Source organism: Rhinatrema bivittatum, chromosome 3, assembly GCF_901001135.1.
Source record: "Rhinatrema bivittatum chromosome 3, aRhiBiv1.1, whole genome shotgun sequence".
Taxonomy (NCBI): domain Eukaryota; kingdom Metazoa; phylum Chordata; class Amphibia; order Gymnophiona; family Rhinatrematidae; genus Rhinatrema; species Rhinatrema bivittatum.
The window spans coordinates 493,509,276-493,653,454 of NC_042617.1; the positions used below are offsets into that span (position 1 = coordinate 493,509,276).

At 43.6% G+C, this 144,179-nt stretch overlaps 1 protein-coding gene across 1 annotated transcript; it reads right to left on the reverse strand.

Moving 5' to 3' along the window:
* Positions 1–5,955: 5,955 nt before the first annotated feature.
* On the reverse strand, positions 5,956–102,404 carry RHAG (Rh associated glycoprotein). The gene is made up of 10 exons (XM_029596107.1): positions 101,832–102,404; positions 68,022–68,205; positions 66,033–66,180; positions 48,604–48,751; positions 47,748–47,914; positions 41,543–41,680; positions 31,071–31,192; positions 22,947–23,020; positions 22,709–22,782; positions 5,956–6,746 (listed from the first exon to the last, which is right to left on the reverse strand). The coding sequence occupies exons 1-10, from the start codon at positions 102,001–102,003 to the stop codon at positions 6,678–6,680; spliced, it is 1,296 nt and encodes a 431-aa protein (XP_029451967.1). The 5' UTR covers positions 102,004–102,404; the 3' UTR covers positions 5,956–6,677.
* Between the last annotated feature and the right edge of the window lie 41,775 nt (positions 102,405–144,179).

Sequence of the window (144,179 nt, forward strand, 5' to 3'; positions counted from 1 at the left end):
TCATAAGAACATAAGAAATTGCCATGCTGGGTCAGACCATGGGTCCATCAAGCCCAGCATCCTGTTTCCAACAGAGGCCAAACCAGGCCACAAAAACCTGGCAATTATCCAAACACTAAGAAGATCCCATGCTAATGATGCAATTAATAGCAGTGGCTATTCCCTAAGTAAACTTGAATAATAGCCATTAATGGACTTCTCCTCCAAGAATTTATCCAAACCTTTTTTGAACCCAGCTACACTAACTGCACTAACCACATCCTCTGGCAACAAATTCCAGAGCTTTATTGTGCGTTGAGTGAAAAATAATTTTCTCCGATTAGTCTTAAATGTGCTACTTGCTAACTTCATGGAATTCCCCCTAGTCCTTCTATTATTCGAAAGTGTAAATAACCGAGTCACATCTACTCGTTCAAGACCTCTCATGATCTTAAAGACCTCTATCATATCCCCCCTAAGCCGTCTCTTCTCCAAGCTGAACAGGCCTAACCTCTTCAGCCTTTCGTCATAGGGGAGCTGTTCCATCCCCTTTATCATTTTGGTTGCCCTTCTCTGTACCTTCTCCATCGCAACTATATCTTTTTTGAGATGTGGTGATCAGAATTGTACACATTATTCAAGGTGTGGTCTCACCATGGAGCGATATAGAGGCATTATGACATTTTCCGTTTTATTAACCATTCCCTTCCTAATTCTGTTTGGTTTTTTGACTGCTGCAGCACACTGAGCGGACAATTTTAAAGTATTATCCACTATGATGCCTAGATCTTTTTCCTGGGTGGTAGCTCCTAATATAGAACCTAACATCGTGTAACTACAGCAAGGGTTATTTTTCCCTATATGCAACACCTTGCACTTGTCCACATTAAATTTCATCTGCCATTTTGATGCCCAATCTTCCAGTCTTGCAAGGTCCTTCTGTAATGTATCACAGTCTGCTTGTGATTTCACTACTCTGAATAATTTTGTATCAACCGCAAATTTGATAACCTCACTCATCGTATTCCTTTCCAGATCATTTACATATATATTGAAAAGCACCGGTGTAAGTACAGAGCCCTGAGGCACTCCACTGTTTACCCTTTTCCACTGAGAAAATTGACCATAAAGACTCTAAGACTATTAGAGATGTACTTCGGGTAAAAATTTCATGTCGGGCTTTGTTTCGGGGCCCCCCGCGGGAATTTCATTTTTCCCGTGGTTCTTTTTTTTTTTCGGGGGCCCCATTTTTCAGGTTAGTGTGCACTATCGGGAGTTAGTGCATACTAACTCCCATTAGTGCGCACTAGCTCCCTATAGTGTGCACTAACCTGGCAGAATTAGTTCGTGCTATCGGGAATTAGTATGCACTAACTCCCGTTAGTGTGCACTAACTCCCGTTAGCGTGCACTAACTCAAAAAATGAATTTTTTCTGAAATTTCGGAAAAAATTCTATCATTTTTTGATTCTCTTGAACCATTCCGAATTTGGCAATTTCGTTGACATTGCCTACTTTGGGAAAAATAATTGCACATCCCTAAAGACTATATAAGTCCTGGAGGCAATGCTGACAGGATAAATACAATTAAGCAGATATTTTAGAGACAGCCTGGAGGAAAGGTCAACGTCAGGGGAAGAAGGATAACCTACACAGAATGTCATACCTGGCCCCTTTGAATAGTCAAAGGGGGGATGACCTGGGTAGCTTCAGATGGGCCAGAGGGCGGATGAGTCCTTTAAGTGGGCCTGGGAGCATATACAAAGGATGGATGGAAAGCCAGTCCCTGGGACGCAGCTGCAGAGCATATTCCTCGTTATTTCATAATGAATGCAGACCTACTTTACTGAGTTACAAAGGGAAGTATGGAGGGAGAATTTATAGAACAACACCTAGTTCCCAAGCCATATCACCAGAAGGTTATGCAACTAGCTCACAGCCACCTTCTAGAGGCTCACCTATGGGAGGAAAAGACCTGAGAGAAAATATTGGCAAAGTTCTATTGACCAGGCCTACATAAACACGTCCAGTTGTATTGCCAATTCTGCCCTACCTGCCAACTCACAAATCCTGCCAGTGTGCAGGCGGCACCTCTCATACAAATGTCCATAATCAAGATCCCTTTCGAAAGGGTGGGCATGGACCTTTTGGGGGCCACTAGAGAGATCTACTGGAGGAAATAAGTAAGAACATAAGAACATAAGAAACTGCCATACTGGGTCAGACCAAGGGTCCATAAAGCCAAGCACCTATTTCCAACAGTGGCCAATACAGGCTACAAGTACCTGGCAAGTACCCAAATCCATGCTACTGATACTAGTAATAGCAGGGGGTATTTTCTAAGTCAACTTGATTAATAGCAGGTAATGGACTTCTCCTCCAAGAGCTTATCAAAATCTTTTTTAAACCCAGCTACACTAACTGCACTAACCACATCCCCTGGCAACAAATTCCAGAATTTAATTGTGCGTTGAGTGAAAAAGAATTGTATCTGATTAGTTTTAAATGTGATACATGCTAACTTCATGGAGTGCCCGTAGTCCTTCTATTATCCAAAAGAATAAATCACCGAGTCACATTTACCCATTCTAGACCTCTCATGATTTTAAACACCTCTATCATATCCCCTCTCAGCTAACTCTTCTCCAAGCTGAACCACCCTAACCTCTTTAGTCTTTAGTTCCTAGGGATGTGAATCGTTTTTTGATGATTTAAAATATCGTCCGATATATTTTAAATCGTCAAAAATCATTAGAGGTGATATTTAATAGGAATTCCCCCGATTTATCATCAAAAATCGTAAATCGGGGGAAGGGGGAGGGGAAGAGGGAGGGCGGAAAAACCGGCACACTAAAACATCCCTAAAACCCACCCCGACCCTTTAAAATAAATCCCCCACCCTCCCGAACCCCCCCAAAATGTCTTAAATTACCTGGGGTCCAGTGGGGGGGGGTCCCGTTGTGATCTTCCACTCTCGGGCGTCGGGCGCGTTGATAGAAAATGGCGCCGGCGCCATTTTGGTTCCTGTTCCCCGACGTCACGAGCGTAGGAGATTGCTCCCGGACCCCCGCTGGACCCCAAGGGACTTTTGGCCAGCTTGGGGGGGCCTCCTGACCCCCACAAGACTTGCCAAAAGTCCAGCGGGGGTCTGGGAACGACCTCCTGCACTCGAATCGTGTTGCCGTACGGCCGGCGCCATTTTGCTGTATGGCAATATGGCCGGCGCCATTTTAAGCAAAATGGCGCCGGCCATATTGCCGTATTGCCATATTGCCTGACCCCCACAGCAGACCCCCCCAAGCTGGCCAAAAGTCCCTGGGGGTGCAGCGGGGGGTCCGGGAGCGATCTCCTACGCTCGTGACGTCGGGGAACAGGAACCAAAATGGCGCCGGCGCTACCTTTGCCCTGTCATATGAAAGGGCAAAGGTAGCGCCGGCGCCATTTTCTATCAACGCGCCCGACGCCCGAGAGTGGAAGATCACAACGTAATCAGGTAATTTAAGACATTTTGGGGGGGTTCGGGAGGGTGGGGGATTTATTTTAAAGGGTCGGGGTGGGTTTTAGGGATGTTTTAGTGTGCCGGTTTTCCAGCCCTCCCCCGATTTACGATTTACACGATATTTAAAAACACAAAACCACGATGATCCGATTCCCTCCCCCCCCCCACAGCCGAAATTGATCGTTAAGACAATTGATCACACGATACACATCTCTATTAGTTCCATCCCCTTTATCATTTTGGTTGCCCTTCTTTGTACCTTCTCCATCGCAACTGTATCTTTCTTGAGATGCAGCGACCAGAATTGTATGCAGTATTCAAGGTGCGGTCTCACCATGGAGAGATACAGAGGTATTATGACATTTTCTGTTTTAAACACCATACCCTTCCTAATAATTCCTTACATTCTGTTTGCTTTTTTGACTGCCACAACACACTGAGCCAACAATTTATTTATCTATTTATTTATTTATTTAATTATGTACTTAACATTTTTATATACCGAACATTTGTTTTTCACTTCATGTTGGTTCAAAATATGAGTGGGGCCAGGTTTTAATCCTGGTCCGATAAGACAAGTAAAACTTAACGATGTAAAATTAAAAAATTAAAACTAGCATTATAAACAAATCTTGTGAGATGTAAAAAGCAACTTAAGAAAATACATTAAAATAAAAGTATTATCCACTATGATGCCTAGATATCTTTCCTGGGTGGTAGCTCCTAATATGGAACCTAACATTGTGTAACTAGGGCACGATTTATTTTTCCCTATATGCATCACCTTGCACTTATACACATTACATTTCATCTGCCATTTGGATGCCCAATTCTCCAGTCTCACAATGTCCTCCTGCAATTTATCACAATCTATTTGTGATTTAACTACTCAGAATAATTTTGTATCATCTGCAAATTTGATTACCTCACTCGTCATATTCCTTTCCAGATTATTTATAAATATATTGAAAAGCACAGGTCCCAGTACAGATCCCTGAGGCACTCCACTGCCCACCACCCTCCACTGAGAAAATTGTTCATTTAATCCTACTCTCTGTTTCTTGTCTTTTAACCAGTTTTTAATCCAGGAAAGGACAATGCCACCTATCCCATGACTTTTTATTTTTCTTAGAAGCCTCTCATGAGGAACTTTGTCAAATGCCTTCTGAAAATCCAAATACACTACATCCACTGGTTCACCTTTATTGACATGTTTATTAAACCCTTCAAAAGGTGAAACAGATTTGTGAGGCAAGACTTGCCTTTTAAAGCCATGCTGACTTTATTCCATTAAACCATGTCTTTCCTTATGTTCTGTGATTTTGATCTTTAGAATAATTTCCACTATTTTTCCTGGCACTGAAGTCAGGCTAACTGATCTGTAGTTTCCCGGATTGCTCCTGGAGCCCTTTTTAAATATTGGAGTTACATTAGCTACCCTCTAGTCTTCAGGTACAATGGATGATTTTAATGATAGGTTACAAATTTTTACTAATTGATCTGAAATTTCATTTTGGAGTTCCTTCAGAGCCCTAGGGTGTATACCATCTGCTCCAAGTGATTTACTACTCTTCAGTTTGTCAAGCATTTTGGATTTTGTCACAAGATATGCAGAGGAAGTACTGCTAAGGAACAGCTGAAGAAGAGTAGGCCTTCTGGGCTCTGCAAAAAGGCGTTAAGCACTGAAACGATCCCGATAAGTCCAGACTTCATTGAATCATTCATGGTGCAGACTGATGACTCAAAACTAGACTTTGAACAGTCTTAGTACAAGAGAAGGATGGTCAAGAACATCCTGTGGCATACATGAGCCAGAGCTGATACCTCGAGAGAAGTACTATTCAACAGTGGAGAAAGAGGATTTGGAAATCAAGTGGGTCTTAGAGGCCTTGCACTACTACCTGCTTGCTTCTGGCTTGTAATGGACCACCAACTGTTTGGATAAATAGAAATAAGGAGTCCAATGTGAGGGTGATGAGATGGTTCCTGGCCCCAGAACCATTCAACTGTAAAATATGACATAGGACAGGAAAGGAAAACACCAATGCAGGTTTTCTGCCAGCAAGGTTGAGCTGAGGGGGAGAATATGTGAGAGAGTCTATAGGAAACTCCCTCAGATTACCTTAAGTAGCTGGCACAGTTATCTGGCCCAGTCCTCCTTAAGTCCCAATCCAGCAAGGGGTTCTGGGCTCAGGGAGGATCCTTTCAGCCTAGGATAAGATGACAGGACCCAGACGGGTTAGAGGGACCAGGTAGGAAGCCAGCCTACACTAAAATCTGCTATGTTTGATGGTATTCTATATCAGAGCAGCAAGCTGAGCGGTATTTACTTTCTGTTTTGGTTTTGCATTGTAAATAAAATTGTACAGAAGGAAATAGTCAGACTCTGTCTCCTTATTCCTACTAGCTGTTTCCCAAGCCTCTATCGCCCAAGTTACCACAGACTCATACAAGGAAGAATCACAAATTATAAGTAGATGATAGTGAGATGCCTGTTATTTATTTAGTCATATTTATAAAAGCTCCTTATTCAGTTGATATTTGCAAAATACAATATAATGCTTGTTTGTGCATGAAAGAATCAGCAAATGTTTAATTAATTTTCTCTCTTTAAATTCATTATCAACACAGTTTGACCAGCTCTCTAAACACTGATTTTTAAAAAGTATAGCACTTAAAATCAATCTCTATTTCATATGCAGATATAAAAAGCAATTTCTTCCAAAGAGTTCATGTTTTCCCATGACTTACAATAGGCTACTTATAAAAATGCAATATAAATATCTTTAAAAAATAATTCTTCAATTAATGGAATCTATGTCATAAGACTCAAGTTTCCAATAGCCAGGTTTTACATTCAGAAATATAGGACTAGTCAGAAACCTGGAATTCTAAGTAAAATAAGGCATTAAAATGTAAAATTTAAGCTGAATATATAAACATTATTAGGTTACAGCTGTTCATTTTTAACTTGAGAACAATTGATCATCATCTTTACAGTGATATAAAGTGATATTAAGGCTCTGTATATTTTATTGATATAAAAATAAACATTATAACATACTGTACATTTGAAGCTATCATGTTTGTGAGACACCTAACAAATACATCTAATTGTGCATTCTGTTGAACTTCTGAGAATCTGATTTTCTAAGTTTGTCAAAGATAGGAAGAACAATATTTAATAATTAAAATATCCTTTATGCTTCAGTTTTGATAATGTTGTGACCTTCTCCATAATGATTTCCTTGCTCGTCCTCTACTGGAACCTAAATTGGAAACAGATAAAATAATTATTGTGCACTTATATTTTAATTAAATTGGTTTTAAGCACAGGCTTAATTCAAGTATTGAACACAAATGTGAATTTCACTGCTGCGTGTTTTGTAGTCAAATATTAACAAAACTACATGACTTCTTAGTAGAGATTTTACAGCATAAACAAATGTATTACCTAATTGAATTTGCTTGTATGGTTACAGGTTTGATCCCAAAATTTAATGAGTGTGATGATAGGAGGTAAGAGATAGAATGAGAAAAGTTTCAAATATAGATATTTGGAGTTTATTAGGGATATGCAACATGTAATAAATGAAGCCAGGTCCTCCAGCAATTTATCACAATCTACTTGTGATTTAACTACTCTGAACAATTTTGTATCATCTGCAAATTTGATTACCTCACTTGTCATATTCCTTTCCAGATTATTTATAAATACAGGTCCCAGTACAGATCCCTGAGGCACTCCACTGCCCACCCCCCTCCACTGAGAAAATTGTTCCTGTCTTTTAACCAGTTTGTAATTCATGAAAGGACATTGCCTCTTATCCCATGGTTTTTAGTATTCTCATGAGGGACTTTGTCAAATGCCTTCTGAAAATCCAAATACACTACATCTAATGGTTCACTTTTATCCACATGTTTATTAACCCCTTCAAAAAAATGAAGCAGATTTGTTAGGCAAGACTTCCCTTGAGTAAATCCATGTTGACTGTGTTCCATTAAACCATGTCTTTCTATATGCTCTACGATTTTGATCTTTAGAATAGTTTCTACTATTTTTTCCAGCACTGAAGTCAGGCTCACTGGTCCATAGTTTCCTGGATCACCCCTGGAGCCCTTTTTAAATATTGGAATTACATTTGCCAGCCTCCAATCTTCAGGTACAATGGATGATTTTAATGATAAGTTACAGGTTTTTACTAATAGATCAGAAATTTCATTTTTTAGTTCCTTCAGTACCCTAGGATGCATACCATCCAATCCAGGTGATTTGCTACTCTTTAGTTTGTCAATCTGGCCTACTACAACTTCCAGGTTCACAGTGATTTGGTTCAGTTTGTCTGACTCATCACCCTTGATAACCATCTCCGGAACTGGTATTTCTCCAACATCCTCATTAGTAAAGCTGGAAGCAAAGGGGTAGATTTTATAAAAGTACGCCCGCGCATACTTTTGTTCGCGCACCAGGCGCAAACAAAAGTACACCGTATTTTAATAGATACGCATGTAGCCACACATCTTTTAAAATCCGGGTCGGCGCGCGCAAGGCTGCACAAAATCTGCAGCCTGCGTGCACTGAGCCGCACAGCCTGCCTCCATTCCCTCCCTTCCCCTAACTAACCAGCCTCCCAGCTCTAACTAATTCCCACCCCCCACCTTTATCGCGAAAGTTACGCCTGCCCGAGGCAGGCATAAGGTGTGCATGCCAGCAGGCAGCTGCCGGCGCGTGCCGGGCCGGCTGCCGGTGCACCAACCTTTGGTTGGCGCTGGCAGCCAACCCTCCTCTCAAGTTTTTCTTTATATGCTTTATTTGCTTCTTAACTTTTTTCTTTATTTGCCTTATCTGCCTGTTCCATCTCTCTCCCCCTGTTTTGCTCTCCCATTTACCACACCCTGTTGCATTGTAACCTTTTTCAAATTGTTCTATATAAACCGATGTGATAACATGTGTTGAATGTCAGTATATAAAAACAAACAAACAAATAAATAAATATGTAGTTCAATATCAGGATTCAAGAGATGAAGGTTCATTCTAAGATGAGAATCCTAGATGTCAGAAAAACTAACTTTATAAAATCGGGGAGTACCTCAAGGTGTCATTAGCGAGATGTGAACATCTAGGAGAAATAGAAGGCCAGTGGGCAAAACTAAAAGGAGATATCATAGGGGCATCTAGTCTTTGATAGGAAAGTAAATAAAGGGAAGACGTAAACGAGGCCATTATGGTTTTTAAAGAAGTACCTGAAAAGGTACGGGATTTAGGGATGTGCAGAAGAAAAAAATTTTGTTTCGGTTCATTTTTTCATTTCATTGGGACCCCAATTGGTTTCATTAGTCTCATAGCAAAAAAAACAAACAATTCATTTATTAGTTTCATTCATTTTTCATTTGCCATTAAAGAATTTAAGGGAAAGCATTTGCAGAATATTTTTGGCTGCACAATTGGGGTTTTCTTATCAATTGGGATGAAACTTCTGGGGAGCAATCATCAGAATGGGAAAAGAGCTCCAAGTTACTTAGACTGTGACAAAATGGCATCAAAGTGGCATGAATAGCCTAAGGCACTTTAAAGGGGCAAAGGGGTACCAGGAGTGGCCAGAGTGCTTTAACAGAGGTGCAAAGCAGCAGCGAGAGTGTCAAAAACACCCCACAGTTTCAAAAGAGGGCATTTATTAGAGATGTGAATCGTGTCCTCGATCGTCTTAACGATCGATTTCGGCTGGGAGGGGGAGGGAATCGTATTGTTGCCGTTTGGGGGGTAAAATATCGTGAAAAATCGTGAAAAATCGTAAAAAATCGAAAAAAACGTAAAATCGCAAAACCGGCACATTAAAACCCCCTAAAACCCACCCCCGACCCTTTAAATTAAATCCCCCACCCTCCCGAACCCCCCCCCAAATGACTTAAATAACCTGCGGGTCCAGCGGCGGTCCGGAACAGCAGCGGTCCGGAACGGGCTCCTGCTACTGAATCTTGTTGTCTTCGGCCGGCGCCATTTTGAAAAATGGCGCCGAAAAATGGCGGCGGCCATAGACGAACACGATTGGACGGCAGGAGATCCTTCCGGACCCCCGCTGGACTTTTGGCAAGTCTTGTGGGGGTCAGGAGGCCCCCCCCAAGCTGGCCAAAAGTTCCTGGAGGTCCAGCGGGGGTCAGGGAGCGATTTCCCGCCGCGAATCATTTTCGTACGGAAAATGGCGCCGGCAGGAGATCGACTGCAGGAGGTCGTTCAGCGAGGGTTCCGGCGTCTCGCTGAACGACCTCCTGCAGTCGATCTCCTGCCGGCGCCATTTTCCGTACGAAAACGATTCGCGGCGGGAAATCGCTCCCTGACCCCCGCTGGACCTCCAGGAACTTTTGGCCAGCTTGGGGGGGGACCTCCTGACCCCCACAAGACTTGCCAAAAGTCCAGCGGGGGTCCGGAAGGACCTCCTGCCGTCCAATCGTGTTTGTCTATGGCCGCCGCCATTTTTCGGCGCCATTTTGGAAAATGGCGCCGGCCGAAGACAACAAGATTCAGTAGCAGGAGCCCGTTCCGGACCGCTGCCATTCCGGACCGCCGCTGGACCCGCAGGTTATTTAAGTCATTTGGGGGGGGGGGGTTCGGGAGGGTGGGGGATTTAATTTAAAGGGTCGGGGGTGGGTTTTAGGGGGTTTTAGTGTGCCGGCTCACAATTCTAACGATTTATAACGATAAATCGTTAGAATCTCTATTGTATTGTGTTCCATAACGGTTTAAGACGATATTAAAATTATCGGACGATAATTTTAATCGTCCTAAAACGATTCACATCCCTAGCATTTATAACAGTTGCATAAAACCTCAAAGGCAGCACGAGAGGCAAAGTGGCAAGACAAGTGGCATCAACATCCTACAGCACATTGAAGGGGGAACATTAGGGGTGTGCATTCGTTTTCACCGTATTTGAATCCGCAACTTATTTTTAGCGATCCGCAAAATACGTTGGGAGGCGAAACGCATCGCGACTCCCAACGTATTCAACAGATTTCTGTTGAATACGGTGAACCTAAATAAACATTTAAACCCCCACCCTCCTGACCCCCCAAGACTTACCAAAACTCCCTGGTGGTCCAGCGGGGAGTCAGGAAGCCATCCCTGCACTCGTTTACGATTTCCTCACGGCGCCGATATCCTGTGTCACAGGGGCTGCTGATGCCATTGGTCAGCCCCTGTCACATGGTCACCGGCACCATCTTGTGCTCCTACCACGTGACAAGTAGGTCATGTGGCAGGAGGTCGCTCCGGGACCCCCGTTGGACCCAACCGGAACTTTTGGCCAGCTTGGGGGGGCCTCCTGACCCCCCCCAAGCTGGCCAAAAGTTCTGGTTGGGTCCAACGGGGGTCCCGGAGCGGAGGAGCATGTAACGCCGGAACGGAGGAGCACGTGATGCCGACGTCACGCCGGCGTGACGTCGGCGTCACGTGCTCCTCCGCTCCGGGACCCCCGTTGGACCCAACCGGAACTTTTGGCCAGCTTGGGGGGGTCAGGAGGCCCCCCCAAGCTGGCCAAAAGTTCCGGTTGGGTCCAACGGGGGTCCCGGAGCGGAGGACCATGTAACACTGGAGCGGAGGAGCACGTGACGCCGACGTCACTTGGGGGGGGCCTCCTGACCCCCCCAAGCTGACCAAAAGTTCCGGTTGGGTCCAACGGGGGTCCCGGAGAGACCTCCTGCCACATGACCTACCTGTCACTTGGTAGGAGCACAAGATGGCGCCGGTGACCATGTGACAGGGGCTGACCAATGGCATCGGCAGCCCCTGTAACACAGGCTATCGGCGCCGAGAGGAAATCGCAAACGAGTACAGGGATGGCTTCCTGACTCCCCGCTGGACCACCAGGGAGTTTTGGTAAGTCTTGGGGGGGGATTAAGGAGGGTGGGGGGTTTAAATTTTTATTTAGGGAACTGGGAAACTTATGGACAGATCGACAACTTATGGAATTCTCCATACTTCCATATTCAACGGAATCGACCCTCAACGACAATGTATCACAAATGCAACGAAAACGTTTTGTCTGCACATCCCTAGGGAACATAGCAAGCAGAAAGGGTGTCAGAAAAAAACACAAGGCACCAATAAGAACATAAAAAAATGCCATACTGGGTCAGACCAACGGTCCATCAAGCCCAGCATCCTGTTTCCAACAGTGGCCAATCCAGGCCATAAGAACCTGGCAAGTACCCAAAAGCTAAGTCTATTCCATGTTACCATTGCTAATGGCAGTGGCTATTCTCTAAGGGACAAAGCAGCAGAAAGACTAGCATCAACACACGAAGGAACCATGATAGTTGCAAGAACACTACAAGGAGTAGAGTCGTCTGGTGTATGGCACCAAGGCAGAGTGGCAGAAAGTTGATAGGGGCAAGACAGGCTGGTAGAGCAGAGGTAGTCAGGTTGCTGTGGCTTTGATAGGGGCAAGACAGGCTGGCAGAGTGGAGGTAGTCTGGTCCCTGTTGTTTTGATAGGGGCAAGACAGGCTGGCAGAGTGGAGGTAGTCTGGTCCCTGTGGCTTTGATAGGAGCAAGACAGGCTGGCAGAGTATAGGAAGCCTGGTCCCTGTGGCTTTGATACGGCAAGACAGGCTGTCGGGGTGGGGGGAAGGAAGACAGGGCCTCCCGCTTCTGATGCGACTGTGAACCTGGGTGTACTGTCCACACGACCTGTCTTGAAACACGGCCCAAGGAGTCTAACACGCATGCTAAGAACTGAAATATGATGAAGTATGCCTGGGTGTAGCTGCCGCGTGTGCAGATCTTGGTGGTAGTAGCAAATATTCAAACAAGAACCCCGGGGAAAGTTCCTTTTCCTTTGTGAAGGATAGAGCTCCCTGGAATGGGTTCAGCCCAAGAGTGGGGCCCGAGCCTTGGAAAGTGTGGTGGTTTCGTTGGCTTCTAGTGAGCTCTCGCTGGTCTTTGAAAATCTGGGGGAAATAGCAGATATACAAATGAGAACTTGGCCGAAGCAGAGAAGGTTTCCATGTGAACAGCAGTTCAACATGGGTCAGTGGTTACTAAGAAATAGGGAAGCCCTGGTCAGAACATGGAAAGGGAGCCGGCACCACCTCCTTTTCCTCTCCGACTACGACCTCAGATCAGACGTGGCAACCTGCTGAATTGGCGGAAGGGCACCACAAGGAAGATGAGCTTGTTCCAGCTCTTCATCATTCAGTTGATTACTCCTGCCATACTGCGCAAGGCAGGACGAAAAATAGATGGACCTGCAACTTTTAGCGGTGGATCACTCAGCTCGTGCATCGATGAAGAACATAGCTTTTGAGGCCTCAACGCCATCCCTGGACTGAACGCAGAAAGTGAGCCGGCACTACCTCCTTTTCCACTCCCACTACAAACTCAGATCAGACGTGGCGACCCGCTGAATTTTAGCATATTACTAAGTGGAGGAAAAGAAACTAACCAGGGTTCCCTCAGCAGCGGCGAGTGAAGAACCCAGCACTGAATCCCTGCTCATCCGGCGGGTGCGGGAAATGAGGCATACTGAAGACCTCCCCGGCACCACTCAGAGTCCCAAGTCCTTCTGATTGAGGTCAGGCCCTTCTAGTGACTTAAGGGCAGGACAGACAGGCACAGCAGTTGAGGTCAAGTCCTTGTAGTGATGTAAGAGCAGTACAGACAGGCACAGCGGTTGAGGTCAGGTCCTTGTAATGATGTAAGGGCTGGACAGACAGGCACAGAGGTTGAGGTCAGACCCTTGGTGACTTAAGGGCAGGACAGACAGGCACAGTGGTTGAGGACAGGCCCTTGTAGTGACTTAAGGGCAGGACAGACAGACACAGCGGTTGAGGTCAGGCCCTTGTAGTGACGTAAGGGCAGGACAGACAGGCACAGCGGTTGAGGTCAGGCCCTTGTAGTGACTTAAGGGCAGGACAGACAGGTACAGTGGTCGAGGTCAGGCCCTTGTAGTGACGTAAGGACAGGATAGACAGGCACAGTGGTTGAGGTCAGGTACATGTGCTGATATTATCTGGAGCATATGAGGCAGTTGGAGCTGATACAAGGCTTTAAATTGCTTTTATTCATCTTGCCATTCGCAGGGAAAATCTGGAAACCCAAGCAAAGGCATATTTATTTTAAAAAACACTAGCATTTCCATCAACTCGTGACAGCCTTGAGCGATGAGGGCTCATGATATCCCATGTCATTGAAAATACACGTTCACTGGACACATTGGTTGGTGGACAGGACAGATATCGCTGAGCCACTTTGGCTAGGTATGGCCAGACAGTGGACTTGTGTGCCCAATATGCCAGTGGATCTGTCTCCATGTCCTCAGTGGGCTCTGTGAGATACCGTATCACTGACATTTATGCTGGTGTCTCCTTTGCTTGGCTGGGCTGAGAGTCCTTCTTTTCTAGCTGCTTTTGCTCTAGCCTGTGCCAGAAGAGATGCTTTTTTAGGGGCAACATGGCTTTGGCATACTGAAGTGGAGGAAGTAGTACTAGCTGTCACTGACAGAGTGCTGCTCTGACTGGGCTTACACTACTCTCTGAAGTGCCTGCTGTTTCCTCCTCTGCTTCATGCCTAATCTCTTTCTGACTATGGTGCTCCTCTTCACAGAACTTTCCTAACAGTATGTTCTTCACAAATGTGAGACAATCAGACTGTAGGGCGAGTTTCCCTTTCACACGAAGATCACAGACTGTGGCGAGCATGTATGTATGGTGTTTTGTTAAAGGTCCTATCTCTCTTGCACCTCTTCTGAAAAAAGTCCAGACAACGCAGCACCTCTGCTGTCATTCCCTCTTCCTGTTTAAAGCCCTCCAAATTTTCCTCCAGAATATTAACTATAGGGATGATGTCAGCCAAGGTGACACTTCTGGAACTCAGCTCCTTCACGGCATCCTTGAAAGGCTGCAGGATTTTTACCAGCCTACACATGACTAACCAATCATGATGCCCTAGGGGACTCTGAACACCTATGTCCATTTCCACAGAAAGTTCATGAAGGGGTATCTGCTGCTCCACTAAACTCTGAGCATCATATAGGTGGAATTCCACTGGGTGCCAATGTCTTGAATGAGATGCTTGTGAGGCATCCCCAAATCTGTCTGCTTTTGTCGGAGAACCTGTCCAGCCTTCACACTTCTGTGGAAGAACCCTGCTATGTTCCTGAATTTCTGTATTAACGTATGCAGGTATTCATTCTCTTGGTGCTTGGACTCCAACCCCAGAGCTGACTTCACTACTAGGTGCAGAATGTGTGCAAAACATTGGATGTTCTGAAAGCCTCTTTCAGATATTGCCTTTACCATGTTTGCACCATTGTCTGTAACAAAGAACCCTGCCTGAAGATTCCTGTCTCTCTGGTCTAGCTGCCTGCATCTGTCTGATGCATGCTAGCATATTGGCTGAGGTATGGGCCTCATCCGTCAGGTGGGTGTGCAGTAAAACCCACCTGCACCCTGATACTTGTTCACTAATAGAGCTGCTGCCTGCCCCTGCCTCAGCTAGGTCCCACCAGTGTGCTGTCAGGGAGAGGTTGTTGCGTCCGGACTCAGACGGCTTCGCCTGACATGCCTCACCTTTATTTCACCTTCTCCACCAGCCTCGGGAGAATGGCGTCCATAGCGTCTCCTTGCTGCACCCTCCAGCGTCCCCGGAGCAGCTTTGGTGCGGCGTCCCGCCATGTTGACCTGATGCCTCCTAGGTTGCGCGCGCACGCCTCACATCTTATAGCAGTGTTGGTGCGATCCTCGGGGGTGTCCCCCTCGAGTGACGTCACTGCTTCCAACTACAAAAGGTTGCCCATTTGCTGAGTCTCGCCGAGTTAGCAACGGATTTGATTCATTCTGGTCTGAAGCTGCTCTGCTGCTTCTGCTGCTGCTGGAAGCTATTTACACCCTCCGGGGTTCTACTAACTTGGGTACCCGCTCCTCGGGGGCCCTTTACTTATTTCCAGTTGCCTATCCTGAATCCAGGTACTCACTCCTCAAGGGCCTGTGTGTCTATCCTGGTGCCTGCTACCAATTCTTCTACCTGCTGGAACACTACCTATCAGCTTTAGAGAGTGAGTACTACTTCTCCCAGTCTGTTCATCTACAGATCCTCGTTGTCTAACTGCATCGGGCCCTACACCACCATTGTGGAACGGGTCTCCTCTGCCGAGGATCACAGACTGTTGCAACCTATCCTCTCTCCACTGCTTAGGGAGCAGCTACAAGGGAGTGTGTAATAACACCTGCCAGTCTGTCTCTCCTACAGTGTCTTACTGGATATCTGCATCGGGGCCTTATAACACCATTGTGGGATGGGTCTCCTCCACCGAGGATCATAGACTGTTGCTATCTAATCCACTCTCTACTGCCACCTCTGGTGAACCATACAAGCTGCATAATAAAGATATATTCTTTGTGTTTGTGCATCTGAGTCTAGCCTGGTGCTACAGTTCCCTACGGGGCTTCTCCCCGTGGGAGTCACTACCACTGTTGCCCCTAAGAATCCACCAAACACCTTGATATCATAACAGAGGTAAGAGAATGAAGCATTCATGATGGTCTAGATATCGCAGGTAAAATGCACACTCCCCTCTGCCTTAGCTAGCAGTGTTTGGATGCGACTGTGACACTGGTTGTACAGGCTGGGGATGACCTTTCTGCTAACTGTGGTTCTGGAGGGGACTTTGTAATTTGGAGCTAAGACCTGCAGCAAATGCTTGAAACCCACATTCTCCACTACCTGCATGGGCAATCATCAAGGGCAATCATTTCCCTGATGCTCTTGTTTACAACTTTTGAGGCTGCCTGCTTCTTTCCCCAGGTTAGTGCTACCAAACACACCCCATTTCCTCCATGGTGGGTTGTCGCTTCTGACACATGGCAGGGGGCTGCTGGCCTGCCACCTGAATGCTAGAAGGGGCTGAGGACATGGGATGACTCTGCTCCTTTTCAACCATTTTACACTGCCTGGAAAAAGGGGTCCCCTGACTGGTACTGCCACCATCCCCAGATGTCAGTACTGTTGGGTGTTGCTTCTACATATGATGCATCATTCCAGAATTAGTTAGATGTCCCACTTGCTTGCCTCTCCTAATATCCGTGGCATAGCAATTATACTGAGCAAAACGTGGGTCCTTTCTCACTTTAAAGTGGCTCCAGATCTCAGATTTCTTTCGTGATCCCTTCTCTACAGCCTTCGGGTTGGATGCTGCCATTGGAGAAGCAATGCCAGGGGCGTCAGCCACAATCTGTGCCTGCGCTGACTGCTCTTCCTCCTCATCATCATCAGTTTCCTCTCTCTCCTCCAGCATTGAAGCGGAGGCTAAGACAGAACTAACTAATCTTCCTAAACCTTCTTCAGCTATTATCTCTTCCATTTCTGATGAAGGGAATCCCATACAAGATTATTCTTCATCGGAATCAGAAGCAAACACTACATCGTCAGCACTATCTAGAGTCAGCTGTTGCACTGCTGCTTTTGGGTCTCACTCTTTTGTCTTGGATGGCTCAGCCTCCCCTTCCCTCACCTCTAAAACAACAGGGTCAGAAACAGTTGGTGGCAGTGCATCATGTTTAAATTTAATTTTTTTCTGGATGGAACTGCCTGCCCCTCCAGAGATTTTAGATTGGAACAGGTCCTTTTTTAACTTTAATGGGGGACTGGCACTGACTTTTGAAGTGCCTCCTCTGCCAGTGCCTGCTCTGCCAATCACTCGACCATGTCTAGCTTTCCCTGACATCATGGATTTAATGTCACTGCCTACTAGGGATTTCAATTAAAAGGATTATTTCTTTATTGGTTACTGAACATCTCTGTACCAATATATGTGAGTGTGGAAAACTACACACACACACACACACACACACACAGTGTCTGTACACTACAACTGAGACTGCTCTATATGCACAAAAATAATTAAAACTCCAGATGCCTACTGGGGATTTGGATTAAAAGAACACCGCTGTACCAATATATGTGAGTGTGGAAAACTACACACACACACAGACACACAGTGCAGTGCCTTGATGTACACACTACAACTGAGACTGCTCTATTGGACCTATACAGAAAACTTCACGGGAGAGCCGGTGAGTGCCCACTCTCCAGGCGCACGCCCAGGCTACTCTCCTGGGTGTGCAATTCAGGAAGCCCAGGTATGTAAATTAGGGCCTGTGTAAAAAGGAGGCGCTAGGGACACTAGCACATCCCTAGCACCTCCTTTTTGACAGAAGCGGCGGCTGTCAGCAGCTTTGGCAGTCGACGCTTAATTTTACCGGCGTCAGTTGTCGAACCCACTGACAGCCACAGGTTCGGAAAATGGATACTGGCAAAATTGAGCGTCCGCTTTCCAACCAATGGGCCACGGGCAAATTTTTTTTTTTTTTACATTTTTTTTTTATCTTTCGGGCCTCCGACTTAATATTACTATGATATTAAGTCAGAGGGTGTACAGAAAAGCAGTTTTTTCTGCTTTTCTGTACACTTTCCTGGTGCCGGACAAAATTAACTCCTGACTTTGGCAGGCGTTAATTTCTGAAAGTAAAATGTGCGACTTGGCTGCACATTTTACTTTCTGTATCGCGTGGGACTAACTAATAGGCTCATCAACATGCATTTGCATGTTGCTGGCACTATTAGCTTCGGGGGGGGGGGGGGGGGGGGGGGGGTTAGACGCATGTTTTCCATGCGCTGTTACCCCTTACTGTATAAGAGGTAAAAATAGCACATCGAAAACGCGCGTCCAAATGGGGGCTAACGGTGCGCTCAGCCTGAGCGCTAGGGATGTGCAGACAAAAAGTTTATGTTCATAAGTCCATAAGTCGAAAAGGGGGGTCAATTTCGGTCAATATGGACATATGGAGAATTCCATAAGTTGAGTCTATGTCCATACGTGCACCGGTTCCCTAAATAAAAATTTAAACCCCTCACCCTCCTTAATCCCCCCCCAAGACTTACCAAAATTCCCTGGTGGTCCAGCGGGGAGTCAGGAAGCCATTCCTCTATTCCTTTGCGAGGAGCATGTGACGTCCGCGTTATGTCAGAGTGACGCGGCCGTCACGTGGTCCACCGTGGTTCCGCTCCCGGACCCCTCGTTGGACACAAACGGAACTTTTGGCCAGCTTGGGGGGGCCTCCTGACCTGACTGTGATGCTGCTTGAAGTTGTTGTACAAGGAATGCCCACTACCAGACAGCCACTGCAAATCTCTCACTGTCTCCCACCCACACCACCCAAACCCTGCCTGCAATCTACCCAAGGGGGGTAAGATCAGCAGCAAAATGCCACTGCTGGCAGCTTGTCTCAGTGGGTGAGACAGAGTCTGAGTTCAATAAAAAAAAATGCAGTAAAAAAAAGCCTGGCTGCCTGGCAAGCACAGTAGCAAAAAAGAACAAATATATTTTTGAGCAATAGCAAATTGTAGCAATAGCAATTGAATAAAGATTTGAGACACTCTGAGAGAGCTCAAACAGCCAACAACCTTCTCAGATAGAACCCAAGAAGAAAGTGCACTGTTCAAGGTAGAAAATACAGCAGGAGCAGCATCACAGAGCAGCGATTGGATGATTTAGAAAAATGCTTTGCTCTGATACGTTGGCATGCTGGTCTCCTTGCCAACCTGTCTGACCCACTCTATGACAGGGCTGTGAGGTCACTTATGACTCACAGGAAAGGGCTGGTTGCTATGGATACTATTTCAAAAGGCTGCTAAGAAAGCACTGTGAACCAAACAAAAACTAATATGATATGTTTCATTCTTGGGGGATTGCCATTCATTTCGCGGACCCACAAATCAAACAAATAGGGACTTATTTATTGTGGATGACACATTCGTTCAAAACAAATGCACATCCCTTCATAAACTATGAGATCACAGAAAGAGGAAGACAAATGACAATATCTGGAAAAATAAAGACAAGCTGGGAAAGCAGAAATGCAATATTGCAAATAGAAAAAAAAATAGCAAATATGGTAAAATGGGAGACAAGACTAAAAAATGAGAAGGGGGAATATGTAGAGGCGGATAAAGAAAAAGCAAAATTACTTGCTTGGTGTTCACTGTGGAAGGGCCTGATGCAGGACCATATAAAATGAACACAAATAAGATTGGAAATGAGGTAAACCTCAACTGATTTTCAGAACAATGTGTTCATGTAGAGCTAACTAAACTTAAAGTAGCTAAGGCGATGGGGCCAGTTGGGATACATTCAAGGATATTAAGGGAATTTAGAGATGTTCTGGCAGCTCCACTGGCTGACCTTTTCAATGTTCTTTTAGAGTATGGAGTAGTGCTGGAGGGCTGGAAAAGGAAAAGGATGGATGTGGTTCTTATTTATCAAAGTAGAAGTAAGGATGAGGCTGGGAGCTACAGACCAGTTAGCCTGACCTTAGTAATGGGCAAACTAATAGAATTGTGCTAAAACAGAATTTTTGGAATCCAAAGGATTGCAAAATTTGAGGCAGCATAGTTTACTAGAGATACATTTTGTCAGACAAATCTGATCAACTTCTTTGACTGGATGACTAGAGACTTAAATCAAGGAAGAGATCTAGGGGTGGGAAGGGTAAACAATTTTTTTTTGTTTTGTTTTGGGAGTTTTTTCCCCCCACAAATTTCACTTTGTTTAATCTTTAATTTTTTTCTTGTGTTTATAAAAAAACAAATCAAACGTAAAAATAACAAAAAGAAAAGCAAAAAAATAAAAAAAGGAAAACGGGACCTCTCAAAGCCTCCTGTCTCCACCACCCACTCTTCCCACTGGAAAAATTCCGGGGTCAGGATCACCCCCAGTCTTACCCAATTTGGTAGAGATCCACCTCAGCCAAAGTTCCATGCAAGGCCAAGGCTTGGAAGCCTGGTCATGATACCTTGACCTAGGCCTGATGCCAGGCCTAAGCCAAAGCCTATTGCAGAGGCTCAGCCTGGAGGCTGGCACCTGACACTGGAGCTTCAGTCCAGGGTCAGTCCCAGACCGGAAGATCCTCTTCTTGCCTTTTTTCTTGGGAAATGACTGTGTCTGCTAGGGATGCGCTAGAAATGTTTTTTTTTCTGGCACATTACCAGCAGACTGGGCTTTGGACAGTAGGTCCTCTTCTTGTCTTCTTTCTTCAGCAAATTAACTGTGGTGTGTCCCCAAGGGAAGAAGACAAGAAGGAGGCCAACTGGCTAGCACTCCGGCCTTGGCCTGGGCTGAGGTCCAGGCTTCAGAACCTGGTCTGGCAGCAGCTTCAGATACCCAATGGATCAGATAAGTGGGAGTCAGGATATTTACCAACCCCTGCAACATTTTTAGGTGGTCTGGGCCTTTGCTTGTGTATCAGCCAGGCCCCGGCATTGGCCCAGGTTTAGACAGAGATCCTCTCATCGTGTTTGGGCCTAGGCCACAGTCCCTGCTTTGGGCTTCTCCCTATACCCTAGGTGAGGCCCCGGCTTTGCACTTAGACTGATGTACTGGAGTTGAGCTCGGGTATAGGCTGAGACCTCTGCTTTGGGCCTTCGGTTGTGCCTTAGGCAAGGCCCAACCAGAAGTTTTAACTGAATTAAATGAATATGATTTTTTTAATTTGGAGGACCCCCTCAATTTGTTTTGGGATCCCCAAATGAAATGAATTGGCCCAAATGTATTGCATTTTGCAAATTCGGTTAAACAAATGCACATCCCTAGAAAGTGCTAGATGTAGTGCATTTGAATTTCAACAAGGCCTTTGACATGGTTCTGCACAGAAGATTTAAATAAACTGAACACCGTTGGTTTGGAAACTAGAATAACTAACTGGGTAAGAAACTGGCTAAGTGGGAGGCGACAAAGAGTAGTGGTAAATGGGATTTTCTCTGAGAAGGGGGATGTTACTAGAGGTAAAGATCCCTTGTACCGGTTCTTTTCTATCTTTTTTGTGAGTGACATAATGGAAGGATTGTCAGAACAGATTTGTGTTTTTGCCAATGATACCAAAATCTGTAAAAAAGTGGATGGTCAGGAAGGTGTGGAAAACATGAGGAGGGATCTAGCAAAGCTTGAGGAATGGTCTATAGTCTAGCAGTTAAGATTTAATGCTAAAAAATGCAGAGTATTGAAGTTAAAATGCAAAAACCCAAGGCAAAGGTATAATATTGGAGGTGAAATTCTTTTAAGTACAAAGGAAGAATGAAATTTGGGAACAATTACATTGGATGATCTTAAAGTGGCAAAACAGGTGGATATAGCAATTGTAAAAGCCAGAAAGATACTTGACTGTATAGGTAGAGGAATAATCAGCAGAAAAATATACATCCCTCACTTGGAATACTGTGTACAATTCTGGATACCGCACCTTCAAAAGAATATAAACTGGATGGAGTCAGTCCAGAGGGTGGCTACTAAAGTGATCAGTGGTCTTCATTCTAAAGCATATGGGGATAGACTTAAAGATCTAAACACGTACACCCTGGAGGAAAGGTGAGATAGGGGAGATTAGGGGTGTGCATTCATTTCCTACGTATTGGTAATCCGCAATGTATAGGGCCATATTCGTTGTATTCGTGGGGAAGCGAAACATATCGCGATTCTCCATGAATACAACGAATCTTAGCAGAGAAAGTAGCCAGTCCATTAATAGAACTCACTTCTTCCATAAGATGAATTAGCATAAGAACATACAATATGAAGACAATACTTTCTAATCTTATTATTATTATTATTTAACAGTTTTATATACCGAAGTTCTAGTAACAAAGTTACTAATCAATTCGGTTTACATTGTAACAATAAAAATTGACAGAATATAGAATTATGTCTTACAGAGAACAGGGAAGATTTAACTTGGAAATAAATAAAATAACTTAGTGAGAGCAATAAATAACTTCAATGGAGCAAGGAGAGTACAATTTAAATACAATATAATATAGGAGGATAAATTCAGAATTGAATGAGTTGGGCCTGAGGTCGATTGTTGAAAAGTTAAGAAAAGTTATTGGGATAAGGAGAATGCTTGATTAAATAGCCAATCTTCCAGGAGTAAGATAATATTTTGGATGGAGCACTGTAGATTCATTGTGTTAGGCCTTCTAAAACCCTAATATTAGTTCTAAGTTAATACCTATAACTGGACCAAATAGATTATTCAGATCCCAGTGTTTACTGTCTTATTATGAAGAAATTTGGAGTAATGTAAAAGTATACTACAATGAATTAATTACATTCTAAATTGATAAAAAGAACAATGAAAATGATGGTTTGCATTTTAAGACTATATTATATTTTATTATTTTGTCCTACCTCCCAGTAAATTGAGTCATCATAGCAATTCTGATCTGGTGGTTGACCCCAGAAAGGTAACTTTAAAATAAAACCTGTTGGATACAAAACCAAAATATATTATACTAATATTTGATTGCCAGTGCTCCTGTAAATATAATTCTTTGAATAAAGAATGGAAAAGCATGGCTTTTTTCCAACCAGTCATCCCCAAAGCTACTCAAAATTTCATAGGCTGTAAATATTCTGTTTTACTAACCTGTGATCAGTCCTCCAAGAACAGCAACCCCAATGGAAGCAGCTAGAGCGGCACTTTGCATTGAGGCAGAAACACTAGAAAGACAAAATGGTAAAATAAAGCACAAAACTCCAATAAATTGTCTAGCTAATCTTTGAGACCTGAAAATATTTTATAAAAATGTATGTTTAGTTCAGTAAATTCAAGGCTGTACTAAGGAAGTAAGTAATAGGGATGTGCAATCATTTAAAAACAAATGGTAATCCAAACTGAAAATGGCCATGATCATTATTTCATTCATTCCAAAACAAATGAAAAATGACTCAAAAAATGTGCCAAAATTTCAAATTTATTAGTTTTGGAAAGTAGTGCACACTATTTCTTATGCTCGTATGTTCTTATTTGCAAATATTATGAACTATTTCTGAAAACAAATAAAAACAAAATTAAATGAAAAAGCAAATCCTCCCCTTTCCCGGCCCCATCCCCCCAAAATAAAACAAAATTCAGGTGAAAAAATGTTAAAAAATGAAAGATAAGAACCAAAACAGAAATTTCAGCTGTACACATCCCTAGTAGATGATCAATAAATAAATTGTGATAAATACACCAAATGAGCATATAGGGATGAATATTCACACAGGAGATAATTTTCAAAGGAGTTACATGCTTAAAATTTGTGATATCTGGCCAGGGTCCAAGCTGAGATCCTGGCGCTGGGACCCTGACAGTAAGTCTTTTTTTTTTTTATTTTTGAGTGTCCTGGCCAGGGCTCTGTCATTGGCCTGTGCTTCCACTGAGATCCCAATTTCACACCCTTAGTCCGTGGCCCCTGCTTTGGGCCTCAGTCTATGCCCTAGGTGAGGCTCTGGCTTCAGGCCTAGACCTAGGCCCAATGCATTAGTTTAAAACAAAATGAACAAATAAAGTTTGTTTCTTTTGGGGGCCTCCATTTTAGATTGGGGTTGCCCGAATGAAGTGAATTAGCCTTATTTGTCACATTTTTCACTTTCGTTTTACACAAATGCACAACCCTAATGTACTAAGTGGTCTAGTTGTCCATCCCATCTTTGGTTTCTTTACAATCAAAGAAGATAACTTTAAAAAACGGTGTGCAGACCCATGTTTATATGTACATGGCCGCGCGGAAATCTACTACAATATTTTATAACCTGTGTGTACATGCATATTATAAAATACATGTATATCAACCCCTTAACATACACGTGAATGTTTGATTATGGGCAGAAAGCACTGAAAACATTTAATTTTCCTACCAATGTAGCAAGGATTAGAACCTGCATAAATGTTTTCCCTGTGGTCACTGTGGGATTTTTGCTGAAGTTTTTTACATATTCTTTCCTCCCCAGCTTTTGGGCCATCCTCTTTTTAAAATGTGTCTCAGGAGTATAAGCTGCCACTGAGCACGTACAGTAGTCAGAGGGGTATGAGACATTGAAAGGGTTTGAGAAAATGATTGGTGGCAGAGGAAAAGAAGAGAAAGTAAGGGGATCATCCCTTGATCTCATAGTGCAGAAGAGTTTATTGAAGAGTAGAGGTTTTCGAGTAGGTCTTCAAAGCCTAGTCAGTTGAGACATTTTATGATTAAGAGTTCTGAGAAGATTGCAGAAGTGATTTTTGATATTTTGGAAGAAAGGGCTGGATCCCTGTTTTTGCATCTTGTGCAAGGTGGAAGTAGACTGTGATTTTTCAGAGTTTTGAGAAGTACTTTGGCGATTCTATGTATTTTGAAGTTAAGGGATTTTTGCCATCATCCCTGGTGAATGTTGGAACTGGAGGAGAATTTACATATATTTATTGGGGAGGGTATTTTTGAACCAGGACACAACTGAGAGAAGAAGGGTCATCAAAAGAGACACCATAAACAAAGAAACTTATTTCTGTTTGATTTGTATTTTTCTCATCATATTTATGATTTTTTGGAATCCTAGCATGGATTCTCCTTTTTAAGTTGAAGTAAATGATTTTATTATTTGAACACCATCCTTGGACTCTGGAGCCTTTATTCAAGTGTACACTTTTGAATCAGCACAACCCCTCACTGTGAGAATTGAGAAAGGAGTGAGAGTGACTGTGTAGCCAGTTTACCCCTCCCTCCACACATACACACACACACAAAATACCTAGAGCCCTAGAGGCTTAGGCTTCTTCCCTGCCAGATAAGTTTGGCCTCCAAGGCTGAAATTTGGTGTTTGAGTGATAGAGGAAAAGTAAAGACAGCCATTGGAGTTTACTGTAGCCATTGCATCAGGGACCCTCAACAAGAGAAAGGGTTACACCTATTTTATAAATCTACACGTCTATTTTATATGTGAAAAAAATATTACTTGTTCGTGTAAAGCCATAATTTATACATGGAAGTCAGTATATTTTAAAACATGCACAAGTGTTATGCCCATCGGTCGCAGATGGCTGCGACTGCTATAGCTCACCTCTTGCCTAACTGCACTGACTCCACAAGGTAAACTCGTGGCCTCCGCCAGTTATCGCCGGCCTGCCTGCCTCTGTTCCCAGGCCTCCCTGTTCGGCGTGGACGCTGCCGACTGCCATCTTGCCCTTGGAGTCCCTTAGGCGTGCGTGCGCGCTCTCAGGCCAGTTTAATGCACGACATGGCGGGAACCTTGGGGGCATCCCCCCAGATGATGTTATCATCCAAGGACTACTTAAGCCGGCTGGCCCTGTCTGCCTACGACTTGGCAATGAGTTCCCTCATTGATGAATCCGCTTCACTATCTACGGACTTCCTGTTCCAGCTCCTGCTTCCTCGGCGTGAGACGTCCTGAGTACTCGCTCCTCGGGGGCCCCTTCCTTATCTCTGGCTATCCGCTCCTTGGAGGGCCTTGCGCCTAGGACTGCAGCCTGCCCCGCTCCCTGGGACCTTCTCTGGAACTATTGCATCTCTAGCAATAGTTCCACTACCATACCTTCTCTACTGAGGGTCCCTCATCCGTGTACCCCGCTCTGCAGACCATTGCCATATCATCCCTACTGAGAACACTCATCAGTATACCCCACTCTGCGGACCATTACTATATCATCTCTACAGAGAACCCTCACCGGTGTACCCCACTCTGCAGACCATTGCCGGATCATCTCTACAGAGGAATCATTTCATGGGTATACCCCCACTCCACAGACCCTGTGGCACCCCTGTGTCTGATTGACTTTCTACTTCACTCCCCGCTCCATGGCAGTGTCTCCCTCTCTCTCTCCAGCTCCTGCTGTCCTCCACCACCATCAGCTGAGACCTCACCTCCCAACAGTGAGGCTCACAGGGCTCCTCCCTGTGGGCGGTACCACCTCTCACTTCGGCCCAGGGCCCACATACCCACAAATCCTAACAACAAGTAATTGAAATCATCAGGTAGATAATACATCCACCAGTTCATCCAGTCCTTCTCCAGGTCATGGAGGCACTTCTTCTTCTCCCCCGATTTCATCCAAACCTCCCACCCAACCATTAGCAGACAACAGATGAGTCTGATATCAATTGTGCAAGATAATTAAAGATATAAAATTGCATAAATAAGTTGCCTAATGTATTCATGAAAATGTTTTATAAAATTGCAACTCAGACACATACTTCTTTGTCTAACCTGCAAACGCTTCTAGATCATCCCTTTTTATCACAGGTAAATGTGTGTGCAAAAAAAAAATGCATGTACTTTTGATATTTATAAAATAGCATGCACATGAGTACAAGCTACTTATGTGCATATATGCTACTTTTCCACACTTAACTCCTTTGAAAATTCATTCCATAGTGCATTGTTGATAGCAACATTGCTAATTTAGATTTCCTGGGTACATATGAAATTTAGGTGAGATCTCCATTAAAAGCAATAATTGATGAGAATTTCTTTCTTTGGGATCAGACAGGCATTTTATTTGGAAATTTAGCCTGGTTTCACCTTATTGTGCCCAGGTAGGACAGGTTTTCACTTAGCAATTTGTCTATTAGTCAGCACTGGCGAAAAAGATATCACACAACACTCCTTCCTGATCCAGGGCCTAACAAGATTTTGTACAATCTGGCTACCTAATTCTTTATGCTGTTCACTGGCATGTTTGCCCAAGAAGATAACCCCATTCAAGGAACTTGATGATGCCATATCACAGTAACTCCAAATCTTGATGCCATATTTTTAGGGTTTCCTGGGCCTATACTGTCTAAAAGGACAGCAACCTCTGAAATCTACCTGCTGCTTGTCTGCAAACAAGTGTTTCCGTTGCATATACTATTCTTGAAGTTCCTCTACAAACAATCGGGCTGATTCAGTAAAATGCACGGGAGAGCTGGTGCTCCGAGGCGAGTGCCCGCTCACCCAACGCGCGCCCAGGCCACTCTCCTGGGCACACGATTCAGTATGCAAATGAGTGCCCGCGCTAATAAGAAGGCGCTAGGGACACTAGTGCATCTTTAGCGCCTCCTTATTGGCAGAAGCGGCGGCTGTCAGCGGGTTTGACAGCCGACGCTTAATTTTACTGGCGTCGGTTGTCGAACCCACTGACAGCCACGGGTTCGGAAAATGGACACCAGCAAAATTGAGCATCCATTTTCCAACCCACGGGCTGTGGACAGATTTTTTTATTTTTTTATTTTTGGGGCCTCCGACTTAATATCGCTATGATATTTAGTCAGAGGGTGTACAGAAAAGCAGTTTTTTCTGCTTTTCTGTACACTTTCCCGGTGCCTGCCGAAATTAACGCCTGCCTTTGGGCAGGCGTTAATTTCTGAGAGTAAAATGTGCGGCTTGACTGCACATTTTACTTTCTGTATCATGCAGGGCTAACTAATAGTCTCATCAACATGCATTTGCATGTTGAGGGTGCTATTAGTTTCAGGGGGATTGGACGCACATTTTCCACGCGCTATTACCCCTTACTGTATAAGGGGTAATAATAGCGTGTGGAAAATGCGCGTCCAAACGGGGGCTAACGGTGCGCTCGGCCTGAGCACACCGTTCTGAATCGGCTTGAATGTCCACACATCACAGAAGGCACAAACTTGATCACTGCTCTCCTTTCTATGTATGTATCTTTATTATCAAGCTGCATGTTCACTGTTATTTATTGGAATTTTTTCAGACTCATTGTGACATGTAAACAAGAATGTCCTGTGCATGGTTTCATGCCTTTCTTGGAAAAAGTCACTCAAAATGAGGAAGCCTAATATGACTTCAGTTCAGAATCATCTAACTGCTTCCTTATTTTTTATGCATTCAGGCTGATTTTTGTTTTACTCCTTGAACTTATACTTTGCCTCTCTGTTTCTTTCACAATTATTGACAAAATTGATAGACATAAATAAGGAAAATATTTCTAAAGTATTATCTGTCTGAGCTGTCCGTGATGATCCATCTCGTTCATGTGTAATATGTGTAATGTTTTTGATTGCCAAAAACTGTCATTTCTGCTTATCATGGTGCCAGCATCCAGAATGTTCTCAAGCTGTGGTTTCCTGTACTGTGAAGTCATAAATCTGCCTTTACCATTTTGACCATGACATAACCCTCATCCCTGTATCACTGAAGGACTTGGCATTCTGGGTGCTGTACCTCAAACTTCTTTTTTCCCCATGGAATTTTTTCACAGTTTAAACATACTAGGGTGTACAGGGGTAAAAAATTAGTTTTGTTTTTTGTATCATTTTGAGAAGGTTTTTTTCACTATGATTTTCATTTCATTTAATATTTAATTTGTTTCTTTTGTTAAAAAAAAACTAAAATCAAACATTAAAAAAAAGAAAATGAAATGGGGACTCCCAAGGCCTCCTGTCTCTACCAATCATGCCTCCTATCTGGAAAAATGCCAGGGCCCAGATAGCCCCAGCCCCTACCTTACCCAGTCTAGAGAGGATCCACTGGAGAGGCCTAGGCCCAGATTGAAGCCTCAGCCTTGCATAGATAAAGGCAGACACCATGACCTTGGCCTCAGTTCTATACAGGCATTGACTTGGAAGCCTTGTCCCAATGCCTCAGCTTAGGCCCAATGCCAGGGGCTAAGCTGGATGCAGGAGCCTCAGGCTTGGTCAAGAAGAGTCTCCTAGCCCAGGCCCATGCTGGAGCTTAGTCTGGAAACCAGGTTTTGACACCTGGGCCTTGATAAAGACCTAGGTCTGATGACAGGACCTGGCCTGGAGATTGGGTCTCAATGCCTGGGCCTTGACCTAGACCAGAGCCTAGGCCCAGACCTTATGTTAGGGTCTGATCTAGCGACTGGGACCTGATGCCTGGGCCTTGGCCTTGTCCTAATGCTGGAGTCCAGCCCAGAAGCCATGTCCCAACACCAATGCATTGGTTGGAGCCCAAGCATAGGACCAATGATGGGGCTTGGTCTGGTGGCTGAGTCTCAATGTTTGAACCTCAACTTAGGCTCAGGTCTGATGCCAGGGCCCAGTCAAGGAATCAGGTCCCAAAACATGGGCCTCGACTTAGGCTCAGGCCCAAGCCCGGAGCCAGGGCTCAGTCTGAAGAACAGATCCTGACACCTAGACTTCAGCTCAAGCCTGATGCTGGGGCTCAACAAAGAAGCTGGGTCTCGATGCCTCAGCATTGGTATTGGCTGTAGGCAAGGTCCAACACTGGGGCCTGGCCTGGAAGCTGGGTCCTGATGTCTGGTCTCAGCCCAGGGACTGGCCCAGGCCCAAGATGGGAGCAATCACTAGTAGGTCCTCTTCTTTTTCTGTTTCTTCTGCAAATGACAGATTCCACTGGGGATGTACCAAAGTAAATTAAGTATGGCATGTCAAGCTCTCCCACCTCAGGACTTGGGCCTGAGCCTGTTCAAGAACCAGGCATTAGAACCATCATATTCTTAAAGGGGCATGATGGCCCAAAATAATACCCCAATGTGTGAAAGACTCCACCAAGTGTCTAAAGAGACCCTCAGCCATTACTCCGCCACTTATACAGGTGGCCATCAAGTGAATAAAGTAGAAAAAATAAATATAAAAGTTACATGGTGATGCCCTGTCCCCCTACTCAAAACTCTCTCACTTCAAAGAGAGGACCTTCTGGATCCAAATACTGGCCTCCCACAGTTGCAGCCACCCATTCCCTCTCAACCGCTTACCTACCTTAACCCACCTCCCCATGCATCTCTGGTGGTCTGTTGAGGCCCAGAGCTTTCTTAGGCTCTGGGCTGGCTACTCACTCAGGTCAAAATGGTGCTGGCCAGGGGGCCATCTCTACAGGCATTGGGGATGGGCATAGATCTCTCAAGATTCCCAGAGGGGTCTTTCACATGTTAGTGGGGGGTGGGGGGGAGAGTCCTTTACAGCCATGATGGCCCTTTAAGAACCATCCATTGCATGAGCACTGGGATACACGTTAGCATCTTGATGCTCCTTGGAAAAGTTAGCAATATCTTCTAATTTATAGTTAACTTTCAGGAAAATAAGATAGCTTGTGTTTTTAGGCAAGCTGCATAATTTTATTAACATAAATTACCTAATAATGAGCTGTTTTTCATGCATTTGCGTAGATTATGCATGCAAAGCAGCTCATTACCATACTTATGCTATTTTGGGTATAATAATACACAATATTTAAAATATAGCTCAATAAATGCCTTATGCAGCTTAGTAAATATACACCTGAGTTTGTATCTGAGGCAATGGAGGGTGAACTAACATGCCCAAGGTCACAAGGAGCAGCACTGCGATGGAAAATTAGCTTTCCCTGGTTCTAACCATGAGGCTACTCCTCCATGTTGTATACACTATGGGAGTCATTTTGTAAACGTATCGCACGCGAAAAGACCCTTTTCGCGTGCGATAGCTAAACAGGGGTGGAGTCGGCACCGGATGAGGAGGAGTCAGGGCAGCGTCGGGGAGGATGCTGCAGAAACTTTCACGGTGGTGCTATTGGGTGCGAAGGCTGGCAGCGATAACACCGTGGTGGTGCGATCGCTGCTGGCTTTTGCAGGCCCGTCCCCCACTTCATTCCCCCCGTTACCGCCGGGATTCACTATTCTCTATTTCATCTAATAACATATTACTTTATCTGTGCATTTCACAATACACGTTACTCCCTTGGGAATCCCACAACAATGCAATGTATTTTTCTTTAATGGATCTTTTATAGAATAGAATCATGATTTATGTAAGAAATAAAAACTTACTTTTCTTTTCCTCCAATTGCTGCTGCAATTATCCCTGCAAGCCCTCCTAGAATCCCAGGTAAGCCATGTAAATTATGTACACCACATGTATCTTGAATTTTCAATCTAGAAGCCAAAATGGGCTAGAAAAAAAAAGGCATTTCCCTATTATTGCTTTGTATGCTTATTTAAAAATAGTTCATTCTTTCTAAATAAAAATATTTTTACATGTCATGTTTTCTACACAAGGCAAATTATTGCACATATACTCTAGGCTAGTTATATGAAAAGACCCAGAAAAGACAGAGGTTTAAGGAACTCATAAGATATTATCTGGAGGAAAGATAGCAAAGGGGAGTAAGATATAAACATTCATAGTAATAAAGTTAATTGTGTCAGATAAAAATCAAAACAGTCAATCCCATCTGCCCATTTGAGATTACTTCACTGTGAGTAGATGTGCATCCAAATTCCCATTCATAACCCAACACTAAATCTGCAGGAAACAGAACAGAGAAGCAAATGAAAAAATTAAGAGGACAAGGTATAGTTATATTTACCTTGGAAGATTAAAAAAAATAATGTATACTGCTATATTTATGCCACAAACCCTATATTTAAATTGAGGATTTACAAAAAGAATATGGCAAAAATTGAAATAAAGAAAAAAAAAGTTATTAAAAGAAAAACAACTAACATAAAACTAAGAAATCTAAGTGGAAGAATCAGAGTAAAGAAGTATGTAAGTGATAATGTCTTAAAACAACTGGGGTCTGATGCAGAACAATAAAAAGAAGTGAACAGGGCAGGTGCTTTGTTTTTTTACTGCCCTGTGCAAACAATTACTGTGCTGCACCTCCCCCCCCCCCCCCCCCCCCCCCCCCCCCGTTCATTCATTCTCTGTCCCAGTCCCTCCAAAAAAAATCCCAGTTCCCTTCAGTAACAGCCCACCCCCCCATACCAATGGCTGTTGCAAGGGTATTAGGTGCCCCAAGTGAACCTTATAGTCTTGCACAATGTGTGCTCCCCTCCCCCCGCCACATTCCACACACACAGTTAAGAGTTATGCATTTATATTTACGTGAAAAATATCAAAGTACAATATTCTGAGGTAAATTTCACTTACATTATATTTACATGCACTGCTGTGATGCCAACCAGAAATCCCTGCAAAAAAGACACTTCAAACTCATATGGTATTAGGCCTATTGTGATGTGTGCTGGGTGTGGGCTTGACCCTCTGAAAGCCTGAATACACTAATACACTTCCTGTTAAGAGAATGCCTCACCTCAGTCACACATGCAGAACATAAACAGATCCTCACCAAATACAGAATAGAGCAACCATAAAGTACAAATACAAAATAAATGTGCAGACAAAAACTGAACTGGAAACCATAAGAAGCCAGTGCAGTGCAACAATGATAAACAGAACCATCACCATTCCTCAAACATCAAACAATAAAATCAAGAAATAAAATAAATACATAATCATAATACTAAAACATACTAATAATATTATTTCAAAAAAGCTGATGACTAAAAGATCAAATAATTAAAAACTCATATTCCAGTTTTTTTAAATGTCCCAAAACCCAATAAAATATTTCAAAACAGCCTACACAGCAAATAACATCCGAAAAATAAAACTAAAAAGGATTTTAAAAATTCACGCTCCCCATACATCCTCTCAGATGAACTCGCAGGTGCCAGCTCTTCTTTGGTTGGGAATCACCAGCAGCCCAAGGCCCTCGTCTTCATTTCAGCTGCTGGCAGGTTGGAATGCATCTGCACCCTCCATTTTCTCTATCTCTCACAAACTCCCCCATCCCAGGCAGCCTCCCATTCACACACACACACACACGCGTGCACACACACACACACATATACCCATCACAGGCAGCCTCCCATTCACACCTACATATTCACATATGTAGCCCAGGCACAGGCAGTCTCCCATTCATACACACACTCATTCTAGGCAGCCTCCCATTCACACACACACACACACACACACACACACTCATCACAGGCAGCCACCCATTCACTCACACATACACATACATTCATTCCTCCTCTACTGCTGCTGCTGCTGCCTTCTTGTTCTTTTTACTTTGTGGAGAGCAGCCCCTCTGCAGCTCCTCTTCCTGTCCTGGCACCACAGTAATTCAACACTCATAGTGCTAGCACTTCCTGTATTCTCATTTCACAAGAATACAGGAAGTTATAACACCACAAGTGTTCAATATCACAGGGCCAGCACTGGAGGAGGAGCTACAGAAGGGCTTCCTCTGCTCTAGCCTCCTCTTTTTCTGACACCAGTGGGATCGGGTCCACCAGCGGCACCACGGATCTCCTTCCACTGCCATTGGGATCAGGTCCACTGATAGCACCACGGACTTCCTTCAGCTGCCGGTGGGATTGGGTCCACCAGTGGCAGCATGGGTCTCCTTTTCTTCTGCGCCGGTGGGATGGGGTCCAGTGGTGGCACCACAGGCCTCCTCTTCTTCTGACACCAGTGGGATCAAGGCCACTGGCAGCAGCACAGGCCTCCTTTTTTTCTACTACCAGTGGGATCAGATCCACCGGTGGCAGCACAGGCTTCTCCTTGCTCCCAATGCTGCCCCACTGGGTGTGTCACTTTGTGCACTTGAACAGTTTGCACACCTGGTGGTGCCTAGCCTGGAAGCAAAAGGGGAGATTCAGAGATATGCACTAAAACAAAAAGTTGGATTAGTGAAGAAATCCCAGAAGAAAGGTGCTGGAATAGCCAAAGCAATTGGAGGAGACCACAGATGAAATACCAGTGAATGATAATGTTACAACAAAGGAGATCGAAAGCAATGAAAGGCAAGCCAAGTAAGCAGAGGGAAGTGGAAAGGCAGGAGAGAAAGAAGGTGATGGAGGACCTGGATGTTGAGCTTCTGGTCTATGTAAGGACAGATATGTATGCTGAAGTTCAAGAGAGGAAACAACTTCCTAAGTGGGACCTGGTTGTGCCTGCTACTAAGCTATTGCTCATTTGTTTTAGCATAGTATAAGTTGGAAATGTTTGGGGATCCTCTTTTGCCCTTATCCCCACCTTTTTGTGGGAGGACTTAAGGGGACTATAAATTTCCCCTTAGCATGTGATTTGGGTCTCTTGCCATCCCCCAGGTGAATTGAGCAGAAGTAGCCAGGGTATCTCTGCTTGATGGTAAAGGAAACCAAGGAAGTAGCTTTGGAGTTTAGAGGATGTTGCTATTTTGAGTTCTTTTGGTACCAGTTCCCTCAGAAGGGATTCCTTCTGGTATCTGGATGCACTGGATGTGGAATTTTTTCTTGCCTCTGGTGAAGGATTAAAGCAAGAGGTGAAGAGATCTAAGACTTTTTTTTTTGTACATTCCAGAAGGCGTGGCTGGAGTGGTCTGGATTTTAAGGACATTTGTTTTTGGATTTAGGGATTTTTTTCTACCTTTTCCCAGTTTGATGTTGGAGTTGCAAACAATATCCTACCCTCAGAGGAGTAGGTCTACTTGATATAGATGATGGTGCAAGGGAGGAAAGATCGACAAGGAAGAGAGGCATAGATACAGGGATTATGGCATTTTTTACTTATTTTTCTCATTTTGTTTTTTATATTTACCATCCTGGCTTAGAATCTGATTTACAAATTGAAGTAAAATTTTGTGTTGAATACCCAGTTGGACTGAAAGATTTTCTTTTACTTATTGATTTTGGATCAGTAAAAAAGGAGAGAGAGTGTTGGGGTGTTTTGTTTTTTTTGTTTTGTTTTTATTTATTCTGTGTCTTTTGGTCCCCTCCAGCAATTACCCTTGGCACAAATTCAGAAGAGCAGTGAGAGCAGAAGGACAGTTAGTGACCACAAACCATGTCTATGCCAAGGGCCCAGGAAGTCAAGATTCTCCAGCCCATCCCATCCCTACAGGATAAACCCTGGCAATGTAGCACCCTAAGTACAGCCAATCAACAGGTTCTACACCTGTTATGTAAGAACCTGACACCCAAAGAAAAAGAAAGACAAAGAAATGCAACAAGGCCGTAAGTGAGCATTTATTGATATCACAGAAATAAATTAAATATTTTATTATGCAGCAAAAATCATTTCTGTGAGATTTTTATCATCATGGGCACATGTCCAGAAGAAAAGGAGATAGAAAACAACTCTTTGGAAAAAATGTATAGAAGAAAAAATAAAATTACTGCATGCAGAGGTGTCACTGATAGACACCTCTGCATGCAGTAAATTGAAATTGAAAGATTGGGAATGCCAAAAATATTGAGGAAAAAATCCAATACATCAAGCTGAAGCATGATGTATTAACAGAAGACCTTAAATTCAAATGTTCCAACAACAAATTGAAAATAGCAACAGAAGTAGAGAATCTGGGAAGATATGAAGAAAAATGAAATGAGAGACATCAAAATGAAACATTTAGATAAAACCCAAATCAATTCTAAAGGGAAGTTAACCAAAGCTGAAACAGAAAAGTTCTGTAGAAATGTACTATATGAGGATCTATAGAGCACAATAGAGAAGCAGAATGGCTACCCATTCAAAAGAACTTGGAAAAGGTTAACATTAAAACTATGGAATGGCCTGGAAATCAGATTAAGAATGGCCCTGGCAGTGTAGAAGTCTCCAACTTTTGGCTCAGTCATTTAACATCACTCCATCAAGACGTGGCTCTCTGCAAAACTCAACTGATACAATAAGACAGCCAGAACACACATCACAATGGCTATTCACAGGCAGGACATTTCTTCTTCTGCCCCTTCTTCTTTTTCTTCCAAAGGGAGACCCAAGTAACATCCCCAAGCTACAAGCTGTTCACTGTAACAGATGTCGATAGAATATACAATTACAGAGACATTAACATCCTGGTGACAAAACAGAAGGGCGACACAAGAGGTACATATTTAACTAAAGATTAATTGATGCTGAATAAAACCAGCATGGTCAGCTGTATGAAAAAAAATGAACCTCAGTATAGGATTGATTGAGTATATCAAGTTTACCAAGAAAATGTGGCAAGCTACATTTCATCTGAAATATGAAGATGGGCAAAATGCCATTCTTAACATCAAGATCCAGCAACAAATATTTGAGGGAGATTTCCACTCTTGATTTGTTTAGTACAGATTCCACTGAATACTCTTATTCTCTTTGGGCTATGGAATTTAGCTTTAATCCTAGAAACACAGATGATCCCCAGATAATATCACATCTATTATTTGTAGATGTATTTGTTTTTGTTAGATGTTTGATGTATTTGTAGATGTCCTGAAGCTTGACAGCTCCTGTGATCATCACATAGCAGAACAACTCTGAGTAATGAAGAGCTTTTCAGAACATAAGAAAATAAGAAAATAAGAATATGCCATACTGGGTCAGACCAAGGGTCCATCAAGCCCAGCATCCTGTTTCCAACAGTGGCCAATCCAGGCGATAAGAACCTGGCAAGTACCCAAAAACTAAGTCTATTCCATGTTACAGTTGCTAGTAATAGCGGTGGTTATAATCTAAGTCAACTTAATTAATAGCAGGTATAGATAGATGGTATCAGGATGACTCTTGACCTGGACAAATGTGTTACGGTAACTTTTATTAAAGGAAAACAAAAGAAAACTGAAAACATCTCTCTGACTGAAGATAGTAACACAAAAGAATTTGACAGAAATATCTAGGAGTGGAGGAAGGTAGAACAATCCAGTGTAAATTAGTGAGAGACAAAAATCAACAAAGAATAGTACAAGAGAATGAAACCGATATTGAAAAGTTCTGGAACTGCAGGGGATAAAATAAACGTTATCAATCAACTTGCAATCCCTGCACTCTCCCATAGCTTTGGAGTTGTAGATTGGCTTCACACAGATCTTAGATATAAGAAAAATAATTCTCCTCCATGCCCTACAGTTAATTTATAAGCAAAAGTGTTTGCTGAGATTGTATATACCAAACACTGAAGGAGTTATGGGTTTTATAAAAATAGAGTATGGGGTTTTTATTCCAAAGGATTTGTCTGGAATTAATCAGATAACACTGGAGTTTAAATTTCTCTCCCCCCCCCCCCCCCCCCCCCCCAGCCTGGGCTGGCTTTGTTTCAGCTATGTAAGTTACTACCTTGGTTAAATTTAGCCAAATAAATGGGCAGGGCAGGGGAGTTCTGGGGTCAATGTTTAAATTGTCATGGCCAACACTGAATATCAGCGCTAGCCAGGAAAGGTTATTCAGCTAAGATATTGAGATAAACCCAGCCTTACAGATCAGTTTGAGTAACTGCAAAAAAGCACACACACAAAGGGAACAAGTGGCTGAGCAGAGGCTGAGTGCCCTCATCCTATGGCACTAAGTTAAATTGTGAAGCTGCTGACTGAGTAAGGTCTACTCTCACCATGCAAAATTTAAAATTTGTAATGAACTAGTGGCCCCCTCATCAAAGAAGAAAAATAAGTGATGAAAAAAACAAATTCAGTGTGAAATACAAATTATTTCAACAAGCATTCATGAATCAAAATCTGACCCAGGTAAAAGATTAGAGATTGATGATTTCAGCACAGGACATAGGGCTACAGATAACATGGTTCACTGCCAGCACAGAAAAAAATGGCAAAACAAAAAAAATGCAGATTATGGAAAACAGAACTGGAATGGTAACACAGTTTGGTGCTGTGTATGATGTCCTGATGTCAGAAAGCCTGCATACAGAAAGGCATAAGAAGGTGGTACATCATCCATTGGTAATATCTCTATACCAGAAAAACACTGGGAGGTCTGTATTTAGTAAGCTGGAGAGTGTACAAGTTATGTGGCAAATGTTTACCACATAACTTGTCACAGATATTTAGTGGAACAAATATTCTGGTAAATTGAAATTAATGCCCTCTTTGCTAGCTGTGGTGCACTAGCAGTTGCATACTTCCAGAAAACATATCTATGTCTTTGTAGCTAGTTTATGGTTGATGACATATGCAGATACATGAACCTTTGTATAAAGATGAAATTCTTCTAAAGGGACAACATGTTATCCAGGAATTGTAACGAGGTTTCCTGCTGACTAGTTGCTTCCTGTTCCTGTCCTTGCTTGCTGACTCTCGTTGTCTCCTGGTTCCTGATCCCGGTTTGCCTAACGGACTTCTCGCCAGCCTGCCGCCTGCCTTGATCCCGGTTCGCCTAACGGACTTCTCGCAAGCCTGCCGCCTGCCTTGATCCCGGTTCGCCTAACGGACTTCTCGCCAGCCTGCCGCCTGCCTTGATCCCGGTTTGCCTAACGGACTTCTCGCCAGCCTGCCGCCACGCCTGATCCCGGGTTGCCTCGCGGCCTTCTCTGCTAACGCGCTGCCTGCTGTGGCTCTGGTCTGCTTCACGGCCTAGCCTCCTACCCACTGCCAGTTCAGACCCCGCCTTCTTCTGTGACCTGCCTGCCAGCCAGCCCTCTGCCTCTCCACCGGCAGCCATCTCTGAACTTTCTGACCTCTCTCCAGACCACCCTCGGACAAACCCTCTCTGGACTATCTTGAACTGCTCTAGTCCCCAGGCCCTGGGTCCCTATGTGCCCCTCCCGGGGGGATTCCAGGCTCTGGGTATCCTTGCCAAGCACTGACTCCGCCTCCCGGCCTGCTCTGTGTAGTACCTGCAGGCCGGCCCAAGGGTCCACTTCTTGCCTTACCACTGCCCAGTCATAACAGTTACTGTGGATCAATACAATGTTGACAATCTACAGTCCTTCCGGAACTCTACGTTCTTCACAGGGGTAATTTTTCGATGTGTCATCTGTGAATTGGCTAAGCTTTCTGGGACCAGAGATTGTGCGTTACTGTTGCTGCTCCCTAATTTTGGAAAGCACTTCTGCAAGATGTTTAAACAATCAAATGTCCTAAAAAATGTAAAATGCTTTTAAAAACTATTTCAGCAAGCTTTTGGCTGATTTTATTATTTTTAACATTTAGTTTTTATCTGATAGTTTTTATTTGCTTATGCATTGTTTTATGTTGGACTAGCCGTTAAGCCCGTAACAACGGGCTTCATTTAAAAAAAAAATGTCGGTCTATTTCCTTCCCACTTCCTCCTCCCTCCTCCCTCCTCCCTCCTCCATCCCCCCACCTCACTCTCTCCTCCCACCCTTCCTCTCACCTCCCCCCTCTATTCTCCCTCTCCTCCCCTCACCTCACTCTCTCCTCCCTCCCCCACCTCACTCTCTCCTCCCTCTCACCTCCCCCCACCTCACTCTCTCCTCCCTCTCACCTCCCCACTCTATTCTCCCTCTCCTCTCTCCACCTCACTCTATTCTCCCTCCCACCTCCCCCCTCTATTCTCCCTCCCCCTCCCCTCACTCTCTCCTCCCTCCCCCTCCCCTCAGCTCACTCTCCTCACTCTCTCCTCCTCCCTCCCCTTTCAGCTGATCACAACCGGCAGACAGGGGGGTGTCCCTCCCTCGCGCGCGCGTCGCCGCCGCTACTGCTTTTCCCTCCCTCCCTCCCTCGCGCGCGCGTCGCCGCCGCTACTGCTCCTCCCTCCCTCCCTCACGCGCGCGTCGCCGCCGCTACTACTCCTCCCTCCCTCCCTCACGCACGCGCGCCGCCGCCGCTCCTGCTCCTCCCGCTCGTCGCTCCTGCCGCCGCCGCCGCTCCTGCTCCTAAGGAGCAGGCGCCATTTTTTTTTTTTTGGGGGGGCACGCTCTGCTCTGGCCAACGTGCTCGCATGCGCAGTAGAGCTGCTCTCTACTGCGCATTTGCGGCACGTCGGTCCGGGCTCCCTTATAGGTATGATGAGATGATTGATTGATAGCCATGCTGTAGAATTTTATTGTGTATGTTTCTCTGTAAGCCACTATGGGCCATGGTAAGGTGGCTAACAAATGCAAATAAATAAATAAAATTCTTAAACCAGTGTTACCTTTCCATGAATTTAATATTGATTTTATTGCCACTGCAATTAAAAAAATCAATTAACATTTTCAGCAGGTTGCAAAGAAGTTTTTAAAGCCAAAGATTTTCAAATTATCATCCAATAATGTAGCTTTTCATGAAATTATATAAGTATACATATCTGTTCCCACAACTTTACCCAAAAATCCTGTAAGTTGCAACAAAAGAATAACATATGAGATAGAGTTCCGACTTCTTTGGCAGAAGACCAATAAATATTACCATTAGAATGAGACAGCTTCACAACTTTAACAGGAGTCCAGGCAGACAGCACATTTCGCCATAAAAAAAAAGAAATTGAGTGACAGAAGCAGATAGTGAGATCTTGGTAGTACAAATCTTTCCCCATGACTTCACATTTAATACATTTACAATATCCTTATCCCATAATTTTTCTGTACCCAAGCATCTGGAATCAAGCCAAGGTCCTAAGATGCTTATAAAAATTAGAAATGTATTCAGAGGAAGACATTATAATTTCACAAGTACGCATCACATGCAAATCATCAGTCAAGATATCAACTTAGGAAATTGAATATAATGACAAAGCTGAAGCCATGAGAATAATTGAGTTCCAGGAAGACCAAAATCCCTTTGCAAATAAAAAAAAGATTTCAAATGATAAAGGGACCAGATTCCACAGTCCTCCTATATTTTTTCAAGAAATAGGTTTATGGCTTATATTAAATGTATAATTATGCCATATGGGCATACACTTTGCAGAAAACTAGTGGTCTTTCCAAATCTTTGAAAGATTTTGTTAAGCACTAAAAGCAGCATGAAACACATAAAAATGAATTTTTAAAGCCCTGTGAGCTGAGCACCAAAACTGGGAGAAACGTGCATAATTTGGGCTGGCATGCACTGGGCGGATTTTATAAACCACCCATAGACATGCATATTTACCGCTGTATGCACACGTAAAAAGATTCTAAAAAGGGGCAGGGTGGGGGTGTGTTAAAGGAAGGCCTAGAGATGTGCATGTAAATACTTACTCACACAGGCGCATGCCAGGGGACCTGTGCACATACTTGGAATCATGAATTTGTCAATACCTCCACCAGTTCACCTTGACATTCTAGCCTTTGATTCTGAACCCCTACCAGTTCACTCAGACCTACTACCCAAAAATTGCAGACAAAAGACAAGTCCAATTTCAAATGCATGAGTGAATTAGCAGGTATAAATTTTTACAGACGAGTTTGGTAATGTATACAAATATGCCTCTTACAAAACTGAAACTTGCATGTCTACTTCAGAATCTTTCACCAGAACCCCATTCCTCCTTTTTCTCTGTTAAAATTTCTACAAAATACTGCAAATATGCAATACTCTGAATATTTATTACATAGTATACATGAGCATACATGCTACTCATGCACGTATGTGTTCTGTTTATGCTTGTATCCCCTCATAACTTTTTGAAAATTAATCTGAAAGTATATATATATTGATAATATTCCAAGAGAGTGAATTCTTTATGGGGCACATGACATCTTAGTAGTTTTCACATGAAAAAGTTAATTTTCAATAGATACTTTGGGTTAACCTAGTTATGCACTTACTGTCAAAAACTTAAAGCCAATGGTAGAGATGATTCCAGCAATAAAACCAATTATCATGGCTCCAAAAGGGTTAATATCCATGTCAGCACAAGTACCTACAGCTACACCTCCTGCTAGAGTAGCATTCTGAATATGAACCTGCATTGAACAAAAAGAAAGCAATGATTGCATCATGTAAAGAAAATTTGCATGCTAAAATGACTAATCCTTGTTACTAGAGATGAGTGATCTAGTTCAGATTTATTCTGAAAAAGGGTCAGAAAACACGTTACAGGCAAAACCTTTTTATTGGACTAATTTAGTATGTCTATAACTAGCTTTTGAGATGCTCCTCATCTAGTCAGTGGGCTAATACAGCAACCACAATGCTTTTAGTCCTGGGGGAATTCTGCGCTACTGTAGAATGCAGAATTTGCACAGAATTTCCCCTTTGCAGAATTGCCAAATTCCTCACAGAAAATGGCAAAGAGGAGACCCCAGCATGCCATGAGTGGGGCATATCCCTCTCTTGGCAAAGATGAAGGTCCAGGTGTGCAGTGAGCAGAGCACGTCCCACTCGCGGCATGCCAGGGCCTTCATCTTTGCTGCGAGTGGGACGCGCTCTGCTCACGGTGAAGATGAAGGCCCCAGCATGCCGCAAGCAGAGCGCGTCCCACTCCTGGCAAAGATGAAGGCTCTGGCATGCCACGATCTGGATGCACTCTGCTCATGGTGAAGATGAAGACCCCAATGAGAGTGAGTGTATGTAGAGAGGTATGTGTGATTGTGTGTGAGAAAGAGAGCAGGAGGGGTATGAGAGAGCATGGGGGTGAGAGAGCAGGGGGGTGAGAGAGAGTATGAGGTGAGAGAGCATGGGGGGGGTGAGAGAGAGCATAGGGGGTGCTTGAGTGTGGGTGCAAGAGAGAGATTGTGAAGGAGTATGTATATGTGTGAGAGATTGGGAGCTGGTGTGTATGAAAAAGGGATTGTGTGTATGTGAGGGTGCTTTTTTGTTTTTAAGAGTGCGAGCCTGTGTGAAGGGATTGTGTATGTGAGAGAGAGAGCTGTGTGAAAGTGTGCGTGAGAGAGAGACATAGGTAGCCTGTATGAGGGTGTATGCCTGAGAGTGAAAGGGAGCCTGTGTGGGTGTGCATGCAAGACAGAGAAGGACCCTATATGAAGGATGAATGTGTGATAGAGAGAGAGGGACACTATATGTGGGGATGTGTGTATAGAAGAGAGAGAGACCCTGTATGAGGGGATGTGTGTGTGCGAGAGAGTGAGGGAGCCTGTATGAGGGTGTATGTGTGTGAGAAAGTAAGGGAGCCTGTATGAGGGAGTGTGTATGTGCTCTAGAGAGAGGGAGTCTGTGATAGAGAGAGAGGGAGGGACAGACGTATCCTGTGTAGGGGCAGTACTGAGAGAGGGATCAAACTCTGAGAGTGGAGAGATATTGACAGCTGGAGGAGTTGGGGCCTGAGAGAGAACAAAGTGGCCAGGGGAGTAGGGAAAGCGAGTGAAAGGGACACTCTTACAGTAAATTTCTAGGAAAATTCTGCTCAAAATATTTAAAATTCTGCATCTTTAAGTAACAAATTTTCTATATTAATTTAAAATGTAATTACTTAAAGACTCATCAAAGAAAGGAGTGACATACCATAATTAATAATCAACAAACATCAATGCTGAATTGCCAATGACCATCATATCTGGGCAAAATGTGTCAAGTAAATACACATAGTTCAGTGTGCTATGCACATCCGATTGGTGCCACAATGTTTAATCATCGGTCATTTTTAAATTTTTTAAGTGATGCAATAGCAAGGTTCATGTGCAAAATATTAATGTCTTTTACCACATAATAGAAATTGTCCACAATTTTCATCCACGATGTTAATGATGTTAATAATTAATGATATTTCAACTTAACTTATGAAGAATTATAAGCCCAAAAATTGATTGCCAAACGCCCGACACAGTCCGTGTTTCAGAAAGCGGGATTCCTTCTTCATGAGGCTACTTGATGGTCCGGTGATCTTCCAGCTTAATAATTTAAACTTTTGGAACTTGAGCGCACACTGAACTATGTGTATTTACTTGACACATTTTGCCCAGATATGATGGTCATTGGCAATTCAGCATTGATATTTGTTGATTATTAATTATGGTATGTCAGTTCTTTCTTTGATGATTATAATTCTACTGCAACCATAGTGGAAATTTTGACAAAGTGTGACACTATTCTTTTGGTGATATTACTTAAAGACTGTCAGGTATATTGTGTTATTTTGACCAATATAAAGTATGCAGAATTTTAAGTTTCTGTGTGCAGATTTTTAAGTTTCTTTGTGCAGAATTCCCCCAGGAGTATACGTTGCTCAGGATTTAATTAGAAATACCCTTAAAAGAGGAGGAGGAGGAGGATGTGGTTCAGAATTTCCAATTTAAAGCCCAGGTCTTCCAGATGGCAGCACATAGCACTACCACAGAGTCACCTGCCCTGCCAAGTCTTTTTAAATATTTTAAAAAATGGATCCATCCTAAGGTTTTTGAGATTGCTTTGATATATGAAGACATTGAACTTTATTTATTTATTTTATTTATATTCGTTTTAGGATCATCATTCAGGAAAAGACTGTACTTTACCTTCATAGTATTCAACAACTGCATTTCCCTCAAATTTACTTGTTGATTTTCAGTTCAGTCCGACCCTGCAGATCCCAGTTCAATTTAAACAATTCTGAAAATTGTTTTCCACAAAGGCACTTCAAAAAATGTTCACAGCCCCCAGGGGCAAGAGAAGAGGGAGTCATGGGTATTGCTTAAGAGTGAGGCCTCATGGCTGGATGTGGGGCCCAGGATTTCAGTGTTCTAGAAGGTGCCCTGGTGCGTTGCCTCCAGCTGAAGGACTGTCACTGAAGAGACAAGGCTAGATATATGGTGGGGGGAAGGTGGAGGAATTATACAATAGAGGAAAATCCCCTGTTAGTTGTGAATGAAGGCTCAGGACATTAATATATTAGTACTGGATCTGACTGATCTGAAGCCCAAATAGAGTAGGAGAAAATGCCAGTTCAGAAAAAGAGATATCATCAGCTGCTCTGCTCCATCTCTATTAATATTGGCAGTTTGTACTGACACACTCACTCTATTTAGACTGATACACTTTCAGTACTGAACAGCAATAAATTAATTGCAAAGGTATGCTCACCTCATTCTTCATCAGATATACTCAGCCACCATTGAACTACACTATAAGTAAGTTGTGTCAACAAGTACATTTTGCCCTCCCAAGTGAAGGTCTGCAAGTGGGATTGTATCCATTCAATTACTTCTATCAGATTACAATGTTCTTTTATTGTCTCTCATAAAAACACAACTCCTGGTTGATTTGGTAATCAATGGATTCTATTTACAATGCCACCATCCGGTATCATCCATTCTTATTTCTGAAACTGCCATACTGACATCAGCTCTTTCATTCTTTCAGACTATAGGGATCTCTCTTCCTCCCTCTCTCTCTCTCTCCCATCCTTTCTGTAACACATTAACTGGATCTCTCATTAGGATCATTTTCTAATACAACCTGTATAGTGATTCCTAACAGAATCTCTGTTATCACTTCATTTTCTACTCTAGGGAGAGCTCTATTTCCTCAACAGGTATTCACTTTGTTCAGAGTTGTTCCAGAGAAGACTCTCACTTTCCAACCAGCTCCTCAGAAAAACAAACTTTCCTTCAAAAAACATCAGTAGGTCTCCCACTCAGTTATCAGTAAAACTGAGATCTAGATTGGATTATACAAATTCTGACTTCAGGATCTGGACCAAATTAGATAGAGGGCCACAAACCATTTACTATTTTTTTCCACATTTTTAAATATTTTCTCACTCAGTGGTTAAATATAGTCCTTAATCAATGATTATTTTTTAAATTATATCATAAAGGCTTAATAAAGTTAGCTGTATTAGATTATGATTATTCTCAGATCTCCCTGCTATATATATTTGCTTTATTTCTCCTTCTTTATTATATTCATTTGATAGTTGCTTGGCCAAACTAAATGTCGATTTCTGTGAATGACCTGAGCACTGTGATAACCTCTAAGAAGCATGCTACCATACAAGGACATTATTGATTATTTCTGCACTCATTTCTAGTAAGTGATCAATTTCAAAATTCAGAAGCAAATACAGTATGGGCCGGATTTTGAAAAGGATATGCGTGCCGGGCCTATTTTTAAAAGGCCTGGCGGTGCGCATAAAGCCCCTGGAAGCGTGTAAGTCCCGGGGCTTTACAAAAGGGGTGGTACAGGGCTGGTCAGGGGCAGGGCTGGGAGGTCCGGGGGCAGGGCCAGAGGCCTCCAACAGAGCAGTCTGCTGCCGCGCTGCCTTCCCCATTCCCTCCCACCTAACCTGACCTTCCCACCCCTTCCCCTAAACTTCCCCTCCCCCAGGCCTACTCTAACCTCCACCAAAACTTTTATCTTACCTTTTGCGCCTGTCTCTGGGTAGGCGCAAGCTGTGCACGCTGGCAGCATGCTGGCACGCAATCCTCTGACACAGTCGGACCACCCCGCCCCTTCCCTGCTCTTTTTTGCAAGCCCCGGGACTTACACATGGCTTTACATGCACCGCCGGGCCTTTTTAAAATTGGCCCAGTGCGCGTAATACAGGTTACGTGCGTAAATCCTCCGGATTTATGCGAGTAACCTTTTGAAAATCCAGCCCATACTGTATTTGATTCTGAACATAAGAACATGCCATACTGGGTCAGACCAAGGGTCCATCAAGCCCAGCATCCTGTTTCCAACAGTGGCCAATCCAGGCTATAAGAACCTGGCAAGTACCCAAAAACTAAGTCTATTCCATGTTACCGTTGCTAGTAATTGCGTAGGTTATTATCTAAGTCAACTTAATTAATAGCAGGTAATGGACTTCTCGTCCAAGAACTTATCCAATCCTTTTTTAAACACAGCTATACTAACTGCAGTAACCACATCCTCTGGCAACAAATTCCAGAGTTTAATTGTGCGTTGAGTGAAAAAGAACTTTCTCCGATTAGTTTTAAATGTGCCACATGCTAACTTCATGGAGTGCCCCCTACTCTTTCTATTATCCGAAAGCGTAAAAAAACGATTCACATCTACCCTTTCTAGACCTCTCATGATTTTAAACACCTCTATCATATCCCCCCTCAGCCTCTCTTCTCCAAGCTGAAAAGTCCTAACCTTAGTCTTTCCTCATAGGGGAGCTGTTCCATTCCCTTTATCATTTTGGTAGCCCTTCTCTGTACCTTCTCCATCACAATTATATCTTTTTTGAGATGTGGCGACCAGAATTGTACACAATATTCAAGGTGCGGTCTCACCATGGAGCGATACAGAATTTTGAGATTGATCACTTACTAGAAATGAGTGCAGAAATAATCAATAATATCTTTGTATGGTAGCATGCTTCTTAGAGGTTGTCACAGTGCTCAGGTCATTCACTGAAATCGACATTTAGTTTGGCCAAGCAACTATCAAATGAATATAATAAAGAAGGAGAGATAAAGCAAATATATATAGCAGGGAGATCTGAGAATAATCAAAATCTAATACAGCTAACTTTATTAATCCTTTATGATATAATTTAAAAAATAATCATTGATTAAGGACTATATTTAACCACTGAGTGAGAAAAGATGTAAAAATGTGGAAAAAATAGCAAATGGTTTGTGGCCCTCAATCCAGTTTGGTCCAGATCCTGAAGTCAGAATTTGTATAATCCAATCCAGATCTCAGTTTTACTGATAACTAAGTGGGAGACCTACTGACATTTTTTGGAGGAAAGTTTGTTTTTCTGAGGAGCTGGTTCTTGGTGGTTGGAAAGTGAGAGTCTTCTCGGGAACATCACTGAACAGAAAGAATGCCTGTTGAGGAAATGAGTAATAGAGCTCTCCCTAGAGTAGAAAATAAAGCGATAACAGAGATCCTGTTAGGAATCACTATACAGGTTTTATTAGAAAATGATCCTTTCTAAAATAGGCCCGGCACGCGTAGAGCCGGTTACGCGTGCAAATCCTCTGGATTTACGCATGTAACTCTTTTAAAATCCAGCCCTAACAATTTATTTTTGGTGAATTAATGTATGAAATGCAGCTCAGTTAATTACTCAAACATTTGCTTGTGAAACTAGATTCCTCTATGTTCTTGGTAGTATCTGAGTTTTAACGTATTGCTTACCATATCCAGTTTGCCTTTGTGTTCGACAAGGCTTGAGAATGCGTAAGCAGTAAGTACACAAGCGGCCAGAGAGAAGTAAGTGTTGACAATAGCTCTCTGCTGATATACTCCAGGATCAGCAATAGCAGAATTAAAACTTGGCCAAAACATCCACAGGAATAACGTGCCTAGTTATTAAAAAAATCCACTTTTGAGTAAAGAATTCTCAATTTGTCATGAATTAGCATTTCTAATATTTGCATTAATCAAAGAAAAATAATATTACATGGATGAAACAGCAAGTCTTGATTGACTTGTTCCTGTTCTACTGTACACACTGTAAAATATATTCATATTTTCTTTATATATCCCACCTTTTTTATTTTCTTTTTAGTATTTCTTTCTTGTCCATTAATGACATAATAAGGAAAAGTTTAAGCAACAGATCACAAAAATGACTAATAGATGAGCTCTATTACATAGATTATCCATTAGAGGGCAGCTTAGTTATTGAAGAAATGGTATTTTCCCATTTCAGTAAGTGACATGAGAATGTTTACACCCTAATACTACATTGGTTTACTATACTGACACATTGCTGTTTACAGTAACATTATGGCTTATCATGAAATACTTTACAGCAATTTTTAAATTAACTGTACCTTAATTTTAATTATTAAAATGCAGTACATATTCTACTTTTTAATGAAGTTTTTCAGATGTTTAAAAATGAGCTTTAGTTAGCTACAATAAGATTTTATAAGTATACAGAATGTACTGCTACATTTTGTTGAGTGCAATAAAGAACAGTAAAAAAAAGTAATCTGCTAAATCTGAATATGATAAAAATGAGGACCACACTTAATCTTTGACTTACCAATCATAGCAAATAAGTCTGAGTGATACACAGAACCTTCATTCTCATGGCCATTTTTCAGGGCTGGGCGATACAAGACTCGAGATGCAGCCAAACCAAAGTAGGCCCCAAAAGCATGAATTATCATTGATGCGCCTACATCAGTGGCCTGAAATGATGAGACATATGCAAAACATGAACAATATTTTCTATTTTTATACATACAGGACCCTATTTTCAAGATAGTATTACTACAGTCATTGTATAGGAAATAAGTCCAATGGGATATATATTCAGTACTGGGTAGTGTGTGGTTTGTTGGGGCAGACAGATACTGAAGAGGATCACAGTGAATTAGTGAAGAGTTACATAGTCAGTGCTCAGTACAGTGTAGTACATGACAGTAGTTCACTATTTTGGATATTAAACAAATGTTTAATAGGGGATACAGTTTATTAAAATAACTTTCTTCTCTTCACAAATGTGTGCCTTAATAAAGCACTATAGCTGAAAAATTTAAGGTTTGGGCATCTAAGAATTTTAGTCTGCAGCATACCATGGAAAATTGAGAGCCTTACTAGTATGCGAGTGTGAGAGAATACTGGTAGCACTTTTGAGTGTTCCATTCTGCAAGAGTAGATACCTTTTGACCTTATAAACACGTAAAAATTTTCAGCTGGATACATGGATTATTGGTTTTTAATTTTCAAAAGAAATTGACAATTTACTTCCATAAATAAGTTCAAATCTTGGTTTGTGTAAAAAATGTGAATATTATGATCCAAGTGAAATCCACAATTTGTTGAATATTTCTGCAGAACAAATTCATGAATATGATTTATGAAATGGTAAAATAAAAAGGTAAATCTTCAGATCCAGAGGAATAGAAACTTAGATATAAATATATATACAAAGAGGGGTAGATTTTAAAAGAAGTGTGCATGGCCTTCATGTGTGCATGCTACCCGGCGCGCGCACATGTACGCCCGGTTTTATAACATGCGCATGCAGACGCACACATGTTATAAAATCAGGGGTCGACGCACACAAGGGGGTGCACAATTATGCACCTTGTGCATGCTGAGCCGCGCTGTCTTCCCCGTTCCCTCCCCCCTAACCTGACCTTCCCACCCCTTCCTCTAACCTTTCCCCCCCAGCCCTACTCTAACTCCCTCAAAATTTTTTTTATTTACCTGGAGCCTGGAGCCTCTGACCCCGCCTGGAGCCTGACCACCCCGCCCCCTTCCCGCCGCCCCTTTAGTACAGCTCCGAGACTTACACGCGTCATGGGACTTTATGCACATCGCGGGCCTTTTGAAAATAGACCCGGCACACGTAAGGCCAGGTACGCACGTAGCCCTTTTAAAATCTGGCCCAGAGAGCAAGCAAGAGAGTGAGACTGCCTAAAATTGATTGAACAAAATCTGTCTAAATAAGTAAGGGGCTCAATGGTTTCTAAAAAGTGCCCTCCCATTTAGAAGTAAACTTTAAGCCCCACTCACGTGCGCACATGTGCACACATTTGCCAGCGCGCACATATGGGTGCACCAGTTTTATAACATGTGCGTGTATATGCACAATTTATAAAGTTGGCTACCCGCGTGTACATGCATGCACAATTTTATATTGACGCATGCATGTGCTCATGAATGCCATCTTGAGAACTTAAGTGGGGGGAATTTTAGCAGTGCAGCGACACAATAGGCCTTTATCCCAGTTCGCTTCCAGTTTGCCCTAGTAAAGGAGAGGACATCCTAAACCCCCTAGCTAACTTACCTCTCTTTTACCCTATTAACCCCAAGGCTTAAAACCTCACTGATTAGCCTATTTTTTTGTTAAACTACTTACATGCTGTCTATAGCAGAAGTAAAATTATGCAATAGGGGACCCCGGCATGTGCTTGTGTGCTAAATTACTTAACAGCTGACTTCATGGTGGAGTCCTTGTCTACCCATGTCCTGCTACATCCTGTCCAGACCACGCCCATGTCCCAATTTTCTGAAAAAAAATTGTATGTGCATATTACCTGAGAATGTGCTTTTTAGGTAGCTGGAACTGCACGTTGGAATACTCTTCCATTTGATGTAAGACAGATTCGCTTAAGGATTTTAAGAAACTAATAAAAACATATTTATTTAAATTATGTTACTTTTCATAGTTTATTGTATGTTTTAGTTTCATTTACTCTCATGCTATGATGATTTTAATTTGCAATATTAGCTTTTATTTATTTATTTATTTTATTTATTTAGCGAGTTTTATATACCGTTGTTTGGTTTTGCCATCATAACGGTTTACAAAGTTTCGATGTATAACAATTAAAAAATTCATACGCTTGTTAACATAGTTATCTTATTCGTTATAAACATAGTTTGGTTGTAAATTGTACATGTTAAATTACATGTTTTGGATTTGATCTGCATGTTTATATGGGCCGGTAGGGAGGGAAGTTGTAGCATAGATTCATAGGGTGTTTTGGTAGGCTTTGGTGAACATCCATGTTTTTAGTTCTTTTTTGAAGGTTTTTAGATTTTCTTGTGTTCTCAGTTCGGTTGGGAGGGAGTTCCATAGTTCGGGGCTTCTTAGGGATATGGCTTTCTTCTGAGTTGAGGTAAGTTTGTGACGAGCAGGTGGAATTTTTAATAGACCTTTCTTAGCTGAACGGAGATTTCGGTTTGGTGAGTGGAGTTTTGTGGATGCACTTAGCCAATTTGTTTGTTTTTCATATATTATTTTGTGTATTATGGATAGTATTTTATAGTCAATCCTGTATTTTATTGGGAGCCAGTGTAGTGAGATGAGAGTTGGAGTGATGTGATCGTATTTTTTCATTCCTGTGAGTATTCTGGCGGCTGTGTTTTGAAGGATTTAGACTGGTTGGATGGTGGTGAGAAGTAAGTTGAAAAGTAGGGAGTTGCAGTAATCTAGGTTAGAGAAGATGAGTAGTTGGAGGACTGTTCTGAAGTCGTTGAGGGAAAGGAAAGGTTTTAGGTGTCGTAGGGTTAGGAGTTTTTGATATCAGTCTTTGATTTTTGCGAAGATGTGGTTCTTGAAGGATAGTTCCTTGTCAATTATTACTCCTAAGTTGCGGGCATGGGTGACAGGGGAGATTGCTGACTTTTGATTCTGATTTATTCTGATTTAGAAACAAAGCATTATTTAAGTTTCTGGATATATGATGTAATATTTTTTATACAACACTTAGTGTTCATTTATTATCTTGCACAAAAAAAGTTTGAAATATCAAGCCGCAGTATCCAAAAGCACTCTAAGTTAAAACAATGACTGGTAAGTTCTATCCCTATCCGACTACTGCAGCAACAAAGTCAGAACCCACTTTTAAGTATTTCACTTTTTTTATTTGAAGTTTATTTTAGTTATTTTATATTTTTATTATCACTGTCTTTTATTCTGTTATTTTATTCTGTAAGTTCATCGCTCAGGCCTTCATTGTGTTGAGTGATCAAGAAATTCAATAAATGTAAATGTAAATGGATACTGAGAGATATGCGTGTGGCTGCGGCCCTTTTAAAATCTGTGCGGTGCACATGGGTCCAAGTCACGCACATATCCCCTGGATTGCTGCACGCAAGTCTTTGAAAATCAACCATTTATGTATTTATAAATTGGAACACAGCCAATTGGTTTTTCAGGATATGCACAATAAATATGCACGAGATATATCTGCATACATTGGAGGCAGTGCATGCAAATCTATCTCATGTTTACTCATTGGGAGTTCGATTTTAAAAGCATTACTCACGCAAAAATGCCCATATATGTACATATATGCGCCACATGTGCACACTCCAAACAAACCTTGCCTTCACCACCCAGACCCTCGATATCCATTTATTGTCGAGGTTGATGCCTCCGATGTCGGAGTAGGAGCCATGCTCAGCCAGAACAGCGATATTCAGACACTGCACCCTTGCTTTTTTTTCTCCCGGCGTTTTACTCCAGCCAAGAGGAATTATGGTATAGGAGATAAAGAGCTGTTGTCTATTAAGCTAGCATTTGAAGAGTGGTGCCCGTGGCTTGAAGGGGCACAAAATCAGAAAACTGTATACACAGACCACAAAAATTTTGAATATCTGCGTCATGTGCAGCGACTGAATCATTGACAAACCTGATGGTCTTTGTTTTTTAACCGGTTTGACTTCCTGCTCAAGTACCGTCCTACTGACAAGAATATCCGTGCAGATGCCCTCTCGCGCTCTTTCACTCCAGAGGATGTTCCTGATGAACCTTGCCATATCATCAGCCCTGAGAAGGTGATGCTGGCTGCTACTCATTCTGTTCCAGCCGGGAAGATGGTGGTGCCCCAGAGCCTGAGGAAGAAACTTCTGAAATGGGCTCACAATTCCCACTTAGCAGGTGACCCTGGGCAATTCGTATGCTTTCCACATTACAGTGGTATTATTGGTGGACTTCAATGAAGGAGGACGTGCGCACGTACGTGGAATCTTGTGCCACTTGTGCAAGACAGAAGCCTCTGGCCGGCCGCCCTCGGGGTCTCTTCTAGCTCTTACCAGTTCCAGAGAAATCTTGCATGCACATCACGATGGATTTTGTCATTGACCTGTCCATTTCAAGCGGAAACAATACCATATGGGTCACAGTTGATTGCTTCTCAAAAAAGGCACATTTCATGGCCTTACCAGGATTGCCATCTGCCACAGAATTAGCCAAGCTGTTTATACAACACATATTCCGCCTGCACGGATAGAGGTGTACAGTTCATGGCTATATTCTGGAGAGTCCTGTGTAAGAAATTCAATATTTCTCTAGACCTAACGTCATTATACCATCCTCAGTCTAATGGACAAACCAAGAGAACAAATCACACACTTAAGCAGTTCCTTCGCTCATACGTCAACTCCCAACAAAGCAACTGGGCAGAATTACTTCCCTGGGCAGAGTTTGCCTTGAATTCACATCTCTCAGCTGCTACTGGATCTACACCTTTCCAAATTGTGTATGGTCATCAGCCATTACCTCCTTTGCCAATACCTCTGTCTGTTTCATCACCTGCAGCCCAAGCTTTGGCTGAAGAACTCCATCGATTCTGGAACCAGACCAAAGGCCTCCTTCAAAGAGTGGGTCAATGAGCCAAGAAATGTTACGACGCTCATCACAGAGCAGCACCTCAATTTCAACCTGGAGACAAAGCATGGCTCAGCACCTCCACCTCAAGCTGCCATCTATTTGATTTGATCCACGCTATATTGGGCCTTTCTCCATATTACGCCATCTGGGACCAGTAACTTACAGCCTGCAGTTACCCTCTTCCATGAAGATACACAATGCATTCCACATATCTCTCTTGAAGCTGCTCATTCTCTCCGAGTTTTCCACCAAGACTCTGTATCCTCAACCTCTTGATGCTGAGGAGGACATCACATACCAAGTGGAGGATATTCTTGATATTTGTAAACATGGGAAGCATTGGGAGTACCTCATATCCTGGGAAGGATATGGGCCAGAAGAAAATACCTGGGAGCCTGCAAAAAATATCCTCGACAAAGACTTAATTCATCAGTTTCATCTAACTCATCCTAGGAAGGTGAAAGCCCCTGGGAGGGGCCCTAAGAAGGGGGGTACTGTTGCTCCCATTGGTCGCAGATGGCTGCAACCTCTGTTGCTCACCTCCTTTTTCCCTGCATCAGTAATTCTCGGACAATTGGCGACCTTTGCCTCTGCATGCCGCTCTCCTCAGCATTCCTGGGATGGCATAGGCAAGCCCGTCCACCATCTTGAATTGGGGATTACCTAGGGCGCAAGCCAGGCCCCATCTTATACACGTCATGGCGGGAATCTCGGAGGCATCCCCTCCGCATGACGTCATCTGTCTGCATGTATTTGAGCCAGCCGGTCTGAGCTACCTACGAGTTAGCAAGGACTTCCTTCCTGCTGAATTCCACTCCTTCGGAGACACTTTGTTTCGCTATGCTGAACTTGTTCCTGTTCCAGTGTCTTGAATGCTTTAGGTACCTGCTCCTCGGGGGGCCTTGTTGCGTTCTGGCTATCCGCTCCTCGGAGGGCCTTCCTGCCTGGAGTTTCTTCATCCACTCTGGGCTTTGTCTGGCTCAGCCTTGTGACTTCTCTTCCTTCAGCTGACGGAACCTCCGGTGTACCCCGTGCCTTGGGCCACTACCGTGTTTGTCTCAGCAATCTTCCTGGAACACTTCAGAGTAAGTACCATCAGCTATTCAGCTTTACTGACATCCTGCTCTACTCTCAACATTCTCTTGTGATTCTCGGCATACCCCATGCTGCAGGCCACTACTGGATCAATACAGAGAAGTTCCATCAAAGGAGGAATCCCCTGGCATACCCCGCTCTGTGGACCACTACCGGGGATATCATCATTGAACTACCCATTCCTCTGGACTGGGTCTCTCTCTTCCCACTTGGTGGGTTTTTCTACATTCCAGTACAATAAATTCTCTTTGCTGTTGTAGCCGTCTCAGCTGAGGCCACGCCTATCGTGGTGAGTCCCCACAGGGCTCCTCTCACCCCGATCCAGGGTCTACAAAACATACCAGTTTATAGCAATGAGGCAGTAAACAACAAACACACATAATCATGAGATACGTTTTACAAACTCATTTTTTTGCAATTATGCAGCCATGGCAATTATTAGAGAATTTCTTCAAATATATATGTATGTATATCTATAGATAAAGATATATGGATATAGATACATATATAGTTATAGTTACAGCTATAGTTATAGGAAAAGTCATTTCTAAAAGTACTGAACGTGAAAGGCTTAGTGAAGCAGAAAAGGAATTAGTGGGAACAATTTAATAGCTCATTATACCTGTTTACATATTTGGCATATACTGCTGCACTAAGCTGCCATGAAGTGATTTAGCACAGGCTTTCACCTATGTTGAATTATGAGGGCATAGCATCAGTGGCAAATTTCTTAAAAAAAGGTACCAGGTAAGGATCAGCATTGACCTACACCTTTTACTCTAGCCACAAAAGGAAGCGATTTGCCACAGTTCAAAAAGGTTCCAGGTTAGCAAAGGTTTCAGGTGGAAATCTGGCATGACCTGGCATTTCTGAGTACATTGACTACTTAATGCTCTGTTGCCTGCCGTAAAACAAACAAAAATTTTAATCTAGACATACAGTAGTTTGTTTAAAGGTTGGAGTTATACTCCACATTGCATTGCCCTTTTTTTCCCATTTCTTTTCCTTCTGGCTTATTTCTTGCCTCATCCTATAACTATAACCTCTCATCCTACCCCAAGTTGCCTTTTTTCCTGTTGCCTGCCTCTGCACCCCTGGTCTTTTCTCCACTACCTCCCTTGCCTCTCCTGTCCTTCCATTTCTGGGATCTCCTTCCTTTTCCCCATCTTTTTTTTCCTTCCCTTCAGAATATTATCCCTCCTTTCTCTCCTTCACTCTGGTCTCTGATCCCTCTTTCTCCTCTGGAATCTCATCCTTTCCCTTGCCTTCTGATTTCTTCATCCATCCTTCCCTTCTGCCTTTCCATGACAGACCTACCTCTGTCACTCCAAACCAACGCTGGCTGCTAATTTCTCTTTGTTGACCCTCCCTACTCTGCCAGCTCATGCTGGTACCTTCTCTGCAACAGGAGCCAGTGCTGCTATTACTACCACCATTGTTGACTGACATACGGTTTTTGACCCCTGTTAGACAAGCAGTATTAGTAGTACCTCAGTTTTCACTAAATCAGAGGTACCACTGGCAGCACCAGGGTCAAAAAAGCAGTCAAATGCAATAATTATTTTAGTAATGTGTCAGGACAGACTGACCATTTTGTTCAATATGACAGTGCTGGAGGCCCCACAGCGCTCTCCCCTAGCCTCAGATAGGTGGTTAGGGGCCAATAACTCTTATTGCTCATATTGCTTGAGGTCCCAGATCACTGTCAGTCCACCCCTGCATGGTAGCTGTCACAGAAAGAATACAGCTAGCAGACAGTTTTTGGGGATAAGGTGGTAGGACAGAGAGATGGTAGTGGCCGGTGATACCTGGTGGCGAGTCCTAAATATGTTAGGTTTGGAGATGATAGTCACAGTAGTAATGGGGATGGAAACCAATAAGGAGAGAAGCAGTAGGAGTGATGACTAGAAATGGATGAGGGAATATTTCAGATTATTTGCTGAGGGAGAAAATTCTACAACAATTGCCATGGCTGTAGAATTGCAGAGAAACAGGGTCTTTAAATAAATATTGCAAACTAAACTTTCTCCAACTTTATGTAACCACCTTTTCTGGTTTAGGGGCCAGGAGGATGGGGCCAAACATTATATTCTCCCATTCCAACACAATCCTAAGCCTCTTTTTCAAATGGAGGGAGGAATAAATCCTTCAAGTCCCAAGATGGCAAGATTGACTCTTATATCAGTGCCCTGGAAAAGTATTAAGTCTCTTTCACCTTCAGGGGATGGAAGTGCAAACAAAATATACTAGAAGCTCATACTGAGTATCCAAAATGAAATCTTTACTGTCAGAGCTTAAATTGCTTGCATCTTGTCATGAAAGGATGAAATGTACAGTTCTCCAGTCTTATCTGTGCAAGTCTCTCTCAGTATTGGGCAGGGAAATTCTCACCTTCCAAGGCTTGGAAAAGTAAGATTTCCAGCTGGACAGGATACCCTTAGTTTGGGCAGAAAATACCTTCCAAAAATACTGATTGCTAAAAGGATTACAGCCTTTGCACAAACTTCCCACTTTACCTCTTCTCGCCATGGTCAAGATTTAGTTGTGGGTCTTCTAAGGTAATAAAAGTTCTTACTCATACTTCTCTTCTTCAGGTGACAAAGATTAGTCTTTCTTGGGAAAGGTCCAGATGGCAGGAAATGCAGCATCTTCTCTCAAGATGTTCCCTCTTCAGAGTAGGAAGGGTGACCACAAATTTCCTCCCTGTTAGGTAACTGAAGGCAAAACTTTACAAAAATAGGCAAATCCAGAATCCCCTTGGTGTCAGCTAGAGAGCAGTGGAATCTTCCCTACCTCCTGATCTAACTTGTTGAACATCCCAAAATCCTCCAGCTAGGGTTATTAGAGCTCTCTCAGGATAGATAGCTAAAAAAATATGTCTGAAATCCTATCAAAACTCCAGTAACCAGTACCAAAGGATACCTGTCCCATTTCAGGGGTATTGGTCTAAGCTGTGAAATCCAGTACCTAAGCAGGAGAACAAAACTCAAACTCTGGCAAAATATTCCTGCTCTCATGACTCCTAACTCAAAGTGACACACTGTGAAATGCTGCAGGCTGCTCTTATAAACAGCAGAGAGCTGGCCATTCCAGCAACCTCAGTGGAGGAGCTGTTCCAAATGGTGCACCCTCCCTCCACTATTGTCCTATCCTAACTCAAAGTGTTCAAGACTAGGGCCATATAGTAATGATCCCAAAGGGTCATCACAATTATGTGGGTTTATTATTATATTTACTACATCATATAGGGGTAGTCATGGGTAAGGATGAGATGAATTTTATAATCTGTTGTCTTGAATGGCACAAAGAAAATCTGTTAGAAGACCAAAGATAGCGAGAAAGGAAAATTATAGACTAGTAAATTTAGAAAATCCAGTTCTCTATGTTCTCAACCCAGTCCTCTGGGCATACCCAGCTAGTATGGTTTTTAGGGTATCCTCAATGAGCATGAGATAGATTTGTATGCACTGCCTTCAATGTATGCAGATATTTCTCATACAAATTTATGCTGTATATCCTGAAAAAACTATTGTCTGGGTATGACCAAGGACTGGGTTGAGAACCATAGCTCTATCACATAAGAAACAATAACAAATACATAAATGAAGGGGGCAATGTTCTGAATCCATTAAGCAACTGATTTACTTAGGTGGATAGATTTTGTTCAGTCAATTTTAGGCAAGGTCTCTGCTACAACTTAGATGATTAGGTGATGTTTGAGAATTTTCCTATTATTAACAAAGCTAGAAAGAATCTAGACAGCTAAGATGAGCACTCATTGGTGCCTGGGAAAACATTTGTGCCCAATCCCCTCAAATCAGTGCTGCCACCCTGCAACTACTAATCTATTAAAAACCCTCCAGTAGTCCTTTCCAAGAAGATCCCGGCCTTCGGGAAAGTTCCCCCCTCCACACCAACACACACACACACACACACACATACACACACACGTGCGCAAACACTCTAAAAAAACTGAACTCATGATTCCAGATTGGTCATTACTAGAAGGGGCACATAACCTTCCTTCTACAGTGCCAGCACCTACTGGCAATGGGTTGCGCTAAATGGTTCTGTCTAGCAGTACTGTGTGATGAAGCTAAACACAAATTTTAAATGTATGACCTCATACAATGCTCCTTTGGACTTTTTATACCACTGTCTTGAATTATGTCCAAATTGTGCATCAAGAAGTTTAATCATTGATCATAAGTAGTCAATTGTCAATTTATCCTTCTTAAGAATTTTTTCAAAAATGCAAATAAAATAATCGTCTTAGTAATTTGATAGTCATGTGTTATTTTTGTTAATTATCTAAATAATTCAGCTGCTAAGGAGTGCAGGAAATTATCTATCTGGAATAACTACTCATAACTGAGTGCAACAGTCCATACAAATCCCGACATTGCAGTGTTTTGAAAATCAGGTCTTCTTCAGAGGTGATTGGGAAACTAAGGCCTAGATTTTTCATTCCGCTATAATTGTAAATATAGCAGGATGAAGGGCCGCAGCTAGAAAAGGGACGGGGAGCGATAGTGTGCAGCTGGCCACATCATGGTGGTGTGTTTTCGCAGCGCTACTGGGCCCAAAATTTGGTTAACCCTGTCCAATCCCCATCCAAACCCCTCCCCTTTCCCTCATTTAAATTTTACCATCGAGATGCGGTCATTATCGTGTGCGTTGGGGCATTATCATACACAATAAAGCACGCCATATTGGCCCATCGCATTTTGAAAAATGACACTGTTAGTGAACTGTCCATTCATTTACATGTCCTGAACAGAAAATTCTTATCAGATTAAGTTGTAGAAATCAGTAAAGATCCTTATATCATGTGTAGGGTTATGACTTGTAGGTGTGAGGGCCCTGGGCCGAGGTAAGAGATGGTACCACTCACAGGAGCCCTGTGAGCCTCACCGTCGGGAGGTGCGGTCTCAGCGGACATCAGACACAGCTGTGGAATAGAGTCTTTATTAGAGAGGTAGAAAGGCACAGCCTGTGGAGTGGGAGGTGCAGGAAAAGTAACAAAATCTGAGCAGAGGGGTATACCCAGAGGGAATACCTCAGACGAGGAGATCCGGTAACGGCCTGCAGAGCGGGGTACGCCAAAGAAGTCTCTCCGTAGTGGTGATGCGATAGTGGCCTGCAGCGCAGGGTACACTGAGGGATTTCTCACTCAGAGATGGTATGGTAGTGCCCTGAAGTACGGGAACACGGGTGAGGGTCCTGTAGCGATGATGCGGCAGTGGCCCAAGGCACAGGGTACACAGGAGAGGATCCCACAATAAGGCTGGTATCTTTTTGTGCATTTTATTTTTCCTTTTCTTTCACTGTCCTTTCTTTCCTGGTGTGTTTTCTGTTGGTCTTTTACAAATAGGCCTGTTTCTTTAGCTGGTGTGTACGCATTTAACTTTTTTTCCTTTTTAGACTTATCTGGCATTCCTTGAGCATGTAGCTTGGATGCGCTGATTGTTCCTCTTTCACAGCTCTGTACCAACTACCTTACTCTTTATTCAATTAAGAAAACGGACTCCCTAGCACCAACAGTTCTTCTTAAAACTAAACATGTTCCCTAGAATGTTGTGTCTTCGATGGCTGGTTGGACTTTTGAGCTAACTGTAAAAACAAAGGATAATTATATATTCCCTAACTAATGCTGGTCAGGAACAATAGTGGGAAACTAATTTCTTGCCAGAGGAAACTTATACTCGTTCACTTGTGTTCTCCTGTTTCCTTTCAAGTTTCTTTTTCCCTTTTTCTCTGAAGGGATATTTTCTTACGTAACTCTTCTGTTTGAGAGCAGTAAGTGTTTTAGTCTCCAAAACCAAGACAATTTTTCTTTATTTTTCTTGGACCCCCGGGTAGAACTCACAAGTTCTAATCAGACCTTGCAGAAGGAAAGTACAAGCTCTTTTCTCAGACCTCTCTTCTCTAAGCCCTTTATCAGGGAAGTTTTCTTTCAAGGCTCTTTTTCAAAACAACAACTTTTTCTCTGTCTGGAATACACTGATCTCAGAGTAATTGCTTCTGTTTGATATCATCTTTTAAATGGGGATCAGAAATGTCATGTGTCCTTTTATTATTCACTCACTCTCAGAAATAGGTTTTCCAAAATATGGATCCCTTTCCATTTACCAAATGTATCAACGCTGACACTAATTCACTGCTGGGTTCCAGAACTTGGCGTTCTGGTGAAAACCTGGGTTGGATTACTGAAAATCCACCCAGATTTAAAAAATAAATAAATAAATAAATAAATAAATAAATAAATAAACAAATAAATCCAGCTCTGAGACTTAAAAATGTCCAAAACATATTTCACAGATGACACAGACATGGCCCACACTCATCACCCTACCTTCAGGTACTATGTGGCTAGGAAATCCAACTTTTTTTTTTTTTTACTTTGAGTACCCTGTTAATCAGTTGATAGGCAAGTAGCTCCCAGTCACACATCAGCAGCAAGTTACCATGGAGCATATTGGATGTGTAATCATCTCACTGTTCCATAATAGAAGCAGGGGTGGTTCTATAATAAGGCAGGATGAGGCAGTCACTTCAGGAGGAAAAATTTTGAGGAGGCAAAAAATGCCCCTCTCAGAATGCCACTGTGGAGTTTGCCTCACTCTTCCTGCCCCTGCCGTGGCTGCTGACCCAGGCTGGCAGTGGCAAGAAAGGGGAGGGTCGCTACTGCAGTGCAGACTGCCACCGCTGGAGGCCAGGCTGGCAGCAGCTGAAGGGAGGAGGGATGCTGTTGCCGCTGCCGGAGGCCAGGCCAATGGTGCGGAGGAGGAAGGACGTCGACACGGGCTGGCACCGCCTTTGCAGGCCAGGCCGGCGGCATAGAGAAGGGACGGCACTGTTGCCTGAGGCCAGGCCAGTGGCGTGGAGAAGGGACGCTGACACCGCAGGAGGCCAGGCCTGCGTGCCGGCAGCGGCTGAAGGGAGGAGGGATAGGGGCCGGCGAGAGATGGGGCAGAGTGAGAGGGAGGCGGGGCTAGTGACCCCATCTCATCCCTCGCCTCATTCGACAGATTGCCTTGAGCTGCCCTGAGTAGGATACAGGCAGCATCAAAAGTGTTCACATGCTACATTAGGGAAATGATTGCCCTGGACGACTAGCCTTGAGTTGTTCATGCCATTCTTAGTGTTACTTTGCATCTCTTTTAGTTCATTAGTTTTTATAGCACTGTTGTTGGTACCCTTTGACCCGTTGTTGGAACCTTGGGGTGTTGTTACCAATCCTGCTGTTGCTTTGCTGCTCTTACAGTGCCTTGGATTATGGATACCTCTGCTGGGCTCCTTTGTCCTGTCATGATGCCTTGGGCTATTCATACTACTTTTGGTGCCACTTTTACACAGTCTTGATGTCTTGTACTCCTCCCCCTTCTGATGATGTTTACCCACAGGTTTCATTGAGATTCATTAGAAATCTCCAATTTTGGAGCCCAAAATAGGTTGTATTGAGTCCCCTTTTCATTTTAATGGGAAACAAATGAATGGAATTGATAAATGAAATGAAACTTATTTTTTATTTGAAATAAATCAAATTACGGGCTGGCCTCATCATTCTTCGCAGAATGATGAATCCCATGAAAAAGGGGGCAGGCGCGCATGTTATAAAATCAGTCGTCTATGTGTGCGCGCCAGGTAGCACGCACACATGGACGCACACGTGCATCTTTGAAAATCTTCCCCTAAGTGCATAACTTTATACGGATAACATAGCCATTCACAGGCTCTCCAAATATTTTCACTATTCTTACAGGAGATCCATTGATTTCCACAAGTAATTTTCAAAGGTTTTTATAGAAAAAACTTGCTTACCCCTCTCTGTGAGTTAAAGTACTTACTCTGGTCACAAACATGGGTACTTTTGCTTGTTGGCATAAAGATGTGGGGTAGGGGTGTGCCAAGACAGAAGAGGGAGAGTATGCATGGTGCTTTAACATTGAAAGCCCTGCTAATACTTTCCATGGGCATATTTGCAACTGCTTTAAAGCAGTGCACATTTACCTACCAAAATTTGGGGTCATTTCAGCGGCCCTCCTTATTTTCAAAGGAAAACCCTGCATGGTGTCACGCATTGAAAATAAGTTTGCAGTCCCTTGAACATTTTAAAAATTGCCCCTATAATAAATATAAGTTCAATACAATTTTGAATTGGGAAAGTTTTCTTTGCTGGATTCACTGTGACAGTTAGAAGGGTTGCAATACTAATAGCTGTTGAGCCAAACAAGCGCTGATAAGTTAGGCAGATATTTTGAATTACAAGGAATACTGACTTTGAAATCAAGGCTACTAATATTATACTAAAATTATATGCAAAGATTCTTGTTTGTTCAACTGTATATCATGCTACCTGTAATATGTGATAATTTGCTATTTATGGTGGGACCAGGAAGAGGAGATGACTTGAACTATAATATGAATTTAAAGTTAGATCATTACAAAAATGCAACTGTCAACTGCACCAAGACTTCCAAAGACTAAGACAAAGTTATGATATTTTAGGAGCCACATGAATCCTTTGGGAAAGGAAATTTTATTCTGTTCATTGCAATATGACACAGTCATGTGCTTTGACTATATTTTTCTTAACGTAGAGTAGATTGACCAGAAGTCTAATGAAGTTTATATTCAAAACTAAACATTTAAATGGCTAACCTGGAGTTGGATGGCTAACTCTAGAAGGTCGGCTCCAAGGGGACGCAGCTGCAGCGTGATGGATGTAGCTTGGAATGTAGACCACCCACGGGATCGGGTAGTCCGGTCCTGACCCAAGCAGCTGATGAAGGTAGAACCCTGGAGAGTGGAGGTGTAGCCAGAGATGAAGCAGGAGCTGACTCGAGGATCGGGACAGGCGACAAACAGGAACAAGCTGGGATCCAGCCCCGGGGAGTTGGACAGGGCTAGGTTGAACGTTAAAATAAATGCAGCCCAATGAGCGGGCAAGCGCTGCTAGTCTTTAGACGTGGATGCAGGCACAGCCCCGAGGAGCGAGGAGGCCAGACAAGGGACTCATGGGAACTGCGAATCTGGAGGAGACTCAAGTAGCTGGAGCCAGGCAGTATGGAACCCAGGAGGTGCAGGGCCAGCCCGAGGAGCAGGGTAGGTCAGGAGAGCAACTGCCCGACTAACGCACACTGGTGCCAGACAGGGTCCAAGGAAGGCAGTAGACGACGACTCGAGGATCCACAGGAGTTGAGTCCAAGGATGGAACTTGTTGCCAAATCAGTTTGCTGAGGGCGATGATGGAGCTTATGAATGAGAGGCCAATGATGTCATCACAGTGGGATGCCCCCGAGGTTCCCGCCAAAGAGGCTTCAAAGGCGGGGCCTGAGACACGCGCACATGCCTAGGAAGGCCCAGCGTTGGAGCAGGGAGAGGCGGCATCCATGCCACCGAGGCGAGTCCTGCTGAACGTGGCAAGCAGACAAGCCTGTGCAGTGAGCAGCACCGGGGAGGGCAGGAGAATAGTGCAGGATGTAAGTACTCGCGGTCACAGGCATAACAAAACATGATCTCAGGAATGTCTCCTCACAGTCTGGCTAAAAATGCATGCACTGTGAAAGCTTGTATGTATTTTTAGCTCTCCAGGGGACAATTTTCAGACATGGAAATCTAGATGCAATAATCCATTTTAACAGAGCAAAATTGTTTTGAAAAATGACCTCTCTTTGTACAGTATAAATAATATTCTAGTTATTTTTAAACAAAAATTCAATGAAAACTAATTGAAATATGCATTGTATTATAGCTAGAAAATGTTCAGAAGTCATTAGAATATGGAAATATATTAGCACTAGTATAGTAAGAAATTATTTGTTAGACAATAAAGGTGATGGTTAAATTATTATGTTATTCCTTGATATTATTCTAAGGTAGAGTTTCCACTGAGGGCTGCAATCCACATTTGTAGTTGCATTTTGCCTTCATCATTTCTCACTGAAATATTATTTATACTGAGCAATAACCTCTCATGTAGAAAAGCAAACAAAAGCCCATTTTTATCTTTGTGATTTAATATTAAAGATGTTATTTATAATAGGTTTTTACCCTAGTGAAAACACTAGAGACTTGTTTTTTTTTTTTTTTTTTTAGAAAACTAAATGTTTCTGGAAACATGAGATTTTCAGTGTTTTAATAGGTTTTCAATAAAGACAACTCAAGCATTCCACAGCTTGGTGGAGTCTCTTGCATCAGAACGCTATCTTCCATTGTTTCATATAGGAGTAAAAACCTCACATGCCTGTAGAAACCAAAGGCGCATAAGGTAAAGTTAAGGTAAATATAGTTCCATGTCATAAAGGACAGGCTGAGCCAGTCATGGTTTTGCCCCATTATATCTATATTATATCTATAAAACAGAATCGGTTGAGCCTGTCCCTTATTATGCTGGCAGCATCTTCACACACTCCTCTTTAATGTGACCAGATAGTTATTATGTCATGACATGGCATTGTAACTATGTTATGTGTGACCAGATAATTCCATCTGGTCATATTAAAGATGGAGTGTGTGGAGATGCGGCCAGCATGTTGATATATCCTACATCAGGGGTGGGCAATTCCAGTCCTCGAGGCCTGCAAACCAGTCGGGTTTTCAGGATATCCTTAATGAATATGCATGAGAGAGACCTGAATACACACTGCCTCAGTTGTATGCAAATCTATTTCATGCATATTCATTAGGGATATCCTGAAAACTCGACTGGTTTGCAGCCCTCGAGGACCGGACTTTCCCACCCCTGTCCTACATGCATGAGGGACTTGGCAATATCTGAGACAGGGATATGATGGAAAAAACATGAATGGCAGGGCTCACAGAGAAGAAAAATAAGTATTTGCAGCACATGTTTACACATACTAAATTGAGTAACACAGTAAATGACGGCAGAAAAAGATCAAAATATCCCATCCAGTTTGCCATTTGAGAGTCATCTTCTTTTAGGAGATTTGTGCATAAAAGTCCCAAATGCAACTCAACACCAATTCCCCATTGTGGGTCTTCCACACGACCTTTCAACCCTCCTTTCATATCTGTCCCAAGCCTGGCGAAAGTCCAACAAAGTGATGGTCTCCCCATTTTTTTTTTTATCAAGTTCTGATGCATTTGTACCCTCTGTCATCATGCTAATGCTGTTTAGAGTTCTAACCTCCACTCCATGCAGGTTACCCCAATGCTGATTTAGCTATCTCAGTGATGTAGCACATCTTTTCTTTCAAACAAAACATTTCAATTCTTACCCCAAGAAATGCAACCAGGTGTTCATTGCATGCAAAAACAGTAATTTCAATTATGGCCATGATCAGCATCTGGACTGGGCTTGTTTTTCCAAGGACTGCTCCAAATGAGATCAAGACTGTTGCAGTGCTAAAGTCTGCATTTATCATTCTGCAGAGAAAAAAAAAGGTGGACATATATTTAGTCACTGATAGAGTGCAATGCAAGATTAACACCTGCATAGTGTCCCCAGTATACTTATCTCTCATAGGGAGGGCAATAATCAGGGGCAGGTTAAAGGCCCATGGATATTTGTACTCACAAGTAAAGCAATTACATTTTCAAAGGAAAATTCCCCTCATGGGAGCAGGTGTAAACTGTGTGTCTGAAAGTATGCTTATTGATTTGAAAATGAAATCATTGTGAATACTTTCACTCCCCGACCTAAATTCACCCCCTTTTTTTTTTTTTTTAACTATACACAATAGTATGGATATTCTGTATCTGTTTTTTCCACACCAAGGGCAGGAGCAGTACTCAGACCCATTTTTAAGAAGGTAAATATGCAATTACCTGCATAAAATCTTTGACTTTAATCCCTTAAACCCTTACCTGCACCCGTTTTTTTCTATCCCTTTTATTTCCTTCCCTCACATCTGCCGCCCAGACTTTTCCTATGCTCTCGTTATTGGTGCAACCTCCATTTTTTATCATAATAGTATTCCTAGAAATATGTGCTCCACCGAGGATTTTCAAATTCATGCCAGTATTATTTGGAATGTGTTAGTTGTAGGGTGAAACATATAGGCAATTCTTGTTTACATATTTAAAAAATGTACTTCAGATATTAGGGATGTGAATCGTTTTAGGACGATTAAAATTATCGTCCGATAATTTTAATATCGTCTTAAACCGTTATGGAACACAATACAATAGAGATTCTAACGATTTATCGTTATAAATCGTTAGAATCGTGAGCCGGCACACTAAAACCCCCTAAAACCCACCCCCGACCCTTTAAATTAAATCCCCCACCCTCCCGAACCCCCCCCAAATGACTTAAATAACCTGCGGGTCCAGCGGCGGTCCGGAACGGCAGCGGTCCGGAACGGGCTCCTGCTCCTGAATCTTGTTGTCTTCAGCCGGCGCCATTTTCCAAAATGGCGCCGAAAAATGGCGGCGGCCATAGACGAACACGATTGGACGGCAGGAGGTCCTTCCGGACCCCCGCTGGACTTTTGGCAAGTCTCGTGGGGGTCAGGAGGCCCCCCACAAGCTGGCCAAAAGTTCCTGGAGGTCCAGCGGGGGTCAGGGAGCGATTTCCCGCCGCGAATCGTTTTCGTACGGAAAATGGCGCCGGCAGGAGATCGACTGCAGGAGGTTGTTCAGCAAGGCGCCGGAACCCTCGCTGAACGACCTCCTGCAGTCGATCTCCTGCCGGCGCCATTTTCCGTACGAAAACGATTCGCGGCGGGAAATCGCTCCCTGACCCCCACTGGACCTCCAGGAACTTTTGGCCAGCTTGTGGGGGGCCTCCTGACCCCCACGAGACTTGCCAAAAGTCCAGCGGGGGTCCGGAAGGACCTCCTGCCGTCCAATCGTGTTCGTCTATGGCCGCCGCCATTTTTCGGCGCCATTTTGGAAAATGGCGCCAGCTGAAGACAACAAGATTCAGGAGCAGGAGCCCGTTCCGGACCGCCGCTGGACCCGCAGTTTATTTAACTCATTTGGGGGGGGTTTGGGAGGGTGGGGGATTTAATTTAAAGGGTCGGGGGTGGGTTTTAGGGGGTTTTAATGTGCCGGTTTTGCGATTTTTAGATTTTTCACGATTTTTCACGATATTTTACCCCCCCAAACGGCAACAATACGATTCCCTCCCCCTCCCAGCCGAAATCGATCGTTAAGACGATCGAGGACACGATTCACATCCCTATCAGATATCTTGATCATCAATATAAAGAATTAAAACAAGTAATCAATATCTAAACAAGAAAGGGGAAAAAAAATAGTACTTGAAGATGTCAATCTCAATTTTTCCATCATGGAGGTGCCATAGTCCTTGCATCAGAGTTCCCCACTGAAGACCAAAAGCAGCAATGAGCATGTTGAGTCCAACACTGCTGAATCCATATCTTTTTAGGAAAGTCATCAGAAAGCCAAATCCAACAAATATCATCACATGGACATCTTGAAACACTGTTAAAGGAGGCAAAAATATATTTCTCGAATATTTCTTATGTTAAATTTGTCAGTGATTAAGGTAATTAAGCAGTTTAGTGCATCAAGATATATTACTAAACTATCAAGCTTGTAACAGGGGCCAGTTTCACACAAATACATTTTCAATGGGATGCAAACTTATCCCATTGAAAATGTATTTGCATAGATAATTCGTTCCTTAGAATAAAAGAAAACATGATAAAATATACTTAGCTGCAGAAAAAGTACTTCTTAAAAAATTTATTTATTGACAGAATTTAAGTTATTGGGAACCCGCAAACATGTATTCTGTGTGGCTGCAATGGAATTTTCCTCCTAGAGAGATTCATCTAAGTCAGAATCTCCTCGTGTTTAGATATGTGATCAAGACATGACTTGTTTCTCAGGCTTTCCAAGGTTAATGTGTTTAGTCTTTATTTCTGTCCCTATTTTTTTTAACGTATTCTGCTGTTTTATTGTAGTTTTATATTTTACATTTAGATTTTTGCCTCATTCAATGTTCTTAATTTTCTTATGAATATAATTTATTTTTGTTGTTTTAATATATTCTATGCTTTGCGTATTTTACATTTTGGTATTCATGCTCTCTGGATTTAATTGTTCACCTTTTCCACATGCACAGACTAATTCCCCCCCCCCCCCCTCCATTCTCTCTCCATTCTCTCTCTATTTTTTCTTTGTTTTCTATGTCTTTCTCACTTGTACCATGCTCCTCCTTCTTCAATGTTACCATATATCAACAATAAGACACATTTAATCTCAAGTTATAATGATTATATGCCTTAATGTACTAGTTATAAGACTCCTTAACCCAAGTTCTAATATTGAATGTTCATTGTTCAATGCTCATTGTTTAATTTTTCATGTTCTAATGTTTACCATATATCAACAACAAGACACCTTAATCTCAAGTTATAATGATTATATGCCTTAATGTACTAGTTATAAGGCTCCTTAGCCCAAGTTCTGATGTTGAATGTTGAATGTTCATTGTTTAATTTTTATGTTCTAATGTTTAATGTATCAATAATAAGACCCCCCAGTCTTATTATTCCAATAGTTATAATGTGAACCGATGTGATGTACTCCAATGAATGTCGGTATCAAAAACAATTAAATAAATAAATATTATGGTTATTTCCATTCCCAAGTGTACATACAATCTAAGGGGTGTCATTTTTCAAATCGTATTAGGGCCTTATCATGGGTGTTAGGGCCCTAACTCCTGCAATAAATAATGCATAGTGAGATGCATATGCAAATTTATTCAAGTGGGAGGAGGTAATGAAAATGAGGGGTGCCTAATGTTACATAGTCTATCATGAGATTTAATGCCAGAAATGACTACACCTTTTTTCCCATTGTTATGCCTGTGATAACTGGGTGTTACAGCTAACATGGGATTTATTGCAAATCCTGTTTCAGGGAGAGAAAGAGAGAACATCTTCACTGTTGTCTACTGTGTTGCTCGACTCGTACCTCTGACTGTGCATGTAAAACTGCAGCCTAAAACCTAACCCATCATCAATACCTTACCCCAAGTTCAGAATGCCCCCTCTTACAGTGGTATAAAAAGTAGAATTATAAGTAGAATTATATGAGACCATTATAAAGTGTCTGTCTCTCTCTCTCTCTCTCTCTTTCTCTTGTCTGAGTAAAATGTCATAACTGCAAAATTAATCTAACCAAGCTCCCTTTTTTGTCACAGCACTATTCCCACAATATTTATAGCAAAACCATTCAACTAGGCCTAAGTGAGACAATGGAGAGTAAAGTAATTTGCCCAAACTCACAAGGACCATTTGTGGGAGAAGCAGGAATCAAATACTGGTTTTGATGGCTCTTAACCTGTTGCTCTAACCACTAGGCTACTCCTGCCTTGAGTGCATGGAAAGGCTAGCTAGTTACTAAATAAATAAATAAAGACAAGACGACAAGATGGCTGGAGCAGGTACAAGGTCTGTCTTCCTCCTCTCTTTAGCCTCTTTCTTTGCCATTCTCTTGGCAGGTTGATTATAGCACCTGCATCACCCTCAATCCTCCTGCCAGCAGTGTACCAGCAGGCTGACTGGGACACCCATGAGTCTTCCCCTCCCTGCCTGCACCCTGAAAAGAGGAAAGGGAAAAGGATGGTCTAGGTAGAGGGGTTTTAGGGGTCAGGGCAGAGAGGGGAAAAGGGAGGCAGGACTGGGAGGGAAATGGGGAAGGCCTGATCGTGTCACTATGCACGTCTAACAAAATTTCCCCCTTGCACATGCAAGTCGACACTCATGCATGCATACGGACACCCATATAAAATTGGGCACACATGTGCATGCGGATAGCCAATTTTATAACATGCGCGCATCAACACATGTATGCTATAAAATTGGTACGTCGAGGTATGTGTACCAGGAACCGCGCGCACAAGGGCGCCTGATTGCATGATTAAAAATCTACCTCATTCTGCAGATAGGTTTGAAATTTAGGCTATTATGAGGGTAATTTTATAATAGTGTATGTAGGGCTAGTGTCTACGAGTACAAAGTACTTGTAGACTTCAGCCTGAAGCTTTAAAACTGACTTAGCTTTGACAATTAGGACTAAGTAGAGAAACCCTGCCAGATTTTCATGAATGCCTTTATACATCGACCAGTGTAGGTGCAGATGTGGGCATGCACATGTACATGCATATTTCCGAAAATCAAAAGTATGCATATAATTGATTTCCCTGCCCCAACTCCCACTCCCAAAAATCTCTTGTGCATGCAAAAAAAGCAAATGAAACATAGGGCTGGGTATTCAAAGGGTTTCGCACGTAAATCCAGAGGATTTACGCACGTAACCGGGCTTACGTGCGCCGGGCCTATTTTCAAAAGACCTGGCGACGCGTCTAAAGCCCAGGGATACGTGTAAGTCCCGGGGCTTGCAAACAGGGGCAGTTCGGGGGCAGGGTGGGGGCGGTCCGGGGGCAGAGCATGGGTAGGGCCAGAAGCCTCTGACATATTGGCCATTTGCTGCTGTGTCGGAAGATCGCGTGCTGGCAGGCTGCCGGCGCGCGCAATTTGTGCCTGCCCAGAGGCAGGTTCAAAAGGTAAGACAAAAGTCGGGGGTGTTAGAGTAGGGCTGGGGGGGAGGTCAGGGGAAGGGGTGGGAAGGTCAGGCTAGGGGGGAGGGAATCGGGGAAGGCAGTGTGGCTTGGCGCGCACAAGGTGCACAATTGTACAACCCCTTGCATGTGCAAACCCCTGATTTTATAACATGTGCACCTTCACGTGCATTTTATAAAATCGGGCGTACATGTGTGCACGCTGGGTAGCACGCACACCTTTTAAAATCTACCCCATAATGAATAAAACGAATGAACTTGAGAGTCAAAATGAAAGAAATGAATAAAAAATAGTAACTGAACCAAAATAATAAACCAAACCCAATTTTATTTCATGCACACACCTACTGGTAAATTCAGCTTCCTTAAAGATCATGGTTTTGTTTGAGATTTTGGAGGAAAGAGCTTAAAAATGCATTATGTAGTTGGAATCATATAATACCAGTATGTCCTGCAATACAGGGGGTGTAAAAATTATGTATTGATGTGGATCACCCTTCTCAGTCTGCAAGTTTAATCTAAAAGATATAACAAAACCATAATGTTAACAGGAGTAAACTGAATGTAGTAGAACTGAGATGTGATTGAGTCTAGAAATGAACTTTCCAATTGTTGTTTATATACAGTTTTTATTGAGAATGGTGTGATATTGATTCAGGGACTCATTTTCTAATATTGCAGTGGTAATGAGAGAGAGAGAGAGAGAGAGCGAGAGAGAGAGACTTCCTATAATGCCTATGCCCTAGACAGGTATTTGTATCCCTATGGGAGGGCCACCTAGTAACTCGAGGTGGGGATTAGGTATGAGCGTAGGGGGTCTCATGTTGAATGTGAAAGTGGCCCACAACCCCCTATGCTCATACCTAATCCCCACCTCGAGTTACTAGGTGGCCCTCCCATAGGGATACAAATACCTGTCTAGGTCATAGGCATTATAGGAAGTCTCTCTCTCTCTCGCTCTCTCTCTCTCTCTCCGATACTGAAATGGGCTGTCTGGGAATATCATGAACCACAATACTCCTTTACCAGCCTGTATCGCAAATGAAAGGGTTGTAGCTATTGGCTGCGCTACCACTGCAGCCATTTCACCACACATGATAACTTTACATAAACTCCACCCCCTGAATACTAAATTAAGAATTCGTGTTAGCACGATTTGCAAATTTATCTCCTGCGGTAACTCCTTAGAAAATGACCCCCACAATGTAGCTTATAATGTGTGCTATTGCTAGATAAAATGAATGAAAGGGGAGGAAAGGTAAAATGCCAAATATGTTTGGAATAAGTGAGATGGTGAGACTGGAAAGTGACTAAGTGAAAGAATTAGGAGGTGATTAGTTTGCATATGGAACTTTTCCTATAGTATGCATTGTTAGATTGTTATTTAAGACTTACCAAGAGGAAGTAAAGTATTTCATAGGAAATGAAGGATGTTAGAAGAAATGGTTGAGTATGATCTTATGTTCTTAATAACAGATTCCTCTTACAGGTCTTTTAATTACAGCTTGTGGGACCACATAAGTTTTCTAGGAAATTTTTACAGTTTATACCCCTAGATTCATCAAAATGCAATAATAATGCATGGAAAATGCCAACAGTAAGAAAAAGGGGCATGTTGTTTATGTTAATTTTAGAATTACCACACCATCATAGATAGTATTGTGGGGCACAGTAAAGTTTTTGCACCCTGGAATACTTCTATTTCACAGCATGCCTGAGGGAGATAGAGAGAAGGAGACTTTTTATAAGGCTTTCATAGTAGTCAACTATTTATATCTCTTTAGGAGGGCCAGCTAACACCTCAAGGTGAGGTGTTAGTGGTAGTTTAGGGTAGTATCAACAAATTATCTTATATAAACCATTGGATTATCAGTTGACTCCCTTTTGCCTATCCATTTAGTTAAATTAAGCCTTAGCTAGTCATCCCTTACCTCTCTTCTTTGAATCTCAATTGAATCGCACCAGGCGCGAACAAGAGTATGTGCGATTTCAATAGATATGCGCGTAGCCGCACATATCCATTAAAATCCGGGGTCAGCGCGCGCAAGGCTGCCCAAAATCAGCAACCTGCGCGCACCGAGCCGCGCAGCCTGCCTCCGTTCCCTCCGGCCTCCCCCCACCTTCTCCTCCCTTCCCCTACCTCACCCACCCCCCGGCTCTATCTCCACCCCCCCCTACCTTTGTCACGAAAGTTACGCCTGCTCGAGGCAGGTGTAACTTGCACGCGCCGGGCCAGCTGCTGGCGCGCCATGTTCCGGTCCGGGGGCTGTTCCGGAGGCCATGGCCATGCCCCCAGAACTCCCCCGGGCCGGAACCACACCCACGGCCCTGCCCCCAGATGATGCGCCGGCCGCATCACGCCCCTGACATGCCCCCAATAACGCGCCGGTAGCGACACGCCCCCCGACATGCCCCCCCAGGGAAAGCCCCAGGACTTACGCGTGTCCCGGGCCTTTGCGCGTGCCGGAAGCCTATGTAAGATAGGCTCGGTGCGTACAGGGGGGGTTTGGGGTAGGTTTTTGGGGTTACATGCGTAACGTACGCGCATAACCCTCTGAAAATCTACCCCATAGGGAAAAACAATCCCAACTACAGATACATGATGCTGGATTCTGTGTTAAGAAAAGAATCCTAGAATTCTTGTGGCCGATACTTTGAAATCTTTGGCTCAGTATACGGCAGCAGTCAAAAAAGCAAATAGAATGCTAGGAATTATTTGGAAAAGAGTAGAGTCCAAAGTTGAGAATATCATTATGCCTTTGTATAGATCCATGGTGCAACCACACCTTGAGTATTGTGTATAGTTCTAGTCACCCCATTTCAAAAAAGACATAGCAGACAATGAAAAGGTACAGAGTTCAAAAAATGATAAAAGGGATAGAACATTTCTCTTATGGAAAAATGCTAAATACATTAGGGATCTTGAGACTGAAAAAGAGAGAGGGGATATAACTGAGACTTATAAAATCATGAGTGGGTTGGAACAGGTAAATAGGAACAGTTATTACCCTTTCAAGTAATACTAGGACTAAGGGACACTCCATGAAACTAGCAACTGGCAGATTTAAAGCAAATCATAGGAAGTATATTTTCAATCAATGCACTATAAAGCTATGGAATCTATTGCCCTGGAATTTGTGGTCAAGGCAACTTACATAATGGTGTTCAAAAGATGATTGGACAAGTTCCTGAAGGAAAATCCATAGACAGCTATTAGCCTTTGGGAAAACCAGAACTTTTCTCTGGGAGTGAAATACAAGAAATAGATCCATTATTTTAGATCTGCCAGGGACTTCTGGCCCCAACTGGCCACTATCTGAAACAGGATGTTGGGCTCAATAGAACAAAGTCTGATCCAGCATGCTTTTTATGTTCTTAAACCCTATTTTATAAATATCAAAAGTACATATATATTTACAGTTTCATGCATAATTTGTGCAAAAATGGGGGAATCAAAGAGTGTTCTGTGGTGAGGGCAAGAGTTACACATGCAAGTTGCTATTGTAAGAGATTTGTATGAATACATCAGACAACTTTTCCATGCACTGTACACCTGCTAATAAGCTTGCACAATTGATATCAGACTCATCTGTTGTCTTCCCTTATTGGGTCGGAGGTCTGGGTAAACTGGCAGGAGTTCAGAATGAAGTAGCAGGAGGGTCTTGGTGAAATGGAGACAGATTGGGTGAACTAGTGTAGGTATTGACGAACTGTTGATTTCAAATATGCGTGCATATTTTAAAATATATCTACTTAATGTGTGAAAGTATGGTTTGACAGATTTAAAGGTAGATTTTAAAAGCGTTCGCACAAAAACAGCCTCATACACTCACATGTAGGCCTTGCGCGAGTAATGCAAATTTTAAGAAGCTAGGAAGTATGCACGTACATACCTTCTGGAGATTTTGGACCAAAGGGATCCTGAACACCAGGGGGAGGTGGGAAGAGAGTGTGAGAGAGAGAAAAACAGAAGACAGACAATCTGACATTATATATATCACCCACTGTAAGAGGTGCACTTTTAACTCAGGATGGGTTTTTGAGGGGGTGGTGTTACATTGGTCTGCCTAGGGCACAAGAGTCTGTAGACCCTTACAACACTGCCCCACCTCAAAACCCACCCTGAGTTGAAAGTTCCCCCTTACAGTGGGAGATATAAAATGTCAGATTGTCTCTTTAAAAAAGTCTCTCTCTCTCTGTCTCTCTCGCTCACTCTCTTTCTCTTTCCCTCTCCCAGGTCATTTGTGAGTACACGCTTAGAGGCTCCACACATAGGCGCGATAGGGATATTTTAAATGATATGTGTGTACTTGTGCGCACAATATAAAATTGAGTGTATTTTTGCTTACATGCCTAATATGCTCGTTTATGGGCACACATGAGCTCCTTTTAAAATTTACTTGTAAGGGTGAATTTATTTATGCCTCTTATTTTTTGGTTATTGTACTGCACCTCTCATATATTATTGCATCTTTTACTGGCTGGGATTAAAGTGTCCTATTGTGTGCTAGTTACTATAAGTAATCAGAAGCAGTGTATACAGTGGGAGGAGGGAGGAGAAAGGAAAGGTGAACTGTATTTTCTGTTTTCTTGCTGAAAGAAATTTTATACAGTTTGTTTAATTGTTGTTATCAGTTCAATAAAGATACAATTAAAAGGCCCATATATGTGAGTTTATGGGCTGAGCACAAGCAATTTACTAGATACGCGCAGATTATAAAATATGCACGCCATGCGGAAATCTTTGGAAGTTACCATTTTCAATGTGCATGTTTCACAGTCTGATTTCATTTCTTTTAACTAAGAAAAGCTATAATCAAATGCCACAAAAAAACTCAAAACCAATTTCAATAAAGATCCAAATTAAATCTGACTCATAACAGAATGGTCACCAGAAAAATGGCAAAGTCAGTGTACTATACAAAATAAACTTCCATAAGTAAATTAAAACTTCCAGGAGCATTATTGGTCATATCATTTGAGGAAGCAATAGTGAAAGGCTTATCAATGCATGCTTGTATGTGCAGAGGTCCATATATCTCTAAGTGAACCAGGCTTTTTAACACTGTTCTACAGATGTTATTTTAGGGCTTTATAATTGTTGTATTACCTTACAGTTTACTTTTTTTTTTACCTGGAAACTGATCTGGAATTTTTCTCTAGCTATAATTCTGTGCTTCTTTGTTATTGCTGGCTAGCAAGTGCCTTGACTTTCCCATACACACTCTAGTTCCTGTTTTTCTTAAATATACTTTTCTCAGAATAGGGGAAAAGCATTTTCTAAAACAATTCTCTTTTAGGCAAAGTGGTTGCTCACACACACCTAGAAGTACATATTCAAAAGCATTTAACCAGCTAACTCAGCCAGGTAAATGAATATTTTGGGCACATATCCAGCTTAAACATTAGGAGGTGAATTTTAAAACCCAGCACATGCCAAAGCCCGGAGATACACACAGTAGTCAGGGCAGCATGTGCTGCATGGATTTTAAAAGGCGCCCATGTATGTGAGTATCTCTCAGTATGCGTACAAAATTTTTTTTCTGAAAAAGGGGTTGGGTCTGGGTGTGATCTGGGCAGGGCATGGACATTTCAGGATTTATGAATGAAACCAATACATAAATACTTACACACACAAGTGCACGTGTCTACCAGAGATGTGAATCGTTTCCGGAATCGTTTCCGGAATCGTGTTCATAGAACCATGGGAAATCTTCGTTTCCCACGGTTCTGATCGCTTTTTTTTTCTGCTGTCCCAAGCCAAAAAGAAAAAACCCCACCCTGACCCTTTAAATCTAATTATTTAGAATCCCCCACCATCCTGCACCCCCAACAACTTTCCTAAAGTACCTGATGGTTCAGCTGAGGTCCCGGGAGCGATCTCCTGCTCTTGGGCCATAGGCTGCCAGTAAACAAAATGGTGCCGATGGCCCTTTGCCCTTACCATGTGACAGGGGCTATCGGTGCCATTGGCCAGCCCCTGTCACATGGAAAGAGCAATGGATGGCCGGTGCCATCTTAAAAAATGGCGCGGGCCATCCATTGCTCTTACCATGTGATACGGGCCGGCTAATGGCACTGATAGCCCGTCACATGGTAAGGGAAAAGGACCATCGGTGCCATTTTGATTAGTGGCAGCCAACGGCCCGAGAGCGGGAGATCGCTTCTGGGACCCCCGCTGGACCACCAGGTATTTTAGGAAGTGTTGGGGGGTTGGGATGGTGGGAGATTCTAAATAATTAGATTTAAAGGGTCGGGGTGGGTTTGGGGTTTTTTTTTTCTGTGTGCCCTTTCTTCCCAGTCCCCCCCCCCTCCACCCCCAAACAATAAGAAAACCACACAAAACTTTCGTGGAGTTTTCCTATCTCTTTCGGGGACCCCCAATACCTGACGGATTAGAAAATATTATACGATATTTTCATCCATCAGAAAAACGATGCACATCGCTCGTGTCTACTAATATCCCCATGGTAGAGGCGGCATTTGTGTGCATCCATATAAAATTGTTTGCACGTGTATGGAGGTACAGCTATTTTATACCATGCAGGCATAAAAGCCCGTATGTAATAATATGGCCACATCCTTTGGTGCAAACCAGCATATGTGCTAGGGATGTGCAGACCAAAAGTTTAAGTTCATATGTCCATATGTCCAAAGGGGGTCCCATTTGCGGTCAATATGGACATATGGAGAATTCCATAAGTTGAGTCTATGTCCATATGTGCAAATAAAAATTTAAACCCCTCACCCTCCTTAATCCCCCCCCCCAAGACTTACCACAACTCCCTGGTGGTCCAGCGGGGTCAGGACGCCATTTCTGACCAACTTTGCAAGGAGCACGTGACGTCGGCGTCACGTCGGAGTGACGCGGCGTCACGTGATTCCCCGCGGGTTCGCGCCAGAACGCTCGTTCGGCCCAAAAGGAACTTTTGGCCAGCTTGGGGGGGCCTCCTGACACCCCCCAAGCTGGCCAAAAGTTCCTTTTGGGACGAACGAGGGTGCCGGAGGGAACTCGCGGGGAATCACGTGACGCCGCGTCACTGCGACATGGCGCCGACGTGACGTCGGCATGACGCGGCGTCACGTGATTCCCCGCGAGTTCCCTCCGGCACCCTCGTTCGGCCCAAAAGGAACTTTTGGCCAGCTTGGGGGGGTCAGGAGGCCCCCCCAAGCTGGCCAAAAGTTCCTTTTGGGCCGAACGAGCGTTCCGGCGCGAACCCGCGGGGAATCACGTGACGCCGCGTCACTCCGACGTGGCGCCGACGTCACGTGCTCCTCGCAAAGAATTTCAGAAATGGCGTCCTCACTCCTCGCTGGATCACCAGGGAGTTGTGGTAAGTCTTTGGGGGGGGATTAAGGAAGGTGAGGGGTTTAAATTTTTATTTTGGATCAACAATCGCGATTTCCAACTTATTCAACATAGCTATGTTGAATAAGTTGGAAATCCAATCGTTTATGTCTTATCACTTTTTTAAGTTAAAAAAAAAAAGTAGCGTTTTACATTTATATTCAATACGAATGCACACCCCTAATATGTGCATGCTGGCTTGGATCAGAAAGGTCACCCGGTTGGAGAACATCACCCTTGTGTAGCAGGAAGTGTTCCTGTAGCAAGGACCTGCTCTCCAGGTGATGCATTGTCCTCTTGCACTGAAGACAATTTTCACAGGGCTACTGCCCAGGAGGGAAGGGTTAGATCAGCCATCAAATTTGGTGATTCAATTATTAGAAATGTAGATAGCTGGGTGGCTGGTGAATGTGAGGACCACCTGAAATCTTGCCTGCCTGGCGTGAAGGTGGCAGACCTCACGCGTCACCTAGATAGGATTATAGACACTGCTGGGGAGAAGCTGGCTGTTCTGGTACATGTGGGCACCAATTTCATCGGAAAGAAGCTCTGGAAGCCAAATGTTTAGATCATATTTTGATTAAAATTTAAATTAGATGAAGCAGATGGGAGATGGGTGAACCAGGCTAACAGTTCTAACAAACACATGATGTAAGTGGAGAAACATAAAAGTGTGCCCTTTGGAAAGCAATTTTCAATAACAGGGAGGGCAAAGAGGCAGAAATGAGAATATATATAGAAAAAACAAAAGGGAGAAATATCAAGAAGGCAATGAGCACACAAACTCATATTCTAGGTCAGTGGTTCCCAAACCTGGTCTGGAACACCCCAGCCTGTGGGGTTTTCCAAATAGCTACAATGAATATGCATGAGATAGATTAGCATGCACTGCTTCCATAGCATGTAAATTTTATCTCATGCATACTCATTCTAGATAATCTGAAAATCTGACTGGCTGGGGGTCACCCAGGACAGGTTTGGGAACATCTGCTCTAGGTAATAAAATCTCAGATTTATAAATCCTAACAGATTTAGATGTTGTTGCTGCCACCGAGATGTAGCTCAATGAGTCCAATGACTGGCAAATAGTCATACCTGTGTATAGTCTATTCATGAAGAATGGAGTAGGCGGAAAAGTGAATATTAGTATTTTATTGAAAAATAGAATAAAAGTGACTGAAATGCAGGGAATATAGGGAGGAAGGTAGGTTATGTTAGGAAGAAGAAATGAATGATACTCCCATTTTCACTGGTGCAATTTACAGAACTCTAGCACTGGCAAAAGAGTAGGACATAAATTTAGACAAATACATTTGTAAGAATACAAGAACATAAGAACATGCCGTACTGGGTAAGACCAAGGGTCCATCAAGCCCAGCATCCTGTTTCCAACAGTGGCCAATCCAGGCCATAAGAACCTGGCAAGTACCCAAAAGCTAAGTCTATTCCATGTTACCGTTGCTAGTAATAGTGGTGGTTATTATCTACGTCAACTTAATTAATAGCAGGTAATGGACTTCTCCTCCAAGAACTTATCCAATCCTTTTTTAAACACAGCTATACTAACTGCACTAACCACATCTTCTGGCAATAAATTCCAGAGTTTAATTGTGCGTTGAGTTAAAAAGAACTTTCTCCGATTAGTTTTAAATGTGCCATATGCTAACTTCATGGAGTGCCTCCTAGTCTTTCTATTATCCGAAAGAGTAAAAAACCGATTCACATCTACCCATTCTAGACCTCTCATGATTTTAAACACCTCTATCATATCGCCCCTAGCCGTCTCTTCTCCAAGCTGAAAAGTCCTAACCTCTTTAGTCTTCCCTCATAGGGGAACTGTTCCATTCCCCATATCATTTTGGTAGCCCTTCTCTGTACCTTCTCCATCGCAATTATATCTTTTTTTAGATGCGGCGACCAGAATTGTACACAGTATTCAAGGTGCGGTCTCACCATGGAGCAATACAGAGGCATTATGACATTTTCCATTTTATTCACCATTCCCTTTCTAATAATTCCCAACATTCTGTTTGCTTTTTGGACTGCCGCAGCACACTGAACCGACGATTTCAATGTGTTATCCACTATAATGCCTAGATCTCTTTCTTGGGTAGTAGCACCTAATTTGGAACCTAACATTGTGTAACTATAGCATCAGTTATTTTTCCCTATATGCATCACCTTGCACTTATCCACATTAAATTTCATCTGCCATTTTGATGCCCAATTTTCCAACCTCACAAGGTCTTCCTGCAATTTATCACAATCTGCTTGTGATTTAACTACTCTGAAGAGTTTTGTATCATCCGCAAATTTGATTACCTCACTTGTCATATTTCTTTCCAGATCAATTATAAATATATTGAAAAGTAAGTATCCCAATACAGATCCACGAGGCACTCCACTGCCCACTCCCTTCCACTGAGAAAATGTCTATTTAATCCTACTCTCTGTTTCCTATCTTTTGGCCAGTTTGTAATCCACAAAAGGACATCGCCACCTATCCCATGACTTTTTATTTTTCCTAGAAGCCTCTCATGAGGAACTTTGTCAAATGCCTTCTGAAAATCCAAGAACACTACATCTGCCGGTTTACCCATATCCACGTGTTTATTAACTCCTTCAAAAAAGTGAAGCAGATTTGTGAGGCAAGACTTGCCTTGGGTAAAGCCATGCTGACTTTGTTCCGTTAAACCATGTCTTTCTATATGTTCTGTGATTTTGATGTTTAGAACACTTTCCACTATTTTTCCTGCACTGAAGTCAGGCTAACTGGTCTGTAGTTTCCTGGATTGCCCCTGGAGCCCTTTTTAAATATGGGGGTTACATTAGCTATCCTCCAATCTTCAGGTACAATGGATGGTTTTAATGATAGGTTACAAATTTTTACTAATAGGTCTGAAATTTCATTTTTTAGTTCCTTTAGAACTCTGGGGTGTATACCATCTGGTCCAGGTGATTAACTACTCTTACGTTTGTCAATTAGATCTACCACATCATCTAGTTTCACCGTGATTTGGTTCAGTCCATCTGAATCATTACCCATGAAAACCTTCTCCAGTACGGGTACCTCCCCAACATCCTCTTCAGTAAACACCGAAGCAAAGAAATCATTTAATCTTTCTGCGATGGCCTTATCTTCTCTAAGTGCCCCTTTAACCCCTCGATCATCTAACGATCCAAATGACTCCCTCACAGGTTTTCTGCTTCGGATATATTTAAAAAAGATTTTACTGTGAGTTTTTGCCTCTAGGGCCATCTTCTTTTCAAATTCTCTCTTAGCCTGTCTTATCAATGTCTTACATTTAACTTGCCAATGTTTATGCATTATCCTATTTTCTTCTGTTGGATCCTTCTTCCAATTTTTGAATGAAGATCTTTTGGCTAAAATAGCTTCTTTCACCTCCCATTTTAACCATGCCGGTAATCGCTTTGCCTTCTTTCCACCTTTCTTAATTTGTGGAATAAATCTGGATTGTGCTTCTACGATGGTATTTTTTAACAATGACCATACCTCTTGCACACTTTTTACTTTTGTAGCTGCTCCTTTCAGTTATTTTCTAACAATTTTTCCCATTTTATCAAAGTTTCCCTTTTGAAAGTTTAGCAAGAGAGACGTGGATTTGCTTACTGTCCCCCTGCCAGTCATTAAATCAAATCTTATCATATTATGATCACTATTGCCAAGCGGCCACACCACCATTACCTCTCTCACCAAATCCTGTTCTCCACTGAAAATTAGATCTAAAATTGCTCCCTCTCTCGTCGGTTCCTTAACCAATTGCTCCATAAAGCTATCATTTATTCCATCCAGGAACTTTATCTCTCTAGCGTGTCCCGATGATACATTTACCCAGTCAATATTGGCATAATTGAAGTCTCCCATTATTACCGCACTACCAATTTGGTTAGCTTCCCTAATTTCTCTTAGCATTTCACTGTCAGTCTCACCATCCTGACCAGGTAGACGGTAGTATACTCCTATCACTATAGTCTTCCCCGACACACAAGGGATTTCTACCAATAAAGATTCAATTATGCATTTAGTCTTGTACAGGATGTTTATGCCACCCTGGACATAAAGCGCCACACCTCCTCCCGAGTGTTCCTCTCTGTCATTGCGATATAATTTGTACCCCGGCATAGCACTGTCCCATTGGTTATCCTCTTTCCACCATGTCCCTGAGATGCCAATTAAGTCTATGTCATCATTCACCGCTATACATTCTAATTCTCACATCTTACTTCTTAGACTTCTGGCATTTGTATTTTCATTCTGCTTTTTAATTGATAGGGATGAGTTAGAATTTTTTAGCTCAGGTGAGTTTTTAGTTACAGGCACTTGGACTACCTTTCTTATTATTGGAACCTCACTGTCGGGATGCCCTAATTCTAATGCATCATTAGTATCCTTTGAAGATACCTCTCTGCGAACCAAGCACTGCTGAGTGACTGCCGGCTTTCCCCTTTGTTCTAGTTTAAAAGCTGCTCTATCTCCTTTTTAAAGGTTAGTGCCAGCAGTCTGGTTCCACCCTGGTTAAGGTAGAGCCCATTCCTTCTGAAGAGAATCCCCCTTCCCCAAAAGGTTCCCCAGTTCCTAACAAAACTGAATCCCTCTTCCTTGCACCATCGTCTCATCCACACATTGAGACTCCGGAGCTCTGCCTGCCTCTGGTGACCTGCGTGTGGAACAGGGAGCATTTCAGAGAATGCTACCCTGGAGGTTCTGGATTTAAGATTTCTACCTAAGAGCCTAAATTTGGCTTCCAGAACCTCCCTCCCACATTTCCCTATGTCGTTGGTGCCTATATGTTCCATGACAGCCGGCTCCTCCCCAGCACTGTCTAGAATCCTATCTAGGTGACGCGTGAGGTCCGCCACCTTCGCACCAGGTAGGCATGTTACTAAGCGATCCTCACGCCCACCAGCCACCCAGCTGTCTACATTCCTAATATGTGAATCACCAACTATGATGGCCGACCTAACCCTTCCCTCCTGGGCAGTAGGTCTTGGGGAGATGTCTTTGGTACGAAAGGACAGTGCATCACCTGGAGAGCAGGTCCTTGCTACAGGATCCTTTCCTGTTACACCAGGTTGATGCTCTCCAATCATGAGACCTTCTTCCTCCAAGGCAGCACCAGGGCTGCCAGTCTGACGTTGGGACTTGGCTACTATGTCCCTGAAGGTCTCATCTATATACCTCTCTGTCTGCCTCAGCTTCTCCAGGTCTGCCACTCTAGCCTCCAGAGATTGGACTCGTTCTCTGAGAGCCAGGAGCTCTTTGCATCGCATGCACATGTACAACTTCTCACCGGCGGGTAAAAAAAATCATACATGTGACACTCGATGCAAAAGACTGGGAAGACCCCCTCTTGCTGCTGGACTGCTGCCTTCATCTCAATTTTGATCAGTCCCTAGTTATGTTTTAGGTTGCTATGAGAGTAGGAATGTGTCTAATTAACGTCCTTTAAATGTATTAGTGAATTCACGCTGGGGTAGATTTTATAAATGTACGCGCGGGCGTACTTTTGTTCGTGCACCAGGCGCGAACAAAAGTACGCTGGATTTTATAAGATACGTGCGTCTCCGCGCGTATCTTATAAAATCCGGGGTCGGCACACGCAAGGGGGTGAGCATTTGTGCAACCTGTGCGTGCCGAGCCCAGCACGCGCTGCCTGTTCCCTCCGAGGCCGCTCCGAAATCGGAGCGGCCTCGGAGGGAACTTTCCTTCCGCCTCCCCTCACCTTCCCCTCCCTTCCCCTACCTAACCCACCCCCCCGGCTGTATCTAAACCCCCCCTACCTTTGTTGGCAGATTTACGCCTGCGGAAAGCAGGCGTAAATCTGCGCGCGCCAGCAGGCTGCTGACGCGCCATCACCCGACCCGGGGGCTGGTCCGGAGGCCTTGACCACACCCCCGGGCCAGCACCACACCCCCAGGCCCGCCCCTAAAATGCCGCGTCACTCGCGGCTCGCCCCCGAAACACCTCGTTACTCGCGGCACGCCCCCGACACGCCCCCGACACGCCCCTCCATGCAGGCCCTGGGACTTATGCGCGTCCTGGGGCTTGCGCGTGCCGCCGAGCCTACGCAAAATAGGCTCAGCGCGCACAGGGGGGGTTTGGGGTAGGTTTTCGGGGGTACGCACGTACTCCTTTGAAAATCTACCCCTATATGTCTGGTAGAGGCCTACAGGGGTCTGATCAAACTCTCAATAAAGGTTTTGTTTTTGTTTTGTTTTGTTTTGGTTTTTTTTGTGAAAGTGGCACCTGCCTATAAATTAAAGGATGAGCTAGGTGGGCGAAATGTTGCTGGTGGGGAATTTTAAATTGCCAGATGCTGATTGCAGCAACCCATTTACAGAAACAGGTATAGACTTCAAACTCCCTGCAATGGTCTCTTATCAAGCAAATGATAATAGAACCCTTAAGGAATGGGTCAATACCAAACCTTGTGCTCAAACTCTAGGAAAGTGTTTGTTATATCCAAATAGGTTGTCACCTGTGCTCTAATGATTAGACCATGTGATTTAATATACAAGCAAGGCAAGAGATGGGTCATAAAAGACCCATAGAAAGAGTCCTGGACTTCAATAATTCCAATTTTTTTTTAAAGTGTAGACATACTTTCAGCATGGCAAAACCCTTGTGAAGTAGAACAACAGTGGTTGAAACTAAAAGGTGTCATTGTAAGAGCAAAAAAATCATTAGGAAAATAAATAAAAATAAGAGGAAAAAGAGGCCAGCATGGCTTTTAAAAGAGGAGTCTGAAATGCTAAAGCAAAAAAAAAAAAAAGATTAGCATCCAAAAGGTAAAAGATCTCAGAAAGACAAGGACCTTAAATAAAATCTGGCAAAGCAGGGACATAAGAACATAAGAAATTGCCATGCTGGGTCAGACCAAGAGTCCATCAAGCCCAGCATCCTGTTTCCAACAGAGGCCAAACCTGACAATTACCCAAACACAAGAGGACTAAACAGAACAGTAAAGGAAGTAGCCAATGAAAAAAATAAATCATTTGCTTCCTACTGTCCCACAGGAGAACTAAAACACTGATCTTGGCAAAGTATAATCTGAATTGTTAAAGAAATCTTTGCCTACTTTGATTTCACTTAGAATCACATATAACTATAATTCAAATTCCAATTGCTTTATTGTGCTTCTTAGACAGATAACAAAACACAGCAGGCACTCCCGAAAGGAGGGGCTGCCTGTTGGAATCAATTTGCTTCCTATTATTCCTCAGGAGGACTTGGCTTTAGTCTTGTCTTTGTATATATTGGATTTGTCAACATGTCTAGCTAATTTAAATCTGCATTGAATTTGAATTATAGATTATATTCCCACCCATCCTACCTCAATCCCTCCTACAGCACTTCCAAATGATGTTATATACCCTCCCCTGATGGAGGAAGGTAGACTTTCCATTCTAGCAACCTTATTTATTTGCATAAAGTGATACTAATATTTAATAGTCTTTCTATGAGGAGGTTAAAACTCTTATTTCTGCTGAGTTCTAAAGAGAAATCCACTAATATTAAGATTAAACTGCTTGCTTTGCAAATTCAGTCTTCTTCTGGTTAAACTTTTTTTTCTAGCTCTATACAGGGTCTGCAGCTGAAGCTTTAGAAGTATACCATTTTTCTATTCCAGCTTAACTAGCTACCTGCCTTACTTCCTCTTCTTATATAGGAAATGAGCTCTGATTGCGGTGGGAAGTTTGGCAAAACAGTTCATAGAGGGGCAGATCTTAAAACATACGGGCGGGCGTAGATTTGTTCGCGCAACCTGGCGCGAACAAATCTACGCCCAATTTTATAACATGCGCGCGCTGCCGCGCGCATGTTCTAAAATCCAGGATCGGCGCGCGCAAGGGGGTGCACACATGTGCACCTTGCACATGCCGAGCCCGAGGGAGCCCCAATGGCTTTCCCCGTTCCCTTCAAGGCCGCTCGGAAATCGGAGCGGCCTTGAAGGGAACTTTTTTCCGGCCCTCCCCCGCCCCCGGCATCCCCTCCCTTCCCCTAGCTAAAACCCCCCCCCCCCCCCCCCCCCCCCCCCGGCCCTACCTAAATCCACCCCCTACCTTCTTCTATAGACTTACGCCTGCCTCTGGCGTAACTTGCGCATGCTGGCTGGCCAGGCCCTGACACAGGCCGCTGTGTTGGGGCACTCAGCCACGCCCCCGGACATACCCCGGGCCGCCCTGGACCGCGGCCCTGCCCATGACCCCTCTCCCGGAATGCCCATTTTTCGAAACCCCAGGACATATGTGCGTCCCGGGGCTTGCGCGCACCACCGAGCCTATGCAAAATAGGCTCTGCACGCGCAGGGGTAGGTTTTCGGACTCTTTGAAAATCTACCCCAGTGTGTATATGTGCATACAGATAGAGAGAGAGAGAGAGAGCGAGAGACAGGCTGACAGATATAGCTGCATATGATATAGAATTAAAAAATGCAAAATGTGCAGACCCTATGAAAACTTCAAGGTTTACTTATCTGTGTTCATCTATCTGATTTAAAAAGGAAATTTAGCAGATTTAGGTCTGAGCTACAATTTGTTAAAACAACAACTCCGGGAGCTCTCTCTCCATAACTATCAGATCAGAAAACTCTATAAAGGCGATGTGTTCATTTTCACCATGAGCCTAGGAAGAACTCAGACTGGATGACAAACACCTACTATACCCTTCTCTTCAAAAAATGTAATCAAACAGTTGTAATACAGAAGATAACTTGGAGGCACCTGAAACAAGGATTAAAGTTCATGAGAGATTCTTTTTTTTTTATTTCTGCAGTTTTTCCTTAATTTCAAGATAAACTAAAGTTCATGAGAGATTTTGATGTTCTAAGAACTTTATGCAAGATGGCAGATGCACCCAAAAGAAGAACAAACTACGATAGACTTGATAGTAGTACCTGCTGTCTCAAAAAATTCTGTTTCAGTTCATTGGTTCATTTTGTGGGTACCTCAATTCATTTTATTAGTTTTGGAGCAAAAAAAAAAAAAAAATGTGTTCATTCATTACATTTGGTTTATTTTTTTTGTTTGTTTTGCATTGAAGTCAATTGGGGAAGGCCCCATTGACTTCACTGAAAAAGGAAAACAAGCCATGGCCCAGGCCCAACTGTTGCTGAGGCCTGAGTGTGGGCCTAGTCCCTAGGACTGACACTGAAACTAGTACAAGGCTGGGTCCTTTCACTGAGATCCAGACATAAGCCTGGATCTGATTCCAGGTCCAGCTGAGTCTGTGTCCTGTCACCAAAGCCCAGACCTCATCAAAGCCCAAAGCCCAGTTCCAAGGCTGGGCTCTGATGCTGAAGCCCAGACCTGAGCCTAGGTCTAGGCCTGACACCGGAGCCTGGTATGAGGCCAGGTCCTGGTTTCTGAGATCCAGCCCTAGGCATAAGGTCTAGGACGTGGTAAGAAGCCAAGGCTTGAGCCAGGTCCCATTGCTGAAGCCCGAGCATGGGTTTAGGCCTAGGCCTGATGCTGGGGCCTAACTGAAGGAAGGGTCCCAGTAAATAAGGACTAGGCTTAGGTCTAGGTCTGATGCTAGGCCCCAATCAAAACTTGCTCCTGTTGCTGAGACCCAAGCTTAGGCCAAGGTCCAGACCCCAATCCTGGGATCCAGTAAAGGCGGGGTCCTGTGGTTGGAGTCTGGGCTTAGGCTAGGCCAAGAAGCCTAGAAGCAAGCTTTCTGGCATCTTCTTTTCCTAATCCAGTGACTTTCTCCTGGGTCTTGGACTAGGCCTTGGTTTCAGCTGGCCTAGACTTCAGTCCTGGACATGTGCATTAACAATAGGGACTGGGCTTGGTATGGGCCCTGTGATTGGGCCAAGGCTAGATTGAGTCCCATGCTTTGGTGTTGGGACCTGGTGTTGGCTGGGCCCCTGAAATCGGACCTGGGCCTAGGCATAAGCCTTGGTGACCAGGACCCAGAATTGGGCTGGGCCCTAGCGCTGGCTCTAGACCCAGGCCTGAGCCTTGGTGTTAGGGCCCATCCATGGCCGGACCTGGAATCAGATTGGGGCCTATACCTCAGCAACCGTGATCTGGCCTCGGGCTGTGTCTCGGCATTAGACCAGTTCTAGACCTTGGTGACAGGGACCTGGCCTTGGGCCAGATCCCAGCTTTAGGCTTATGCCTAAGCCCAGGTCCAGGCTTTGGGCCAAGTATCTGGCCTCAGCAACTTTTACCCAGCCTCAGGCTGGGCTCCAAAGTTGTACCCAGGTTTAGGGCTCAGCCTCATAAACTATGACCCAGGCCATGACATCTGGCCTAGATTCAGACCCTGGGCTCAGCATCAGGACCTAGCCTTTTCTAGGCCCCATCTTCAAACCCGGGTCTAGTCCTGGGCTACAGTGACTGGGCCAGGTTTTTGGACTAGGCTCCCTTATTGGGCCTAGGCATTGGGCCCTGTTGTTGGACCTAGATCTAGACCTTGGGCCTTGTCCTGAACCATGGCAATGGGACCTGGCCTCGGATCAATTCCTGACATCATGCCTAGGTTAGGAATTAATGGAAAATTAAAACAAGTGTGTTGGATAGGATTTGTTTTATTTCTGGGCTCCTCTATTCATTTCGGGACTCACAAATGAAACAAATAGGGTTCCATTCATTTCAGAATGCCCATACATTTAAAACAAATCAATCCCTACTCTATATTGAGGGCTATAAATTTGTAAAATTATAGACAGAGGGAAATAATTTAACTTTCCAATTTCTCAGCTTACATGCAAAGTTTTACTTGAGAAATTAGACAGTGAAATTAAATGGATATTATTTTATACATAGGTAGCAAAATCAGTGACTTAGTAGTATTAATTGCCTAAAAAATGAGAGTAGAAAGAATTGACTTTACAAATAACTAGAATTAATTGCTGAATAATTGGTGCAGCTAGGAATATTATGATTATATTTGTGATTTGGGGGATATGTTTATTTTCAAATGGGATGCTATACATACATCCAAAAAGTGTTCTTACCCATTGTTTCATCTCCTATCTAAAGAGGCATTTAAACTAAAAATGAGAAAAATATTTCTCACTCTTCCATAAGCAAAGACAGATGAGGCAATCATGGTAAACCTAAGCCTGGAAGAGATAAAAACCCTGTGGGAACGAGTGATGATTCGCACAGGCCTGGATTCAAGCCTTTCTTAAAATAGCATATCTTTATTACAGATTCATACATGCATAAAAGTAGACTGTCTTCCCTTCAGAACAGTGTACCCTCTCTACTTACAGTTCAGTACTGTTTCCCTTAGTACTCACAGTTCAGCTTCATCTCAGTTCAGTGTTTGGATAGTGTTTCATTACAGGAGCTGCCTTATTCCTGGAGACTTGGGTCTAGTCTGGTTATCCCCACCTGGTCCCAGCTCTTATTGCCCATTCCTCTTCCTCTAGTTTCCTATTCCTATCAGCTATCACGCCAACGCGCGTTTTCCCTTACCCCTTATTCAGTAAGGGGAGGAAAATGTGCGTCCAACCCGCGGCACCTAATAGCGCCCTCAACTGCAAAAGCATGTCGATGGCCCTATTAGGTATGCACGCGGGATACAGAAAGTAAATGTGCAGCCAAGCCGCACATTTTACTTTCAGAAATTAGCGCCGACCCAAAGGTAGGCGCTAATTTCTTCCGGCACCGGGAAAGTGCACAGAAAAGCAGTAAAAACTGCTTTTCTGTGCACCCTCCGACTTAATATCATGGCGATATTAAGTCGGAGGTCCAGAAGAGTAAAAAAAGATTAAAAAAAAAAATTAGAATTCGGCCCACGGCCGTCGGGCCGAAAACCGGACACTCAATTTTGCTGGCGTCTGGTTTCCGAGCCCGTGACTGTCAGTGGGCTCGAGAACAGATGCCAGCAAAATTGAGCGTTGGCTGTCAAACCCGCTGACAGCCGCCGCTCTGGGCTAAAAGGAGGCGCTAGGGACGCGCTAGTGTCCCTAGCGCCTCCTTTTGCCCAATTCTACCGCACCACCTCATTTGCATACTGTATCGCGCGCGCCGGGAGAGCGGGCGTTCGTCCGCTCTCCCGCGTTTTTACTGACTCGGCCTGTATGTTTGGGAACAGGTACCTAGTGACATGGTTACCCCCATCTCTGACGGTTACTCTCAATAGCGTCATGACCACCACCCAATGTGCTGTTCACGCAGTATACATCCATTCCCCAGTCCTTTAACTAAGTCCTTTGCTGACTCTAGGTATGAATTCCATCCCAATAAAGTTTTATGCACTGACTAGGGAGCCATAAGTGCTGTTTCTTCTATAACCAGTTGCACCTGCTTCTTAGCATCTGGTATCACTGATATAGAGCCCCTTCTTGGCCACTCCACAGCCTTCCTCGCTGGGGGTCTCCACAGTATCATCCTTTGAGTGCTCTGTGGACTCTTCCTCTGAGTTCTCTGCAGCGCCTCCCTCTGGGCTCTCTGCAATTTCCTCTTCTGTACACTCTGGCCACTCACTTAGGCCAGTTGCTGGCTCCACCACAGCCTCACCCACTGGGATTTTCATAGCACTAACCTCTGAGTTCTCCATGGCATCTGTTGCTTGCCTTTCCATGCCCTCTCTCTCTGGGCTTCTCATGGAAGTTGTCTCGACTCCTTGAAGTGTTTGGGCACCCAACAGTGTTTTCATCTGGATCTCCTGTAGTGCTGATTTCCAACTTCTTAATACTGACCCCTCCTGGGCAGCCTGTGTTGCCCTCCCCAGGGCTCTCTGTGACCCTTCTCTCAGGGAACTCCACAGCCCCCTTTTCTGGACATCTCATAGGAGCAGTTTCTGGACTCATGGTAGTATAGGGTCTTCCTCAGAACCACCCGTAGTGCCAATCTCAAACTGTTGCCATGACACAGTCAGCTCACCAGACCCCTCTGCCAGCCTCTCATCTAGTTCCTCCATGAGCTGTTGGTACTCATTATCTAGGCATTCACTCTCTTGCCTGGCTTGGGCTCCTTCACTTGATTACCCTGGCTGGCCTTACCAGCTACCAAACCTCGAGCCTCAGGTTTTCCCTCTGACTAGGCTCTTGGGACTGGGGAACTCCCACTACACAGAAATACATTTTATTCTTTCCTTCCAACCCTCAGGCTGCTCCACTCCAGGTTTTCTCATGGCTGCATACTTTTCCTGCAGAGTGGCTTGCTTGCTGGAAGAGGGCCCCAACCTGTTCCATTCACTGTTCTCAAAGCTCACTCTGGCAGCTTTTCCAGGGCCACACCCTGTTCAGCACAGCCCTGCTACACCAGTAATCCATCCTCTTTTCTTTTTTTCATGCAAAGAATAATTTTTAAAAAGCCTGCACAACCAGCAATTACTAAATCACTTTTAATTCCCTATCTACCTTCAGCTGCTTAGCCAGTACAAAACTACCGTTTCCTGGCTATTTTACAACCAGGCCTACTCACTCTCTACTTGGAACTTTTGAAACTTTGTTTTTTTTCCTTCAGTGCAGCTTCTGAGCCACACCCTTTCACAAGCTACCATGCTCTGTGACCCCTGTGTTCTGTACTTTGTTTTAGTGCCACAGGCCTCCTGTGTTCTATACTATGTTTAGAACCACAGGTCCTTTTCACAACTCTCTGTACTCCCAACAGACGCTTTCTTGGAGGCTGTTTTTTTTTCTGTGCAAAGCTTTAGAAAAAAATCCTCTGTATGACACCATATGTGGGAATGAGCGGTGATTCCCACAGGCCTGGAGACAAACTAGTCTGATTCCAGGCTTTCTTAAAATACATATCTTTATTACAGATTCACACATGTACAACAGTAGGCTGTCTTCCCTTCAGAACAGTGTACTCTCTCTACTTACAGTTCAGTGCTACTTCCTTTAGTACTCATAGTTCAACTTCGTCTCAGCTCAATATTTGGACAAAGCTTTGTTACAGGAGCTGCCCTTCCTCCTGGAGACCTGGCCTGGTCTGGTTATCCCCACCTGGATCCCAGCTCTTATTCCCCAGTCTCTGGTTATGCCCTCTGAGCCCCACTGCCCTGCAGGATCCTGCCCATAGTGCACAGTCTTCTTAAGGCATTTAAGGTAGACCAGGCATCTAGCCTAGCCCTGCACAGAAAAATAGGGGAACATTAAGGGCACTGTCTCACAAGCCCAAAATAAATCAGACAACAACATACATGATACTGTAAGCATAAGTAGAGGAGGGTTAATCACTAATATATTTACAGGGAAAATAAGAAGAGAATGGAATAAGAAGAGAGAAAAAGGAAATAAAGAGAGAGGGAAGGGAAGCATCATATTGGACAGTCATTCATGCCAATGTGTGAAATCAGTAAACAAAATAAAAAACTTGGAAACTATCATGTCAGAGTCAGATTTGGATATGGTTGCAATCACTAAGTCTTGATTTAATATTAACTATAGTTGGGATATGACCATTCCTGGCCATAATTTCTTGAAAATAGTATAGAAGACCAAAGGATGGGGGGGGGGGGGGGGGAAGAGAGTATCTCCTTGTTTCAGAAACACAATCATAACTGTTTAAATATAGGGAGAACAGGGAGAACATGAGTGGAAATTTTCAAACAGCCTGTACACGTTACATAATTTTCAATGAGAAACTACCCGCATGGTTTCTCTGAGTTAGCTGGCTAAATGCTTCTGAAATCGGATCTCCGTATGTCATGCAGTTTTCTTCCCCTGACCTAAACATGCCCATAGAAATGCCTCTTTTTTTTCCCATGGATAAATGTATAAGTAGTATGGCTTGCACATGTACTTTTACCCACATTAGAAAAGGGCAATTTTCATTCATACCAATTTACTTGTTTTCTCAGGTAAATGCCTTTGAATAAAGCTCTCTGAATTATTGTATGTTGCCCTGAAAAGAAATCTAGAAGAAATCTGATGTGAATGGGATCATTATACAGACCTCCAGCTCAGGGAAAGGTGATGGATTCAGATATCATAAGAGACATGACTAGGGTGACGTTCATGGGAAAGAGTTCTTACTTGTAGGTAATTTCAATGTGCACTGTAGCCTATTTACAGCACTGTAAGCTAGAAGTGGAGAACTCTTAGATGCCCTACAAGGCCTATCCATAGGCAACTAATAGAATAGCCTACTCAAGAGGATATCACATTAGATGTGGTACCGATAAATGGGACTTCATGGTAGGGTTGAGTTATCACTGTATTATGTGGCTCATAGTTAAACTCTAATCTGAACTAAACCACATGAAGAAAATGGTCTTGACCTTCATGATGGGTTATTTTCAATATAATGAGTAATATTGTTGAAGAGGCAATAAAAGTGAGTATTGGGAAGGCAACACATCTTTGCATAAAATAGGTTAACAAGGATAAAAGCAGGAGACCAATGTTTCTGTAAAGAGGTAACAGAAAAGATCAAAAAGGCTAGCATTGAAAAAAAGCAACATTAATAGAGGAGGAGATGGAGGAGGAGATGCAGAATTAACAGCTAAAACAAAGGGAGGTAGCAAGTGTAGTTAGAAGAGCTAAGGCCCAAACAGTGGAGAAAATTCACCAAAAAGTGGAGAAAATTAATAAAACGTAAAAAAAACCTCCTTCTTTAGAAATATAAGTGAGAGATGAGAAACCAAAAGGGAAATAGTAAATAAAGAAACAAGAATTGGAGTTTGTGAAAAGGAAGATTGGTAAAAGGCAGAAAACAAATACATTCTTTTACTCAGCATTTACAGAACAAGGCGATGGCAATGGATCTAAGATGGGATATAACATTGGTAAAAGTGAAATGATTACAAACCAAAAATGCAGAAGAGGAGGTACTTGAAGTATTTATGTAAATAAGAGTGAAAAAAGCCATGGGACCCTATGATATATATCCTAGAGACCTAGAACACTAAATGAGCTCTAGAATGTACTGAAAGCATTCCTGAAGGTTCTATTCAACTTATTCTTGAAGACCAGAGACATTCTGATGGACTGAAAGATGCTTTATGAGGACCTGCTATATAAAGGGAGATAGAGATGAAGGGGCCTCCTGACCCCCCCAAGCTGGCCAAAAGTTCCTTTTGGATCCAACGAGGGTCCCGGAGCGAACGCGTGGGGAATCACGTGACGCCGCGTCACTCCGACGTGACGCCGACGTCACGTGCTCCTCGCAAAGGAGTTCAGAAATGGCGTCCTGACTCCCCGCTGGACCACCAGGGAGTTTTGGTAAGTCTTGGGGGGGGATTAAGGAGGGTGAGGGGTTTAAATTTTTATTTGCACGTATGGACATAGACTCAACTTATGGAATTCTCCATATGTCCATATTGACCGAAATTGACCCCCTCTTTCGACTTATGGACTTATGAACTTAAACTTTTGGTCTGCACACCTCTACTGGTGTGTAAAACTATGGAAGTGTTACGTTTGCTGGCTTGCGGGCTGCCCGGCAAACTGGCTCATTCACCCCAGACTGCCAGTTTCCTGAAACATGGCAGGCTACTTCTACACACCCCTGGATGTATACACGCCTTACCTGGGATGATTTAGAGGGCCCACAGTGGGAAAAGGCCTGTGGTCCCTTGGATGATGTCACCCGTCTAGCCCTATAAAGGGCCTCCATGATAGATCTCTCACTGACTCAACTATAAGTTGACTATCCCATGCTACTGTGAGTTGCTGTTTTGGAGTCTGTATCTTCAGCCTTGCCCTGCCTTATCTTCAGCCTCATCCAGTCTTACATGCCTTCATCCTTGCCTTATTTATTTTTTTATTTATTTTAAAATCTTATATACGGTACCACAAAATCTGGTATTGAACATAGCCTGTGACCTAAATATCCTCATCTGCCACCTGCCTCAACCAAAGCCTGTGACCTGACCATCCTCATCGGCCACCTGTCTCGACAATAGCCTGTGACTTGAACATCCTTATCTGGTGCCTGCTGTGATGGGGTCTAAATGCCGGCCAGGGGAAGGAGGTTAAAAGCCTCAGCGGTCAACATCCAACTAACTATGAAACCCCAAGGATTACAAATCCCCGGGGAAGGAAGTGAGCAGAGAAGAATAAACATGCGACAGACAGTTAGAGAGTCATGCTGGATTCTTCCCTCCCCCCCAAATAGTAGAGAAACAAGAGACCCAGGTGTGGGAGGAAGGGGGTGGAGACCCAGGAACCAATCCTTGACTGCTAGGGGAGGGGCCTCCAACCTATAAAGGCAGATTCAGTCTCCTTCGGGAGACAAAAGAGGACGGATCCTGGAACATGTTGCCCATCTCTTTGAAGACCACTGTTCCCAGGAAACTGCATATGGAGGGGAGACCGAAGAAGGAAGGACTGCAACCTTGGTGCCAGGAAGGTGAGCCAGGGAATTCAGAGAACTCCATTTGTTTTTTTGGATTGTTTTTTTTATTCCTCTGGTGAAGTAACTATTTTTAACACGGCCAAGTGGGTGGAGTTACCTCTGGGAAAAGCTGTAGAGTCCCAGAGGTACAAGAGAGGTGGCAGATAGGCCAGCAGGGCCTGACTTAAATTCCCTGTTGACTTGCTTTGGGACAATTATTTTGTTTATCAGGACTTGTGTGATACATAAAAGAAGTCTATAATATAAAGGCTAGGACTCAGGCAGGAAGCCAAGCTCAGCAGCAGCTAGCTGGAGCTGATAGCTCACCTGGAGAGCTTCATCCTCCACGCCAGCCAGGTACTGTGGGTTTGAGCCCCACCAGGGGAACTTCCTGAGTCAGGAGGATGGATTTACAATCAACTACCATTGGACTTTTAAAGATTGCCCGGGAGTGTCTTACCAAGTACCAGAGATGTGCAGGAAAAAAAAAAATTGTTTTTGTGTGTGTGTGTGTGTGTGTGGAGGGGGGGGGGGGGGTCCCATTAATTTTGATTTGTGGAATGTTTGATTCATTTTATTCATGTGAAAAAAAAATGAATCAAAATAAAAAAAAAAAACAGCCAAAAAAACAAAAGCGGGGGATTCTCAAGGCCTCTCACCCCCCTCCCCCCCCCCGAAAAATGCTGGGGCCCGGGTTTACCCCCAGCCCCGACTTACCCAGTCAGTAAGTCTAGGCCAGAATGAAGCCTCGGTCTTGCATAAGCCAAGGCAGGTCACCGCAACCTTGGCCTCGGCCTATGCAAGGTCAACACCTCGACATAGGCCAGGCCAGAATACAGGCCCAGGCCCAGGCCCGATGTTGCGGCCTGGCCCAAAAGTCGAGTTCCGATGCTAGGGCATCGACCTGGATTGGATCTGGATGTCTTGGCCTAGGACCAGGAGAAAGCCTCAGTCTTGCGTAGGCCAAGGCTGAGATAGGTCGCCATGAACTCGACCTCAGTCTTCTCAATGCCAATGCCTCAGCTTTGAACTAGGCTAGAGCCAGAGCCCAGACCTGATGCTGCAGCCCAGATGTTTGACCCAGACCCAGGACCAACATTGAGGCCCAGCCCAGAGGCCAGATCCCGACACCTGGGTCTCGGCTTAGGCCACAGCTGGAGGCCAGTTCCCAATGATGGTCCCTCAAACGGGATACCAGGTCCTGATGCCTGGGCTTGGGCCTAGGCCAGGGCCAGGACCTGGACCCAATACAATATTTTGGCCCAGAGGCTAAGCCCCTAAGCCTGGGCCTTGGCCTAGGCTCATAGCCCAGGCCTAGGTTTATCCAACATCCTCTTTTCTTCTTCAACTGATACCTTCTGCTGGGGTCATGCCGGAGTTAATTAACTCCTGAGCATTCACCCAAGCAGATGGTGTCATTTTGATTACAGCATTGCCATACATTTCCAGACATCAATCGGCTGGCGCATTCACTCCAGCCGATTGCTGGAGTGAATGCGCCAGAGTTAATTAACTCTAGCAGGACCCCAGTAGACAGTGTCAGTTAAAGAAGAAAAGAAGAGGATATCGGACACTCTGAGGCCTGGGCTCCAGGCCTGGGCCTGACCCTAGGTTGAGGCCCAGGCATTGGGACTTAGCCTCATGGCCAGACCATGGAGTCAGGCTGGGGTTGGGCCAAAGCATCGGACCTGGATCCAGGCTCTATCATAGGCCAAGGCCCAGGCATTGGGCCTGGCCACTTCAATGGATACTTGTGGATACCCGACGGATCAGGTAAGTTTGTTCAGGAAGGCTTAGCTAAGGCCCCAGTGTCAGCCGGTCCTAAGCTGAGACCCTGGCATTGCACTTGGCCAAGGAACCTCAGGCCTGATGCATTAATTTAAAAAGAATGAAACAAATAAGGTTTTGCGGCCCCCAAATGAAATGAATAGGCCTTATATACTGCATTTTGTGCATTTGTTTTAAACAAATGCACATCCTTAATATTGTTTGAATATAGTCAGTTAAGCCAAAAGTTATCTGAATGCATTTACCTGAATATTTTTAAACTTAATTGGTAAAATTCAAAATTATGCTTAAGTTATCCAGCTTAAGGCAGCTGGATAACTTTATTCAGGAATATTCTTCAGGATATTTACCCCATTGAATATCCCTGATAACTTATCTAGATAATTTTAGATAGGAAATGAGAGTGAGAGACAGAGGTGTGTAAATGGTCTCTCTCAGTGTAACAAAATCAGTGACCTAAAAGTCATCATGGCAGAAGGAGACATTAAAATCACTGCATCATAATTTAATGATAATCAAGTCTGGGAGATTACAATACCAGGGTATATATATATATATATTTTTTTTTAGAAAGGAAAGGATAAGAAATGAGAGGGGAGGAGTATCTATATATGTCAAGAACAAAATAAAAGTCACTGAGATACAAAGTGAGCAAAGAACAGATGAGTCACCAAAGGTTGTCTCAAAGGATACTAAGCATTCTAAAATCTATGTCAATGTAATCTATAGGCCACTGTCACAAAGGAAAAGAAGTGGATTTGAGAGCCATTGAAAGGATAGATGCAAAAGTAAAGTGCTCTTAATGGAGGATACATCTCTGTTAGCAATAGATTGGAAAATATAAGCTGTAGGACAAACTAGAAGAGATACTGTAAATTCTTGCAATAGTTATTTCTTAAGGTTCTAGTTGAGAAGCATATTAATGACAAGCTGACACTAGACATCTTTATATCAAATGGAAAAAATGACACCAAGATTATGGTGGAAAAAACCTAAGTCCTACTGATGACCATGCAGTGTAGTTGAATGCAAACTCTGGATCAGAACCAAGTTCTGCTAGATCAAAGGTGCTAGACATCGGAAATGCTGACTTTAAGAAAGTGAAAGATTATATTAAAGATGAAGTCTGTTAAATTATTTCAATATCGACTCTCTTAACTAGCTCTATGACAAGTGAAATTGTTTCATATGGCAACATATTATGGGACTAACTAGAGTGAATGAATAAACCACAACATCTTTCTGATCCCCCTAGGTCACACTCACCACAACCCATTGGGTATAAAACAGGTCCAGTTTGATATATATTTCCTCTGTGTTACACTCAACCTTATTTGATTTATTCTTCTTTAGCCAAATATAAAGATGAACTTATTAAAGAGCAAAATGTGTTTTAACTCTTTACAATAGGATTTGATGAACCTACTACTATCGAGGTTTGAACTCAGGATCTACAAATATCTGATTTGAATATACTTGGATAATCATCAGTTTTGATGGAGTTTGAATTTGATTCTAATATATATATATAAAAAGATCTAGTTGGATAAGATTATATGAACATTGACAGAGTCAAGTTCTTGGAAGTATTTAATGGTAATTATAATCTTTTAATGCTTCTAAGTAAAGCAGGGAATGACTTCTAAGTTGAGTTCACATCTGACTCTAACTCAGCTCTGCTTTCTTATAGACCATAAGTCAAGAGAGAGCTTAACAATAATCATTATGTTCTCTGTCATTTCATGCCTCACAATAATGATTCTTACTCTTACACTAATATTATCCAAGACTGCTTCTCTTACTTTCTTAGCCTACTCCATGCTCTCATACTAATGCCTGATATCCTATTTGGCTTAGCCTTGATATCTGCTGCTACACTGTTTCAGCCTGATACCTGCTTTTACACAATATCTGATTTTCCCTCTTTCTGTCCCATGTCACAATAATGTGATCTCAGCTATCATACCATTGCCTAATTACCTCCCCCCACTGGCCTGGCTTGGTGTCTGTTTTCACAGGGATGCTTGTCTTGCTTGAAACTCTGCCCCCCACCTCACTCTGAGGCTTAATAGTCACATGAACTATCATGTGCATTGATGGAACCATGTAAATAAGTACTACTGTAATGTAAATTAGTATAAGAACATGTTGCTACTCCTTCAGATATACAATACATCCTTTATCAGACTTTCAGATCTCTTCAGAACTTCACTCTACAGAAATTCAAAATTCTTCAAATATCTTACCTCACACTGTAGTAATACCGTATGTCTCCATGCTTACATTTAATGATCATCTGGTATATGAAAATACTAATTATCAGTTATCAGAAGCAAGCATGCTTTTTATTATAGAGATGCCTGATATTTTAGAAAAGAATAGGAAAATTAGGAAATAATAGAAAACTACAACATTTTAAACCCAAGTAACAAAACAAAGACAAAAGAGTGACTATTCAATTTCATACTTTGTGGTTGGCCAAATGGCAGCTGTGCAGTGATATGCTGTGAACCTGGGTTTGATTCCCAGACCTGACTCTTTCTCCTTAGGGCAGTAGCCATACTAGGTACATTAAGCCCATTATCCTTTTCCCAACAGTGGCCAATCCAGGTCACAAGCACTTACAGAACAAATGCAGTTCCTCTGAGAATGCAACAGTCATTACTCTACAGACACCTACTGGCTTGCTTAAGAGCGCACTGGTGCCATGTTCTGGGGGAAACAGTGATTCATGCCTGTCAGGCAGAGGTCTGTCAATATCCTTAAATTTCCTTGCAACTAGGCACATTTGATTATTCTGCAAAATTCAGAGGCAATAAAAGCAATGTACTATTGTATTGATAATATTTTCATTGATTATAATTAGTGCTTCTGATTTTCTGTTTAAATCAATATAAGCTGAAAAATAAGTGAACATTGGATCTGTTGCTTTAAACCATGAAACATCAATTTGGTCCACAGTGGCCACAAGAGTGGAACTGCCAGTCTGCCCTGTAGCTCCACTGATACGTAAACCAGTGCTAAGCGGGACCAACAGAAAGAAGGACTTGGCAGTACCGTGGGCCACGCCTTCTCCCCTACAGCCCGGGGCTTGCCTTACACTGTGAACGTTGTGGCAGCATGGCACCCTTTGTAGCTGAAAGCATTTGTTAGGCCTCAGGCTGCAGGGAAGGAGAAGCAGCCGGAGGCACTGCTGATTCCTTTCTCCTTCTGCTGGCCCTGCTCAGCGGCATAAAGTAGTAATCAGCCAGGAAATGAGCAAGAGTTATAGCTTCACTTTTCAGACCACACTGGGCAAATTAAAAGAGGGGTGGCTGGATGGCTTCAGTCTTTGGTCATCACAGGCCGTGTTGAGGGGTGAATGCATACTTTAGTTGCTGAGGGATCTGAATGCTCAGTTTGTAGGACAGACTAGGCTGTGAGGATGTGAGTACTGGGGATGTGTTGGGGCTAGGCTGAGGGAATGTTGCCCGGCATTTATATTAATTAACCAGCAAAGCTACTCAAAATTATAGTGTCCATGCCATGAAAAGACAGATAAATACCAGCTTTCAGTAAGCTAAAAAAAACCCTCCTAATTAGCTGGAAAATAAATATCTAAATTTACAGTTCATGACACTTAAAATCAGAAGCTCTAGCTATAATCCACATCTTTGAGGTATACATAATTGATTGTACAGAAAACTGTAAATCTAGTGTATGCTACAATATAACCTACAACATTAACAATATACAAACATTTTTACAGTACAATGCTAATCCAACAAATATAGTGAAAATAGTTTACAGCAAAGAAAAACAGTCATTAAATATAATCTATGTCACAGAAGTGCACTATCTAATTATAGTTCATCCATTTCTAATAAATCATTTGTAAAATATCTCTGAAACCACAAATTAATCTTTATATACAAAATTACTTCTAAGGGGACCAGGATGAGACTTTAAACATTTTCTTGTGAAACTTCACTGTTAACAAGGTTCTTGTATGAATTCTCCTAATACAGTTCCAGTCAAGGAGTTACAAAACAAATGCTTTCATTTATTTATTCATTTGACAAACGTTACTTGATCTTGAAAAGAAAACATTAAAAAAGGAATACTTACAGGGATATAGGTCGATGAATTGGTTGTCCTGTTCAGTTTCATTCTTATGACCATTGTCATGGTGAGTGTCATATCTTACAAATATCCCAAATAAAATAATAATTAGAACTTGCAGACTGATGGCCAGCACTGAGAACTTAAACCTCATGTTGGTAGAAAAGGGTGAAGCCATGGTAAACTCCTTTAGAGTCCTGAGTCCTGCAAGTGACTGATAAAGAAAAGAGCTTGCTGGTTTTAAATGGACTGCATATCCAGTGGATACTGACTTGGCAAAAAACAAAACAAAACCCAAGACTGTCACACCCACCAAGGGAGGGGTAAGTCCAAGAAAGTTGATTATTCTGACATAAGCTGTGCTTCAAAAACATAATTAATGTTGGGAGATACAAAAGTCAAAGTTAAGTTGGGAATATAACATAGCTTCTTCCTAATGGTTGTTGACTTCTTGTATTTTTCAAGCGCAGGGTTTTCTTCTTACTGCAATTCGGTTACAAGTCTGGTTTATTTGAGATAATGTGTGCAAGCAGCACCATGTAGCAGATAAAGCAGTCTACAATAACTGTAAGACTCTTAGTTTTCTTTGCTGCACAGAAACTCTCTCTGGTCTCTCTCTCATTTGCTAAAAGAGGTTGCTCCCCATCACACTTCCCATTCTTGCTTTGAAAGGTTTGCTCATTTTGATGCTTTCCAGGGGCTACTTAAGGTCATTTCATCTGTTTCACCAAAAAATGTCAAATGTTGGCATTGGCATGCATGCAGCTGCTGCTTTTCCCATCACTGTTTCTCTAATGTCTTGTGAAATGGTGAAGGTTTACTAAAATGATCTGGTGAAAAAGCATAAAAGTGCTTACCATGCAGCTGTTTTTTTAAAAGCTCTACCAAAGGACACCTAGTATAGTAAATTTGCTGCAAGAGAAAAATAAAAAACTTTTTGTCTGGTGTTCATGAGATATAGAGGGCAATAATGAAAGCCCTTTCCACAGGTAAAACATTCTGGTTTGCCCATCAAAACTGTCTTTTTGATTATTGCCCACCTTATGCACATGTAAAAGCACCCACTCATTTCCACAACGTGCGTGCTTTTGCCCATCTGGTTTTGGAGATGTTCCCAGGGTAGGGATACATCGGGGGAGGCAACTCTGTGCTTAGCTATAAATAATTAAAACTACCTGCATAGTTTTTGCCTTGAAAAAAAGTACCCAGACAAAGTGGAAATTTGTTTGGGTGTTTTATCATGGGTCAATAATCAAAGCATAACTACCTAAGTAGTTTTGTTTTAATTATTCTGACAAATCTTCAGGCCAATGTAAAAAAGCTGAGCATTAAAAACATGTGCTGAAATTCATAGTAACATTGTAGATGATGGCAGAAAAAGTTCAGAATGGCCCATCTACTCTGCCCTGCAAGGTGTTTAGGAATGTAATTGTCTCTTTGTGCAGGTTATTGTTATGCCTTCTTGTAACCACCACAGTGTCATCTCTGTTATGTGGCTTTGTACAGGTTACCCCCATGCTTTTCCCGGAAGCAAAATTCAATCATTTCTATGTGATTTGGGGTTGAACCACGGCACCATGCATACTATCTCAGTATTTTGTTTCCATCTTCTTGGCAATAAGGGATCTTCTGTGTTTATCCCACACATTCTTGAATTCTGTTACAGTCTTTGTCTTTACTGTCTCCTCTGGGGAGAGCGAGGCATTCAATGCATCTTCTACACTTTCAGTGAAAAATATTTTTTGGTTTTGTTCCTGAGTCTGCTTCTTTGCAGATTCAGACTATGATTCTTCATTGCACAGTTTCCTAACTCACAAGCTAATTTTTCTTTTAACTCTTGATGCAGTAAATTAATGGTATGTTAATATATCAGGAGTTAAAAAATGCACATAGACCAGGCAATGTGCGCAAAGAAAAGACAAAACATGATTAATGTACATAAATCATATTTAATTAATAATTTAAAAGACTTCTATTCTGCAACCTCCTGACAGATAATGTTCAGTGTGGATAACTAATTGCAATGTTTATTTTATAATTTTTTATTGTACTTCATCTAGCACAACTACGATATAGGTAGATGAAAAATACATAAGAACATTCATAAAAATAAACATAAAACATAACCATAATATTTTTATACAGGATTACAACTTAAATATACATACAGTAAAATACTTAAAAAAAAAGCTGTCATCCAAACGCCTCTTGAAACAAAGCATGATCAGAACATTTTTTAAAACAGAATTACAACTTAAATATACATACATAAATTCTTAAACTGCTGTTGTCCAAATACCTCCTAAAACAAAATGGCCTTGACAGATTTTCTAAATAGCACAATATCCATCACTTCCCTCCCTGAGTTGCGCCTGTAAGGAGCTCCACGTTGTGGAAACAGCATATGAAAATGCCTTGGTTCCCAAAATTTAATACCTATAACTCGTACTAAAGGATTCTTGAAACAGCCTCTGATTTTCTGAATGAAGTGGACGAATTGGTGTTTACCAGTTCAACATGTTTAGTACCACAGGTTACGTTATCTCCATGTATTAGCTTATGGAGTGTGGTCAGTAATTTAAATTTTGAATGGTAGTAAACAGGAAGCCAGTGCAAACCTGGCATGGCCAGGGTGATACAGTCCTTTTCTGTCAGACCTAATAACATGCAAGCTGCAGCATGTTGTACCAGCTGCAACGTATGCAATAGTTTATCTGGCAGCCCCATAATTATCTAAATGTGCTAAAGCCAGTGTCTGTTTATGCACAAAACAAATTGGGACGGATTTTAAAAGCCCTGCGCACGTAAATCCGGCCGGATTTACGCGCACAAGGCACTTGCGCGCCGGCGCGCCTATTTTGCATAGGCCACCGGCGCACGCACAGCCCCGGGATACGCGTATGTTCCGGGGCTTCGTAAAAGGGGCGGGGAGGGGGCGTGTCTGCGGCGTGTCCGGGGGCGGTTCAGGGCGGGACCGGGGGCATGGCGCCGGCCCGGGGGCATGGTCGAGGCCTCCGGACCAGCCCCCGGGTCAGGTGATGGAGCGCCAGCAGCCCGCTGGCGCGCGCAGATTTACGCCTGCTTTCAGCAGGCGTAAATCTGCCAACAAAGGTAGGGGGGTTTAGATAGGGCCGGGAGGGTGGCTTAGGTAGGGGAAGGGAGGGGAAGGTGCAGGGGGGGGTGGAAAGCAAGTTCCCTCCGAGGCCGCTCTGATTTCGGAACGGCCTCGGAGGGAACAGGCAGCGCGCGCCGAGCTCGGCACGCGCAAGTTGCACAAATGTGCACCTCCTTGCGCACACCGACCCCGGATTTTATAAGATACACGCGGCTACACGCGTATCTTATAAAATCCAGCGTACTTTTGTTCGCGCCTGGTGCGCAAACAAAAGTACACGCTCGCGTAAATTTATCCCGATTGTGCACAAATCATTGCTCTTTTCTCTCAAATCCTGAGTCTTAGCCCTACCTCTCTTGCTTTCCCTCAGCCCCTTCTTCCCAGCTCTCCTAGGAACCATACCTTATCTTAGAAGGGCAGCAGCAGTTGTCCCACAGCAAAATCAATCCACTGCTCCAGCACGAGCACCAAAGGCAGGTAAGCAGGGCTGGCAGTGGTGGCAGGAAGAGAAGATCAGACAGAACCGGTGGCAGGTAGCAGTGGACAGGCATAGGAGGTCAGGCAGCCATGGCACACAGGCCACTACACGGAGGCTGAGAAGCCAAATTCCAGCAGTAAAGGCAGCAGGGCAGGTCCGGCAAACAGGCTAAGAAAGCCTACGCATGCTCCTGGCCCATTTTAAGCTTGCATATGGCAGAAGTTACATTTTAAAGATGTAATGATGAAGGTTTGGCAGCCACAATACAATTCGGTATTATGTTGGGGCTGCTGAGTCTTTGTTATTTTTTTGTGCGGGTAGATGTTAGCACATGGGAAAGAAGAAAGAGAAGGAGGGAATGGAGCAGAGGAATGGAAAAAGAATTGGGAGCAGGGAGAAATAGCAGGGGACAGAAGAGGGCACAGGGAAAGAGGAGAGGGCATGGGAGAGGGCTGGGGCACAGGGATAGGACTGGAGGGGCACAAAGAGAGAAGAGGGCAAGGAGCATGGAGAAGAGGAGAGGGGAGGAAGTACAGAGGGGAAAGAGTGGGGGAATACTAGGAGGAGGGTAGGGGAGAGGGCTGGGGACACAAAGAGTGAGGGTAGGGGGCTCGGGGAAAGAGGAGAAAGGAGATAGCTAGGGAGAGGCCTAGAGAGGGGGCACAGGTAAAAGGGTAGTGGGGCCACACATTAAAAAAGGTGGAAAGAAGGCAAAACGATTACCGGCATGGTTAAAAGGGGAGGTGAAAGAAGCTATTTTAGCCAAAAGATCTTCATTCAAAAATTGGAAGAAGGATCCAACAGAAGAAAATAGGATAATGCATAAGCGTTGGCAAGTTAAATGTAAGACATTGATAAAACAGACTAAGAGAGAATTTGAAAAGAAGTTGGCCGTAGTGGCAAAAACTCACAGTAAAAAGTTTTTAAAATATATCCAAAGCAGAAAGCCTGTGAGGGAGACAGTTGGACCGTTAGATGATCGAGGCGTTAAAGGGGCACTTAGAGAAGATAAGGCCATCATGGAAAGATTAAATGATTTCTTTGCTTCGGTGTTTACTGAAGAGGATGTTGGGGAGGTACCTGTACTGGAGAAGGTTTTCATGGGTAGTGATTCAGATGGACTGAACCAAATCACGGTGAACCTAGAAGATGTGCAAGGCCTGATTGACAAACTGAAGAGTAGTAAATCACCTGGACCGGATGGTATACACCCCAGAGTTCTGTAGGAACTAAAAAATGAAATTTCAGACCTATTAGTAAAAATTTGTAACCTATCATTAAAATCATCCATTGTACCTGAAGACTGGAGGATAGTTAATGTAACCCCCAATATTTAAAAAGGGCTCCAGGAGCGATCCAGGAAACTACAGACCGGTTAGCCTGACTTCAGTGCCAGTAAAATAGTGGAAAGTGTTATAAACATCTAAATCGCAGAACATATAGAAAGACATGGTTTAATGGAACAAAGTCAGCATGGCTTTCCCAAGGCAAGTCTTGCCTCACAAATCTGCTTCAGCTTTTTGAAGGAGTTAATAAACATGTGGATAAAGGTGAAACAGTAGATGTAGTGTACTTGGATTTTCAGAAGGCGTTTGACAAAGTTGCTCATGAGAGGCTTCTAGGAAAAGTAAAAAGTTATGGGATAGGTGGCGATGTCCTTTCGTGGATTGCAAACTGGCTAAAAGACAGGAAACAGAGAGTAGGATTAAATGGACATTTTCTCAGTGGAAGAGAGTGGGCAGTGGAGTGCCTCAGGGATGTGTATTGGGACCCTTACCTTGCAATATATTTATAAATGATCTGGAAAGAAATACGACGAGTGAGGTAATCAAATTTGCAGATGATACAAAATTGATCAGAGTAGTTAAATCACAAGCAGATTGTGATAAATTGCAGGAAGACCTTATGAGACTGGAAAATTGGGCATCAAAATGGCAGATGAAATTTAATGTGGATAAGTGCAAGGTGATGCATATAGGGAAAAATAACCAATGCTATAGTTACACAATGTTAGGTTCCATATTAGGTGCTACCACCCAAGAATGAGATCTAGGCGACATAGTGGATAACACTTTGAAATTGTTGGTTCAGTGTGCTATGGCAGTCAAAAAAGCAAACAGAATGTTGGGAATTATTAGAAAAGGAATGGTGAATAAAACAGAAAATGTCATAATGCCTCTGTATTGCTCCATGGTGAGACCGCACCTTGAATACTGTGTACAATTCTGGTCGCAGCATCTCAAAAAAGATATAATTGCGATGGAGAAGGTACAGAGAAGGGTGACCAAAATGATAAGGGGAATGGAACAGTTCCCCTTTGAGGAAAGACTAAAGAGGTTAAGATTTATCAGCTTGGAGAAGAGACGGCTAAGGTGGGATATGATAGAGGTATTTAAAATCATGAGATGTCTAGAATGGGTGGATATGAATTGGTTATTTAGTCTTTCAGATAATAGAAAGACTAGGGGCACTCCATGAAGTTAGCATGTGGCACATTAAAAACTAATCGGAGAAAGTTCTTTTTCACTCAACACACAATTAGACTCTGGAATTTGTTGCCAGAGGATGTATATAAAAAAAGGATTAGATAAGTTCCTGGAGGAGAAGTCCATTACCTGCTATTAATTGAGTTGACTTAGAAAATAGCCACTGCTATTACTAGCAATGATAACATGGAATAGATTTAGTTTTTTGGTACTTGCCAGGTTCTTATGGCCTGGATTGGCCACTGTTGGAAACAGGATGCTGGGCTTGATGGACCTTTGGTCTGACCCAGTATGGCATGTTCTTATGTTCTTAAGAGGGTGGGGTAGAGGCCTGGGGGTAAGGGGAAAGAAGGGAGAGGGTACAGGGAATGAGAGCAAGAGAAAGTATAGAGGGCATGGAGAATGAGGGCAAGGGGACACAAAGAGAGAGGAGAGGGATGTGCCCAGGGGGAAGGGTCAGAAGGAAGAAAGAAAGGACAGGATTGGCGCTGATAGAGGAGCAGCCTCAATGAATAAAATAACCACCACCCCCCAAAAAAAACAGCAATCAGAATATAAAAAACATGAAATAAGAGTACCAAGTCTCTTTTGTCCCCTCAGCTCGCCTTACTTTTGCTCCCAGTTCCTTCCTCTCCCCTTGGCTTCCAACACCACACTTCTCCCTTCAAAGGGAGAGCTGCTCTCAAATTTTCTTCACTGCTCCTGAGTTCTAGCCCCCCTCTCCTTCCTCCCTCTAGCCCCAACCCATTCTTCACAGCTCTCCCTTACTAGCACATCACCTAATCTGGAGAATGTCTGGGAAATTCAATGTTAGAACAAAAAAGGAAATCACTGGAAAAATGAATTTTCTACAGATTTTTCTCCTATGTGTTATAGCAGTCATTTTTCAACTGATATCTTTTGTTATAATAGTGAAATTCCCAGGCAAAATAAAATAAAAATTGAAAACAAAGGTCTCTGAAAATACTAGTGATGTGCAGATAAAAAAAATTTGTTGTCGGGAGTTTTCTTTCCACAAATTTTGGTTCATAGATTGTTTGATTCATTTTTATTCATGAATGAAAATCGAATCAAACAATTAAAAAAAATGGCCAAAAAATGAAAATGAAGCTGAAAAAATGCTGGTGCAGGACCCCCTGGACCCCACTTACCCAGTCCAGTAAGGAGCCGCTGGCTTCAGCCTAGGCCCAGGCTGAAGCTTCGGCTTTGCATAGGTCAAGGATGGAGTAGCTCGCCACCACCACGGCCTACTCAAAGCCATGGGAACCTGATGGATCAGGTAAGTTGTAGTTTGTTTTTTTTTATTTTCAGGGTCCTCGGCTGAGACCCAGCAACGCGGTCAAGCCTAGGCCGCGGTTCCTGCTTTTTTACTTTGGCCTATTCCCAAATGCGATGCCGGCACCTTGGCCTAGGCCCAAAGCCGGGGCTTTGCCTAAGGCATAGAACACAGCCCCTCCTTTGGGCCTTGGCCTATGCCCTAGGAGAGGCCCGGGCTTCGTGTCTCGAATTAGGCCCGATGCTTTTTTTTTTTTTTACAATGAAATGAACAAATAAGGTTTGTTTCATTTGGGGGATTCAGTTCAGGGTACCCCAAAAGAAACAAATTAGCCTTATTCAACATGTTTTGCAGTTTTGTTTTCAACAAATGCACATCCCGAAAAAAATACTGCATATATCTGTCCCAAAAGTACTTGTGAATGTTTCAGTATGCAGAATGTAGTGCAGGAAAACACATACTTTCATTACCTATTTTATAAAAATTATATGCATATATTTTATATGTTTAATAATTATAATGGGTAAACTTAGTAGCCCAGAATTATATACAGAGGCATTTTATAAAGAGTGTGCATATTAGAGATGTGCAGACAAAAGGTTTACGTTCAGTCGTCGATGCGTTGAAGGTGAGGGTAGATTCCGTTCAATATGGACTTATGGATAATTCCATAAGTTGCCGATCTGTCCATACGTTGCCCGGTTCCCTAAATAAACACTTAAACCTCCCACCCTCCTTAATCCCCCCAAGACTTACCAAAACTCCCTGGTGGTCCAGCGGGGGTCCGGGAGCGGAGCAGCACGTGACGCCGGAGCGGAGCAGCACGTGACGCCGGTGCGGAGTGACACTGACGTCACGTGCTCCTCCGCGCCTCCACTCCCGGACCCCCGTTGGACCCAACCGGAACTTTTGGCCAGCTTGGGGGGGCCTCCTGACCCCCCCAAGCTGGCCAAAAGTTCCGGTTGGGTCCAGCGAGGGTCCGGGAGCGGAGGCGTGGAGGAGCACGTGACGTCGGCATCACGTCGGAGTGACGCCGACGTCATGTGCTCCTCGCAAAGGAATGCAGGGATGGCTTCCTTACTCCCCGCTGGACCACCAGGGAGTTTTGGTAAGTCTTGGGGGGGTCAGGAGGGTGGGGGTTTAAGTGTTTATTTAGGTTCAACATATTCAACATAGCTATGTTGAATACGTTGGAACTCGCGATGCGTTTCTCCTCAAACCTTTTTTTTCTCTTTTAAAAATATAAGTTGTGTTTTACATATGCGTTCAAAACGAATGTACACCCCTAGTGCATATTCCACTTCTAGAAATACTTGTGATTATACTTGTAATTATTATTTTTCTGCTCTCTCCAGCAGCATATCACTTGACCTCAGACTCAAAAACTGGACAAAATGTAAATGCTATTTCACTTCTGTGACTTAATTAGTAAATGTAAAACGATACAGACAAGCTTGGTAATGTGTGCCTGAATATCACTTACAAATGTAACCCTACCTTCCCAAGGAGTCACCTTCCCAGCCCCTGGAAGCATTAGGGTAACTTTGCCAGGGTGGGAGATCACATATTCTCTCAGGGCTTTGCGGGTTGGAGGGTAGGACCATCTGTAGGGCACAAACTAGGCCGAATGCACTCTCCCAAATAGTTCAATGTCCACACCTTACTTGTGCTCCAAAAATAATTAATTTATTCTAACAAAAACTTAATAGGAAAAAAATTATTTTCAAAATCACAGTCAATTTCTGTAGCCATGGTACAGACACATATAGTCTTTTATTTATTTATTTGTTTAACTTTATATGTTATTATTTTCTGAATTCATCAAGGCATTTTCCCATAGACACAGAATGGGAGAAATGCCCTAACTTTGCACAGAAACTTCATAGAAATTGACAAAAAAACCAACATAATTAAAGAAAACACTTCACTGTATGTGGATAATACAAGCAATATATTCTCTTACTTTAGACCTTCCAACCAGAGAGGGGAGGAAAGGAAAAACAAGGAGAAAACAAATCAAAGAAACTTCCACCTAATGAAAGCCCATATCCTGCAATCCCAACCCCATTACCATAAGGAAAGTTGTAGAAAGCACTGGAGAAACAGCCAATTTCCTCCTATCTATAACAACCTAGGCTGTTCTGGAACAAAAACCATATAGCATTCATTCCTGAAATTGATGACAAATTTATAAGGATATCTGAGTAGGAACAATATCCCTGAAGTCTGGACTTCTGGACGCAGAGCCAAAACATGCTGCGTCTTTCTTGCGTAGCCCTATCCAGGTCAAGATAAATCCTGGTCAGTTGTGGACAAATGTAGTCAAAGAGCCACAGCTGAGTGTTCTTCCCTCCTCCTCAAATGTCATTCCAGTTACTCTTATTCTTGTTTTTGATAGGTCCTTGGGAATCCCACTGTAATTCATACACAGTCTCTCTCCAACAGTTTCCTCAGGGGCAGGTACTTCTTTTCCTCTCACCCCTTTCCCTTCTCACACACCACAAAGTCTTTTTTTCCAAAATCTAAAGACGGGCAGCCAGGTGACTCACTCTCTTCTGCAGGCAGATGCTGCTCCTAGCTCACTCTGGAATTTCTCACAGGCACCTCTCTCCTTGGACCCTGCAAATCTCAAGCATGTCTTCTCTTTCACAGACATGTCCAGTCGTCCCTGCTTCTTACTTCTGGGAACCTTGGGCTCCTCAACTGCTTAAGTCACTTCAGCATCTCTAGCACCTCAGAAGGGGCACTGGCTGTTCCTCTCTTCACTCTCTCTCTCTCTCTCTCTTTTTTTTCTCTCTCTCTATAGCTTGGCTCTGTTTCTGCCTTTGGGGATGGCACCTTATCTCTCTCCACATCACATCACTGCTGGATCCTCTAGATTCTTTCCAAGAAATTGGAGAGCCGTTCAGACTCCTCACTTCAAATCTCTCCAACTATCAGCAAGCTGAACACCTCACAATCCTCTTTCCCACTGGAATACTACAGGAGACACCAAATTCCTCTTACTCCACACTTCTGGTTTGGCTCCTCCAGGCTTTGATCCCAGATTCCTTTCCTCGGACAACCAAACCATTGCCCATGTGTAACAATAGTTTTTATACCACTCCTTAGTCACCCATTTAATCAGTCTCCTTGCTATTCATACCACTAGCACACACTTTTTTGGACTTCCTCTGACCTTAAAGCTGGAAACTTCCAAATGCTAAAATACAGTATAAACTTTTTATTTCTCTTAACAAATCCCACAAGATAAACCCCCTAAGAAGTGGGCTACCTTGATTCTCCTTCCATCCCAGCCATCCACTGGTGTCCCTTGCCTGAACTTGCCAACACCAGAACTTTCCACATGTTAACCCATTCCCAGGCAGTATGTATTCAGTAACAGATAGGGCCCCTGCGCCATCTAGTGATCTCTTAGGGTTACACACAATGGGACAGATTTTACAAATCTACACGCGCGCGAACAAAAGTACGCGGGATTTTATAAGATACGTGCGTAGCCGCGCGTATCTTATAAAATCCGGGGTCGGCGCATGCAAGGGGGTGCACATTTGTGCACCTTGCATGCGCCGAGCCCTGTGCGCGCCGCCCGTTCCCTCTGAGGCTGCTCCGAAATCGGAGCGGCCTCAGAGGGGAACTTTCCATTCACCCCCCCCCCCCCGCACCTTCCCCTACCTAACCCCCCCCCCCCCCGGCCCTATCTAAACCCTCTCCCTACCTTTATCTTAAAAGTTACTACTGCCTCCGGGCAATAGTAACTTATGTGCGCCGGCGCGGAAGTAGTAACTAACGTGTGCCAGCGCGGCAGGCCCCGACACAGGCTGCTGTGTTGGGGCACTCAGCCATGCCCCCGAAATGCCCCCAAGCCAGAAACACGCCCCCGGACACGCCCCTAAAACACCTCATCACTCCTGACATGCCCCCCCGACATGCCCCCCCCCCAGGCAAGCCCTGGGACTTACTCGCGTCCCGGGGCTTGTGCTCGCCGCCAAGCCTATGCAAAATAGGCTTGGCGCACGCAGGGGGGTTTTAAAAGGGTTTCGCGCATACCTTATGCGTGTAACCCTTTTAAAATCCGGCCCATTAGGAACTTAAATACATACTTCTGAACCCTGTTCCAGAATGACTCTTTTTTCCCCTCAAAATCTATGCATGACACTGCAAGTATGCAGTGTTCCCAAAAGAGCATCTGCGCTTGTAAATGTACTTACATGTTCATATGCTCTTAAAGGTGAATTTTAAAAGTCCACTATGTGCCCAAATCAGCATATACACGCACACGTTGGGCTTGCGTGCACCCACCAAATTTTTGCAACCCCCGTTCTAATGTAAACCGACGTGATATGTACTTGGTACATGAACGCCGGTATAGAAAAATTCAAAATAAATAAATAAATAAAGCCACCCAGATGTGTGTGCATATCCTGCTGCATGCACAGCTCAAATGTTTTCAAATAGGGGTGGGGTGTGGGCATAGTGTGGGTGGGTTATAGGTGTTTAGGGGCATGGACAAGAGATGTATATGTAAATACTTATGGATACAGATCCCCTGCCATGTAAGTTTACTTCTGCTAGGAAGGAGGTGTAAATTAAAAAAGAAAAAGAAAAAGCCATTTTTCAGACGTTAAAGAGACTGGGGTAACTGGGGGGAATGCAGACTATTAAACCAGGGGGTTTGGAGGAACTAGATGCTAACTAGGCAATCTGGTGGACGAACTGGTGAAACTGGCAATGGTGTGGACGCGTGCCCCTTTTAAAATTCTATGACTTACGCAATAGAAGTGGGATTTACGCACATAGACGTACGCCCACTTAAAATCAGGTGCACATATTTGTGCGGTCAGCCTAGTTTTAGAACATGCAGGCATATATAGGTGCATGTAAAGATTCTTTGTAATTATGTTTTTGTATCAATTGTTATATTTTTTCTTTTTTTTCTTCTTTTGCTTCCTCCTCTCCCAGTTGTATACTTCCTTGTTTTATTGTAACTGCTATTCCTGCACCAGTTTAGTTCCTCAAGTTTTATGTTCAATGCACAAAATGTTAATTGTAAACCGGTTTGATGCGACCCCCAGTCGTGAAAGCCGGTATAGAAAAATAGTAAATAAATAAATAAATAAATGTTCTAAAAAGGCAATGTATGTGGTGCACACCAATGCACACATGCCAAAGAGCCCCGGGATGCTGGTTTGAAAGTTACCAAACTTGTTTTTAGATTAGTTTTTACTAATACTGGAATATAAATGTAATAAAGATATTTAATTAAGTTCATCCATTTTTCTTTTTCTTTTATTATGTTTTAAACTGTTAATAGTTTTTTAACTTAAGATGATTTTATGCATTAGCTTTACACTCATGGATCTTTCTTTTTATTGATTTTATGTTACTTTTTTGTTTTATATGTTTTTCTATGCTCAATTAATAATTTTTAAATACATTTTTATATGTACATTGCTTTGATTTACACATGTAAGAAATTCAGTTCATCAAAATTAATAAATCATATTAAATATATGCTGATTTTACATGCAGACATCTTTTGAAAGCCACACATGCATGCATATATGACAGCACACGCCAAAGGATGCAGCTGTATTATAACATACACACATATATGCATGCATAGTATAAAATAGGCTATATATGCGCATACATGTGCACACAATTTTATATGGACACGTGCACATGTGCGCAAATGCTGCCACTATCGTGTAAGTGGGGGGATTTTAGTAGACTCGTGCCGATGCAATTACCAGTTTCCCCAGTTTTCCCAGTTCATTCCCAGTTCGCCCAGGTAAAAGCTAGGACTTCCTAACCCCCTAGTTAATTAGCCTCCCCTTTACCCTGTTTGCCCCTACCCTTAAAACCCCGCTGACTACCTTTTTTGGTTTTAGGACTTACATGTCATCTGTAGTGGAAGGAAAGTTATGGGGTAGGGGACCCCGGCGCACACTTGTGTACATAAATATTTATACATTGGTTTCATTTATAAATTCTGGAATGGCCATGTCCCACCCACAACACACCCACACCTTGCTCCTTTTACGTGAAAAAATGTTTGTGCATATACCAGGAGAAACACATGTATGTGGATGCCTTTTAAAATCTGTGCGGCACGCGCTAACCCAACTTCTGCGCATATCTCCTGGCTTTAGTGCACACCTGGCTTTTAAAATTCACCCCTTAATGTATATGTACATATATATATATATATATATATATAGGGGCGGATTTTCAGAGCCCTGCTCGCGTAAATCCGCCCAAAACCGTGCGGATTTACGCGAGCAGGGCCCTGCGCGCTGGGAAGCCTATTTTACATAGGCCTCCCAGCGCGCGCAGAGCCCCGGGACTCGCATAAGTCCCGGGGTTCTCCGAGGGGGGCGTGTCGGGGGCGTGTCGGGGCGGGCCCGGTCGTCGTGGCGTTTCGGGGGCGTGTCGGCAGCGTTTTGGGGGCGGGTACTGGGGCGTGGCTACGGCCCGGGGCGGTCCGGGGGCGTGGCCGCGCCCTCCATACCCGCCCCCAGGTCGCGGCCTGGCGCGCAGGAGGCCCGCTGGCGCGCGGGGATTTACGCCTCCCGGAGGGAGGCGTAAATCCCCCGACAAAGGTAAGGGGGGGGGGTTAGACAGGGCCGGGCGGGTGGGTTAGGTAGGGGAAGGGAGGGGAAGGTGAGGGGAGGGCAAAGGAAAGTTCCCTCCGAGGCCGCTCTGATTTCGGAGCGGCCTTGGAGGGAATGGGGGTAGGCTGCGCGGCTTGGCACGCGCCGGCTATACAAAATCCATAGCCTTGCGCGCGCCGATCCAGGTTTTTAGCAGATACGCCCGGCTCCGCGCGTATCTACTAAAATCCAGCGTACTTTTGTTTGCGCCTGGAGCGCAAACAAAAGTAGGCTATTCGCGCGCCTTTTAAAATCCGCCCCTTAATATATAATAGAATATTGTATTATAAGGCAATTGAAAACAGGATAAAGTTAAGTTCATAAAAAGAGAAGAAGAAAATGGATGATACTGTCATTTCACTGATTTTCTCATCTTGGAATTGGTATTTCATTTATGGTTCATCTCTGGAGGCATGTAATCCTGGGCAGCCGGACATAAACTATGTATTATTTCTATAGATACTTGAAAGAAAAATGCTGCATCACTATCCACCTTTCCCATTCTATCTTTTCTAATTATATAAGAACGTTAATCCAGAATCATCTTCCAGTCCTAGTATATTTTTGACCCTGTATCCCTCACTAGACCCAGACAAACCAGAAAATATAGACCAATCCCCAACTTACCTAATCTATCTCAAAAAATTGAAAAAGTGGTCCATATTAAACTTTCTTCTTGTCTTGACAGGGCTCTTGTTTGCACCCACAACATTTTGGATATCATAAGATATTCAGTACTGAAACTCTTACTGCCCTTACTTCAGAAATTGCTCTTAATTTGGATAGGGGTCCTTTTGTCCTCATAATTCTTATTGATATGAGTGTAACTTTTGAACTGTTGATCATCAGTCACTTCTTGACTGTCTTTATGAAACTGTGAATTGTGACATTGCCTTTACTTGGTTTAAATCTTTTCTTGAGTAAAGATTTTATCAGGTTTATTGGAATTCTTCAGTTTCTCAGGTTCACCATCTCTGATGTGGAGTTCCTCCTACCCTGTTTAATCTGTATATTGGCCATCCTTATACAAAGCATGAGTTTTAGCAGTTATTTTTGTATGTTAATGCTGTACAAGTTTTTGCCAGTTTTGTCCCCAAAGACTTTATTTCTCTTGTGAAATTCGATCAGTGTCTCTCTGTCATGTCTGACTGATTTAAATCATCCAAACTGAATGTAAATCCTGAAAAATCGGAAGCCATTTGAACATCCAGATATTCAAATCACACTGACTTTCCTTTGATGATGGACAATAAATTGATTCCATTTAAGAAAGAGGTTACTACATTAGGGGCCGGATTTTAAGATTTAGGCGCGGGCGTAGATTTGTGCACGCAACCCAGCGCGTAGAAATCTACTTCCAATTTTATTACATGTGCGAGCAGCCGCACGCATGTTATAAAATCCGGGGTTGGCACGCACAAGAGGGTGCACACTTGTGCACACCGAGCCACGCAGACTTCCTCTGTTCACTCCGAGGCCGCTCAAAAATCGGAGCGGCCTCAGAGGGAACTTTCCTTCTGCCCTCCCACCTTCCCCTCCCTTCCCTTAACTAACCCGCCCCCCAGCCCTACCTAAAATCCCTCCCTTACCTTTAACTTCTAAGTTGTGCCTGCCTCCGGGCAGGCGTAGGTTGTGCACGCCGGCTGATGGCCGGCCCGCGATGCCAGGCACAGCAGCAAATGACTGCTGTGCCTGGAGGCTCCGGCCCCACCCACCCCCTTTTTCAAGCCCTGGGACATACGCACGTCCCGGCGCTTGCACATATCGCCGGGCCTATGCAAAATAGGCTCGGCACATGCAAGCGGGGTTTTAAAGGGTTACGCACGTTTATTACGCTCGTAACGCTTTTAAAACGTAACGCAGTTAGAACCATCCTTGTTTTATTGTAACTGCTTTTTCTGCGCACTTGTTATAATTTGTTATATTTTGTAAATGTATACTCATGTTATAGTTAAGTACGTTTATAATTTATTGATCACCCCTTGTTTTATGTAAACCGACATGATACGAACTCCGTGAATGCCGGTATAGAAAAAACTCAAATAAATAAATAAATAAATAAAATCTGCCCCTAAGTTTTCAGTTGGATTCCTCACTAAGGGGCGGATTTTAAGTTACGTGCGTAACCCCAAGAATCCGCTCCTGCACGCGCTGAGCCTATTTTGCATAGGCCTGGCGACGAGCGCAAGCCCCAGAACGCACATATGTCCCTGGGCTTCAAAAAGGGGAAGGGGTGTGGGCAGGGCAGGGGGCGGGACTGGAGCCTCCAGGCACAGCAGCCATTTTCTGCTGTGCCCAGGATCGCGGGCCGGCCATTGGCCGGTGCGCGCAGCCTACGCCTGTCCAGAGGCAGACGCAACTTAGAAGTTAAAGGTAAGGGGGGTTATGTAGGGCTGGGGGGCGGGTTAGGTAGGGGAAGGGAGGGAAAGGTGGGGAGGTGGAAGGTAAGTTCCCTCCAAGGCTGCTTCGATTTTGGAGCGGCCTCGGAGTGAACAGAGGAAGGCTGCGCGGCTCGGCGCGCACAAATTGCACAATTGTGTACCCCCTTGCGCAAGCCGATCCTGGATTTTATAACATGCGTGCAGCTGCGCGCACATATTATAAAATCGGGCGTAGATTTGTGCGCCAGGTTGCGTACACACATCTACGCCCATACACAATTCTTAAAATCTGCCCCTAAGCTTATAAGAACATAAGAAATTGCCAAGCTAGGTCAGACCAAGGGTCCATCAAGCCCAGCATCCTGTTTCCAACAGAGGCCAAACCAGGCCTCAAGAACCTGGCAAGTACCCAAACACTAAGAAGATCCCAAGCTACTGATGCCAGTAATAACAAAGACCATTCCCTAACTCAACTTGATTAATAATAGCAGTTAATGGACTTCTCCCCCAAGAACTTATTCTAACCTTTTTTAAACCCAGCTACACTATCTGTACTAACCACATCCTCTGGCAAAAATTCCAGAGCTTAATTGTGCATTGAGTGAAAAAGAATTTTCTCCAATTAGTATTAAATATGCTACTTGCTAACTTCATGGAGTGCCCCCTAGTTCTTCTATTATCTAAAAATATAAATAACTGATTCATATACTGTATCTCTGGCTTGATACAAATAGCTTACTTTTTACTACATTTTATAAGGCAATTAAGACCTGTCCTTGGCATTCATGATCTCAAAGTTTTGACTTGCACTCAAATGTTCTTTGTCTCAAGGTATAATGATTTGAATTTTTACAATGATATTTACAAAGGTATTTAACATAATGGAATTGCCGAAAGAATTTGAGCATGTGCTGTATTCATAGTAATTTTCAACTTACCCATTTCACACTTAGAATCTAATATCATTCATACTGAGTTATTTCCCTTTACTTGAGCTGTTGTAGTCATTCAGATTAGCAGTGCATTGTGTAATATTAATTCCTATAAAGAAAATTTCCACCCTGGAAACATTTTAAAAGGTCAAAAGGGGATAGATTCCTGTAGCATCCTGTGTTGAAAAGGAAAAGCAAGCACAAGTCAAATGGTCACTACAACAATACTTTATCTCAAATTTTCAAACATATGAAAATCTGAGATAAAGTATTGGACTTTGAAACTGGAAGCAAGCCTGATTCTCTGGTTTATACTTTGTTCTTGTAATCTAATCCAGGTTCTCTGAGGCTGGTTGTAGAAAATGCTAGTACTCTACAAAGTAGGAAGGTGAATTTGGATAATCCGAATATAATATTTTAATTAAATGAGTTGATTTTTAGATTGGGTTGGGACAACCATACCAAATGGGGATTTTCTCTGAAAAATCAGAATTCTTTTCAGCTCATTCCATTTGGTCCCATTAAAGTCTTTTGGGGGAAGAAAAGCCAGATTGGAGTGGATTGGGATGGGATGGGAAAAGGAAGAAGTAGAACTAATTATGTTTCAGCCCTTTTTTCAACCAGCCTACCATAGTTGGCAGATGAATGGAAAGACTTCATCATTTTTTATTAGGTGAAAGTAAAACTAACACTACTTTGAACAGCTAGTGACCATTTTGCTCCCAGTCATTCCACTGATAGATCTCAGTGAGAGAAAGCAGAGATTTCAAAGCTCCTTGCATTGTTTCAGATCCTGCAAGAGACAAAATGCACTATGCAATCTTTATGGTTAGAATTTCCATGTGTGATGGAGAAGTACTACCATCCTGCTGGCCAGATGAACAGACAGATGATGAAAGGCCAACAGAAGTTAGTGAAACTAACAAATTTGGCAGCACAATAATAATGGGAGATTTCAATTATCCCAATGTTGCATGAGTAAACTTTACATCAGAACATGCTAGTGAGGTAAAGTTTCTAGATGAAATAAATATCTGGTCCATAGTGCAGCTGGTCCAGGAACAAGATGAGGAGCTAACCTAAACCTTAGTGAAATGTAGCATTTGGTGCTCGAGATAAAGTAGTGGGACCACTTGGCAATAGCGACAATAATGCAATTCAATTTGACTTAATAACTGGAGGGAGGTTTTCAAGGGAAACTACTGTACTGCATTTAATTTTCACTTCGGCCACGCATACCCTCCAGACCGGTGAGATCAGCGTATAGAGACACCCTCTATGCCCCCCCCCCTCCATCAAAACCTCATTAAGGAAGCAAGCTCTGTCCACTTCAGGTCCAGCACAATGGAACTCTCTCCCTCCAGATCTCCGGCTAGAACGATGCCCGATTACCTTTAAAAAAAGACTCAAAACCTTGCTGTTCGACCAAGCCTTCTCAGAATTCAGATGACCCTTTCAGTTTATTATGCTGTTCTCTAATAGACCATCGTTCTAGCGAGCCTCGCTTTTTCAGACGATCAAACTAGTTATCCACCCTGTACCTGGACCCAGTGTCATCTTCTTAGGCACCGGGCTCTATACCTAAGTTAGTTTCCGGCCCTCCGGAAAAGATCATTTATTTATCAGCTCTGTTAAACCCAGTTTCATTGATCCAAGTTTGTTCATCCTTTTGTTTAATGTAATGCATTCTTACATGTTTGTTATCGTTCTAATGTAAACCGAAGTGATATGTAACTTGTTACATGAATATCGGTATATAAAAGTGCTAAATAATTAGGTAATGATGATAAAATGAGGAATCGAGTTAGAAAATCTAAAAGGTGCAGCTGCAAATGTGAAGAGTTTACATCAGATATGGACAGTGTTTAAAAATACTGTCTTGGAAGTCCAGACCAGATGAATTTGAAAAAGACAGAAGGAAGACCAAATGAATGCCAGCTGTTACTTTTGGTGGCTCACAAGATGGTCCTGCCGCACACGCCCTTGTCCTCCTACAGCATAACCATAATGGTACTCTTGTGACCTGCTCCTACTTCTCAAAGAAATTCTCTCAAGCAGAGAAGAATTATACCATGGAGATTGCGAGCTTCTAGTGGTTAAACTAGCCTTGGAAGAATGGTGACACTTTCTGGAAGGAGCCAACCACTCACTATCTATACGAATCATAAGAACTTAGAGCATCTAGGTCAAGCACAGAGACTGAACCCCCGGCAAGCCCACTGTTCATTCTTTTTTAATTGGTTTGACTTTGAGTTGCAGTACTGTCACACTGAGTAGAACTGATGAGCCGATGCCTTCCCACGTTCTTTGAATCAGAGGGCTCTTTGGAATACCTATGGCATATTATTTGTTCCGCGCCCTACTCGCGGTCGCCCCATGCTCGGGGTCACACAGCGGGTCCCGGTCCTGTCTCCCTCGCAGCTCTTGCGAGCCCAGCTAGGCCCCGGCGTTCCACGGCAGCGGTCGCTTGGCCTTCGGTCACACGCCAGGCCCCATGCCGGGCCTCGGCATCCCAGCAGCTAGCCACACCCCTACGTGCGCACGCGTGGACCAGCCGTCCTGATATGGGTTCTAGGGCAAGGCCTAGTTCCACGGTGCACCCTGATTGAATGGATGTTATAAGGAAGTTTCTGGCCTCACTTCCTTGCCTTGGAAATCGGGTCAGTTTGTTCTGAGATTGTCCTTGCTTGTGTTCCTGCTTGCCTGTTCCTAGTCTTGTTCCAGGATCCTTCTGTTCCAGTTCCATTCCTGCTTGTTCCTGCTTGTTCCTGACTTCGTTGTTCATCTTCCTGGTCTTATCTCGGATTGCCTTTCTGGTAAAGACCTCAGCTTGTTCTTGACATGCCTGCCTGCCTGCCGCCTGCCAAAGATCTCAGCTTGTCCCTGACCTACCTGCCTGCCTGCCGCCTGCGAAAGACCTCAGCTTGTTCTGACCTGCCTGCCTACCTGCCGCCTGCCAAAGACCTCAGCCTGTTCCTGACCCGTCTGTCTGCCTGCTTCCTGCCCAAAACTCTGCCTGTTCTTCGACCCTGCCTGACTTCTGGATCTTGACCCTTGTTTCGTTGACCACTCCTCGGACTGATTCTTGGACTTGACCTTGCTCGCCTGACCTTGATTCTGGCTCTGTCCCTAGCCTTGTCATCACCAACACTCTTCTGGTTCGCTTATCTCCAACCTGTTTCCAGCCTCAAACCCGATAGCGCTCTTCTAGTCCCTGTAGGCACGCCAAACTCAGACTCTCCCAGGACACCCTGCGAGGTCCACCTAAGTCCCAGCAGCCTGGGTCCCTACAGGCTCCTCCCGGGGGGACCTTGGGCTTCCATTGGTGAAGATCCACACTGCCTCTGTTTCCTTCAGTGCTCCACCCCCCTGTGGTCAGTTCCCATACTGCCTCAGGCCAAGGTCCATCCCCGAGTGCAACAGGTTGCCAAGGCCATGGACTCGGCGGAGTCTCCCACCTCCAGGGCCCTACCTGGACTGGCTGCTACAGTAAATCTTTATTATCAAGCATTGGAGACGCTGGCTTCCTCAGTGGAGGAGCTATGCTCCCAGCTACAAGAGACTGCTATGGCCAACCCTGTGGGCCTCCCGGCCACTATGCTTCCTAGAGCAACTTTGGCACTTCCTGCACCTCCTAGATACAATGGAGACCCACGTTCCTGTCGTGGCTTCCTTAATCAGTGCTTTATGCAATTTGCCCTACAGCCCTCCTTGTTTTTGAAGGAGATCACGAAGGTCACCTTCATCTTGTCCCGGTTGGAAGGGAAGGCCCTGGTATGGGCCTCTCCCTTATGGGAACGCTCTGATCCTATCCTCTCCAAGATGTCTGACTTCCTTACTCTCTTCAAGCAGACCTTTGGAGATCCTGTTTGAATGGCTATCGCTAGTCACAATCTACTTCAACTTCGTCAAGGTACAAGAACCCTCTCGGAATATACAGTGAAGTTCCAAACCCTAGCCACAGAACTTGAGTGGCAAGAGAATTGCCTACAAGCCATCTTCTTGAATGGACTCTCGTTGTCTCTAAAGGATGAGCTCTCTGTCCGTGAGACTCCCATGTGTCTAGAGGACTTGATCTCGCTTGCCGGAAGGATCAATCATCGCCTCCAGCAAAGACACCTAAAAGTAAAGGCTCCACGCCCTTTTGAATACTGGCAGCTGATAGCTTTTGCTCTCACTATGTCACGGGGCCGACAGTCGGCCCCTGTGACATAGTGAGGACAAAGGCTATCAACACCATTTTGAATACTGGCAGTCGACGGCCCGAGTGCAGGAGGTCACTCCTGGACCCCCGATGGACTTTTGACAAGTCTTGTGGGGGTCAGGAGGGTCCCCCAAGACTTGCCAAAAGTCCCTGGTGGTCCAGAGGGGGTCCGGGAGCAATCTCCTGCACTCGGGCCATCGGCTGTCAGTAATCAAAATGGTGCCGATAGCCTTTTCCCTTACTATGTCACAGGGGCTACCGGTGCCATTGGTCAGCCCCTGTCACATGGTAGGAGCACAAGATGGTGCCGGCTATCCATTGCTCCTACCATGTGACAGGGGCTGACCAATGGCACCGGTAGACCCTGTGACATAGTAGGTCAAAGGCTATCAACGCCATTTTGAATACCGGAAGCCAAGGGTGTGAGTGCAGAAGATGGCTCCCGGACCCTCCGCTGGACCACCAGGGAGTTTTGGTAAGTCTTGGGGGGGGGCAAGAGGGTGGGGGGTTTGTTTAAATTGGCTCTTTTAGATGGCCAAATAATTCGGCGAAGATTTGTTGTATTCGTGGGGAATCACAATACGTTTCGCTTCCCCATGAATACAACGAATATGGCTCTATATGTTGCGGATTACCAATTCATAGGGAATGAATGCACACCCCTAATGGGCCCAAGGAAAACTTATGGGAGCTGGCACTAAATCTGCAAGCCTTCCAACTCATATCAGAATTCGTCAGGAGATACCCCAGAAAGCCCATGCCCAGAAGATGGGGGAGGGACTTTGGGTGGTGGGTACTGTTATTTCTTTGGCTCTCAGGATGCTGTATGATGCTGCCAGAGGCCTTCTGTTGTGACTACCATTGCTGACACTACCATCCCGGCCAGGTCACTGCTTTCCTATAGATGCATGCACATATGCACACATAATATGTGTGCCGTGTGGTGGGAAAGCCTGAATGGCCCCTTCAGATGACATCAACCTCCTGGCCTATATAAGCTAAGGCCCTGCAGCAGTTCCTCACCTCCATAATGGATCTTCTGCCTTTGCAGTGTGTGTTTCTTCAAGTTCCTGGTTCCTGTGTCCTGCATTCCTGATACCTGACTTGTCTCTCCAGCCTTGCCTCATCAAGCCTTTTCTTTTCAAGCCTTCCTTGTCTAGCCCTGCCTTGTCCTCTCCATTTCGTCAACTTCTGTGTGTCTACATCTTCTCCTGGCCTGACTCTCCTGATCACCATAGTTTGCTGCTTGCCCCAACTTTGGCCTGTCTCCAACTCCAATATTCTGCCGCCTGCCCTGACCCCAGTGTGACATTGAACTTCACTCTTGCCACTGCTCTAAGGCAGGCCACATGAACCCAAGAGCTCAACCTACAGGAGAGACAGCTTGAATAGATGAAGCTCCAGTCTGTCCTGCTACAGGGCACGTTTGACAGCTTCCAGCATAGCCCTCATAGGTTCACCTACGAGGTTATGTCAACTATGCTGCAGCACAAAGGGCTCATATTATTCACACCACCCTTCACACTAGCATAGTTAGAAAGTGAAGTGAAAGAGGCTAATATATCCAAAAGAACATCTTTCAAAAAATGGAAAGATGATCCAAATGAAGAAAATAGGACAAGGTATAAGCACTTGAAAGTTACATGCAAAACATTGACAAGGCAGGCAAAAAGAAAATTTGAAAAGAGGTTTGCCATAAAAGCAAAATGTCATAATAAAACCTTTTTAAGTACATTTGAAGCAGGAAGCTTGTGAGAGAGTCATTTGAATCATTAGATGTTCAAGGGGTAAAAAGGGAACACAAGGCCATACCAAAAACAGGGCCGGATTTTAAGACGTATGTGTGGGTGTACATTTGTGTGCACAACCCAGTGTGCACAAATGTACGCCCAATTTTATAACATGTGCGCACAGCCGCGCGCATGTTATAAAATCCGGGGTGGGCGCTTGCAGACTCGTAGACTATGGCCTTGTGAGCCTGAGGTCAATGCTGGGAAAAATGGTAGAAATTATTCTGAAAAACAAAATTACTGTACATATACAGTAGATAGGCATAGTTTAATGGGATGGAGCCAACATGAATTTACCCAAGGGAAGTCTTGCCTTACCAATCTGCCACATCTTTTGAAGGGTTTAATAAACATGTGAATAAAGGTGAGCTGGTGTGTATAATGTATTTCGGTTTTCAGAGGCCATTTGACAAAATCCCTCATGAGAGGCTCCTAAGAAAATTAAAAAGTCACAGGATAGGAGGCAATGTCCTATTGTGGATTGTGAACAGGTTAAAAGATAGGAAATAGAGAGTAGGATTAACTGATCAGTTTTCTCAGTGGAAGAAGGTAAATAATGGAGTGCCCCAGGGAGCAGTGCTTTATAATATTTTTATTACATTTTTATAAATGATCTAGAAAAGGGAACAATGAGTGAGATGATCAAATTCACCATGGTACACACATACTAAAAGAAATTATCTATCTTTCCTAGATTTTAATCAAGGCATACACACACACACACACTAAAAGAAGAACCTTAAGACAGTGGGAGACTGGGCATCCAAATGGCAGATGAAGTTTAATGTGGACAAGTATAAAGTGAAACAAATGGGGAAAAATAATCCAAACTATCAGGGTCATTTTTCAAAATGCAATGGGCTGTTTTGTGTGTATTAGGGCCTTATCGCGTACAATAATGCCCTAACTCATGCATAACAACCGCATTGCAGTGATAAACTTTAAATGAAGGAAAGAGGAGGGGTTTAGGCGGGGTTTGGCCAGAATCTAAAATATTTGGAGCCTGGTTGTGCTGCGGGCGATAATGTTTTACACATACTCGCCATCAGTAATGCCAGAAAAAACTACGCCTTTTGCAGGGGTGCTATGGGGGCGATAGTGTGCACCGTGGCCGCAATTGCGGTGGGCAAAAACACTCCTCTGCCATGCAGCCGGGTGCACACTATCGCCACCCTGCCTCTTTTCTAGCCGTGGTTCTTCATTCCACTATATTTATAGCAGAATGAAAAATCTAGGCCTATAGTTGCACAATGTTAGATTCTATAGTGTGAGTCACCATCCAGGAAAATAATCTAAATAATGATATCATTTTGGACAATACATTGAAATCTCAGCTCAGTTTGTGGAGGTGGTCAAAAAAGGAAACAAAATCTCAAAAAAGAAATAGTGGGCGATAAAAATGATAAGGGGGATGGAACAACTTCTCTAAGAGGAAAGGTTGAAGAGGTTAGGGCTTTTCAGACAGAGGTCTAAAAAATCATGAGTAGAATAGAATGAGTAAATGTGAATCAGTTGTTTACTCTTACAAAAAATACAAAGACTCCATGAAGTTACTAAGCAGCACATTTAAAACAAATCATGGAAACATTTTTTTTCACTCAACACACAATTAAGCTCAGGAATTCATTGCTGAAGGATGTGGTAAAAGCATTTAGTGCAACTGGGTTTAAAAGGGTTGGATAAGTTCCTGTAAGAAAAGTCCAGACACCATTATTTATCAGGTACACATGGAGAAAGCTACTGCTTATCATCAGCATAAGCAGCAATATGTCTACTATTTGGGGCCAGGTATTTGTGACCCAGATGGGTCACTGTTGGAAATAGGATATTCTGCTTGAGGACATAAGAGCATAAGGAACAAAAGTACATAAGAAATTGCCATGCTGAGTCAGACCAAGGGTCCATCAAGCCCAGTAACCTGTTTCCAACAGAGGCCAAACCTGGCCACAAGAACCTGGCAAGTACCCAACACCAAGAAGATCCCATGCTACTGATGAAATTAATAGCAGTAGCTATTCCCTAAGTAAACTTGATTAATATCAGTTAATGGACTTCTCCAAGAACTTATACAAACCTTTTTTTAACCCAGCTACACTAACAGCACTAACCACATCCTCTGGCAACAAATTCCAGAGCTTAAATGTGCATTGACAGGTAGATTTTATAATTTTGCGCGAGCGCGTACTTTTGTTTGTGCACCAGGTGCGAACAAAAGTATGCTGGATTTTATAAGATACGCGCATAGCCGCGCGTATCTTATAAAATCCGGGGTCGGCGCGTGCAAGGGGGTGCACATTTGTGCAACCTGCACGCGCCGAGCCCAGCGCGCGCTGCCTGTTCCCTCCGAGGCTGCTCCGATTTCGGAGCGGCCTCGGAGGGAACTTTCCTTCGCCCTCCCCCCACCTTCCCCTCCCTTCCCCTACCTAACCCACACCCCCGGCCCTATCTAAACCCCCCCTTACCTTTGTTGGCAGCCATCACCCGACCCGGGGGCTGGTCCGGAGGCCTCGACCACGCCCCCGGGCCTGCCCCCGAAACGCCGCATCACGCTCCCGAAACGCCGCATCATTTACGGAACGCCTCCGGCACGCCCCGACACGCCCCATTTTACGAAGCCCCGGGACTTACGCGTGTCCCGGGGCTCTGCGTGCGCCGGCGGCCTATGCAAAATAGGTGCACCGGTGCGCGAGGGCCCTGCACGCGTAAATCCAGCCAGATTTACGCGCGCAGGGCATTTAAAATCCGGCCCCGAGTGAAAAACAGGTTTCTCCGATTAGTCTTAAATGTGCTACTTGCTAACTTCATGGAATGTGCCCTAGTCCTTCTATTTTACCGATTCACATCTACTCATTCAAGACCTCTCATAATGTTAAAGACCCCCCCTCAACTGTCTCTTCTCCAAGCTGAACAGCTAACCTCTTCAGCCTTTCCTCATAGAGGAGCTGTTCCATCACCTTTATCATTTTGGTTGCCCTTCTCTGTACCTTCTCCATCACAACTATATCTTTTTTGAGATGCGGTGACCAGTGTACACAGTATTCAAGGTGTGGTCTCATCATAGAGTGATACGGAGGCATTACTCAGTATGGAGCTCTTATGTTCTTAAGTCTCTCTGTCAGAGGGTTACAATGTAAGTGAAACTGTATATCAACAAGGTAAAACTGCCCTTCTCTTCTATGAAAGGCCTACAGCATGTGTCAGTGTTCACATACAGTCAGAGAGATTGATATTCTCTTGCAGCATGAGAGTGGCCAGTGACTATAATAGGGAGAAGCTTTCTTGCTTAATGTAAAAAAGTCAGTAAAAAAAAGTTCTAATTCTTATGTTTGTGACTCTTGCAATAAGTTCTTAGTGTATGTGGTCAAAAAGCATGCCTTGGGATATTCATGCTACTGTGCTTGGGATATTCATGCTACTGTGCTTGCTTCCATACCTTTCATTTTATGCCTTGGAGTACTGATGCCAGTGCTAGTGCAATTTTCCCATTTTGTTTTGCTTCAGGGGTGTTCATATTTGGGCCATTTTGCATTTCTCACAATGGCTTGGGTGTTCATGCTATTCTTGGTGCCATGGGGTACTGTTGCTCACTGTTGTCGATGCTTACCAGCAAGTTTCATAAACCTTGAATGGAAAGCCCCAAAGATTGAGTCAAAAATATGATGCACTTATTCCCCCATTAACTGTAATGCAAATAGTTGAAACAAATGACCCAAATGAAGTTAATGAACTTCTGATCCAAACTGAACTGAACAAAACAGGGAACCAAATAAAGAATCTGAACATTTTTTCTGTGCAAACTCTTACTACAGAACATTTTGAACTCAGAGAGGAGATAAGGCAATTTAAAAAATGTGATCTGGTTAGCCTGAGAAAAATGTTGTTGGTTGTAGTGCTACTCTCCTCCCCCAACCCTAAGACAACTTCTGTCCAGGAGACTAAGAGGACAATTTTCAAAGCCATTTACAAGGGTCAATGGCAATTAATTTAATCATAATTTTTGATTCACCCTATCCAAAGGCCCAAGGAGATTGCCATGACAAAATACAGAGAATATATTTCAACAAAACATCAACAATGAAACATAAAATATAAAAAGGATTTATAAGCATACACTTCGCTGTCTGAAAATTGCCTTCCCTCACTATGGCTTAAAGTACATTTGTACCTTTATTCGCTTTTAGATGAGGCATTTCCAGTGGTGTGTTTTGAGTGTGATAGACTCCTATTTACATTATTTGTCAATTTATTAAGCCACACAATTTTCAGCAGAGGGAAAACTACCATGGGATTCACTAGCCTGTGGTACTTGATGTCATAGGTTTGTGAATCCCGTGGTGTTTTTCCCAGTAGTAAAATATTAAAGGGAGCAATACCATGGCAAAGAAGACTCAATTCAGCACTGCATAATGGTGGTCCTATATCCAAGTTCTACCATCTTTCATTTGGCCCCAGAGCTTCCCACCACAGCCCTCTTCAGGTTTCCAAACCCCTGGTATCCCAATCCACCAATCCTGGTGGTCTATAACACCCTCTATGCATGCAGGGCAGGCAACTCCATTTTCAAATTGGAATTAGTCAGCCATCAAGTGACAGGCACAAAGGAGTTCCTGAAGCTGGCCCCAGATACATAGAGGGCACTGTGGCCTTCACCACTAGACCACCAGGGTAAATAGTAAATGGATCGGGAAACAGGAGATGGGGGGATCTGAAGGTGGATGATAATTTTTTTAAGAACAAAAGGAAGGATTTGGGAATGGGAGAGGAGCAAACCGCCAATTACTTGATCAATTTTTGACACTTTAACTGTATAATCCTATGACAGAGGAGTGGAAGAGGAGGTTTCAATAGACATTCCCCCCAACAGATTTTGACACTCCACTGAGAATGGGCGCTCCACTTTAAGGACAGAGCCCAGAAATATTTGAACATCCCAATGTTCCCAAGAAAAGTCTTGAGGTGTAGTTAACTTTCTATCACAAAAAAATGGCTTGTGAGTTTCGAGACAAGCTGCATTATTTGATATGCACCAGATCATGCACATTAGCTCATTTTAATAATTGTGCTGTGCAATTTTTTTAGTGTGTGGATAATGAATGCATGGCATTTAAAATATTGCATGCTATTTGTGCATTAAGGCATTTACCAAGCAATTAAGCCCTAAAACAGCTTAGAAAATGAACCCCATAGAATGTATTTTCAAGTCTATCCATGTTATTAAAAGCTTCCTGACCAAAATGTAATTGCGGATGTCCATGGACACTTTGTACCTGATGCAAGTTTCAAAGTGAAAAGTTCTCACATACTTTCTGATTGATAACTGGTGCAAATTCTGCAAATAAAAGTCCCCATAGATATTGTTGCAATGAAGACAGTTTGGAAATTGTCACGCAGAAGATTTGCTGCATCCATACTGCCCTGCCTGCACAATTAAACTCTGGAATGTGTTGCCAGAAGATGTGGTTAGTGCAGTTAGTATAGCTGTGTTTAAAAAAGGATTGGATAAGTTCTTGGAGGAGAAGTCCATTACCTGCTATTGATTAAGTTGGCTTAGATAATAACCACTGCTATTACTAGCAACGGTAACATGGAATAGACTTAGTTTTTGGGTACTTGCCAGGTTCTTATGGCCTGGATTGGCCACTGTTGGAAACAGGATGCTGGGCTTGATGGACCCTTGGTCTGACCCAGTATGGCATGTTCTTATGTTCTTGTATTCTTACAAATGTATTTGTCTAAATTTATGTCCAACTCTTTTGCCAGTGCTAGAGGTCTGTAAATTGCACCAGTGAAAATGGGAGTATCATTCATTTCTTCTTCCTAACATAACCCACCTTCCTCCCTATATTCCCTGCATTTCAGTCACTTTTATTCTATTTTCCAATAAAATACTACTATTCACTTTTCCGCCTACTCCATTCTTCATGAATAGACTATATAACAGGTATGACTATTTGCCAGGCATTGGACTCATTGAGCTACGTCTCGGTGTCAGCAACAACATCTAAATCCGTTAGGACTTATAAGTCTGGGATTTTATTACCTAGAGCAGATGTTCCCAAACCTGTCCTGGGTGACCCCCAGTATGGCATGTTCTTATGTTTTCCTACAAGAAGGTACAAACCTTGAATGCTGAGGTACTGAAGTCTGTCCTCCTAGGACACTTAATTTGACTGGGGAGAGACATGGAGGAGACGCTGCCACTACCTCCATCCAACCTCTCATTCTCAGGACTGCTACAGTGGCGTTTCTTCCTTACACCCAGTACAGGTTTACTGCTGAGGAAAGCTGAGTGTTTGCTGTCTACATGCACATTTACATTGCTGAAGACAAGCTGTGATGTTTTATGTTTTCAGATCCAGAATAAAACCCAACTTCCTGAGCCTGGCCTGCTAAAGTGTTACTCCCACCTTTCTAGTCTTGCACAGCCTTCAGCAAAATCAAAACAAAACAAGCATAAAACTTTGATTTTTAGATGGCAAAAAAATGAAACCCTGCAGTTAGTTTGCAGGTTTGAGAGTGCTTTGTGTTCACAGGCCTGTAAGCTAATTTTCAAAGGGAAGCTCCATGCAAAATTCCCTTTAGAAAATGTGGTCCAGCCACTCACCCTGTGAGTTCAAAGTACCCAGGTACTTTGAATCTGCATGGGCAGAGGTGCAAGGTAGGCACCCAAAATTGTGCACGTGCATTTCAAAATGAAGTTCCTGCATGTACTTTTTTGTCTTTACCCCAATTCTGCTACCCAGCACCTCCTACTTTCAGTGCAACCAGAAGTGTGTGCATGGTCATCCTGCATGTACACTTTTAGCTGCGTTCATGGAAGGCATGTCCCTTTATGTTAAGGGAAGATCAGAAGATATGCAAAAGAAGTCAGAGGATTGAGAACTTTTAAACCAGAGTAACATAGTAATAATGGCAGAAAAAGATCAAATAGTCCATACAGTCTGCCCCTCAAGTTTCTTTTGGTAGCAACTGCTGCTCTGTGCAGGTTACCCCCATGTATCTGTTAAGGATAGCAAATGCCACTTCCAGCAGGTTACCCCCAAAACTTATATTAAGTGTAAATAGAGAGTGTTTCTATTCTGTTTCAAACCAGCAACCATTTACATGTTAAGCAAACATAAAAACCACTATACTACAGAAACTCAGCTAGACCCAAACAGCTCTTAATTGTTGGGTTAAAGTGCTTAAAAAAAAAGAAGAAAAATAAATTCTTCCCAAGAAACCATATATCATAAATAGATAAATTAGCACAGATTAAAAAGGGTAAACTTTTCTTTTATTCTGTTTCCAGCTTTGCAAAACTGTACTTAATTATCCTCATGTCAGTGATGACCACTGTGTATACTTGGCATCCAGATAAAAGACTAAAATGGTTCAATGGTCACATAGATGTCAGTGAGCTACATGTTTCAATGAACTAAATGTTTAAAGAAAAATATACGTTTCTAAAAACAGTCTATGTTTTCCTATAAATCTAGGTTACAATATGAGATAAAGAATTGGAATGTGTTGAATAACTCACATACATACATATGCAACTATTCCAGTCCTGTACTGGGGGACTGAGTTCTGTAATGAAGTGGACCCACAACAAAGAACACAGAGTTGCTGTAAAAAGGCACTTTGTACAAGAGGCTTGTTTTTTCAATAGTTAAAGATAGTTCCAATAGACAGAAAAATACAACCACTGTTTCTAATATTACTGAATAAATGTTTCTTCTCTTTTTTCTTTCCAGCTACTGAGAACTTTGGTGCTAACCTCTCATTGAGAATTCTGAATTAAGCCTTCAAGGCTTCCTGGTAATATCTATATGGGGTATTTCTGGTAGGGATGTGAATCGTGTGCCCGATCGTCTTAACGATTGGGTTCGGCTAGAGGGAGAAAACAATCTGATTGGTGGTGATGTGAATCGGAATTGGTTCCGATTCACATCGTTAATTTTTTATTAGTGAGGCCTGACCCTTTAAAATTGACCCCTTACCTTCCCCCACCCTCCCGAACCCCCCCAAAAATTTTACGAGTACCTGATGGTCAGTGGGGGCGCGGGGACCGATCTCCCACTCTCGAGCCATCGGCGCCATTTTGGCTGCCACTCAAAAATGGCGCCGATGGCCCGATAAAAAAAAAAAAAACCCACCCGACCCTTTAAAAATGACCCCTTAGCTTCCCCTACCCTCCCGAGCCCCCCAAAACATTTTAAAATTACCTGGTGGTCTAATGGTGGTCCCGGGAGCAATCTCCCGTTCTCAGGCCATCGGCTACCGCTCATAAAGATGGCGCCGATGGCCCTTTGCCCTTACCATGTGACAGGGTATCCGTGCCATTGGCCGGCCCCTGTCACATGGTAGGAGCACTGGATGGCCGGCGCCATCTTTACGATGGCGGCAGCCATCTTTAAAGATGGCGCTGGCCAGCCAGTGCTCCTACTATGTGACAGGGGCCAGCCAATGGCACGGATACCCTGTCACATCGTAAGGGCAAAGGGCCATCGGCACCATCTTTATGAGTGGCAGCCGACGGCCCGAGAACGGGAGATCGCTCCCGAGACCACCACTAGACCACCAGGTAATTTTAAAATGTTTTGGGGGGCTCGGGAGGGTAGGGGAAGCTAAGGGGTCATTTTTAAAGGGTCGGGTGTGTTTTTTTTTTTTATCGGGCCATCGGCGCCATTTTTGAGTGGCAGCCAAAATGGCGCCGATGGCCCGAGAGCGGGAGATCGGTCCCCACGCCCCCACTGGACCACCAGGTACTTGTAAAAAGTTTTGGGGGGGTTCGGGAGGGTGGGGGAAGGTAAGGGATTAGTTTTATAGGGTCGGGGTGGGTTTAGGGGTTGTTTTGGTGTGCCGGTTTTCCTGCCCTCCCCCGATTTACGATTTTTCACGATAAATTGGGGGAATGTCTATTGTATCGTGACTCTTAACAATTTTTGACGATTTAAAAAATATCTGACGATTTTTTAAATCGTCAAAAAATGATTCACATCCCTAATTTCTCGTATGTCCTATGCTGAGGTGGAGGTTCTGTTGTGGTTTTAGTCACCACCTAACCTCCATATGTGGTGTTCCTGAGTCCAGGGTGTATTGCATTGTGTTATTGTTAATGTTACAGGTTCTGCTCTGTGTTAGGGAAGGCTTTGCTGCTTCTCTTATTGTTCCTTGACCGTCCCTGTATGGATGGTATCGTTACATGATTGTTTAAGAAATATTGCAGCCCAGACTTGTATCTGTGAGGTATTTTGCAGTTATTCTAACCCTCATATTGAGCTGCACTTGGTTATGGAAGCATTCGAAGTCCTGGCAGTGGGTAATGTGTATATAAGGGGGTAGATATTCAAAAGCCATTTAGATGGATTATTGAAAAACTATCTGTCTAAATGGCTTAGTTGTGATATTCAGCAACTTATCTGGCTAAATATTTGTCGGATAACTGTTTTATCCAATTAGAATTTAGCTGGATATGTCAGGGGCATTCCTGGAGTGGGCAGTAAGCATTCCGGGGAGGCACAGAATTAGCCAATCAGGTTAACCGGCTAACATATTCAAAATTAGCCAGTGAACATAATGGCTAACTCTGGCCACACTGCAGGCAGGTCTAAAGTTAGTAGGATATACTAGAGATGTGAATCGTGTGATCGATCGTCTTAACGATCGATTTCGGCTGGGGGGGGGAGGGAATCGGATCGTCGCGGTTTTGTTTTTGTAAATATCGTGTAAATCGTAAATCGGGGGAGGGCGGGAAAACCGGCACACTAAAACATCCCTAAAACCCACCCCGACCCTTTAAAATAAATCCCCCACCCTCCCGAACCCCCCCAAAATGCCTTAAATTACCTGGGGTCCAGAGCGGGGGTCCCGGTGTGATCTTTTACTCTCGGGCCTGCGGTGCGTTGTAGAAATGGCGCCGGCGCTACCTTTGCCCTGTCATATGACAGGTCAAAGGTAGCGCCGGCGCCATTTTGTTTTTTGTCCCCCGACGTCAGGAGCATAGGAGATCACTCCCGGACCTCCGCTGGACCCCCAGGGACTTTTGGCCAGCTTGGGGGGGCCTCCTGACCCCCACTAGACTTGCCAAAAGTCCAGCGGGGGTCCGGGAGCGACCTCCTGCACTCGAATCGTTTTGCCGTACGGCCGGGGCTATTTTGCGCAAAATGGCGCCGGCCGTACGGCAACACGATTCGACTGCAGGAGGTCGTTCCCGGACCCCCGCTGGACCCCCAGGGACTTTTGGCCAGCTTGGGGGGGCCTCCTGACCCCCACTAGACTTGCCAAAAGTCCAGCGGGTGTCCGGAACGACCTCCTGCAGTCGAATCGTGTTGCCGTACGGCCGGCGCCATTTTGCGCAAAATGGCGCCGGCCGTATGGCAAAACGATTCGAGTGCAGGAGGTCACTCCCGGACCCCCGCTAGACTTTTGGCAAGTCTTGTGGGGGTCAGGAGGCCCCCCCAAGCTGGCCAAAAGTCCCTGGGGGTCCAGCGGGGGTCAGGGAGCGATCTCCTATGCTCCTGACGTCGGGGGACAAAAAACAAAATGGCGCCGGTGCTACCTTTGACCTGTCATATCAGAGCAAAGTTAGCGCCGGAGCCATTTCTACAATGCACCGCAGGCCCGAGAGTAAAAGATCACACCGGGACCCCCGCTCTGGGCCCCAGGTAATTTAAGGCATTTTGGGGGGGGGGGTTCGGGAGGGTGGGGGATTTATTTTAAAGGGTCGGGGTGGGTTTTAGGGTTGTTTAGTGTGCCGGTTTTTCAGCCCTCCCCCTTCCCCTCCCCCTTCCCCCGATTTAAGATTTTTGATGATAAATCGGGGGAATTCCTATTGTATCGCGCTTCTAACGATTTTTGACGATTTAAAATATATCGGACGATATTTTAAATTGTCAAAAATGATTCACATCCCTAGGATATACCTAGCTGGCTAACGTTTAAGATATCTAGGTATATTCAGTGGTCCTACCATGCTGCTGAATATTCCAGTAAGTTAGAAGGATAGGTTTATCTGGCTAACTTATCTAGTCGCTCAGCAGCTGAATATGAACGCCTGGGTATCTAAGATCATTCAAAAAGTTGAACAATACTTTTCTCGCTGTCACTTCTTGATAATGGATTGGAGAGGATTGCCTTTGCTGATGGGTACTGGTTTGTAGTAAGGAAAGAGGCAGACCAGGTGAGCCCAACGGTGTGATGCTTGCCTACAGTGCCCTGCCTGAAGCTCGGACAATAGGATCTGACTTGTGGGATGCCTGCTTACAGTTCCTTGCATAAAGATTCTGACTGAGAAGAGAAATATCCTGCCTAAAAATCCTGTCTATAGTACACAGTCCTAAAAGCTATAATAAAAACATAAGAACGTAAGAAGTATCATGCTGAGTCATACCAATGGCCCATTGAGCAAAGCATCTCGTCTCAGACAATGGTCAGTTCAGATCACTTGGAAGTACTTGGCAGATCCTAAAGGAATGGTCCCATTAGCATTCAAATAGTGTCCCTTTTTTGGCACTGGAGTAAAGTGAAAACAATACCCAAAATCAAATAACCAGAGTATGGGAATAGCATAACCAAAAGGGAGGTAGATGGGTCCCAACTTATATGTACTTGCTAGGGATGTGAATCGTTTTTTGACAATTTAAAATATCGTCCGATATATTTTAAATCGTCAAAAAATCGTTAGGGCCACGATACAATACCAATTCCCCCGATTTATCGTTAAAAAATCGTAAATCGGGGGAAGGGGGAAAGCAGGAAAACCGGCACACTAAAACCCCCTAAAACCCACCCCCGACCCTTTAAATTAAATCCCCCACCCTCCCGAACCCCCCCCCATGCTTTAAATTACCTGGGGATCCGGCGGTTGTCCAGAACGGCGACGGTCCGGAACGGCCCCCTCAATAGAATCGTGTTGTCTTCAGCCGGCGCCATTTTTCAAAATGGCCGCCGCAAAATGGCGGCGGCCATAGACAAAAATGATTCGACGGAGGAGGTCGTTCCGGACCCCCGCTGGACTTTTGGCAAGTCTTGTGGGGGTCAGGAGGCCCCCCCAAGCTGGCCAAAAGTTTCCTGGGAGTCCAGCGGGGTTCCGGGAGCGATTTCTTGCCGCGAATCATTTTCGTACGGAAAATGGCGCCGGCAGGAGATCGACTGCAGGAGGTCGTTCAGCGGGGGTTCCGGACCGCCGCTGAACGACCTCCTGCACTCGATCTCCTGCCGGCGCCATTTTCCGTACGAAAACGATTCGCGGCAAGAAATCGCTCCCGGAACCCAGCTGGACTCCCAGGAAACTTTTGGCCAGCTTGGGGGGGCCTCCCGACCCCCACAAGACTTGCCAAAAGTCCAGCGGGGGTCCGGAACGACCTCCTCCGTCGAATCGTTTTTGTCTATGGCCGCCGCCATTTTGCGGCGGCCATTTTGAAAAATGGCGCCGGCTGAAGACAACACGATTCTATTGAGGGGGCCGTTCCGGACCGCCGCCGTTCTGGACCACCGCCGGATCCCCAGGTAATTTAAAGCATTTGGGGGGGTTCGGGAGGGTGGGGGATTTAATTTAAAGGGTCGGGGTGGGTTTTAGGGGGGTTTAGTGTGCCAGCTCACGATTTTAACGATTTTTCATGATAGTTTACACACCCAAACGGCAACAATACGATTCCCTCCCCCTCCCAGCCGAAATCGATCGTTAAGACGATCGAGGACACGATTCACATCTCTAGTACTTGCATATCCTGCTTAAACTAAAATAATAAGACTAACTAACTATACATTACAACACCACATTTTTCCTACTGTGAAACACTAGTAATTCCCATACTGCACATGATTCCTATGTTCCTTGGATTAAGGACATGACTTTTATTGGTATGTGAAAGATAAAGTTAGTATACCACTACCAAAAGAAAGGAACAAGATTTCAGATGATCTTAAGGAAACTGTAAAGAAAAGAGTTAATGCAGGGTATGGACCCTGGATTGGGGACCCAATCTAAAAGAAGAAAACATTCATTAATCAATACATTGCTTTTAAAATAAAACTAAGTAGCATCATTATTTTAGAATTTTTTTTTCAAAATTGAATGTTTTTTCCACAAAACACATAGCTACATACATGGCAGATAAAATATGTTATGACTCCCCTACAAGGTACATTATGAGCATTAATATCTCAGAACACAATATTTTAAGTAAAAGGCAAGCCTTCTAGACCATTGGCAAGCTCATCTGGTTGATAGAAGAAAATAACTCATCCTCCCACCAGAAGAAATAGGGTGTGCACCAGAGAGGTAGACTGCTTCCTTCAGTACCCTGGGAACAGTCATGAGGCCTGACCTATCAGAAAAAAAGAAACCAAAGAAAACTATGATGCTGGCTTGTTACGGCGGTTACTACCCCAAACCAAATAAGCCTGATACTTCACTTTCAATACATATCCAGCATAGCTCTCTGCTTCAACGGCAGGGGAGAAGAAAAAACTGATACTTCACGCATAGCTCTCTGCTTCAACGGCAGGGGAGAAGAAAAACTGATACTTCACGCATATCCAGCATAGCTCTCTGCTTCAACGGCAGGGGAGAAGAAAAAAGGATTCGCACTCACAAAGCGGGGAGTAGCTGGCTTGTTACGGCGGTTACTACCCCAAACCAAATAAGCCTGATACTTCACTTTCAATGCATATCCTGCTTCAACCGCAGGGGAGAAGAAAAACTAATACTTCACGCATATCCAGCATAGCTCTATACTTCAACGGCAGGGGAGAAGAAAAACTGATACTACACGCATATCCAGCATAGCTCCCTGCTTCAACGGCAGGGGAGAAGAAAAACAACCAATAAGGGCTGAATAACACAGTCTGGGTAAAACAAATAAACATGGGTGTAGCTTGCTTATTGCGGCGGTTACTACCCCTACTACCCCTAACTAATCAAGCTTGATATTTCACTTGGTTGCAGCTCCATCACTGCTCTCTACATTAATGGTGGGGGTGGAAGGGAAATAGAACCAAAGAGCTAAGAGAAACAGATAAGTATGAGAAAAAAATGTGAAGCTTGCTGGGCAGACTGGATGGGCCGTTTGGTCTTCTTCTGCCGTCATTTCTATGTTTCTATGTTTCTATGTTTCACGTTAGAACTTTGAGAAATACCACATTAAACTCCCTCCCTGCCTGTTTTTGTACTAACAGGAGTTCACAACTCCATTAGCCTCATGTGGTGCTAACAGGAAATGATATATTCCTCTCCCACTTCTAGACCCTAGCTCGTAGCTCCATATCTAAGGTCATCTAGTAGAAATTCCAAAGGATTGCTATATGTAAAACCCAACATTTTGAACATATAAGGTCCATATTCATCCTCTGTAGAGCTTGGCAAGTTAGCCAGATAAATGTATCCGATTTACATGGTCACACCACAGAATATATCCAACTATCCTCAAGTTAACTGGATACGTTTATCTGGATAACTTTAGGACAAGTCTACAGGGCAACCAGAGTTAGCTGGATAGGTTATCTTACTAACTCAGCTCCTCCCAGTTATACTCATTCTTCTCCCACCACTTAGCAGGATAAATACTTTGAGAGATAAGTGGCATCTGCTGACTGTGGCTGAATATTTAAAGTGTGCCTGTGGCACAAACCTGAGCAGTTGAGACTTTCTCCTTTAAGTGCTCTTACTGTATTTACAGTGTTAAAACAGCATTTCACTATTAATCAAACAAAACAGGCCAGTTATATTTCAAAGGGCTGCTTCACAATTTCTCAAACACAATCTCATGCAACTATTGCAGGGGCTGCCTATTCCCTCTGTACTCACATAGTTTCAAATTCACAATTAAGTCAGTAATCTTAAAGAAGATACCTTGTCTTTGAGTCCTGGGAGCCTGGAATAATAATCTCTTGCTACAATCAGCTTTAAGGTAGACTGGGCCAGATACCTAACTCCAAGATAAGATGTTCTAGGGCTCTTGGTCTGTACCAGGGTTTCCTCTCTGGCCCAGTAACCCTTTTTACTCTCTCCTGCCAGGGCTTGACCTACAACCATCCTTAATGCTTGAACTTGCTTGGATTTTGTTTTTTGCCATTTTCTCAATACTCACTTGATTAGGTCACTCAGGACCAGAGTCCTCAGCAATGTTCCCTCAAACTTTTGAATAACTGCATGCATAAAAATTTTCTTTTTGTGCAACTTTTATATAAGCCAAGTTCAAATTTGTACACTACAAGCCAGTATAATGCAAAAAATATCAGGATTTCTTGTGTGCACTATGTTTAGCTGTGTGCACAGGGCACATGACCTAGGTGCACATGTGCACCTTAGAGGGAACAGTGGTTCTCAGACTCCCTGGATCCACCACGGCTTGTATGGGGTGATTGTGCTCTCTCCAATAGTCACCTGCCTGCATTAGCCACCTTACAGTCTGTGTCTCCTCGTGACACTCCACCCTGACAATATGAGCTCCATGCGATAGTGTTGATCCTGCTCCTTGATCATTATCCATAGATTTGCCTTCATGGTACTAATAATCTTTGTCACTGTGGCCTTGTAGTCCATCTTGCACCCAGGTCTCAGATTCCAGACTTGTCACTCATCCCCTCTCTGGACACTTTACTTCCACTGGCTGCACAAAATGACTCAAGGAGGCTACCTCAGTTTCAGTGCTTCCTTCACTTTTTTCCTCTGACTTCTGCTTCCCAGCATCTTGCTCAATATTGCCATCGAGAACTGGGTTAGCCATGAAGGCCCTGCTGTTATTCTCTAGTTCATGGTACTGCTTTAGATTCCTGTACACAATCTCAGGCCAGCTATCGTCCAGGGCTGCCTATTCCCTCTGTACTCACATAGTTTTAAATTCACAAACAATCAAGTCAGTAAGTTTACAGGAGCTATCTTCTCTTGGAGTCCTGGGGGCCTCTCTAAACTTCCTAGCCCTGATTCATATCCTCAGGTGTGAGATCCTCCATGGAATCATAATCCCTTGCTGTACTCAGCTTTAAGGTAGACTGCTCCAGATACCTGGATCAGGTCCTTAAGGTGTTCTGGGTCTCATGGGTACAACTCAGTCACAGTGCTATTTATCCAGTGCCACTTATCCAGCTAAAGTGGCACTGAACATGGATCTCTCTGTTGCGTTCGTGCCTGTTCTCGCCCTCGCTCCACCCTCTCTACCTTGGTGACGATTCCCTTCGGGTCTGACAGACAGAAGCTGCCGCGGCTTCTCCTCGCCACTTCTCCCCGGAATCCCCGCGCTGGCCTGACACTGCGGATCCACCATGTTCTTGATGATGTAAGGGCGCGCGCGCGCTCCAGAGTTTGTACCGGCAAGGGCGCGAACCTCGGGGACTTCCCCCCGTAGTGACGTCATCCGCTTCCAACTGAAAAGGTCTTTGCTTGCAACTACGAATCGAGTTAGCAAGGGGGGGGGGGAATTCTTCTCTCTGCTACTCTGCCTCCACAAACTTACCTAGGGGTACCCGCTCCTCAGGGGCCCCGCTCTCTTCTTGATTTCAGATTGCTAAGATGGGACTCCAGGACTCCAAGAGAAGATAGCTCCTGTAAACTTACTGACTTGATTGTTCGTGAATTTAAAACTATGTGAGTACAGAAGACTCCTTACTAGAGATGTGAATCGGAACCGGAATCGGTTCTGATTCCGGTTCCGATTCATTTTTAAAGATGGCGCCAGCCATCCCTATTCCTTACTGCCTGAAAGAGCCTGAAAGAGCTGGACAGAGATCTGGTTAAAGACATCCATAAGATAGGTAAGAAGGGAGAAGTGGTGATCGTGGGTGACTTTAATATGCCAGATGTAGACTGGAAAATCCCATCTGCAGAAACTAAAAATAGTAGAGCGATAGTGGATGCCATGCAAGTATCTTTGTTCAAACAAATGGTGTTGGAACCCACGAGAGAAGGAGCTATACTCGACTTAGTGCTCACTAATGCAGATAATGTCTCAGATGTCCAGGTGGGCGCCCACCTCAGCAGCAGTGATCATCAAACGGTATGGTTTAATATCACTAAAATAATAGGGAAAAGAACCACAAAGACCCGAGTTTTACAGTTCAAAAACACAGACTTTGAGGAAATGGGGAACTACCTGGAGGAAGAACTTAAAGGATGGGAGAACGAGAGAGATGTGGATCAGCAGTGGACCAATCTAAAAGGAGCAATCACCAAGGCAACTGCTCTATATGTTAGAAATGTAAAGAAAAGCAAAAGAAAACTGAAACCTATCTGGTTCTCAATGGAGGTGGCTGACAAAATTAAAGCTAAAAGAACAGCATTCAAGAAATATAAAGGATCCCAAAGGGAGGAGCACAAAGAAGAATATTTGTATCAACTGAGGGAGACAAAGAAATTAATCAAGTTGGCAAAGAGCCAAGCGGAAGAGAGGATTGCCAAGGAGATAAAAAATGGTGACAAAACATTTTTCAGATACATCAGCGAAAAGAGAAAGGTCCAAAGTGGTATAGTGAAATTGAAAGGTGGTAATGATCAATGTGTAGAGAGAGACGAAGAAATGGCAGAAATATTAAACGAATACTTCAGCTCTGTGTTCACTAAAGAAGACCCTGGAGAAGGACCATCTCTAAACAACAAGAAACTGGAGGGAAGGGGAATAGATGAAAATCCTTTTACAGTAGAAAATGTGTGGGAAGAACTAAAGAACCTGAAAGTGGACAAAGCCATGGGGCCCTGATGGGATTCATCCAAGGATATTGAGGGAGCTCAGAGATGTTCTGGCGGGTCCGCTGTGTGACCTGTTCAATAGATCCCTAGAAACAGGAGTGGTGCCGAGTGATTGGAGAAGAGCGGTGGTGGTCCCGCTTCACAAGAGTGGGAACAGGGAAGAGGCAGGCAACTACAGACCGGTTAGCCTCACTTCGGTGGTGGGAAAAGTAATGGAGTCACTGCTGAAAGAGAGAATAGTCAACTATCTACAGTCTGGAGAATTGATGGACCAGAGGCAGCATGGATTCACCAGGGGAAGATCCTGTCAGACAAATTTGATTGACTTTTTTGACTGGGTAACCAAGGAATTGGATCAAGGAAGAGCACTAGATGTCATCTACTTGGATTTCAGCAAAGCTTTTGATACAGTTCTGCACAGGAGACTGGTGAATAAAACGAGAAGCTTGGGAGTGAGTGCCGATGTGGTGACCTGGATTGCAAATTGGTTGACGGACAGAAAACAATGTGTGATGGTAAATGGAGCCTTCTCTGAAGAGAGAGCGGTTTTAAGTGGTGTGCCGCAAGGATCGTTGTTGGGACCGGTCCTGTTCAATATCTTTGTGAGCGACATTGCAGACGGGATAGAAGGTAAGGTTTGTCTTTTTGCGGATGACACTAAGATCTGCAACAGAGTGGACACGCCGGAAGGAGTGGAGAGAATGAGACGGGATCTAAGGAAACTGGAAGAGTGGTCGAAGATATGGCAGCTGAGATTCAATGCCAAGAAGTGCAAAGTCATGCATATGGGGAGTGGAAATCCGAATGAACTGTACTCGATGGGGGGGGAAAGGCTGATGAGCACGGAGCAGGAGAGGGACCTTGGGGTGATAGTGTCTAATGATATGAAGTCTGCGAAACAATGCGACAAGGCGATAGCAAAAGCCAGAAGAATGCTGGGCTGCATAGAGAGAGGAATATCGAGTAAGAAAAGGGAAGTGATTATTCCCTTGTACAGGTCCTTGGTGAGGCCTCACCTGGAGTACTGTGTTCAGTTCTGGAGACCGTATCTACAAAAAGACAAAGACAAGATGGAAGCGGTACAGAGAAGGGCGACCAGGAAGGTGGAGGATCTTCATAGGATGACGTACGAGGAGAGATTGAAGAATCTAAATATGTACACCCTGGAGGAGAGGAGGAGCAGAGGTGATATGATACAGACTTTCAGATACTTGAAAGGTTTTAATGATCCAAAAACAACGACAAACCTCTTCCGTAGGAAAATAATCAGCAGAACCAGGGGTCACGATTTGAGGCTCCAGGGAGGAAGATTCAGAACCAATGTCAGGAAGTATTTCTTCACAGAGAGGGTGGTGGATGCCTGGAATG

Bases quoted from the DNA above. Each gene is read 5' to 3' on its own strand.
- RHAG (XM_029596107.1), bottom strand. From the start codon at position 102,003: ATGGCTTCACCCTTTTCTACCAACATGAGGTTTAAGTTCTCAGTGCTG. The intron at 47,915-48,603 runs GTAAGTCAAAGA...TTTAATAACTAG, and splicing joins AGACTTATTTGCTATGATTG to GCACGTTATTCCTGTGGATG. The intron at 6,747-22,708 runs GTAGGACAAAAT...TTTCCAATTTAG, and splicing joins ATGACTCAATTTACTGGGAG to GTTCCAGTAGAGGACGAGCA.